The sequence below is a fragment of the Microtus oregoni genome, unplaced genomic scaffold (assembly GCF_018167655.1).
Source record: "Microtus oregoni isolate MIOR12 unplaced genomic scaffold, Mior012 000175F_ref0000477, whole genome shotgun sequence".
Taxonomy (NCBI): domain Eukaryota; kingdom Metazoa; phylum Chordata; class Mammalia; order Rodentia; family Cricetidae; genus Microtus; species Microtus oregoni.
In genome coordinates, this window is record NW_024544831.1 from 5,156 (window position 1) to 137,876 (window position 132,721).

Here is a 132,721-nt window from a genome sequence, read left to right on the forward strand (position 1 = left end):
TAGTTCCAGGACAGCCAGGGCTACACAGAGAAACTCTGTTTCAAAAAACCAAAAAAAAGTGCATAATTTTAAGTGAGATTATGCAGACTCAGAAAAAAACCCTACATTTTCTGTCTCATATGTGGAATTTAGTCAACAGTCAGTAAGTCTGTGTATCTGTAAAGAAATATTTACCTGGGTAGAGTATAACATGAAAATGTATAAGAAAAGCTAATTAGGAGCTGGGCAGTAGTGGCGCAAGCCTATAATCCCAACACTTGTGAGGCAGAGGCAGGTGGATCTCTGTGAGTTCGAGGACAGCCTGGTCTACAGAGCTAGTTCCAGGACAGGCTCCAAAACCACAGAGAAACCCTGTCTTGAAAAACCAGAAAAAAAAAAGCTAATTGGGGTGTTGGTGTAGGAGGTCCTTCTTTCTATGTGTTGCTTTCATTGGATAATAAACTGCCTTGGCCTGATAGGGCAGAACTTAGGTAGGCTGGGAAGAGAGAACTGAATTCTCAGAGAAAGAAAGCAGAGTGAGAGAGCTGCCATGGAGCCGCCAGAGTCAGACATGCTGAATCTTTCCCAGTGGCGATATACAGATTAATAGAAATGAGTTAAATCAAGATATGAGAGTTAGTCAATAAGAGACTAGAGCTAATGGGCCAAGCAGTAATTTAATTAATACAGTTTCTGTGTGGTTATTTTGGGGCGAAGCAAGCTGGGCAGCCAGAATGAACAAGTGGGCCCGCCTCCCTAAAACAGGGTACAATAAAGGCTTGAGTGCAGATAATGGACAATGTTATGAAAGATAATATAAAGCTAACTGGTTTTCTAGTGTGTTTTGTTGTTGTTTTGGTTTTTTCCAGACAGGGTTTTACTATATAGCCCTGATTGTCCTGAAATTCTGAAGACCAGGCTGACCTCGAACTCACAACTCAGAGATCTGCCTACCGCTGCCTACCAAATGCTAGGATTAAAGGTGTGTGCCACCACCACCTGGCTGTTTTTCTGTTATGGATTTTTTGTTTGTTTAAGTGGTAGATGAGTGTGTAAACTATATTTGATACTGGGAATATAAAATTTAACATGAAACTCTACAGCTTCTATTTCAAATGCCTATCCTTTTTAAATAATATTTTTCATAGTTTCTATTTCTTTTTAAATTTTGTTATCATTGGTGTTTTGCTTGCATGTATGTCTGTGTGAGGGTTTTGGATCCCCTAGAACTGGAGTTACAGACAGTTGAGCTGCCATGTGGGTGCTGGGAATTGAACTTGGGTCCTCTGGAAGAGCAGCCAGTGCTCTTAACCTCTGAGCTAACTCTCCAGTTCCTTCCAGATGCTTATTCTAACCATTTATAAATTCATTGAGTTATATAGACTTTGGGTCTGTTTGTTTGGTGTTTTAGTTTTAATAATAAAGTTTTAAAAGGAAGAAGCCATATATTCCTCTTTTGTTGAATTTTTAGACTTAATTATTCTTGTTTTACGCATGTGGGTGTTATATCCTCATGTATGTGTGTGTGCCACATGCATGTCTGGTGCCATGGAGGTCATAGAGGGTGTCAGGTCCTTTGGAACTGTAGTTAAGGATGGTTGTGAGCCACCATGTGGGTGCTGGCAACTAAACACAGCTCCTCAAGAGCAGCAAGAACTCTTTTTTTAAAAAATATTTATTTATTTATTATGTATTCAATATTCTGTCTGTGTGTATGCTGCAGGCCAGAAGAGGGCACCAAACCCCATTACAGATGGTTGTGAGCCACCATGTGGTTGCTGGGAATTGAACTCAGGACCTTTGGAAGAGCAGGCAATGCTCTTAACCTCTGAGCCATCTCTCTAGCCCAGCAGCAAGAACTCTTAACCACCATCACATCTCTTCAAGGCCTTTCATTGAATATTTTATTCGAGGTTTGGGGAACACGAGGTCTTATTATGTAGCCTATTCCTGCCTTGAGCTACCCAAGGGGAGGGATTACAGTTTTTTGGTTTTTGTTTTCAAATGACTTTTCATACTCTGGAGGTGACAATATAATCATTCTACTTTGGTGTAGGAAGCCCTTCTGTATATGTGCTGCTTTTATCGGTTAATGAATAGAGAAGCTGCTTGGGCCTGTGATAGGGCAGAAGAGAGCTAGATGGGGAGCCAACAAATTGGCACCCGAATGACTGGGGCTTACCCACATGGCCAGTCACACACTTCCGGTCTGGATGATTGTATGCCCGCTCAGGGTTAGGAGGAAAGTAGCTGAAAGCATGCCTGCTCCTCAGCACCGCACCTGAGCAAGTGGCCAATCTGGTCTGTTAGGAGTGCACAGGCAGGAGAGCATGGCAGATTCCCATCACCACACACAGAGACATTTCCACGTCATGCAGTGCGCTGCATGGCAGATTTAGCTTTTACTCTGTTTCAGGACACAGAAGAAAGAGACTGACAAACTGCCAATATAGGTGGAACTGTCTTTGAAATTTCCTGCTTCATGGGAAAGTCTGCCAGATACTATAGGCCAGTAAGTTGAAGATGGATGCCCCATCAGTACAGAAGAACTTTGGGTGACTGTCCAGGCAGTAAGATGTCTCTGTCAATTCTAGTGTTTTGGAAGTTGCTTACAATGCACTTCCTGTTAACTTGGGTAATATTATATCCTTCTGAGCTCTTTGATGGAGTTGAAGAATAAATAGTTATAATTATAGTTTTTCTTAGTTATGATAAAAGATAAAGTAGAATAAATATTGTAACTGTAATTCTTGCTTGATACCTCTTTTGTTATATGTAATTTTACTATGTTAAAATAATAACCTTCCTTTTTATTTGAACAGAAAAGGGGAAATGGTATGGGAAGCTCTTCTGTATGTGTTGCTTCTAATGGTTAATAAAAAAGCTGCTTGGACCTGTGATAGGGAGGAACAGAGCTAGGCAGGGAAAACTAAACTGAATGCTGATAGAAAAAAGGTGGAGTCAGAGAGAAGCCATGTAGCCACTGCCAGAGACAGATGTGCTGGAACCTTGCCGGTAAGCCACAGCCACATGGTGATACACAGATTAATAGAAATGGGTTAATTTAAGATATAAGAGCTAGCCAGAAATATGCTTAAACTATTGACCAAACAATGTTTTAAATAATATAGTTTCTGTGTGATTATTTCGAGTCAGGGCGTCAGGAAATGAATGAACAGCCTCCAACAACACTACTTGAATTAAATAATATCTCAGATTCTATTAGTAGATTTCATAATATTGAAATGATTCTTACATTCCTGGAATAAACAACACAGAATCATAGATTCCATTATTTAGGATTCTGCACTAGTAATACCAAGCGAGGCTGGGTCCACATGATTACTTTTACTTGTGACATCTTTGTCAGATCTTGTTATCAGTGATATATTTACTTCATAAAATGATTTTAAAAGTTTGTGGACAGTGGTGGTGCACACCTTTAATCCTAGCACTCCAGCAGGCAGAGGCAGGTGGATCTCTATGAGTTCATGGCCAGCCTGGTCTACAGAGTGAGTTCCTAGACAGCCAGAGGTACACAGTAAGAAACAAATAAACAAACAAAAGATTTAAAACTGTTCCTTGGGTTGGGGTTATGGTTAATGGCAAAGTATTTTTCAACAATGAATGAAGCCCAGGGTTTGATCTTCTACAAAGCAAAATCCCACTAGAAGAAAATCTATTCCTTCTTTAGGCTAAAAAAATCAAATCAGCATTCGGACTATCTGGGTTTTGGTGTTAATGTCCCCCCGCCACTGTGAAAAGATATTGGACTAGTATTTTGGGGTGACAGACAGCTCCTTATAACATCTCTGTGTCTTACAAGGACATTGTCCCATGTGGAATTTTTGTCTTTTTAGGGCCAGTTTTGGTAAGTGACATTTTCCTGTGACATTATCCATTTCTTCCTGGCCTAAAAAACCCTTTGCACAGAGTTATATAAAATAAAGGCTTTTAAGGTTGGGCATAGTGCTACATTTCAGTGATCCCAGAACTCAAGAGTCTGAGACTGGGGAAATCTCAGCTTGTTCAAACCAGCATGGCTGACATAGGAAGTCTAAAGTCAGCCATATGAAGACTTTCTCAAAAAAAAAAACAAAAACAAAAACAAAAAAAACTCTTTCTATAGCTATATCAAAACTTTTCATTTTTTATTTTGTATATTTGTGATTTTTTCCTCTTCTTGAATATATATGCTGTTTTATTTAATAGTTTTCTTAATTTAATAACTTAAACAGAATCAGCTCATGTATTTACTTGTTTGTTAATTAGTACCATTGTTATCTAAAACTTCATTTTTCCTCTTACCTTTGTTGTCCAGTGTAATACCTGTCCATAATCCCAGCACTTGGGAAGTAGAGGCAAGAGAATCAGAAATGGAAGGCTCACCTGGACTACATAACAAGTTGGAAGTCACCCTGTGCTATATGAGATTCTGTCAAAAAAAAAAAAAAAGAAAGAAGGAAGGAAGGAAGGCAGGCAGGCAGTGGCAGCGCGTGCTTTTAATCCCAGCAGCACTCAGGAGGCAGAAGCAGGTGAGTCCAAGGCCAGTCTGAGCTACAGAGGAAGTTCTAAGACAGCCAGAGCTGTTACACAAAGAAACCCTGTCTCAGGGGAAAAAAAAAAAGAAAGAAAGAAAAATAAAGGAAGTGAGGAAAGAAGGAAGGAAGGAAGAATTAAATAAACTTTTACTTTTCTTTTTTGTTTTTTTCCCTCTGTGTTTCACAGTGTTTCCCTATCATTGTCTAGAAATTCAGCAGTTTAGTTGGAGTTCTCCTTTGGCCCAAGAATTGAGTTTTTTGTGTATTCAAATGGAAGATACATTTAATATTGATTGCTTGTTTTATTCAGTTGTGAGCAGAGAAAATTGTCTGTCTTAGTGTTGCTTTTTGGAGCTCACTGAGATTGTCTTATGGGTTAGTATTGATTTGTGGTTTAGGTTTTCTGCATTGTTGTCATGTGACTTTTCCTAGAAGGACATGAACAATAACTATTGTACACCAGATAGGACACCAACAAGAAACCAAAGAAACAATGACACCCAAGTCTAGCTTAGTGAACCAATGAGTTTATCAAGGTTACTTCCAGGAACATGAATGACTTAAAGGCAGCTGGCACACTGAAAAACTTGTGGCAGTAGCTGCACAAACGAAGGCATATCCCCATCCTTCACTGACAGGCACAGGTCCTATGATGCCCACACGCACAGGATAGGTTGATTTATGCGCTTGTCCCATCAGGGCCTCCTTCTGTGAAGCTATCGTCAGAAGATATTGTCTACTTGGAATCTATTGTAGCAGGAAAGTTATGGCATGCTATCTGGAACAGGATTCAGCCATACACATTTTCAGCCACACACAGGAAATGGGGGGTAGAGAGTTAGTCAAGGCTCAAACCCTCACAGCCTGTTCTCAGTGAATATGTACTTCATCGAGCATGACTCAACCTCCCAAATTTTACAAAGCCTCCGCAAACAGCCCGACTAACTGGTGACCAAGTATTTAAATATTGAGCCTATTTGGACCATTTCTCATCCATACCACCACAACAACCCAGTCCTGCTAGGGCCCCTACTTATACTATCTATCTATACTATCTATCTATATAGAAGACAGGACTGTGTGACATCCCTTCCAAAATTTTAGCAGCCTTAGCTATTGGTTCAGTTATTGGAGAGGGCTTGGTGTCTTGAAATGACACTGATTTCAGCACAGTCTGCATGGCATTGGTGACGGGGTTTGCAGACACACCACACTTCACTTGTTTTACACATGCATGCCATAGCTTAGTTCCGTGCCACCTGTCTTTGGGTTACCATTGCTGTGATGAAACACCAAAACCAACTTGGGGAGGAAAGGGTTGATTTCACTTGCAGTTCTGTATAACAGTGCACCATCGAAAGCAGAGAGAGCAGGAACTCAAACAAGGCAGGAACCTGGAGGCAGGAGCTGGTGCAGAGGCCATGGAGGGGGGGTGCTGCTTACTGGGTTTCTCCTTATGGCTTGCTCCATCTGCTTTGCTATAGAACCCAGGACCACCAGCCCAGGAATGGCACCACTCTCAATGAACTGGGCCTTCCCACATCAATCACTAATTGAGAAAATGTCCTACAGGCTTGACAATAGCTGGATCCTACGGACGCATTTCTTTTTCAATTGAGGCTACCTCGTCTCTGATGACTCTACCTTTTGTTAAGTTGAAATAAAACTAGCCAGCACACTACTCCCAGAAAGAGGCTTGACTAAATGGCCTCCAATCCAACCTTTAATTGGATGAACTCTTTTAACTATTACACAGTGGAACTAGTGAGGAATTCCACCTGTTGCACTCCTCGTCCACAGCTAGCAATTGTTGCCCTAAACTGAGTGGCCATTTGCACTGCTGGAACCAAAACTCTGTTCGAACCATTTGCTCTAGTTGGCTTTCGTTTGTTTGATTTGTTTTATTTTGAGCCAAGGTCTCATCACGTAACACTGGCTAGCCTAGAACTCACTATGTAGCCCAGAATGATGTCAAACTTATAGAGATCCACCTGCCTTTGGCTCCTAAGTGCTGGCTACATAAATTTGGTAGCCCGCATGCCCCCACACTCACATATACACAGTTCACACATATACCCCCAAACATTAATGAACTAAAAATTAAGAGAATTGGCCAAGAGTATAACACAGCGAGGACATTATTGCCCAGTTGCCTAATGTGCATGAGGCCCTGCATATGAGGCCATCAATGTTTTTTTCAAGACAAGGTTTCTCAGTAGCTATGGAGCCAGTCCTGGTACTCGCTGTGTAGCCCAAGCTGGCCTCAAACTCAGAGATCCGCCTGCCTATGCCTCCTGAGTGCTGGGATTAAAGGTGTGTGCCACCACCTCCTGGTTTAGGAAAGTGTTTCTTGAAAGTCTATGAAACCGGACTCTCTAAACATGGCCAACAATGAGGGCTGATGAGAAGCCAAGGACAATAGCACTGGGTTTTGATCCTACTGCATGTTCTGGCTTTGTGGGAGCCTAGCCTGTTTGGATGCTCACCTTCCTAGACCTGGATGGAGGGGGGGAGGACCTTGGACTTTCCACAGGGCAGGGAACCCTGACTGCTCTTTGGACTGGAGAGGGAGGAGAAGAGGAGTGGGGGGAGGGGGAGAGGAGTGGGGGGAGGGGGAGAGGGGTCAGGGAGAGGGAAATGGGAGGCTGGGAGGAGGCGGAATTTTTTTTAATAAAAAAATAAAGAAAGAAAGAAAAAAATTAAAAAAAAAAAAGAAAAGAAAAGCACCTGTAAAACCATCCAAACCTGGGTTGATGGGGAAGGGAGGTTCCTGACTACCATTTTAGATTTGATTTTTTGAGATAGCCTCTTACATAGCTTAGACTGACCTTGAACTCCCTGTGTATCCAAGGATGTCCTTGAACTCCTGATTCTCCTGCCTCTACCTCCCAAAGACTAAGGTCTTAGGTGTGAACCATAAACCCAAAGCTTTGCCCATGCTGGGCAAGCATTATACCAACTGAGTTAGGTCTCTAGCTCATGAGTTACATTTCAAGTTTTTTAAATTCATAGTGATCTGCTCGAGTTCTTTTTATAATACTTTATAACATTTTAATTATTTTATATTCCTCTATCTTACCCAAATTTTCAAATCATTTCTGTCTAGTTCCTAAAAGTCAGCATTTCTGGCTGGAATGTTCAGCAGTGCTTTCACAAAAGCGCAGTGGGGGCAGCAGGGGACAGTTTACCTATCACGTGGGAACTGGAGGGAGTTTGGCTCCCTTGCACTTCCAAAAATTGGCTATGTGTAACTCCAGGACTTTGAATAGTTGTGACTCCATGATTTCACATACTCATCTATGAATGTGTGTGTTTATACATGATGTCCTGCTGTTCTTCTGAGTATACAGCAATATAAGACTAAAAGTTTTCAAAGGGAAGCCGGTGGGATGCCTCCGTGTAGCTCACTATTCTTTTGTATCAGTTTGCACAGGTCTCTGAGCGGGAAGGGGCAGTTACAGGAGTTTTCAATGTCTCTGTATTCTTGAACCTCTGCCAGCAAACGAGTATCTGCATCTCTGAAAATTAGTGATTCTGAGTATTGTCATGTCTCTGCACGTGGGTAGGTTGCTAATAATGGTGGGTTCCGAATGCAACTCTAAGTTTTCACTGAGTTACACACACACACACACACACACACACACACACACACACGGAAGGGGTGCACGTGTTACGTGGCAAGTTTAGACTCTCCACGTCTGGAAGAAACATTACAACAGGAAATACTCTAGATTCCAGCTTCCGGATGGAATTTCACTCTGAAAAATACCCCTTCCAAGTCCTCTCAATAAATGCAGCATTCTTTGTCTTTCTTCAAGAGGCTGCATTGAGGGGGTTTATGCTAACCTTGACCTCAGAGTCCATGCCTTTCAGGAGGTTTTTGGCAGAACCATGAAATTCCACACCCTGCCACTTGCCTCTTGCCAGGCCTACTTCTTCCTCCTGAGCCCTTTTATAGCTTCACGTTATCTACCAGACTAATTCCAGTCTAAACTCTTCCGAGTGTCCAGACAAAGACCCAGGAAGACGGGACAAACAAACAGAACCAGGCTCTTGTTTGGATTTTTGTTTCTAGTAACTACATCTCAATAGAGGGGGACAAGAGACAGATTAGAGAGATATGAAACAGAGACCAAGAAATGGGGTTTGAAAGATTGGAGCAGACACTCAGAGATGGAGAGCAAAACAATAGACAGGTGGAAAAAGAGATACAGAGAAACGAAGTTGAGTTTGTGTGAAAGAGGACCTAGCTTAGCTGAGACTGAAAGTGAGAAGAGACACATGCAAGGGATGAACACAGAGAATGCAGTCAGAAGAGAGAGCAGAAAGGCTAGGTGTGAGGGGGCACACCTTTAATCCCAGCACTTTGGAGGAATAAGCAGGATCTCTGAGGCTGAGGCCAGCCTGTTCTTTGTAGCTGTTCCAGGGCCGCCGGGACTACATAGTAAGATCTTGTATTTAAAATAATAGTAAAATGAGAGGAGGGCAGAGGCCAGGCATAAGGGTGCACGCCTGTAATCCCAGCACTCAGAAGGCTAAAGCAAGAGGACTGGCAGCTCTGAGGACAGCCTGGACTACACAGTGAGACCCTATCTAAAAGAAGAGGAGGAGGAAGAGGAAGAGGAGGAGGAGAGGAAGAAGAGGAAGAGGAGGAGGAGGAAGAGGAGGAGGAGAGGAAGAAGAGGAAGAAGAGGAAGAAGAGGAAGAGGAGGAGGAGGAAGAAGAAGAAGAAGAAGAGGAAGAAGAAGAAGAAGAAGAAGAAGAAGAAGAAGAAGAAGAAGAAGAAGAAGAAGAAGAAGAAGAAGAAGCAGCAGCAGAAGCAGCAGTAGCAGCAGCAGCAGCAGAAGCAGAAGCAGAAGCAGAAGCTGGACATGGTTACCTACAATCCTGACATTCAAGAGGCTGAGGCAGGATGATTATCATGAGTTTGAGGTCAGTCTGGACTAGACTACATGGTGTGTTGCAGTACAGCCTGAGCTACAGTGTAAGACCTTGTCTAAAGAGAAATGAGAGGGCTGGAGACAAGGCCAAGTGATTAAAAGCACTTGCTGCTTTTGCAAAAGGACCCAGGTTTGGTTCCAAACATCCACAGGGCAGCTCATAACCATCTGTAATTCCAGTTCCAGGGTGATCTGGTATCCTCTTCTGGGCCTTCTTGTGTACTGCATACATGTGGTGCTCATGCATATAAAACATTCATACACACAAAATAAAAATACATCATTTCAAAGGAAAGAAATTAAAGATAAGAAATGTATGTTGGTTCCAGGCGGTAGTGATGCATGCCTTTAATCCTAGCACCCATGAGGCATAGGCTGGTGGATCTCTGTGAGTTCAAGGCCAGCCTGGTCTACAGAGAGAATTTCAGGACAGGCTCAAAAGCTACACAGAGAAACCCTGTCTCAGAGACCCACATTAAAGCACTGGACTGAGCTTCCAAGGTCCACCTGAAGAGCAGAAGGAGGGAGAATATGAGCAAGGAAGTCAGGACCACGAGGGATTGGTCCACCCACTGACATAGTGTGCCTGATCTAATGGGAGCTCACCAAACCCAGGTGGTCTGGGACTGAACGAGCATGGGATCAAACTGGACCCTCTGAATGTGGCTGACAATTGAGGCAGACTGAGAAGCCAATGATAATGGCACTGGGATTTGTCTCTACTGCATGTACTGGATTTTTGGAACCCTATTCTATTTGGATGCATACCTTCCTAAGCCTGGATGGAGCAGGAAGGGCCTTGGACTCCCCACAGGGCAGGGTACCCTGTCCTCTCTTAGGACTGAAGGGGGAGGGGAAGAAGGAAGGGAACGGGAGGGAAGTGGGAGGAGGGGAGGAAGTGGAAATTTTGATTGATATTATTTATAAAGTGATTTTAAAAAAGAAAAAGGTAAAACAAAGCTTCACAACTTCAGAATGGCTATTGTAGCTGTATAGAATTGCAATAAAGTATATGGAATTTGGATCTGGGTAAGCACTTGCTTGAGTAGCTACATTAATCTAGCTAGTTCCATCGTTATGTATGTATGTATGTATCTATCTATCTACCTATATTTCTTTTTTGCTCACTTTTTCTTTCTTTTTTCCTTTCTATCTTTAGTAAGTTCTTTACAATAAAATTGTTTTCAATAAAAATGAAATGAAAAGAAATAGAAAAGCCAGGCGATGGTGGCACACGCCTTTAATCCCAGCACTCGGGAGGCAGAGGCAGGCGGATCTCTGTGAGTTCGAGACCAGCCTGGTCTACAAGAGCTAGTTCCAGGACAGGCTCCAAAACCACAGAGAAACCCTGTCTCGAAAAACCAAAAAAAAAAAAAAGAAAAAAGAAAAAAAGAAATAGAAAACTTTCAAACATTTTCAGAATATTGTGAAGCATCGAGTTTGTTTTGAAACTGTTAAACTTTGGGAAAGAAAAAATTGCTCATTTTCTTAGTAAAGATCAATTAAATGACTTCTATACGAAAGTGAAAAAAAAAGAAACCTTGTCTCAAAAAACCAAACAAAAAAAGAAAGAAAAGAAAGAAATGTAAAAATAGAAAACACTATCCTGAGTGAGGTAAGCCAGACCCAAAAAGAGGAACATGGGATGTACTCACTCATATTTGGTTTCTAGCCATAAATAAAGGACATTGAGCTTATAATTCATGTTCCTAGAGAAGCTAAATAAGAAGGTGAATCCAAAGACAAACACATAGGCATCCTCATGAATATTAACCTTCATCAGGCGATGAAAGGAGACAGAGACCCACATGGGAGCACCGGACTGAAATCTCAAGGTCCAAATCAGGAGCAGAAGGAGCCGGAGCACGAGCAAGGAACTCAGGACCACGAGGGGTGCACCCACACACTAAGACAATGGGTATGTTCTATTGGGAACTCACCAAGGCCAGCTGGCCTAGGTCTGAAAAAGCATGGGATAAATCCGGACTAGCTGAACATAGCGGACAATGAGGAATACTGAGAATTCAAGAACAATCGCAGTGGGTTTTTGATCCTACTGCATGTACTGGCTTTGTGGGAGCCTAGGCAGTTTGGATGCTCACCTTACGAGACCTGGATAGAGGTGGGCAGTCCTTGGGCTTCCCACAGGTCAGGAACCCCTGATTGCTCTTCGAGCAGATGAGGGAGGGGGACTTGATCGGGGGAGGGGGAGGGAAATGGGAAGCGGTTGCGGGGACGAGGCAGAAATCCTTAATAAATAAATAAATAGAAAGAAAGAAAGAAATGTAAGTTGGGAGGGAATAAGTGGAATTGAACAAAGATGGATATGGGGTAATGGCCATAGATTTGTAGAGCATTTGCTCTTTCTGAGGTATTATTCTAATATACCATATCCATATATTAGTTCATTAGCTCCACAGGAACACATGAAGCATGAGTACTGTTATCGTTATCTTGTTCTTCAGATAAGAACACCACAGCAAGGTAGTGGCACTGCCAAGACTGAATCCAAGCAATCGAGCAGTGTGAACATGCATTTAACGGTTCTCATATGTTCGTGACATGAACATGTTGATAGGGACAAAGAATGTGAATGGGGGAGGGCAGAGGTGAAGACAGATATGGAAGTTGGAACAGAAAAGTTAGACTAGAGAAAGACAGGAAGAAAAGAAGAGAAAGAAGAAGAAAGGAAAGAAAGAAAAAGAGGAAGAACGGAAGAAATAAGTGGATGAATGCAACACCACAATTAGGAAGGCGAGTTGGAGATAAGCAGTGAGAAGATAAATGAGAACAAACGGTAGAGATAGGATGTGAAAGAAGCCAAGGAACCGAAGGAAACTGAAAGAGAAACAAGACAGAAATTGTGGGGTGCAGATGAGGGATAGCACGCCTCTAAGGTGGTGGCAGGTGGAGTGGGAGGCTGAGACCAACAGGAAGGAGAAATAGAGACAAAAGAGGTCAAAGTCAAATCTAGTTCATGTGACTTGGGTTTGGTTGATGCCTACCTCTTCATAAAAGCCTGTAATCCTAGCATTCCAGAGGTGGAGGCAGAAACGTCAGAAATTTATGCCATCCTCAGCTACATAGAGAATTTGGGGCAAGCCTGTACAACCCCCCCCCAAAAAATAAGCAGGGCATTATGGAGCACACCTTTAATCCCTGCTCTCCAGAGGCTAAAGCAGGATTCTAAGCCAGTCTGGACTGCACAGCAAAACACTGCTTCAAAAGGATGAAATCATTTCAATCAAACAACCATTTACAAGTCTGTCGGCTATATCACAGCTGACATTGGTCTTCTGTACAGAGCCCACTGTTGTATTAGGTCAAAAAGGCAGGAGCAGGGCCTGTTACTCATGGCCGTGTCCTCCACCCATATAGAATACCAGTTATGGGGAGAGCTCTCAATTATTAGAATTGGGGACTGTGCATGCATCCATTCTTATTATGTCATCATCTTATGTTTTTTTCTATTGCTGTGAAAAGACATTATGATCATGGCAACTCTTAGGACGATAAACATTTAATTGGAGTTCACTTACAGTTCAGAGGTTTAGTCCATTATCCTTACGGCTGGAAGTATGGTGGCATGCAAACTGACATGATGTTGGAGAGACAACTGATAGTTCTACATCTGGATCCACAAGCAACTGGAAGAGAGAGAGAGAGATTGGGCCTGGCTTGAGCATCAGAAACCTCAAAGCCCACCCTCAGTGACAACCTCCTCTTATAAAGCCACACCTATTCCAACAAGGCCACGCCTCCTAATAGTGCCACTCCCTATGGGCCTATGGGGCACTTTTCTTTCAAACCACTACAGTCATCAAATTTTCATAACTGGTAAGATGCAGAAACTGACATTCCAAATGATGAATAAGTGTCAAAGGTCACAAGGTACAAAAAGCCAGATTCAGCACTCGGGAGGCAGAGGCAGGCAGATCTCTATAAGCTTGAGGTCAGCCTGGTCTACATAGTGAGTTCTAAGACAGTCAGGACTGTTGCACAGAGAAACCCTGTCTCAAAAACACAAAACAAAACAAAAAACAAACAGACAGACAGAAGAGCCAGATTCCAGCAGCCTGCTTCTAAGGCCTGCATGTTTGACCAGGGCATTCTGTTGCAGTGAAGATGTGTTGGGCGTTGCAGGGACTCCAGGACGAGTGGTCTTGGTCCTCTGGAGTTTCCACCATCTACTAGAGAGACAGACCTAGCTATGTCAGAGTGGGAAAGTTCTATGAATTGCAGAAATAACCAACTCTGAGATAAAGTTGACCTAGCGAAAACAAAGAAAGCTTCCTCAAGTAGGTAGTTGAGCGGCAGATTTACATGAATGTTAGTGACCGCTTGTTTCCCTGGATCTCTCTTCAGGGCTTTGATTAATTAACAGTGAAAAATCTAGAGTACTAACATACATTTATTTATTTATTTATTTATTTATTTATTTATTTATTTATTTTTTTTTTGAGACAGGGCTTCTCCTTAGCTTTGGAGCCTGTCCGGGAACTAGCTCTGTAGACCAGGCTGTCCTTGAACTCACAGAGATCCACCTGCTTCTGCCTCCTGAGTGCTGGGATTAAAGGCATACGCCACCACCCCACCTAGACTACTAAATTATTTTACAAGAAAAGTGAAATCTCGGGGTTACAGAGGTAGCTCGGGGGTTAAGAGCCTTGCTACCTCTTCCGGAGGTCCTGGGTTCAATTCCCAGCACCCACATGGCAGCTCTCAACTGTCTGTAACTCTAGCTCCAGGGGATCTGATGCCCTCTTCTGTTCCACAGGATCCTGTATGCATGTGGGGCACATGAGCTCACCCACAGACACATAACTAAAAGATAAGAAGGTAATTAAAAAGAGAAATCTCAGCTGGTCAAGAGAGTGCGAATCTATAATCCCAGAACCTGGGAGACTGAGGAAGGAGGATCTCTACAAGTTCAGGCTCAGCCTTGGGTACATAGCAAGTAAGATCTTGTCTCAAAAATAGATTGAAATTCCCCAAATCTGACACTTCTTATGTAAAAGAAACAAAACAAGTTCTTTCTATAGTTTTTTTTTTTTTTTTTTTTTTTTTTTTTGGTTTTTTGAGACAGGGTTTCTCTGTGGCTTTGGAGCCTGTCCTGGAACTAGCTCTTGTAGACCAGGCTGGCCTCGAACTCACAGAGATCCACCTGCCTCTGCCTCCCGAGTGCTGGGATTAAAAGTGTGCACCACCATTGCCTTCTTTTTTTTGGGGGGGGGGGCTTTTTGAGACAGGGTTTCTCTGTAGCTTTGGAGCCTGTCCTGGAACTAGCTCCTGTAGACCAGGCTGGCCTTGAACTCACAGAGATCTGCTTGCCTCTGCCTCCCGAGTGCTGGGATTAAAGGCGTGCACCACCACCTGGCCAAATTCTATCAAATTTGACACCAGTTCTAAAATGTACAGATTACTATTGTACAGCTGAAATAATTTTACTTTGTTTTGTTCTGTTGTTTTAATACTTTATTGTTTTTAATTGAGCTATATTTCCCCCACTCCCCTTCTTGTTTTGTTTTGAGACAGGGTTTTTCTGTGTAACAGCCCTGCTGTCCTGGACCTAGCTCTGTAGCCCAGGCCGGCCTCAAACTCTGAGATCTACCTGTCTCTGCCTCCTGAGTGCTGGAGTTAAGGGCAGAAACCACCACTGCCTGGTGAACCTGAAACTTTTTAAACTACCAATGTTAAGCAAACACAAATTTCTAAGGCCAGTGAGGGGGTTCGGCAGGTCACACCGAAAGACTTTGGGGCACCTCAGCATTACTGCACCCCCCTTCCTGGGAACTAGGACCCTGGTAACCAACCACGCGTGCATTGGAGCTTTGAGTACTTTCCATCCCCTTTGTAGTCTTTCTTCAATAGACCCAGACCCTGGAACTGGGGTGAGTCCTGCAGATAGCCGGCAGGTGTTCCTCCTTGTTCAACCAACCCAGCAACCGCCACAGCATTGATCAATTAGAGTTAGCTGACCCTTAAATGAACTAGTCAAAATAGTTGATAAATGATTTCTGGACTCTCCTTTTGATTCTGTACTACCCCCTTGATCCTGTGGTTTTCTCCTTTAAAAGAGCCTGTAGTAGACAAAGCAGGGGTCTTTCTCCTCTCGAGGCTGAGGGACCTCTGCCACAGCAGCAAAATAAAAATTCCTCTTGCTATTATTACATCAACCATGGTGAGAGTGTCTCTTGGGGCAACCTCCTCCTCGGTGGGGCTTTAGGGCCCAACGACACACCAGCCACCAAGTCTGAGGATCCAAGTTAGATCCCCGGCCCCACGTGGTGGAAGGAATGAACTGACTCCTGACTCCTGCAATGCATTCCCTAACCTCTACTCGTGAACCATGGCAGACCTGACCGCCCCTTCCTCACAAAAGGAAAATTTAAAAATAAATTCAAAATCAAATTTCTGTCAACTATTGTATTAAGGGATGAAGAATATATATAGTCCTAAAACAAGAATTCACTTTGTAGACCAGGCTGGCCTTGAACTCACTGAGATTCTCCTGCTTCTACCTCCCAAGTGCTGGGATTAAAGGCGTGTGCCACTACTGCCTAGCCTGAATACTATTTTTATTCTTTCTTTAGAAAATGACATTGTCTCAACCTTCAGTGGCAAACCAGTTGCCATCAGCCAGATCCTAAGAGCTGGGTGTGGTAGTACTCCCCCTTTAATCCCAGCATTTCGGAAACAGAGGCAGGAAGATCACTGTGAGTTCAAGGCCAGCTAGGCCTACGCAAAGAGTTTCAGGACAGCCAGGACTACAAGAGACCTCTCAAGCAAAACAGTTACAGGACCTTCATCTTCCTACCATCTCCTGTTTGCTTGCTTGTTTTTTTGAAACTATCCCCACCTCACATTCATTGCTTGCTTTTAAATCTTTTTGCTCAAAGTGATAATTCTCATAGAAACACACATTTCATCCTCTTCACGCCTGAAACTTATTCTCTGGGGTCCTCTCTGGATTCCAGTAGTAAGCATTTTCTTGTCCCATTGGGGGCCACAAAAAAAATCAGATATGGAGTTGCCCTCAAGGGCTCTTGCATTTGGGAGAAAGGAAGAAAGGTCAGTCCTACCTGAGAGGAGGCACAGATATCCCAAGGGATAAAGTGCTCTGGAATTTGGGGGTGAGGAAGATGACTTGAAGATGACCTTTAACCACATGCTGCCTCCCAAAATGTCTTGTATTATTTACTCTGTATGACCTTGACTCTAGCGCTAGACCGCGGCTGCCCCTCTCCGTAAGCCTTTCTTTGAGACAGGGTTGGGAACCCCATGGGTGTGTGGCAGAACCTGGGCTCCACAGGCCTTAGCATTTAGTTCTCAGAGGCTAGGAAGTTCAGGATAAAATAAGACCGCTTGGTTGGTGGGTAAAGGTCTGCTCTCTGTTTGCAAGTTGGTCTCTTGAACACTGAATTCTTAGCATGGCAACAGGTGGAAGAGTAAAATCTTGTTTCTTCCTGAAGCTGAAGACATCTGTGGCTGATCCAGGAGGAGGGCAATGAAAAGAAAAGATAAAGAGACAAAGTTATGCTTTTGAAGCTGGACATCAGGAAAGCAGTCAGGCTCCGCAGCCGCAGCCGCAGCCACAGCCACAGCCGCAGCCGCAGTCAGAGTTGCTGCGTAGATGGGGTGTCTTCAGAGAGAGTGAGGATGCCCTGACAAGGAGATTGAGGATCTCAGTGTCTGTCTGATGGGAGATAAAGCTCTGTTCGAACTCAGAAAGCAGGCAAGCTTAGCAGTGAGTCTACAAGCACCTGCTGACTCCATCCATTTGTATGTATATCCTTTTCTGGGACTAGGGCAAGTAGGGCAAGAAAGACAGGGCGGTTCTCCTTTCTTAGGCTCAGTGCCCCAAATCCCAGCACCCCCCACGTCAAGCCCAATGCCCCAGATCCCAGTCTCCACCCTTTCTCCCACGCACACCCCCACAGAGTGTCAAGTAGTCTGGTCTGGCCTCAAGCTCCCTATATAGCTGAGCACAACCCTGAACTGTCTCTACCTCCTTGTGCAGACTACAGGCATGTGCTACTGCATCCAACTGATGCACGGCTGGGGCTCAAACCCAGGACAATGTGCACACCAGGCAAATACTCTCCCAAGTGAGTTACATCCCCAGCCCCATTTCGCACTTTTTTTCTAATGGATCATTCCCAGCATAAACCAATCTAACATTTCCTGTCTTAGAAAAAAAATCATTTTTGGTGAGCATGATTCCTCATGCCTTTAATCCTAGCACTCAGGAGGCAAAAGCATGCAGGCTGTCAGAGCAAGGCAGAAGTAAGTTTGAGGCCAGCCTTGTCTACACTGAGTTCCAGGGCAGCCAAGGTTACATAGTGAGACTGGGTCTCAAAAAGACAGACAGACAGACAGACAGACAGACAGACACATAGATACATAGATAGAGACATAGATAGAGACATAGATGGTGACATAGATAGATTCTCAGGGGGTTCTCTACATACTTAGTTCCACTTCAGGGAGGAGGAGGGAAGGGGCTCTGTTTCTTTGACCTCACTGAGAGTTCCGTGTCAAATTTCATGCCAACAAGCACTCTAATCCACTAGTCCCGCTTGTTAAAATATAATACATATTAAACTGGTTTAATTCTAGTACTTGAGAAGCAAAAGCAGACAGATCTCTATAAATTCAAGGCCATCCTGAAATACATAGTGAGTTCCAGACCAGCCAAGGCTACATTTGTTTTTCAAGATATTCATTATAAAGTTTAGACTACTATTATAAATACAGTTTGAATACACAATAACACAATTACCTATGCACCCTTCCCAGCAAGTTTCAAAAACAAATTATTTACTAATGACAAAACACCCTTTGGAACCTTTCCCAATTGCATCTCTTTCTCCTACTTGAAAGGTAACTACTGGCTTGGAATTTTTCTTTTACCTTATTCTTTTGTATGCTTTTACAACATATTCATGGATGGTTTAATTTGCATGTATTTCTTTAAATATATTTCCGGTAACTGTTTTTAAATCAGCATTAGATTTTTTTGTTGTTGTTTTGTTTTTTGAAACAGGGTTTCTCTGTGGTTTTGGATCCTGTCCTGGAATTAGCTCTTGTAGAGCAGGCTGGCCTCAAACTCACAGAGATCCACCTGCCTCTGCCTCCCGAGTGCTGGGATTAAAGGCGTGCGCCACCACCGCCCGGCCAGCATTAGATTTCCAAATCTTGCTGATGTTGGTACATGTACCTAACACTTCATTATTTTTTATTTCCTTTCCGTGCCCTAATATATAAAAGTGTCTCATTTATTCATCTCATTCTTGCCTTTCCAGTTTCTTGCTGTTATAAATAGGCTTTTGTGAACCCAGTTATGTACTCTCAGCATGTGTGTGTGCAAGGAGTACTACTCTAGGGGACAGTTCTCTCTTGGTCCCTACGCCCACTTCCCATTTTTGAGATATAGCTTTGCTCTACTGTCCAAGCGGGCATGGAACTCCTGGGCTCCACTGATCTGCCTGTCTCTGGATAGCTAGAACACTATTGTGTACCAACATGCCTAGTTTGCATTTTTAAAAGATTTATATTTGTTTGTTTGTATGCATATGTGTGTTTGTGTGTGTGCCACATGAGAGAAGGTGTTCATGGAGGCTGGAGGTATTGGATCTTCTGGAACTGGAGTTACAGGCAGTTGTGAGCTGTCCAAGAGAATGGAATTGAGAGCTAGGAACTGAACTCAGGTCCCCTGAAAGAGCAGCAAACACTCATAATTGCTGAGCTATCTCTCCAGTCTCCTGGTTTACATTTTTAATTTTTCTTTTTCTTTTTGAGATAAGGTTTCTCTGTGTAACAGCCCTAGCTGTCCTAGAACTCACTTACTCTGTAGACCAGTTTGAGGCTGGCTTCAAACTCACAGAGATCCGCCTGCCTCTGCCACAGCTAAGCTATTGATCTCCCCTTGAAAACCTGTTCCTCTTTCTATTTTATTTCAAAGACAAAATAATACTAATACTACTACTAATAAAAAGCCATCTGGGTAAAATAATAATAATAATAATCCAGCTGGGTATGGTAGCACATGGGTTTAATCCTAGCACAAGGGAGGCAGAGGCAAGGTGGATCTCCGTGAGTTCAATTCCAGTCTGGTCTGCATAGTTAGTTCTAGGCCAGTCAGGGCTACATAGTAAGACCCTGTGTCAACAAAACAAAGTAATAAATGAAGGTAAATAGTAAGACTTCTTTTTCTTTCTTTTGTTTTTTTGTTCTTCAAGACATGGTTTTTCTGTGTATCTTTGGTTGTTCTGGAATTCATTCTGTAGACCTTAAACTCACAGAACTCTACTTGCTTCTGCCTCCTAAGTGCTGGGATCATGTGCCACTATGCCCAGCAAAAACTAATTTTGCAATAAAAACTATAATCTACTACTTCATTTTCTTTGGGTTTTTGTTTGTTTCTTGGTACGGAGGATTGAACTCAGGATCTTCGACATTCTAGGCAGCCACTACCACTTATTTTTACTTTTTTTATTTTGAGACAAGATTTTACTAAATAGTACAAGCTGGTCTTGAACTGAACATAACCCAGGCAGGCCTTGAACTTGTGATCCTTCTACCTCAGCTTCCCCAGAAGTTGAAGTACAGGCCTGTGCCATCATGCCTATATCCACCATGATATTTTCTTCTTCTTTCTCAAATTGGTTTTAGCATTTTGCAAATTTGATCCACAACTAAAATTACTACTTCATGGGCCAGGGAGATGGCTCCGTTGGTAAAAGTACATGCTACAAAAGCCTGATGATGAACTCAGTTTGGTCCCTAGAACTCACAGAAAAATAGAAGGAGACCAACTCTCACAAGTTGTCCTCTGACGCCCATATATGTCTTGTGGAGCATGCCCCCTACCATACACACAGCAATAATAACATTACTACTATTAAAATATTAGTTGTATCAAGGCCAGCATGGTTTACAGAGCTAATTGAGAAATCCGTCTCAAAAAAAAAAAAAAAAAGTTTGTGAGTTCAAGGTCATTCTGGTCAAAAAACAAAACCAAAAAAAAAATTAATTAGGGGCTGAGGAGATGGCTTAGTGGTTAAAAGCACTGATTACTCTTCTAGAGGACCCAGGTTCAATTTCCAGCACCCACAGAGCAGCTCACAACTGTCTGTAACTCCACTTCCAGGGGATGTGACACCCTCATACAGACATACCTGCAGGCAAAAACACCAATGAACATGAAATAAAAGTAAATAATTAAAAATAGTTTTTAAAAATTAATTAAAAATAAAAGTACTATCTTAATATATTTCCATTGTTTTTAGACTAGAATTCATTGCCCTTAGTACTAGATACTTCAGTCTGTCTACTTTGACCTCATATCCCAATACTCTCCCTTTGACTCACTATGCTGTCAGTATGCAGCCTTCCTCTCGCTCCTAACTAAAGTTGTCTGTTGCTATCCTTGGGAAATTGAATACAGGACACCCACCCAACGAACAGTAAACTCTGTAGATATTCAAGTCCCTTATATAAAATGACATAGTCTATACAACATAGCACAAATCTATCTCCAAAAAGCAAAAGTGTCCTAACATTAGTTAACTAAACCATACATATCTTTTTTTTTTTTTTTTTTTTTTTTTTTTTTTTTTTGGTTTTTCGAGACAGGGTTTCTCTGTGGTTTTGGAGCCTGTCCTGGAACTAGCTCTTGTAGACCAGGCTGGTCTCGAACTCACAGAGATCCGCCTGCCTCTGCCTCCCGAGTGCTGGGATTAAAGGCGTGCGCCACCACCGCCCGGCAACCATACATATCTTATATGCTTTTTCATCCTAGATGACTTACAATACCCAATACAACGTGATGCTCTGCAAATACTTGTTATAGTGTGTTGATTAGGGAATGGTGACAAGAAGAAACATCTGTGCATATTCAGTACAGGGCTTTTGTTTTGGTTTTTGTTTTGTTTGATACAAGGTTTCTCCATGTAGCTCTGGCTGTCCTGGAACTTGCTCTGTTGACCAGGCTGGCCTCAAATGCAGAGATCTGCTTGCCTCCTCCTCCCAAGGACTAGGAGTGTGCCACCACACCCAGCCTTTTCCCAACTCTTTTTGACTTGAGGTTGGTTGAGTCAGCAAAAGCCAATTCTCCAAAGGATCTTTCTACTTACTGAACCCTTTCCCTGGAACATTTTCATCTTTCTTCCTTTGCTGATTTTCATTCTTTCAATCTTACCTTCCATTTCAAGCTTTGCCAGACCCCTAAAGCTAAACGCCACCAATCCCCACATTCTTTTCCTGTCACTCTGTTCCATGCAGTCATGGCCTTCTGCAGTTTATAATCGTGCATGTTTGTGATGTAATCCTGTGTTCATTGATGCCATATCATCTCCAGGGCTGAACTGTTCCTTGTGAGGGTGGAGTTCGCTATGCACTCTCTGGTTTGGGATTCTTCCGGCTGCACAGCTAGTGTCTACATGCTCAAGAGACATTCGTGGAGTCAGCTGAAACTTAGATAAATGAAATGGAATTAGGGAAAAGTGAAGAGAGTTTCACGCAAAGGCCATAAAACGTGCAGAAACTCAGCTGTGAGCCCAACACACTCAGGAGCCTGAAGCAAGAGGACCTGATGCAAGCCCCAGGTCAGCCTGGACTGGAGTGAGGCTCTGGCTCCAAACACTAGAGAAGCAAATCAAAACAACCCCAAACCTTCAGACATGTAGGAAATTATCAAATAAATTTTTTCTTTATTTTTTGTTTATTTTTTTTAGTTGTTGAAAAAAATTTCTGCCTCCTCTCCATTTCCCATTTCCCTCCCCCTCCTCCCACTCTCCTCCCCCTCTCCCCTTCCCTCCACTCCATTCCCCCTCCCTCTCAGAATGAAGAGCAGTCCGGATTCTCTGCCCTGCGGGAAGTCCAAGGTCCTCCCACTTCTATCCAGGTCCAGGAGGGTGAACATCCAAACAGGCTAGGCTCCCACAAAGCCAGTTCATGTATTAGGATCGAAACCTAGTGCCTCTGTCCTTGGCTTCTCATCAGCCTTCATTGTCCGCTATGTTCAGAAAGTTCGGTTTCATCCCATGCTCATTCAGTCCCTCAAAGAATTCTTTTTAAAGGAAAAACAAAACAAAACAAAAAACCTCCAGAGTCTCAATGGCCCAAGCCAACAGTCTTACAATGTTTTCAACTTTAACTCAAGCACTGAGGTTTAGAAAGGCTAGCACAGAGACAGATCATAAAGAGCCCCGCTGAACTTCCATGTTAAAGAAGGTAAACTTTCTTTTGAACCCATACGGACTTGAAAGATACTAAACATGTGAAAGATATGATGCAATTTCCCAAGATATAGACTGGCCAGGTGTGGTGGCACATGCTTGGCACTCTAGAAGCAGTCACAGAAGGATGACAAGTTCAAGGCCTGCCTGAAATACCTTGTCTCTCAAACGGGGAGTGGGGGCTGGAGAGATGGCTTAGTGGTTAAGAGCGCTGGCTGCTCTCTCACAGGACCCAGGTTCAATTCCCAGCAACCACGTGCTGGCTCACAACCATTTATAATGGGATCTCTCTGATGCTCTCTTTTGTCATGCAAGCATACTTGCAAATAGAGCGCTCATATACATAAAATGCATGAATAAACAACTCTTTTAAAAAAAATAGAGATTGCAAGCCAGGTGGTGGTGCACGCCTTTAATCCCAGCAGAGGCAGGTGGGACCTCTGATTGTTCGGGGCCAGCCCAGTTTACAAAGCAAGTTGTTCCAGGGCAGTCTCCAAAGCTACACAGAGAAACCCTGTTTTGAAAACCCAAATAATAATAATAATAATAATAATAATAATAATAATAATAATAATAATAATAATAATAATAATAATACAGACTGCATACAGTATAAGGAATAGATTCCAGGACTACTTTGAGCGCATTTTGCTTGCCTGAGACCCTGGGTTTGATGCCCAGAGATGAAAAATAATTAAGACCAAGAGTGAAATAGGGAAACTGTGAAGGTAATGCAGATTAGAAATTGTGCTGGCCTACACCAGGGCAGTGGCAATGGAAATCAAGAGATTGTATAAATAGACTTTGGAGATAGTCCTGTAAATGACAGGACTTGGTAATTGCATGGGGGTATAGAAGAGAGAGAGAGAGAGAGAGAGAGAGAGAGAGAGAGAGAGAGAGAGAAGCCAGGATATAGCTTTGACCTAGCTTTGATCTACTTTGACCTAGCTCCTTCACTTAGGTGAGGTATAAAAACACAAACTCATTGAGGATGTCTTGAGTTAGGGAAGAACTGAGATTTTAGGTTTCTCTAGGATATGCAAGCAACACTGTCTTATAAACAGCTGAATGTCGGGCAGGAGAAATGTCTGGATTTGAAGTATTTAAGAATAATCAGTCGAGAACTGATAATCAAAGCCGGGGAAGCAAATGAGATACTGAGGGAAAGACCAGAAAGACAGCACAAGAGAAGACAAGAGAGCTCAGGTCAAAGATCCCAAGAGCCGAGGGAAACCTGAAAAGGAAGAAAGGAGAAAAATAAACATGACATTATGTCATAGGGAAGCAGTTTCAGGAGGAGGGAGTGGTCACTAGCGCTACCTACATGCTACCCAAAAGTAGGATGACCTTTGAAAGATTCTTTTGTTATTTCGTGACATAAACTGTGGCAGACCTTGATAAAAAAGCAGTTGTGAGTGTGTGTGGTGGGGGAGTAGCAGAGGTGAGTTGGAGCAGGGTTAAAGGTAAGTGGGAGGTAGGAAATGAGGTAGCTGAGTGTGAGCAAGTCTTGAGTCATTTGTAGGGAGAAAAGAGAATTTTTGGTGCTTGTTTTTTAGATGAAAGATATCTGAGTGTATTTAAAGTCTTTGAGAAGGAACACGGGACAACTTCAGAGGTTTGTGGCAAGGACTCAAGGCCTCTGCTCCGATGTCTTCTCTTTACTTCACACCGTAAGAGGTAGGCTCTATCTGCTGAATACTAAGGGGCAAATCAAGATGTTGGGGAGACTATATTTGAAATGGTCACTGTGGGTGAGTGTTAACTAGGGAATGGTGAGGAAACGGAAGAGAAAATTGACTACTAATAGGGAGATGGGTCTGAGTTCTGAGGGACTCGTAGAAGCTGGGAAATGAGGGTTTATCATGAGGCAAATCTAAAAAACGGTATAGTGTTATTCAGTAGTGTTCAGCTGCCTGGGCACAAGGATGGGAAAAATAAGGCAAACAGTTGGACTCATTCAGGATTGAGTTATTGCCAGTCGGATAACAGACAAAACAAGGAACAAAGTCTAAAAGAGTGGAAAAGTAAAGGACGACGAGATCTGGTCTGAGGAATGAAGAGTAGTAAAGGATCGCTATGAGCCAAGCCTCGCTTAATAACTGAAATACGTGGAAAGGCTTCTGGAAAACAGAGTGATGGGAGAACGGAAGAAGATATGAGATGCAACGGAAGAGTCGCTTTTGGAAATTGAGCCGGGAGATTTGCATCTGGGGGACCACGGAAAGCTGGGAAGGAAAGCTGAAGGGAAGTTCAGGGCCAGCAGAAGGAGGGCCTTAAACTCCTGCTAGAGGTGAAACTGGCCCAAGCGAGGGGGCGTGGCTAAGCTCAAATCCCGACGAGGGGGCGGGACTCTAGTAACTGGGTCCCAGCGCCGCGGTGGCTGCGGCTGTCTCAGCAACGGCTCGCGCCTCCCCATCCCCCTCCTCGCCCCCAGTTCCCAGGGCTCTTTCCGCCCGCCGCGGCGGAGACCCAGACCGAAGGCGGAGAAGCCTGGTCCGGTCCGTTCCTCTGCCCGCGCGGCTGGAGCATCGTCCTGGAACACTGCCTGAAGGCAAGCCTAGCAGAAGGGGAGCACGGCACACGCGCGCCTCCCGGCCACGGCCGTCCTCTCTTCCCTCCTTCCTCTCCTCTCTCCCCTCCCATCGCCTCCGCCCCCTGCCTCCGCTGCGGCGGGAGGAAGAACCCTTCCCGACCAGCCCAGAGAACCCAGGTGGATTCTCATTCCGGGAGAAAGGAGAGACCCCCGCGCCGGGATCCGGCTGGCCGTTCGCCCCCGGCCACGGAAGTGACCGGCCGTCCATCGGGAGAGCCCGCTCCTAGCGCAGCCCCCGACCCTCCGCCCAGCCGCAGCCGCATAGACAGCGCTCCCCAGTGGGCCCCCGGCCCCGCCGAGCCCACTCCCCGCTTGGGGCCAGGGCCGGCGATGCCTGGCGCGGCAACGGCGGTAGCCGCGGCTGCTGCTGCTGCTGCTGCCGCCACGGCTGCTGGCCGGAGCCCGGGTCGGGGGCTTGAGTCTCCGCAGTGGGGCTGAGCCCGCAGCCCCGCCCCCCGAGCCTGAGGCCGCTGCTCCGCCGGGCGCCGGGCCTTCTCCGCCCGCGCCTCCGCCCCAGGAACTGGAGCCAAGCGGGGAGCCCGGGCCCCGCGCCCAGGCCCGGACCATGCATGGCCACCGAGTCCCGGGGGGCCCTGGGCCTTCGGATCCCGAACGCTTGGCGACAAATACCCCTGGCGCGGCTCCACTGGCCTGTGCCGACTCGGACCCTGGAGTCTTGGAACCCGGTCTGCCGGTGCGCAGGGGCTCAGGCTCGGCTCTTGGAGGCCCTTTGGATCCTCAGTTTGTCGGACCCTCTGACGCCAGCTTGGGGGCTCCTCCAAGCTCCCGGGTCTTGCCCTGCGGCCCTAGTCCACAGCACCACCGGGCCCTGCGCTTCTCCTACCACCTGGAGGGCTCGCAGCCTCGGCCTGGTGAGTGATCTAGACAGCATGGGAACCTGGGCCAAGGCCTGGTACTGGGAACGGGTTCTTGTTATAGGGGTTGGGGCCGACATGCTCACCGTAGCCCCTTGGGTCTCCTAAAACCCTATTCCTCCCCCTCCCGCAGCCTTCCGTTCAGTTCTTTCAGCCTTTGCTCCTTGCTCTTCTCTTTCCCTTGCGCCCTCAGTCCTTAAGACTCCTTTCTCTTCTAACTGCTGAGGCTAACAGGAGAGGAAGCACTCCCAAGAAAAGGGGGCAGGATTTCAAGGCAGCAATGGGGATGCGGTTGAGGAATAGGAGAAAAGAAGTCTCCCATTAGCTAAGTGCCTACATTTGTGCGTGGCTCTGAACTGGGTACTTTTACAAGGCTTCTTTCAGCTTCAGGAGTCATCTGAAGTGGATATCATCAACCACAGTTTTTGGGGTGCAAACCAAGGCTCTGAGAAGTAACTTGTCCAAGGTCACAGTGTCACTATGGAGCCTGGATTCAAAACCAGAGTAGAGTCCAAAATCCGTGGTCTTTCTGCTTCCCTAAACTGAGTCTGGAGAGTAATGCCAAGCTTTCGACTTATGTGATTACCCCCTATACTGTTCAGTAGCCCTGAAGTATGAGGACGAGAGAGAGAGAGAGAGAGAGAGAGAGAGAGAGAGAGAGAGAGAGAGAGAAAGAGAGAGAGAGAGAGAGAGAGAGAGAGAGAGAGAGAGAGAGAGAGCTGATCCTAGATTGTGCTTTTGCTAGGTGTGTGTGATCAGAGTACATGGTGGTGAGGAAAGGTAGGAGGTGCTGATGAGAGAGAAAGGTGGAGATGAGCCTGAAGGGGCTGGTAGGTAGAAAGAGAGCTGAAAGGTCAGAAGGGACAGCTGCGGGGCCAGCAGATTGTTTGGACAGATAATCAGGATGGTTGCTTGGGTTTGCAGTGGTGAACAACTCTAGGTCAGGCCGGGGCCACAGACCTGGCTGGCCCTTTTCATAGCCCTGAGTACCTGAGCAGCCTAGTAGAGCCTCTAGGATATTCTCACGTGGGCCTGAGTCTAGGAGCCTTGAAGGAAGAGCAGTGCCTACCTGCCCTGTCTTCCCTGGGACTGAAGGAGGTGGTGAGAGGCTCACTGCTTGCTTCCAGGGCTCACATCTCAGTTTCCACAGGTCACAAGGACTGTGGATGGCTCAGTACCAGGTAGCAGTAACAGTTAGTGAAGCATAAAACACGGACAGGATGTGCCTCTCGCTGCTGTCTGTTCTCTGGATAGTAGTTCTGGAGCCTCTGGGAGAGTTCAGCACACACACAAACACACACACACACACCCTTGTGAGCTGGAGGTAGCCAGCTCACAACCCTTTAATGCCCTGTTCTGCTTGTTGCTTCTGCTGGCTTTCCAAACTCCCCTGGACACATGTTGTGGAGAGGGGGCTACCCATCCATACTTTCTTTTACCTCCTCCCTTCAGATCCCCAGACACCCACAACTCTCCCAGTGCAGAGCCTTTGCATTTGCTTTGCCTTCTGCTTGCAAGCCCTTCCCTCAGCCCTCCACCTGGCTTGCTCCTCATCTTTCTGGTCTCAGCTCAAATGTCCCCTCTGAGAGACCTTCCCTGACCACTTTTAAGTAGGGCCCCTCTTGTGACTCTCCATCACAGCTGCCAGTGTGTGTCTACCCTTACATTTAATACAGTCTGAAAGTGCCCTCTTGTTTGTGTCTACTTGGTTATTGCTGCTCTTAATGCCGCCAGAATGTGAGCTCCTTAAGGGCAAGGGGGTCGTGTCTGTTGCTTTGTTCTGAACTGTATACCTAAGGGACTAGTTTAGTAGCTAGTACATAGCAGGTACTCAATAAATCCTTCTTCAACAAATGTCTGACTAGATGGTAAGGGACCACACAGTAGGCCCTCTGTAACTATTGCCTAACAGTGAGTTCCCACCCAGCAAATACTCTTGCTCTGGGACTCAGTAGCTAGGAAGGTCTTGACCCTTGCTCTCTGCCCCCTCTCTAGTCAACACGTGGTTGATACTGAGCTTGCTTTTCTACTCCGCCAGTTCTTCTGAATTCCAAAGCAGAGTACTCTTCCCAAACCATTCCCCTCTTCTCTCCACATCAATACAGGATTTTCAGAATCCTTTTCCCCAGTTATATCTTTGGCTCTACAATGGCACGGTGGGTGTCTTTTTTTTTTTTTTTTTTTTTTTTTTACTTTTTTTTGAGACAGGGTTTCTCAGTGTAGCCCTGGCTGTCTTGGAACTCACTCTGTAGACCAGACTGACCTCACAGAGATCTGCCTGCTTCTGCCTCCCAAGTGCTGGGATTAAAGGCATGTGCCACCAATGCCCAGCGGGAGTCTTTTATTTTAGTAAAAAGTAAAGATTGGGATTAAAAAAGGGTGTCAGGGAAAGACTTGGTCTCCCATCTAGCCATTCCTAACTTACTCACTATGTAGCCCTGGATGAATGGGTTCAGTTCTTGGTGCCCTCATCTAGAGAATGATATCTAGGAATCTGTAAGATTCTTGTTTGCGAAGTCCTCACCCTCTGAGGACTTAAAGAATAAAGCATGAAGAGAGAAAACCCTTTTGAAGAAGAGGCCGAGGAATTTCTCAAGTCCTGACAAGGCAGGCACTGGGCCATGTGATTCACAGTAGCATGGGTTGTGAGAGGCCCGCCTCCCCCTCTTCACAGCCAGCCCAGGGGTAGGCACAAGTGACTTGCTTCTCTCTCCACAGGACTTGCCTATAATTGGCTCAAAATGGGCAGGATTGGTGGTGGGAGGGTGTGTGTATAAGAGGGAGAGCAGGAAGGAGGGGGAGAGAGACAGAGATACACAGAGAGAGACAGAGATCTGAACTTCAGTTAAAGGACTAGAGACGCTTTAGCCCACATGTTAAGATATATTCATGTGCCTGCTGACTTCCTCCTTCAGACTCCTGAGGATTTTATTGAATCACCAGCCTTTGGTCCCAGTGGCATATTCCAGAGCAGCAGGGGGTGGATGGTGAGAAAATAATAATTATGTCTTATCCATGTGAAGAGCTGAGTTACCTCCGGGCCCTTTCTTTTTGTTCCTCTGTCTAGTTCCTGGTGGAGAGTATTATGCTCAGTTTCTAGGCTGGTAAAGCCCAAGGCTTCCTTGGGTCACTGGGATAACCCGGTGAGATACCAGAGAGGGTGGTGGGAGGGTTACAGGTGAAGGTTTATGCATATAGGGATTTGGAAGTCCTACTGTAATCCTCATGGCTCAGACCTAGAATGTCTTCCCACATGCTGGGGCTTGGAGAGAGTTTGGAGCCAAAGAAGTTGGATTTGATGTTAGTGCTGTTTGTTTATTTGGTTTGAATTTTGGTTTGTTGAGACAGGGCTTCTCTGTGTTGCCCAGGCTGTCCTGAAACTTGCTCTGTAGACCAGGCTGGCCTTGAACTCACAGAGATCCACCTGCCTCTGCCTCCTGAACGCTGGGATCAGCTGTTTTGTGGGGAGTGAGAGAACAACCAATGAAAGTAGCAGAAAGGGCTAGTTTATTCTTACTTGGTCACATCTTCAGAGACCAAAGAGTTAAATGCTGCAGAAGTTCCTAGACGCTGTCTGATTCTGGGTTTCTTACCCTCAGTAAGCCTGAAAAATCTTTTGTTGACCTTGAAGAATAAATGTCTTCTCAGCTTCAGAGCCTTGGAGTTAGAATCCAGGAAATCTGGTTTCAAGAAAGATTTTCAGAAAGGGACAGATGTAGTGGCACACACCTTTAATTCGAGGCAGAGGCAGTAGGATCTCTGGGTTCCAGGCCAGCCAGGGTTACATAGTGAGACCCTGTCTCAACAGCAGCAACAAAAGATTCTCAGATGATTTTGGTGTATAGCCTAGGGCTCATTTTTCCAATTGAGTCAAAGGAGACCCAGAGAGGCAGTGATTCAGCCATGGTCCTACAGTGAATGAGCATTGTCTCTGAAGTCTTCCTCCCAGAGTCATAGATGAATGTCCCTTAACTCCAAGCCCAGAAGGGAAGCATAGGTTGTAAGAAAGTGAGTTAATCTTGCCCCCATGCACACAAACCCTAGGTGCCTCAGTTTATTTTTCTCCCCTGTTTTTGTCATGTCTGTCGTTTGACTATTTATATTGGAAGACAGTTAAGATTCTGGAACTCTAAGCATAGGAAATTTGGTATCAGCAGTGCCCAATGAAAGGCCCTGGCCTGTCCCGTGGGAAGGGACTTAGAGGTATATCTACTAAGGCTCATAGACCTAGAAAACGTGGGGGGTCAGTTCAGCTAGAAGGTCTGGTGTCAGCAAAGACATGCAAACACTGATTAGGGGACCAGTACTAGGCAAGAGTGGACGGAAAAGGCTAGCAAAGGGACTTTGTCCTCAGGGCAAGCAGGATCCATCCAGGGCTTATTCATGGGGAAATGATGTGCTAGGTGCTAGGATTTAGAAGTTTCATGGGTGCACATGGAAAATGGATGGAAGGGATTAAAGAGCAGAAGCATGTATACTGAAATTGGAATGATACAGAGAAGATTGGCATGGCCCCTGTGCAAGGACGACACATTAAGTCAAGTGGTAGTGGCACATGCATTTAGTCCCAGCACTCCGGGACTGTGAGTTTGAGGCCAGCCTGGTCTACAGAGCCAGTTCTTGGACAACCAAGGCTACACAAGGAGGCCCTGTCTCAAAAAAACAAAACAAATTAAAAACGTGGAAGTGCATGAAGGGGGCAAACTTGTGGGTGTCATATATATTTTGTGAAAGGTAATGGTAGCTTAGGTTAAATTGTAGCAAGTGTATCAGAAGAATATTTAAGTGCCAACATGGATAAGCCTTGGTGATGCCTGGAGAGGCCAAGGAAGGAGGGAGAATCCAGGACGGTTTTGGATAGTTTTCTAAAACCAGCTAAGTGACCTAGTGGTTGATAGTGGAGCCATCTACACAAGAGGGGGTTTAGGAGAATGTGATGAGTTGTGTTTGAAGCCTAGGAAGATAGCAAGGTAGTGATGGTTAGCAGACGTTTGGATTTAGCATTATAAATATCCAGAAAGATTTCTATGTGAGAGATGTTTGGGAGTGTTCACCACCAACATATACCATAGACCACCAGGTAGCTCTTATGCAGGGTATGTGTGGTCCAGAGGATCTGTTGCATCCTTGAAGGCATATGCCGAGGTCAGTAAGGCCATATACTGATAAGTCTCTCTGTGTGTGGCAACTTTAAAAACATTTGCACGGAGCTGAGGCCTATTACACACACATTGGGGATAGCTGGCTTTTGCAAAGAACTGAAAGGCAAATCAAACATTGCCATCAAAATATTTGTGTGGCTCCTTCCTTATTTTCCATGGTGAGTGCATCTGAGAGACCTCAGGACATTTTTTGTCTTGTTTCTTGGAGGAAAACAGAGGGGTCTCAGGCTGAGCTAAGTGCTGAGATTTGGAGGATGTTTGGAGAGTCAAGTAGGTTCAGGAAACATCTTAGATTTGTTTTCTAGTCAGCTGGAGCTTTTCAATCAAACAATAAAATAATCAAGACTGGGTAGGTGGCCAGAAGGGCTTTCCCCATTAAAGGAATTGAAAGTTTCAAATGTAGCTGATGGCACTCTACTCTTTAGCCCTTTCAGATGCCCAGTCCGAGGAGGGCCCAGCTAGGGCTCCCTCCTCCCTCAAGAGTGAGTGACAGCTAACTGTACCCTACGCACACAGAAGCAGTGGCTTTCTGCAGCCAGTTAGCTAAATGCCTTAGGCAGATGTGGTGCTGGCCAGACGCTGGCTGGGTGGGGCTAGGACCTGTCTGGAATGAGGGCAGGAAGCGCAGCCTGTCATTGGCTAGCCACTTGGATTTAAGTTCCTTAATGCAGAGAGAACAGACACCCCTGAAGCCACAAATCCAGTCCTTCAGGACTCTAGTGTCCAGTTCCTTGAACCTGGAAGGCATACCTCCAGCAGAACTGGAGTCAAGGTTATAGGGCATCCACTGAGGAACCTCAGCACTCCTGGATCCGCCATTCATTGTACTCCCAGACCTCACTTCCCAACTCAGAGCTTCAGGTTCCCCATTTCCAATATTGCTTATGCCATTTGCCTGGGATACAACCTGACAACCAGAAATACTTTGTGGCCGGGCGGTGGTGGCGCACGCCTTTAATCCCAGCACTCGGGAGGCAGAGGCAGGCGGATCTCTGAGTTCGAGGCCAGCCTGGTCTACAAGAGCTAGTTCCAGGACAGGCTCCAAAACCACAGAGAAACCCTGTTTCGAAAAACAAAAAACAACAACAACAAAAAAAAACAGAAATACTTTGTGAACCTGTAGGAGAGAAAGGTGGGGAAAGGAGGCTATTTTCTTACCATGTCTTCTGAGTGCCTACGGTGTGTTCCACTTCGTGATCTGTGCTGAGATGTGCCCTGTCCTCATGGAGCTCACATCTAGAAGGAAAGCTACATTGCAAGTCATTCCCAGCACAGATGTTTCAGGGACGCATGGAGAGGAGGCAGAACAGACATTTATGTTAAGTCCTGAAGGATAACTAGATGACCAGAGGTAAGGAGATGTGGGAAAAGAGTTCAGGCTGCAGGAACGACATGTGCCAAAGCCCCAGGCGGAAGAAAGCACTTTCGAGGAATAGACAAGAGACCATTGTGGCTCAAGGATGGGTGCGGGGCAGTGTTCATGAGTTTAGGGCTTTCTTGTTCCTATTCTCCGGAGTTCAGAGTTCACCCCAAGGCTAGAATAAGCCTGGCTGGGCTGTGGAGAGGGCGTTGGAGAGGGCCCGGGGGATGGAGGGAAACAGTTAGAAACTGGAAGCAGACCGTGTATGGATTCTAGAGCTCCTAAAGGGCCTGCCTGCAGGACTTGGGAGTTGGTTTTGTGAGTTAAGGTCGAAAGGAATGGTGGAGAAAGGCCAGTCTGTGACTTGGACAGCTTGGGTGAATGGAGGTGCTTGCTGTTCCTGGAGTGGGGAAGGCAAGAGGAGGAGCTAACTGTTGGTTGGGGTAGGGATGTTTGTTATTTTTAGGATACACTGTGTCTTAGAAGCCCCAACGTAAGACATCTAGAGCAGTGCACAATAGGCGCCAGATGTATCTTCCTGGGCCCCAAAGTCAGGACAGGATGGTGAGGTCACAGGTGTGTGACAAGAGCTGCCAGAACACAGTGGGCTATCCTGCTGCCTTTCCCCTTTCAGCTGTCTGCCCCGCTTCCTGTGTTCTGCTCTACAGCGGCGCTGAAAGGGAAAGGGTTAAGTTGCTGAGCTGAAGTCTGCTCTGGAAAGTGGGAAAGGCGGGACTGGCAAGGCTGGCCCATGGGAGCTGCAGCTGGCATAGAAGCCCTTCCGCTAGCCCATAAGGCCAGCGCCGCCGCTGCAGCCGCCCACGCTGCCTCCTTTGCTTTGCCTTTACCTTCCCTGCTCCCCCCTCCAGCGTCTTCCCGGCTCCCCTAGTCTGGGCCTCCCTACCTAATCTGTTCCAGGTGGAGGTGCAGCCCCTCTCACACTGCAGGCCAGCAGGGGAGGGGGCTAGGGAAGGTGGAAGTCTCTTTTGCTGTCTTTTAGGGTGAGTTTCCCAGTCTTTGGGACTTTCTCTCTCTCTCTGGAGAATTTTCTTCCGGGATCTTTGAGTCATGTCTCTTGCAGTGATGGGGAGCGGCCCCCTCCCAGACCCATGCCTGCCACCTTGGAAAGTGTCACGTGGTCTTGCTACTTTGTGCCTCAATTTTCTTAACTATAAAATGCCTTGTAATCCCCACCCCTTTAGGGCTATTGTAAGGATTAAATGCCACAGGCAAAGCCCAGAGGCCCATTGTAGCCAAAATCCCTCAGTAACTTCCATGCCCCATGCAAATCACTTTGTCTCCGTCTCCATCTGACTCATCCCATTTTCTATCTTTCCTCTTATATCCCTCTGGGTTTCTGAAGGTTTCCTGCCTTGTGCTTCCTTGCCTTTGTCCCAGAATTTTTTTTAAATTGAGGTTTGTTTGTTTTTGGAGACACTGTTTCATGTAGTGCAGGCCAGCCTTAAACTTACTATGTAGTTGGGCTGGCCTTGGTCCTTCTGCCTCTTGTCTCCCAAGTTCTAGGATGACTTCCATGTACCACTTTTAGCTTTCTCTAAAAGTCCCTCTCCTCTCATAATTCCTCTGGGTATGCAGTTCTCAGATTTAACCAGACTTCTAGTGGCTGGGAGGGTAGATGCATTGGTTTTGGGGGGACAAACTGGGGTCAAGACAGGGGTCAGAGGGATCATCCATCCACTGGCTTTGTCCTCATTGGGAGGGTAATTCTAGCCAGCGTGGCAGCCCTAGCACTGCACTGGGTAATTACTGTCCCCAGTGCTCCCAGCTGCAGCTCCACTCCCTTCCCTTCCTGTCCTCTGAAGTCCCCAGCTCCTCCCAGGGGTGGAGCTACCACCCTCTGTCCCTTTCTGGCCTCTGGTCCAGAGAAGACCAGAGGAGGTGGCCAGGCCCTTCATAGCAATCAAGCAGATAGAAAAGAAGGGACGGGCCACTTGTACTCTTCAGTGGCAGGGGTGTCTGTCTGTCTGTCTCTCTCTCTCTCTGTCTCTCTCTCTCTGTCTCTCTCTCTGTCTCTCTCTGTCTCTCTGTCTCTCTCTCTGTCTCTCTCTCTCTCTCTCTCTCGTGTCTATGTCTGTCTGCCTGTGTGCCTGTCCTCTTGGCAGTCTTAGTCTCCATGGGTTGTTTTGTGTCTTACTCTTCTTTGTGGATGCTTGTGTGTAAGTTTGTTTGTGCGTCTGTATATAAGCATGTGTGTCTTTGCATCACTGTGTGTTGTATGCTGTAGATTAGGTCATTTGGCGCAGTTTTAGCCCTGGAAGTTTCTAGCCGCTTCTCTGTATGGGTCTGCCTGTTTCATCTATTTCTGTGTCTGTCACTCTGCCCTCCTAAGTCAGTGTTCTAAGAGTGGTGGCTGGGGTAGCATCTTTTGGCACTTCATACCAGTTCTTCCTATTCTAGAACCTTCTTGCAAACCCAGCCCACTCTGACCTTTAATCACATGCTTCATCCACGCACCTTTCCAGGTATTTGCACTTTTGCCTACTTTTCTTCCATTGCTGGTACGACTATCCGGAGTCCATCTATGTGTGGAAGAAATACACATCCTATTGGGGACAGCGCAACTTAAAAGCACCTCTTTTACAAAGTTGTTTTCTTCCTCCTTCCAAGAATGATTTCTTCCCCAGCTCAGCAACTTTACCCAAAACCTGCCCTGTGACTACACGCAGACAGACTCAGAGTCAATTGCAGCTCAGTTATTCTAGCCGTGTAGGCTCAAGTCAGTTACTTCGCTGCTTTATGCCTCCCTTTCGTTTCCTTTCTTCCTTCCCTCCATCCCTCCTTCCTTTCTCCCTTCCTTTTCCTTTTCTATTATTTTTTTAATTGTGACGTGTTCTCACTGTGTAGCCTTGACTGGCCTGGTACTCATTATATAGAGCAGGCTGGCCTTCAACTCACAGCCACCTGCCTCTGCCTCTCTGAGTGTTGGGATTAAAGGCATGTGTCACCACCACACCTGGCTGTACCTGTTTCATTATGTACAAAATGGAATTAATAGCTCATGGAGTTATTAGGAGCATGCCACAGGAAAGTGTCAACCCAAAATGCCTGACCTAGAATAAGTGTTCAATAAGCAGTTGGATTTCCATACCTCGTGTCATCTATTAAAAAGTAACAGCTTAGTGTGTGGGGAGTGGCTCCATTGGTGGTGTGTTTCCTTAGTGTACTTGACTAGCATACCCAAAGCCCTGTGTTGGGTCTCCCCAGCACCGGGTAAACCACACGCGCTCGTCATATCCGTAATCCCAGCACTCTGGAGGTTGACTCACTAGGATTCTCAGACCAGTCTGGAGCTACATAGTGAGTTCTAGGCTAGCCTACGCTACAAATTGAGACCTTGCCAGAACAGGAGGAGGAGGAGGAAGAGGAGGAAGAGGCTGAGAAGGCCGAGGAAGAAGAGACCCCTGCTGCAAGGTCAGACATATACTCTGTTGATGGAGACAGAAAGATCATAATTTTTTTTTTTTTTTTTGGTTTTTCGAGACAGGGTTTCTCTGTGGCTTTGGAGCCTGTCCTGGAACTAGCTCTTGTAGACCAGGCTGGTCTCGAACTCACAGAGATCCGCCTGCCTCTGCCTCCCAAGTGCTGGGATTAAAGGCGTGTGCCACCACCGCCCGGCGAAAGATCATAAATTTAAGGTGATTCCAGACTATATAAGGATTTTGAGGTCAGTCTAGGTTAGAGACCCTGTCTTTAAAAAAAAATGACAGCTTATGTTCTAAAGAATTCTATATAAATAATTTCTATATGAAGAATTTCAGTTCTCAAAGGCAGATCTCAATTCAGGGACTGCCTGACAAATATATGAAATAGCTTCCTTGACATTCTACATCCCAGAAGAGGCTGGGCCCTTTCAAGGGATAGGAAAAGGGGCCTTCAGAGCTGCTGCCCGAGGGCCAGAGCATATCAATATAGGGTAAAGAGCAGGCCTGGCAAGGTGTTTTAGTAGGTAAAGACACCTGCCTTGAAAGCTTGTTGTGTAAACACTGCTGACCTGAGTTCAATCCCAAGGACCCATGTAACGGTGGAAAGAGAGAACTATTTCACAGAGTTGTCCTTTGATCCTTCTCTCTGATGATGATGATAGATTAACAAATTTTAAAAAGATAAACAGCAGAGTATAAGAGGCCTAAATAACTACTTAATAGGAGCACCCACAGTTGGCCCTTCACTCTTTTTGTTTTAATTGGCCTGCTCACTTCTTTTTTCCAAGACAGGGTTTCTCTGTGTAATGGCCCTGGCTGTTCTTGAACTTGTTCTGTAGACCGGGCTGACCTCAAACTCACAGAGATCCATCTGCCTCTGCCTCCCGAGTGCTGGGATTAAAGGCGTGCACCACCACTGCCTAGCAGCCCGCTCACTCTTAAAATTAGGGATTCCACATAGAACTCTTGAAATATTAGAAGCTCTGAAATACTGGGCACTATTCCTGTAAAAATGGAGGGACGCATTTTGTCTGTAGCGTTGTGAGGCATGTAGTGGTTGGGTTACCTCGTTCCCACTGGTCCCTTTGAGTTTATGCTCTCTTACTCTGCAGAAGCCCCTCACTCCACACAAGGCTACCCACAGTACAGAAATCCCCTTCCCTTTATGAGAAAGAAGTCCTTGTGTTTGTGGACAGCTCTCTCCATTGTCAGTCTTTCACTTACTGACAGCTTTCTAGTTTTTTTGTTTTGTTTTTCGAGACAGGGTTTCTCTGTAGCTTTGGAGCCTGTCCTGGAACTAGCTCTTGTAGACTAGGCTGGCCTCGAACTCACAGAGAGAGATCCGCCTGCCTCTGCCTCCCGAGTGCTGGGATTAAAGGCGCCTGCCAACACTGCCCGGCTTCTATAATGGGCTTCTGTAGAACTCTCCTCACTTACAAAATATCCCTCTACTTTGAAGAAATCTCTTCTATTTTACCAAAAGTCTTCCTTTTACAGAAGAACCTTAAAAACAATAACGAGGTAGAAGCAGGAAGATCAGGAGTTCAAGTTTGTTCTCATTTAAGTTTGAGGCTAGCCTGGGGTACATGAGACCCTGTTTCAAAAATAAAGTTGAAGGAGGGTGCTTGTATACAACTCTAAACCCAGTGTTTGCAAGCCTGAGGCAGAGGAATTATCATGAATTTGAGGTCAGCGGAGAGTACCCAATGAGTTCTAAACCAGCCTGGACTATATTAATGAGACCCTGTCTCATAAAAACAAACCAAAAATAAAAAAAATCAAAGAGACCTTTTACAGAAACCTGTTTGGCAGGAGGGTGCAGCACTTAGGAAGCTCATTGCTTGCCAGACAAGCTCCCACTTTCTCAAAGTATCTTTGCACTATTGAAATCACCCCACTTTTTACAGGACCTTATAGTCAGGAGACAAGTAGACTAATGAGAAGGAACTGCTGGATTCCCCTTGGGGTTCCTGTAGAGAACACATTTCACAGAGCTGTGTGCTTGCATTTTTCCAAGTGAACATCTGCTAGACCAAGCAAGGTCTGGATGCGGTGTTACTTTGCGCGGTGTTACTTTGAAGGTGGCTCGAGACAGTGGAGCTGAGGCCCATTCATGGGGGGGGGGACTGGGAGGGGGAGTTGGGGGCAGCTGTGCCTTCAGCCTCTCCCTTCTCCCTCAAGCTGAGCCTCTCTTCCTTCTGCAGACCTGGTTTCCCTTTTGCTGTCCTTCTTTCTCCTCCACTCCCTCTGTTCTCTTTGCTGCCCAGCTCCAACCTCAGAAATTCCAACTGTTCCCCAGCAGCACCCCTTAGCTAGGAAAGACAAAATTTGGGGAGCTACTAAGAGGCGTTTGCATCATCCTTGAGGAGAACCAACTGCTGGACCTGTCTGTTGCTCTCCCTAGTTCTCAACAGTTTCTCACCAGGAACAGTGCACACATATCGTCCCCAGTTCACGTATGGGGAAATGAGTCCAGAGCTGTGGAGCTGTTTGTCCCAGGTTATCAGAGAGTTAACAGCAAGGCCCAGTCTGCAGCTCTAATAGTTGTCTTGAGAGTAAGCCAAGGCTACAGCTGGGAGAAGGGAGACAGGATGCTGCTGGCCAGGGAAGGAGGGAGAGCTGGCAGCTGAACTTTCCAGAAAGAGATGCGGGAGAAGCAGGGTCAGGTTCCAGTGAGAATGGCCCAGAGGAGGAGTCTTTGTCCTCGAATTCAGCTAGAAGCTGGAACTGCCATGCCATGTAAACCCAGAAACATGTCCTGAGGGCACCTGCCAAACAGGCACATGCCTAAATCAAAACCAATATTTTGAGTATTTTGGTATTTTTTTCTGTTCTTTACAGATTTTATACAATGTGTTTTGTTCATACTCCCCCCTCTCCCCTGACTCCTCCCAGAGCAACCCCCCTTCCCTATTCACGCAGCTTTCTGTCCTTTTTGGTTAACCCCATCAAGTCCAATTTGTGCTGCCCATATATTCTTGGCTATGTGGCCTTCCACTGGAGCATGGTTGATCAACCAGCGAGTAACTACACTCTAAAAGAAAACCGACTCTCCCTTTCCTGGTAGCTATCAGTTTGCCGGTAGCTATTCACCTGAGGTGGGACCTGGGACTTTGTGCCCACCTCCCCTCCGGTGCTGGGATTTTATCTGACTTCTGACTTGACCTTGTGCAGGTCTTGTGCAGACAGCAGAACTTTCCTTCTGTGTTCGGAAATAGTGTTTTCTTATCATTATTCACTACCTCTGGCCCTTTTGTTTCTGTTGTTTTGTTTTCGAGATAAGGTTTATCTGTGAAACAGCCGTGGCTGTCCTGGAACTAGCTCCTTAGACCAGGCTGGCCTCATAGAGATCCGCTTGCCTCTGCCTCCCTAGTGCTGGGATTAAAGGCACGCATCACCACCCAGCTCTTCTCTAGCTCTTAAAATATTTTTGCCCCCCCCCCCCCCACATTACAATGTTCCTAAGCCTTGGGAGGAAGGGTTGTGATATGTACGTCACATTCATTGCCAGGCGGTGGTGGCGCACGCCTGTGAGTTCGAGGCCAGCCTGGTCTACAAGAGCTAGTTCCAGGACAGGCTCCAAAGCTTCAGAGAAACCCTGTCTCAAAAAAAAATAGAAAGAAAGAAAGAAAAAATATATATGTCACATCCATCTGTCCGTCCATCCATCCATCCATCCATCCATCCATCCATCCATCCATCCATCCCATTCAGGGCTGAGCACTGCGCATTCTCTTTACTTTTTGCACCTTGACCAGTTGTGGATCTCTGTGTTAATCACCGTCTACTAAAAACAGAAATTTTGATAGGGTGGCCGTGGCTCACGCCTTTAATCCCAGCACTCCGGAGGCAGAGGGAGGTGGATCTCTGAGATCGAGGCCAGCCTGGTCTACAGAGTGAGTTCCAGGACTGCAACAATATCTCTGTCTCTGTCTCTCTCTTCTTGTGTGTATGCTTCTTTGATGAGGGTTGTTAGGTATAATAATCTGTGGGTATATCAACAAGGATTTAGGAATCAGTTCAATATCATGTGGAATTATTCCCTCCTATGCCCTGCCAACCTGCCTCTACCTCCCAACTTCTGGGATTAAAGGTGTGTGCCACCACTGCCCAGCCCCCTTTAGCCCTTTATATCACTGAGTTCTGTCTCCCATTGAAAGCCCGCTGCATGGCCTCTTACTAATTTCCTGACCACCATCTCCAAATGAGATAAAACATATCTGAAGATTCAAAGCAAACACTCAGAAGTGAGAAAAGGCATTCAATGTTTGTCTTTGGTTCTGGGTTATCTCACTCAGAGTGTTTGTTTCTAGCTCCATTCATTTACCCGTGAATTAAACTTTCCTTAACAGCTGAATAATAGTCCATTGTGTAAATATACTACATTTTCTTTATTCACTCACCAGTTGATGGACACCCAGGCTTCTTCCATTTCCTGGATATTGTGACTACAGCAACAATGAGCATGGGTGAGCAGGTGCCTATCGTAGGATATGGAATTCGTTGGGTCTGTGTCCGAGAGTGGTATAGCTGGATCATGTGGTTGATCTATTGCTAGGTTTTCGAGGAACCTCCATAGTGATTTCCATAGTGGCCTCACTAGTTTGCTCTCCCACCATCAGTGAATAAGTATATTCTCCTTTCCTCACATCCATGCCAGCAGATAAGGTTCCGGTTTCATTCTTCTACATGTCTCGATCCAGTTTGACTATTCTATCTTTTCTCCAGTGTTTATTGTTGGCCTCTTTGTCAAAAATTCAGGTACCTGTAGGAGTGTGGGTTTTTATGTGGGTTCTCAATGTCAGTACCATGCTGTTTTTATTACTATTCTTTTGTTGTATAACTTGAAGGGTAAGGGTCAGTATTGCTATTTCTTAGAGCTAGATCTCAGTGGTAAAGTTCTTTCCTAGTGTGTGCTGCACACACACACACACACACACACACACACACACACACACACACACACGTATGTATGTGCACCAAAAAAAAAAAAAACAGAAAAAAAACCAAAAATCATTTCCCTTATAGCCAGTTGAGGGCCTAGAGGTCGTGGAGGTAAAGAGAGTATCTACCCCACTTTCACAGCTGAGCTTGGGAGTGTGTGGGCAGCTCCTAGGATGCTCATGGTATGCTTCCTGTTGTTGCTAAGGGATACGGGAGTACAGTAATGGCTGTACAATGCTTGTTGTGCAAGCATACTGCACACTGCTAGGATACATGGGGTGACTCTGGTTCTCTCTGAGTCTTAAATGACTGTACATGGTTGGCATATGGTATGGGGTGTTGTAAGATTTATGAGAACTTTATGTGTGTGAGACACAGTGGGGTCTCTGGTAGAACCAAAGGTGGAAGGAGCAGCACTGGTCGAGAGCCTTAATGGGGATGTGGATGTGGGCATGAGTGTGTTAGCAAATGTTGTAAATTATCAACCATAAGAAAACTAGTCTGGAGAAAACCAGTCTGGATCTAGGTGGGTGGGACGGATGGGGAAGTAGGAAACACTGTGGTTTTTAGAAAGGAGGAAGTGGGCTCTACTCTAGTAGCTCCCCTGAGGGCAGGAATGAGATTTTCTCAGTCTGGGCAGAGTCTAGCAGCAGAATCTAGTAGCCGTGAAACAGTTAGCTTACTCAAGCAAACTGAGGGATGCCAGAGAGTTCAGTAGGGCCATAAAGGGCCGCAGAGACCTAGTGAAGATGTTTATATTTTCCCATGGGTAGAAAGGAGTTATGAAAAGTTCTGCCACTAGGTTGTGTAAGAAGAGGCCACCAAGAAGAGCTAGCCCTGGGACGAAGGGAGCCGCTAAGGGAAAACCGGAGAAACTGAGAAGAAGTCTACGGAAGTAGGAGACAGGGATCTTGAATCTTTTTGCCCTCGGTGGTACCTTACCTTGGCCATACCCAGACTCCTCAACCGAAACCCTGCTGTCTTGAGGGCAGGGTTAGGGGTATCCCTTTCAGTAGCCACACTGTTTTTCTTAATACTTTTCTCATGTCTCCTAGGGCTTGGAGAGCAGGGTTAGGAAAAGAACCCAGGCCAGAAGCCATCTTCATGAAAGTCAGCTATTACCTTGTGTGGCCTTGGGCTAGTCACCACGTCTTTCTTTGTCTTCATCTCTGCACAAGAAATTAGGCAGAAAATCACTGCCTTCCTTACCTGGGACTCCAGGGTATCCCTAAGTCTAAATTTCATTCAGCTGTCTCTTCTATAGGCCTGCCCACGAGGAGGCACAGAGTGTAGAGGCAGCCAGTGCAGCTCCCATGTGAGGGTCAGGCGGGTCATGAGAGAGAATGGCCAGGGCAGAGCCATGGAGAATTATAGGCCACCCCACTCTGAGAAGCTGCAGGGGAACAGAAGGACACAAGCCCCACAAGAGCCCTGCCACCCAGCTGTTGACCTGGTGGGAAGGGCTTGCCCAGGGCAGCTTACCTGCTTTGAGGCCTTGAGATCTGGGAAGCAGCTGGAGAGCCCCTGGGACCCTGGCACCTGTGCACATCTACAGAGGCGGGTGGCAGTGTAGTTGGGCTTCTCTTTGACCCCCAGCTCACAAATAACAACACTGAGACTTATTATTAATTATGAAAGCTAGGCCTTAGCTTAGGCTTGTCCCCAACTAGCTCTCAGAACTTAATTAGGCCATATTTTTTTAATTCTGCCATGTGGCTCTTTACTTTTCCACAGTATGGCACATCTGACTTCTTCAAGGGCTCACTGGTGCCTCCTACTTGCCTAGATTGATCTCCCCTTCCTCTCTCTCCCCAAAAGTCCTGCCTATTCTCTCCCTAGCTATTGGTCATTCCGTTCTTTATTAAACCAATCAGAAGGCACCTTTCATGCAGTGTGATCCAGTATCCCACACCATGGCAGTATGTTTGGCTTTGTTCAGTAGCTCTCTGGCCGTCATCATTTTTTTTTCCTCTGGCCATGTGTCTTTGCAACTGTGTCTACACCTGTGCCACCCTCTAGGTGATTCATCCTCCTCAGCCCTATGCCCAGAGAGAGGACAGGGCAGGGCCAAGCAAGATGTGCTGAGCTGGGCAGGATACGCCACTCTACTGGGCCAGAGGTTAGAAGAACACCCTTTCTGCTCAGGCTCGGCCCTGCCGGCTCAGGTGGGAAGGCACAGGAGGAAACCACCCAAAGCCAGGTACAGGGTAGAAGGAACCCACTGGGACCAGGATCTAAAGCGCATGTTCTCTCAGGCTGGGAAGGTTCCATGGCCCCTTGGCCGGTCTGTAGCCAGGATGAGGCCAGGAGCTCAGGGAAGCTGCTCTAGAACCCTTGGCTTCCCTCCAACAGTAAGAGACCTAAAATCCCCTGTAACTGTCTGCCTGTGTGACCTTGTAAGGAAGGGTATGGGTGTCTCAGTGTGAAGACAGCATGTGACCCTTTGTTTAGAGCAGGAAGAGACAAGTGTCCTGTGTTTGTGACTATATTTGTGTATAACTCTGAGCTAGGACCCTCAGATACCGTGGACATGTTTGTTGTAAGAATGTGACCTAGTAAATTATGGAATGTATATCTGAGTTGTGTCCATGTTTCTGGGTATGTAGTGGCTTATGACCTTAGGCTGTTTTGATGTTGTGTGTGCATTTTTTGTCTGACCTGGTATAATAGATCTATGTGGTAACTATGATACTTGTAACTATGTTTGTAGGTATTCAAAGGCACGGTAATGATATATACGAAACTTCAAGATCCTGCAATGTAAATGGCACACCTTTGTAATTTGGTGAAACTGTGCTTGAGTAATATAAAGTGCTATATAAAGTTATATGATGGCATGTGGTTAAGCGATTTGTGAGATGATAGGACTGCTATTGTGTCTTTGTTGTGTGCCTTTGTGACTGTGCTTGACCTTATCATTGACAACTCCATAGGGCTGTGTAATCATACATGGACTTGTAGCTGCTAGTCCATGTAATAGTGTGGGCCCAAGCTTTCAGGAGAGTGAAGACATGTGTTTTGGATGTTTTAGTTTGTGTGACCTGGCAGTTGTGTAAAGCACTGTAAATTTCTTTTTTTTTTTTGGTTTTTCGAGACAGGGTTTCTCTGTGGTTTTGGAGCCTGTCCTGGAACTAGCTCTTGTAGACCAGGCTGGTCTCGAACTCACAGAGATCCGCCTGCCTCTGCCTCCCGAGTGCTGGGATTAAAGGCGTGTGCCACCACCGCCCGGCTAAGCACTGTAAATTTCATGTGTTTTTGTGACTTAGTGGACTCACTCATGAGACTGACAAAGAGTAAAATCCTTGAGATGTGTGCTAGTTGTACTGTGGGACCTCTTGTTTGGTTGGTTTCAGTTGGGTTTTCATTATGTATCCCAGGCTGGCATTGAACTCACCGTCCTTGTTCAGCTTCTTCATCTTCCTAAGTACTGGGCTTATTAGGCATGTGCTACTGTGCCTGGTGCTCCAGGAGCTCTTGCCTCGTGCTTACTCTCTGGTCCTTGCTCCTGATCACATGCATCTCTCCCTACACAGCGCTTTGCATGTCCCCCTTCACCGCAGAAACGATGGGCAGCTCTTCATTCTGGCATCTAAGGCTTTCCCACTCCTCTCTAGCCCTACCTATCATCTCTAAGGCAACCCCACAGCCTCCTACCAGCCACAACCACACAAATCCTATACTCTTTTACTTGGGACATGTGACATGTGGGATACAATCATTGTATCCCAAGCCTAAGTCTTTCTTTATAAGTGTGATCATCATATTCTCCAGGGCCCCAAACAAACCCCATAAGCTTAGGGGTCCTATGCTAAAGAAGGAGAAAGTAAAAAAATGATTCCCCTTTTTCTGAATATGCTACTTACTGCTTTTCTTTCTTACTTTTTTGTTTGTTTTTTCAAGACAGGGTTTCTCTGTGTAGTCCTAGCTGTCCTGGAACTCATTCTGTAGACCAGGCTGACCTCGAACTCACAGAGATCTGCCTGCCTCTGCCTCCTGAGTGCTGGGACTAAAGGTGTGTACCACCACGCCCAGCTAGCTACTTGGCTGCTTTACAGCTGTTCTTATACCTGCATCCTGGATACTGGGGGGTGGGTTGGGTGAGGTGGATGTGGAAGTAGAGGAAAGTAAAACAAATTGGTTGGACTCTGAGATTTTAAGAAGCAAAATATTTGCTTATGACACGCATGTGCAATGGGTCTGGAACCCAGGCCTTGCAAATGCTAAACGAGTGGTCCATCACTGAGCTGACTCCCTAGTTCCCAGTTTTATCATTTTTTTTCGAGACAGGGTTTCTCTATGTAGCCCTACCTGTCCTGGAACTCGCTCTTGTAGACCAGGCTGGCCTCAAACTCACAGAGATCCTCCTGCCTCTGCCTCCTGGGTACTGGGATTAAAATTGTGTGCGGCCACCACCTGGCCTCAGTTTTATCATTTTAAAGACACTTAGCTCTACAAAATTTTAGACAAGAAAGTTCAGATATTCTCAGGGCTTTCAGAAATGGGATGAAGATCAGGTGGTGGTGGTGCACACCTTTAATCCCAGCACTTGGGGGGCAAAGGTAGGCAGATCTCTGTGAGTTCAAGGCCAGCCTCGTCTACAAGAGCTAGTTACAGGATAGGCTCCAAAGCTACAGTGAAACCCTGTCTCGAAAAACAAAACAAAACAAAACAAAAGAAATGGGATTAAGAAGACAAGAATGGTAGTTTATGCCTATAATTCTGGCACTTGGGAGACTGAAGCAAGATTGTCATGAGTTTGCATCCAGCCTGCATTACTACATAGTAAGACTATGTCTCAAAAACAAACAAAAATAATAAAATAATTGGCCGGGCAGTTGTGGCGCACACCTTTAATCCCAGCACTCAGGAGGCAGAGGCAGATGGATCTCTGTGAGTTCGAGGCCATCCTGGTCTACAAGAGCTAGTTGCAGGACAGGCTCCAAAGCTACAGAGAAACCCTGTCTCAAAAACAAAACAAAACAACAAAAATAATAAAATAACTAACAGAATGAAGAATGGCTGAATAAACCAGAGCCATAGGCATGTACACAAACTTCAGGGTCCTTACTTCTACTCTCAAACTGGTTAAATTCCTGAGTTTGGTTTAAGTCCTTAATTATCTATTGACATCCATGGAGTCAATATGCTAATCCCAGTGAACTATTATTTCTTGATGAAATAGCAGTCTCCACCCTGTGCCTGGTTCTCTATCTAAGGCCTGGGAGAAGGGCTTCCTGGCAAAACTGGGCCAGTAAAGTGCTCAGTGGAGCCTAACCATAGATACCTGCTAAGATACGCTACTTCCTATTTTACCTTGGGGTAAAATCAGTCACTTCACGTCCAGTTTCTCCCTTTCTACAGGGCTGCACCAGGGAAACCGGATCCTGGTTAAAAGTTTGTCCCTTGACCCTGGCCAGAGTCTTGAGCCTCATCCAGAAGGCCCCCAACGGCTTCGTTCAGATCCAGGCCCTCCCACTGAAACCCCTGGCCCACGTCCTTCACCATTGAAGCGGGCACCAGGCCCAAAGCCACAGGGTAAGTGCTTCCATTAAGAGGAGAGAAATACACCAGAGAGGTGTACAAAAGGAAAGGAGAAAATAACAGATGGCAGGGGCAGCAAGTGACACCTATCTAATGAGCAGAAAGGTGTTGCCTGTGGCTGACACACCCTACTGGGATTTCACCTTGTCCAGCTCTGTGCCTACTTCAAGCAAAAAGGGGGGGGGTGGCAGCAGTTGCCTGTACTCCCAGCACTTAGGAGGTTGAGACACGATCATTGCAGTCAGGGCTGTTATTAGTGCCATTAGTACCAGGTAAAATGCTGTATAGTAAGAGTGTCTCAAAAGATCAGCAAAACAAATCAAAATTGGAAGAGGATATAGCTCAATGGAAAAGTGTTCACCTGGCATGCACAGGGCCATGGGTTTGATCTCTAGCACAGAACATAAGATTCTGCAGTTTGTGAAATTAGGTATAGCCTGGCTATGCTAACCAGCCCTGTGATCTCTCTCCTTTCTTCCCCATCCACCACTCCAGTCCCCCCAAAGCCCAGCTACTTGCAGATGCCCCGGATGCTTCCTCCACCTGAGCCCATTCCTCCGCCACCATCACGCCCTCTGCCTGCAGACCCTAGAGTGGCCAAGGGTCTGGCCCCAAGAACTGAGGCCAGCAGCGGTTCTGCAGCAGTGTCCTCATTGATTGAGAAGTTTGAAAGGTGAGTCCGATCCCTAGAGGACCCTGTGAGCAAAGTGTGGATCTGGGACAGGAAGGGATAGTTGTAGGAGAGGCCTCTTGGTCAAGCTCATTCCCTGCCTCCATGTGTGTCCATCACCCACCTCAGAGAGCCTGTGATTGTCGCCTCGGATAGGCCAGCCCCTGGCCCCTGCCCAGTTCCCCCAGAGCCAGCCATGTTGCCACAGCCACCCCCGCAGCCAACAGTGTCCCAGCTCCCTGAGGGTGAGGCTTCTCGCTGCCTGTTCCTGCTGGCTCCTGGGCCCCGGGATGGTGAGAAGGTGCCTAACCGGGACAGCGGAATTGACAGCATCAGCTCGCCATCCAACAGCGAAGAGACCTGCTTCGTCAGTGATGACGGGCCCTCCAGCCACAGCCTCTGTCCTGGGCCCCCTGCCCTGGCTAGTATGCCAGTTGCTTTGGCCGACCCCCACCGGCCTGGCTCCCAGGAAGTTGACAGTGACCTGGAAGAGGAAGATGAAGAGGAAGAAGAGGAGGAGGAGAAGGAAAGAGAAATTCCAGTGCCCCCACTGGAGAGACAGGAGTCTGTGGAGGTACTGACCTAATGTTATTCAAGAGGGAGGACTATGCAGAGAAAGCAAGAGCCTGGCATCTGTGCTTAATTCTTCCCCCAGCCTGGTATTTCTCAAAACAGGGCATTGCTTCCATTTAGTCTACTTGGCACTGCTGGTTTCCCAGTGTGGAGGACCAGTAGCAAAACCCTGCTCCTCTTCCAAATGACTGTGACCACCAAAATGGCCATGCCTCATTCTAAATATTTATTTATTTATTTATTTATTTATTTATTTATTTATTATGTATACAATATTCTGTCTGTGTGTCTGCCTGCAGGCCAGAAGAGGGCACCAGATATCATTACAGATGGCTGTGAGCCACCATGTGGTTGCCGGGAATTGAACTCAGGACCTTTGGAAGAGCAGGCAATGCTCTTAACCACTGAGCCATCTCTCCAGCCCCATGCCTCATTCTAAATGCTCGTTAGGAAGGTGGTTTTACTTTCATCAGAGAACCACTAATGGACCTCAGGTTTTTTCATGACCCATAGCTATGTGACACTGGGGGCGTCTCTTCTTTCCTTTCCACTCTTCACTACAAGCCTCAATTTCCTTGTTTGTATGACAGAAACTCTCATACCAGAGAGACTCCTTAGCAACTGGAGGAGGGGCACAGAGCCAGAGCCTAGTGGGGCCTTGAGCACTTGGTAGTTAGGAACCCTTTCCACGCCCTGTCTCCCTAATGCTGCTTCAGAAGGTGTCCTTGCACGCAAGGAAGGCCTCAGCCAGAATACCTGCTTTGCCAGAACCAAGCTCAAGTATGGAGCCAGGGAGTGCTGATATGAAACGATGCTCAGCAAGTGTGTAGCCTGCAAACAAGAAAGTGAGCTGACAGGCATAATCTTAGCCATTTTTGTATTTCTGTGCCTTTTTCACAGCCCACATACTCAGCAAGCCTTTGCTGACAGCGAACTCAATGAGCGAATAAATAGCTGATATTTAGAGACTGGAATCTGCAGTCTGTTCTGTTTTTATTTATAGGAAATTTTTAGGATTGGGAGTGTGGCTTAGTGTAGAGCATTTGCCTAGCGTTCATGAGGCCTCAGGTTTAATCCCTAATATTGTAATAATTAAATTAAAATAAATGAAATCGTCTCCATTACAAATGGACATAGGCTCTGTTATTATCTGTCCTTGTAATGGGACTCCTAAATCAGAAGTAATCAGACAACTTAGGCATGCAAGTGAATGGTAGACTGGGATTTGAATCCAGGAAGTTGGACTTTCTAGTTCTCTGTTTAACCACCAAACTATGCTCAGTGAGTAGAGAAAGCAGATGAATGAGTATGTGCGGGACTTCATGTCTTCAGAATTGAGTGACTAGGAGTCAGGGATGAAGCCACAGGAAGCTTTATGAATCAGTTTGGGGTTATCTCAGGGTGTGGTGCTAAGGTTAGAGCATCATGTGTACTCTGTAAGGGGAGCCAGGCATAGTGGCATTGCCTATAGTCCAATTACTGAGGAACTGACGTGGGAGGGTCACTTCAGTTCAAGAGTTTGAGGGCACCCTGAGGTACATAGCAATAACCTAAGTGAGTGAGATAAGTGGGGGGAGGGAAGGAAGGAGGGAAGAAAAATGGATAGAAGGAGCCAGGGTTAGGGCAAAGATGATGTTTCAAGGGTCACTTCTCCTTTTCAGCTGACTGTGCAGCAGAAGGTCTTCCATATTGCCAATGAGCTTCTACAAACCGAGAAGGCCTATGTTTCCAGGCTCCATCTCCTGGACCAGGTGAATGATCCCTCTGGGGTTCCAGGGCCCCAGGATGTGGTAGGTGGTAGCTTCCACTGAGGAAATGGTAGGGCATGAATTTAACTTCACCATAAGGATCAGATCCAGAAGTGGCAAGGTCTCTGGCTGACCTTGAAGCTGATTTTGATTCTGTTCACAAGTTTAATCTTCACTCCTAACTCTTAACGGATGTGTACCAGCCCTGTAATTGTGACTCTGACCCTGCTTACTCTTGCCCGCATCTTGAATTTACCCCCTCCCCATGGACCTCATTTTAACTCTTGACTCTCTTCTTGACCCCGCATCCACTAGAATCCCTGAGGGTACGGGTCTTTTTTTCCCCCACAGTTATGTCCTAGCCTCCAGGACAGTGCTTTACACACTAGACACCATAAATATTTGTTAAAATAGAGGGATCTATTTCCACCTCTCTCTCTCTGAACCTGGATTGGCTTCTGACCTTCCTCCAGGTCCTAACCTGGCATCGTTTCAGTCCCTAACTCCAGGTCCTAATCTTGGTGACCTGCACTCCTCTCCATTCCCATTCTTCTCCGTCTCAAGACCAGTACTGATCTCAGAAATGCACAAAGCTGCCCACAAATCCTGCCCTTACCTGCAAGCTTCCCTTTCCCCAGCTGAGCTCTAGTTTCAGGTGGGCTGAGCACGGCTGCCGTTCTCCACAGGTGTTTTGTGCCCGGCTGCTGGAAGAGGCTCGGAATCGCAGTTCCTTTCCTGCTGATGTTGTCCATGGCATCTTCTCTAACATCTGCTCCATCTATTGCTTCCACCAGCAGTTCCTGCTGCCTGAGCTAGAGAAGCGTATGGAGGAATGGTGAGGGCTCCAGAGCCAGTCTGCTTATTCTGGCATCAACTTGCATGCTAAGCCCAGATGTATACATAGGATTTCATTCCTGGGCTGGGATGTAGCTCAGTGGCAGAATTCTTGCCTAGACTATGCAAGGCCCTGAATTCCATCCCCGACATCATGAAAAGTTTTTTTGGTGTGGGGATGTTTTTATATAGAGTTTCTCAGTGTGTAGGCCTGAATGTCCTGGAACAGGTAGAATTTGAACCTAGTCATTTTTTCTTTTATTTGTTTGTTTTTTCAAGACAGGGCTTCTCTGTGTAGCCCTGGCTGTCCTGGAACTCACTCTGTAGATCAGGCTGACCTTGAATTCACAGAGATCTTCCTGCTTCTGCCTCCCAAGTGCTGGCATTAAAAGCCTGTGCTACCCCCACCCTGGGAAAATAAGTTCATTCTTACCTACCTTCTTTTCTGTGCAAGAGGCCCAGCCTCTGCCTTCTAGGCCCTCACAATCTAATGTGGAACATAGGTCAGGACCTAGAATGCTACAACAGACTAGCAGGGCCCTTAAGAGTATGATATGGCTCAATTGGTAGAAGTACTTGCAACCTGAGCTCAATCCCTGGAACCCATATAAAGATGGAAAGAAAGAAATGACTCCATCAAGTTGTCCTTTGACACCCACACACATGCTGTGTGTGCCTACATTTTCTCTCTCTCGCTCTCACATACACACACACTCATCATCATCATAATGAAATTTAAGACAAAAATGAGTGTTGAGATTTAGTTGTTATGGTGTTGTATGCCTATAATTCTAGCACTAGGGAGTCTTTGTCAGATCTGTGAATTTGAGGCCAACCTAGACTACATAGTGAGACTCCATCTTAAAAAAAAAAGTGAGTTTAAGAGCTATAATGAGCCATGCATGGTGGCGTAAGCTTTTAGTACCAGTACTTGGGAGATAGAGGCAGGTGGATCAAAGTTCAAAGCCAGCCTGGTCTACAGAGTGAGTTCCAGGACAGCCAGGGCTACACAGAGAAACCCTGTCTTGAAAAAACAAACAAATAAAAGATAAAATGACTAGGTTCAAATTCTGCCTCTATTACTTGCTAAATTTAAGCAAGTTTCTTAAGTTGTTATACCTTGATTTCCTCATCTTTATTCATATATGTATTTTTATTTGTTTTTTTTTTGTAGTGTTAAGGATTAAACTGAAGGCCTTACACAGGCTAGGCAAGTGCTTCACCACTGAGCTGTACTCAAGTTCACCTCGTCTTTAAAATGGGGACAATAATAATGGCCTACCTTGTAGGATTATTTTTGTTTTGTTTTGTTTTTTGAGATAGGGTTTCTCTGTGGCTTTGGAGCCTGTCCTGGAACTAGCTTTGTAGACCAGGCTGGTCTCGAACTCCCAGAGATCTGCCTGCCTCTGCCTCCCGAGTGCTGGGATTAAAGGCATGCGCCACCATCGCCCAGCCTTGTAGGATTATTTTTAAGAATTAAATGTCTTAATAATACATGTTGAGAGATTAAAAAAAATACTGGCATGTAAGTGTTTAAATATTATGAGCTGTTGTTCTTTTGTTCTGTTTTGAGACAGGGTTTCACTAAGTAGATCAGGCTGGCATAGATCTCACAAATATCCACCTGCCTTTGTCTCCCAAGTGCTAGGATTAAAGATGTGGGTACCATGTCTGGCCTGAGCTGCTGTTCTTATCAGTGCCATGGTAAAGGTGAGAATGGGAGACGGGGGATGCAGACACATGGATGGACCCTAGCCTAGGAGTAAAGTTGAGGAGAAGTGAATGTCCAAGGGAGAAGAGCAGGGTTTAGGGACTGACTGGCTTTCGGGTTCTCCTCTTCCAATCTAGACTACAGTGTCTGCACCACCTGCTTGAATGGTCTTCCCAGCAACAAGCAGGCCGTGCCACCGTCTGCTTAAAATAGTTTCCACGTTCCCTCCACTCACAGGATAAAGTATGCCTCTCTTACAAAACTGTGACTGCAGAGGGCTAGCATGAAACCTAATTCCCACACATCCCTTACCATCCATCCTGTGACCTGAAATCTGCTTTGTCTGCCACATCACCCTGTGGCCAACAAGAGTTCAACAAGACCTGGTTACTGTCCCTACCCTACAAGACAGTAAAGTTCTCAGGGTTTGACTGGGTATGGCTCAGCACCATGTCCCTGACACTACCCAGCTCAAGACTGGGCACAAATCAATGATCAGTGGCCTTACAGTATGGCAAGAGTAAGTGTTCCAGGGTGGTATAGTTTCTGGTGCTTAGGCAGGACAGTTAGGCTAAGGATCAAACTGAGACTCTCAGCCTCACTGGCCTGTAATATAAGCAGCATTTCCATAGAAGTAAGCCAGTTGAAAAATGGCTTTCTTCCTGAAGCTGGAGACTTGTGGGAGGATCAGCAGGACCATGTCAGCCCCTGCTTCTACTCTAGGGACCGCTACCCACGCATTGGTGACATCCTACAGAAGTTGGCACCCTTTCTCAAGATGTATGGCGAGTATGTGAAGAACTTTGACCGGGCTGTAGAGCTGGTCAACACATGGACAGAGCGCTCCACACAGTTTAAAGTCATCATCCATGAAGTGCAGGTAAGAGTTGAAGCTACAGGAGGAAAGGTCCACAGGGACCTGGGGGAGGCCTTTAGCCAGCCCTGAGCTTTCGTGCTTCTGTCACAGAAGGAGGAAGCCTGCGGCAACCTGACCTTGCAGCACCACATGCTGGAGCCCGTGCAGCGCATCCCCCGCTATGAGCTTCTCCTCAAGGACTATCTGTTGAAGCTGCCCCATGGCTCCCCGGACAGCAAGGATGCCCAGAGTGAGTGTGTGGCCTAAGCCTTCCCCGCTTCCCCACACTGGCAGCTGGCCAGACATCTGAGGCTGGACTCCACATTTCATTCACAGGCTTGGACTTCTAAGGTTGTATAATTCAATCCTAGAATAGAATCTCTAAACTGAAGGGCCTACATTGAGGCTCTGTGGGGAGATTTCAACCTCCAAGAACCTACAAGTTCATTACCCTGCCTTGTTACCTAGAAAAACTCCAGTTAGGAGCTTCTGACTAGAACTATATAGTCTTAAGGTGCATGTCCAGTACGATCCTTCAGGAGGCCATGCATTCCTGAGACTAAACTCAAGATTCATCTCCGAATGAAGTTGTATTGGAATAATGAAAGAGCCTAGCCCGACTCCTTCAAGCCAAGCCCGTTTAAATTCTCCGTGAGTCAGCTCCCCAGTCAAAGCCCCATCGAGTCAGACTTCTATTGTTCAATCCTCCAGAGTTAGCACTCCACTGCAGGCCCACTGGCCATTCCCAAGAATGAACCTCCCTAAGGAATTTCAAGGCTGACCAGAAGCCCAATAATTGTCTTTCTAGTCTGATTGTTCCAGACTTCGCGTCCCCGGATTTTATGCCTCTCAGGTTTGGATCTATAGGTCCTCAGACTCAGTCTTCATTCACTGAACCACTAGGAAGGTGTTTGGTTTAGATTCCTTTCACCCCATCTGTATAGGGCCAGACCCCCACAGAGAGCTCTTGAGTCTAGCCCACTTTTTCTTTCTTAAACTCAAATTTTCATTTATACACCATTAACATGACAGCTAAGTGTTTGTGCACTGTTCTAGGCACTGAAAATGGGAAGCTGAGCCAAAGAGATGAGGTCCTTGATTTAGGGAGTGTATATTCTAGTTGGACAGATGGCAATAAACAAAACTGACAAGTACGCAGGAATATATTTGCCAGGCGCTGAGTGTGACTTGGGGAAGAGAGTGATGTAAGAGCAGCTGGGCAGTCTACTTTAAATGAGTGACTTCTGTGCAGGGAAGATGCTTGAACCCAAACCTGAATAACAAGAAAGTTGCCACGGGCCAAAGGGAGGGGAATGTTCCAGGCAGCTGCAGTAGCAAATGTAGAGTTCCCAAAGCAGGGGGAGATGGGCAAGCTGGTAGAGGTAGGTTTATCTCTGTGACAACAAGAGGGGCCAGTGTGACCTGAGCATGACAAAGGAGGGCAGAATAATAGTTATAGAGAGGTTGGTGTCACAAAGCTTTGGAGGCTGAGATGAGGTGGCTGGTTTCTTCCGAGTGTAGTGTCTAGTCATGAGCAGGTCATGGTTAGGATTAACTGAAGAGTAAAAGGAGCAAGGAAATCTATAAAAAGAGCTTGGATGAAGATAGTAGCAGCAGAAGTAATGAGAAGTGGCTCCATTCGGGATATATTCTATTTGGAAGAGGCACTAAAAAGTCTAGGATACCATGAATATGGAAATTGGCAGAGTTGAGAGTGATGGTCCTTGGTGCTAGAGAGATAGCTTTGTGGTTAAGAGCATATACCGCCTTATATACCCAAGATCAATTTCTAGCGCCCACACCCAGGAAGCTCACAAGCACTGGTAACTCTAGCTCCAGGGGGATGAGATGCCCTCTTTTGGGCTCCATGGGCACTTACATATACACATGCACACAAAATTAAAAAATAAATCATAAAAAAGAGTGATAGTTCTTGCTGGGTGTGTTGATCTAGCTGGGAAGCAGAGGCAGGAGGATTGTGAGTTTGAGGCCAACTTAGGCTGCATCATGAGAGCTGTCTGAATGATAGTTCTTAAGATACATTGTTTTTTTTTTTTTTGTTTGTTTGTTTTTTTCGAGACAGGGTTTCTCTGTGGCTTTGGAGCCTGTCCTGGAACTACCGTTGTAGACCAGGCTGGTCTCGAACTCACAGAGATCCACCTGCCTCTGCCTCCCGAGTGCTGGGATTAAAGGCATGCGCCACCATCACCTGGCAAGATACATTGTTTGGTGAGCTGCCAAGTTAGTCAGATGACTCTAGAAGTCCATGGAGGGATTTGAATGCTATTGGTCCATAGTTAGTATTCAAAGCCATGGTGCAAGTGGGACTTGCCAAAGGGAATGGAATATAAATTGAAGGGAAAATGGGAGGCCAAGCTTCAAAGCTCAGGGAGGTGGGATCAACAAAGGAGATGAAGAAGCAGCCTGAAAGGGAGCAAGAAAACAGAAAATAGGCATTTCACAGGGATCAGGAGACAACAGTTGTGTTCTGTGCTGTGTACACTTCCCAGACAGACCCTTTACCCAACCAGATGAGGGTACTTTGCTACGCAGCCTGGACCTCTGAATAGAAAGCTTGGTAACTAAGCTCTGCAAACAGATAGCTGCCTACTAAATACCATACTCTTCTCTCAAGAGCAACACTGAGGTGCCATAGTAAGCCATAAAACCTAAACCTCAGGGCTGGAGAGATGGCTTAGCAGTTAAGAGCATTGACTCCTCTTCCAGAGGATCTGGGTTCAATTCCCAGCACCTACATGGCAACTAAAAACTGTCTGTAACTCCAAGATCTAACACTCACACATAGACATATGTGCAAGCAAAACATGAATGCACATAAAATAAAAATAAAGTTTATTATTTTTATTTTAAAAATCCCCTAAACCTCAAGAAAGTGCTTTCCAGCTGGGCAGTGGTGGCACGTGCATTTAATCCTGATACTTGGGAGGTATAGGCAGGTGTGAGTTTGCTTGGTTCACAAAGTGAGTTACAGGACAACCAGAGCAGTTACACGGAGAAACCCTGTCTTGAAAAACAAAACAAACAAACAACAAAAAAATGTGCCTTCTAGGCCAGGTACCACGGTGGCACATGTCTGTAATCTTAGCTACTCTGGAAGGCAAGGCAGGAGGATTGACTACCTGGGCTGCAAGGTAAATCCAAAGCCAACCTGGGGAGCTTAGTAAGGAAAAAAGTAGGGGTAAGCCTGTAACTTGGCAGAGGAGCATTTGCCTAGCATGTGAGGCCCCAAGTTAAATCTCTAATACTTCAAACAAAAAACCCTAAACCCAGCTGGATGTGGTGGCACATGCCAGTACTTGGGAGGCAGAGGTAGGCAGATTTTCTCACAATAGGAATGCTAAGGTTGCCTACCTCCATAGAATTGCTAAATGAGATCATCGAGTTAAAACTTTGAGCACAGTCCGTGGCACAGGGCAGAGACTCAATAAACATTAGCGATTTTTGATGGTTAATGTCATCTGTACCGCATTAGCCACCAGGTTGAGTGTATTGACTTCATTTCCCTGTTTTGTACAGCCTCAACCTTATCTGAGTTTCTAGAACAAATCTCAGTGTTCCCTATATTAGCTGCAAATGTGAGCCTCCCCCCTCCCACGACACACACAGAAACAAGCTTCGTAGGTTGGTTTTCGGAGCTGCTTTGAGTGAGGGCCTCTGACTGAGAGCCAGGTAAGATTTGTCCTCCCCAGCTCAAGATCCTATGCTGAACTCCCTTATATTTTATGTGTCAAAGTAAAACCCATAAGCTGAGCTCCACTGAATCATCTTTCTGGTTCTGCTGATTGACTCACCTACTTTTAAATCCCAGACTAAACTCCAGAGCCTGGACTCAGTTCCCAAACTGCCTGCTTGGTACTGCTGCCCTGGGCTACCTACTTACACTAATCCCAAGGCTGAACTCTACACTGAGTGAGACCCCAGACTGCCAAGCCCAGCCTGGGCCCCACTAAAGCTTCTAAGTTTAGACTAACATCCCCATATTAAACTCCCAGACAGCGGCAGACACATGGGACTCCCAGTAAGGCTGATCTGTTTCCTGTATGGTATACCACTAGACATGTCCTGACAGCGAACACGGTCTCCAGTATGAGCCCAGCCACTTCTCGTCCTTTTGGGTTCAACTAGGGTGTGAAAGGTGCAGCTTATATAGGAGAAAAGCAGCTTTGGTGGCAACTGCCCTCCCAGTTAGACAACCACCTGAGTCTCAGTTCCGTCCTCGGCTAAATGGGGCATAGTAACACCTGTCTTCTGAGGCTCTCTGTCTTGGAGGAACTAATTTATACTAAACACCTGCTTGGAATCCCTGAGGAAGGTAGTGGGAACTCCCGGCCCTGTCCTCGGAAGCGTCTTGTGTACTGAGGGACCAGATGCGGTGAGCGATGAGCACGGTATGCTAGTGAGACAGAAGGAGCCAACAGTGTCCTAACTCATTAGGGAAGGCTGCTAGTCGTGGTGAGCTGAATCCAGAAGACTGGCTGTTGGCCAGATAAAGCAAGATAGGACATGTTGAGGGAGGTGCATATTTAGGGAGGAAGCCACGGCGGTCAATAGAAGCAGCCGCCAAGGGCTTTGAAGGCTAGACAGAATCACTGGGTCTTCTCAGTGCTGGCACAGAGTGAAGCATCGACATATTTAAGCAGAGGGGAAACCGTAAACTGTGTGCTAAAAAGCTCCTTCTGGCTGCCAGGGTTGAAGAAGAGTTGGAGAAAGGCCCAGCACCTGAAAGGCATATGGAGACCGGAACTGGAGCACTGGCCACAGATCCGCTTGAGTACCAGAATGTGCTCATCTTAGGAAACAGGGCTTGGTTTGCCATCCATGTGGACATGTGCTTCTCCAGTCCAGGCATAAATTTCTAAATAGGAAATCCACTATGTAGAGTGGGGACCATGAAGCTGCAGCCAGACCGTAAGCTGAGGCAGGATTTGTTTAACTTGTGGAGGCTTATGGAGATTCATCTTATTTTTTTCATGATATCACCTGATCACAATAGGAAATATGGAAATTACAAAAAAAAAAAAGACAACAAGAGATGGCCAAGAAGCTAGCTCTGACCCGAGCCCCATGATGACTGTTTAGGCATACATTCTTTTTAGATGTATTTGCAAGAATTAGATCATTTTCTAATATTCAAGTTTGTAGTCTTAAAGCACTCTGAAGATTTCCCTTATTAAAAACTACACAAGTATCATCAGCAAAGACTGGTGCTCTAGTGTATGAGAGTGCTGTAAGTCATGGAACTGGGCGCCTATGCTTGGACATTTTTGTTTTAGGTTTGGTGTTGTTAAAACACCACTGCAGTGAGAGTGTATTTGAGCATACAACATATGTCTTCTCTTTCTCTCTTTCTCTCTCTGTGTGTGTGGGGGGGGGGGAGGGAGGGAGGGAGGTGGGTCTTATGTATTGTAGGCAGACCTCACACTCGCTGTGTACCTAAGGATGACCTTAATTTCTGATCCTACTGCCTCTGCCTCTTGGGCGCTAGGACGACAGGCAGGTACCAGCACACCCAGTTTATGTGGTGCTAAGGCTGGACCCAGGGCCTTGTCCAAGCTAGGCACATACTCCACCAACTGAACTGCATCCCCAGCCCTCTTTATTTTAATCTTTGGTTGCTGCTGCTGCTGTGGTTGTTTTGAGATCACCCAGGGGAATATGGCAAGATTCTGTCTCAAAAAATAAAGCAGAGGGGCTGGAGAGATGGCTCAGTGGTTAAGAGCATTGCCTGCTCTTCCAAAGGTCCTGAGTTCAATTCCCAGCAACCACATGGTGGCTCACAACCATCTGTAAAGAGGTCTGGCGCCTTCTTCTGGCCTTCAGGCATACAGACAGAATATTGTATACATAATAAATAAATTGAAAAAAAAATAAAGCAGATAAAACAAACAAGAACTATCCATAGTCCCAATAGCCAGAAACAACTGTCCAAACACGACCAGGTTTCCTGCCAGTTAATGGTCATAATAATTTTACCAAACTTACATTTTATTGGCTGCCAACTATTCCATATTTCTGCTATTGTAAATGTTAGTCTGGACAGTTTCTGATTTGAAATGGCGTGGCTGTGTGGCGTATCTTTTGAGGCTAGCATTTGCTGGGAAAGAGAGAGTGTAGTCAGGCCGGAGGAGATATTCATGGAGAGGCAAAGTCCCCCAGAGCTCCCTTTCTGCTGCCTCCCCGCTGACCATGCTTCTCTGTGCCATAGAGTCTTTGGAGCTGATAGCCACAGCAGCGGAGCACTCCAATGCTGCCATCCGAAAAATGGTAAGTGGCCCCTCTAGCCCTGCCCTTCCTTGTCCATCCCCCTGTGGTAGCTCTGTCCTGGGATGGGGGGTGGTACGGTGAGTTTGTGACTTGATGACACTCAAGGGGAAGTGTTGCCCACCCCAAGCTTTACCTCTTACTCACTGCCAGGAACGAATGCACAAGCTTCTGAAGGTCTATGAGCTGCTAGGGGGTGAGGAGGACATTGTCAGTCCCACCAAAGAGCTCATAAAAGAAGGCCATATACTTAAGCTGTCAGCAAAGAATGGGACCACTCAAGACCGATACCTCATATTAGTAAGTGCCAAGTGTGGGCTTGTGGGTGGGCAATGTTCTCCGTTAATACATAGATGCCCTGGTAGTCATTCAAGAATAGACTTCTAGCAGGGCGGTGGTGGCGCACACCTTTAATCCCAGCACTCGGGAGGCAGAAGCAGGAGGATCTCTGTGAGTTCGAGGCCAGCCTGGTCTACAGAGTGAGTTCTAGGACAGGCTCCAAAGCTACAGAGAAACCCTGTCTCGAAAAAAACAGGCCTCTAGCCAGCTATCTTTTCTTCCATTGAATTTTCACTATGTGAGCTAGATTTGTTTTTTGCTTTTATAGATTCTGTAATTACAATTTAGATGTGATTTGGCTAAGATTACCCACTAGGAAGTAATTCCCATGACTTTTCCTACTTGAAATCCTTCCTCCATTTGTTGCCTTAGATCCTTAGCAGTTGTATGAGGGTGGGGAGACTCACCATCCACACTAAGCCCCTGCACATGTATCCCAAATCTTTTCCTTCCTAGTTCAACGACCGCCTCCTTTACTGCGTGCCCAGGCTGCGGCTCCTTGGCCAGAAGTTTAGCGTGCGGGCACGCATTGATGTAGATGGCATGGAGGTGAGTGCCATGAGTGAGGAATGGAAATGTGGGGGCAGGGCATCGGGATTGGGAAGAACATGTTTACTTTGACCCCAGTCTATGTGTGCATGTGTGCAGGGCCTTGTGGAGCTCTGTAGACTTTACCATGATGCTTTCCTCTTCTGTACAGCTAAAGGAGAGCTCCAACCTCAACATGCCACGGACCTTCCTGGTGTCAGGAAAGCAGCGCTCTCTGGAACTCCAGGCCAGGTACCTGTCCTTGCCTATACCTTCCCTCCAGCTCACTCTTTACTTCAGTTCTGCTGAGCCATTCCAAACCTAGAGTGCTTTCCAGAGAAAGAGTGAACACCTTTCCCCAGAGATGTGGACTTGCTCTTCAGCTATGCGTGAGTCCCTGAAGACTACACACCAAGATGCATGGTGTAGGAAAATGTTGCACTTCTGTTAACAAAGCATTTGGAGAATGAACAAGCAGCGTAGAGTGGGTTACTTAGCTCTATCATGAATAACAAAATTGCAAATGGCTATCACCACACCTGGCTACACCATCAGTCTGTTTTAAGGTTGAAGAAATTAAGGCACCTTGCTCTAGATCTAGCTAGCAAGGATCAGAGCTGAAATTAGAGCTTAGGCTACCTCAGCCTGGCACATAGACTCCTAACCACTGTCCATACGGCTTTCAGAGAGCCCAGGTGAAGTGTGTAACAAGGTCGTGATCAGGGCTGGAGGTGAATACACATTGGTACATGGCTATTTTCTGATAGGTTACGCAGAGGGAGAGGTGACTGATGAGGCCTGCATGGAGGCAGAAGGGAGAAGAGACATAGTAGTTGGGTCTTGAAGCTCTGAAAGACCAAGAGAACTTTCCTGAGGCCCAAGTCTCCAAGGTGTCCAAATGACTGGTGTGAGCCACATACCAAGTTTCTTAAACATTTTTATTTTTTTCACGACAGGATTTCTTTGTAGCATTGGCTGTCCTGGAACTTGCTTTGTAGATCAGAGTGGCCTCTAACTCACAGAGATCGGCCTACCTCTGCCTTCCTGAGTGCTGGGATTAAAGGCGTGCGCCGCCACTACCCAGCTTTATTTAAAGGTCTATTTTGATTGTTTTAAAATGTGTATGTGTGTCTACAGGGGTATATGCAATGAATGCAGGTGACTCTGGAGTCTTTAAGCAGTAGCAGGTCCACTGGAACTGGAGTTTAGGGAAGTTATAAACTGCAGGACATGGGTACTAAGAACTGAACGTGGGTCCTCTGCAAGAGCAACATATACTGAGCCATCTCCAGCCACCTAACTTTATTTTTCTTGAGACAGGGTCTTACTGTATAGGCTGGCAGGCTTGCTTATGTAGAACAGGCTGGCCTCAAACTCAAAGATCCACTTGCCTCTGCCTCCAGAGTGCTGAGATTAAAAGTGTGTACTACCGCCGGGCAGTGGTGGCACATGCCTTTAATCCCAGCACTTGGGAGGCAGAGGCAGGCGTATCTCTGTGAGTTCGAGGCCAACCTGGTCTACAAATGCTAGTTCCAGAACAGGTACCAAAGCTACAGAGAAACCCTTGTCTCGAAAAACCAAAAAAAAAAAAAAAAAAGTGTGCACTACCACACCTGGCTCCATTAATTATTTTTAAGATAACTGATTGTTATATTTATTAGAAAGTTTTAAATGTTTATGGGTATTTTGCCTGCATGTATGTCTGGCAATATGTGCATGCCTGGTGCCTGAGGAGTTCAGAAGATGGTGCCAGGTACCCCGAAACTGGAGTTACAGATGGTTGTGAAGTGGTGCAGGGAATGGAATCAGGGTCCTCTAGAAGAATAGCAAGTGCTCTTAACTGCTGAGCCATCTCTCTAGCCACTTAAAAAATGATAATGAAAACTTTCAGTCTGGTATGGTGGCTTATCTATAATCCCACCACTTGAGAGGCTGAGGTAGGAGGACTGCCAGAAGTTCAATGCAAGACTGGGATACAGTGTGAGACCTTGTCTGAAAAAAATGAGGGGGAGGGCTGATTTTAAATATACAAAAAATTGTACAAGCCGGGCGGTGGTGGCTTACGCCTTTAATCCCAGCACTAGGGAGGCAGAGGCAGGCGGATCTCTGGGAGTTTGAGACCAGCCTGGTCTACAAGAGCTAGTTCCAGGACAGGCTCCAAAGCCACAGAGAAACCCTGTCTCGAAAAAAAAAAATTGTACAATACACACCCATATTCTTAGGCATAGCTTAGCTGGTTTTCATCTTGGGATCTTGTAGAATCAGCTGATAGCTTTTAAAAAAAAATCCTGATGTCTAGGTTTCATCCCCAAAGATTCTGATTTAATTGGTCTGCATATATTCTCCACAAGGCTCCTCAGGTGACTTCATGATACAGAATCATTGATTTAAGAGCCATTAACTAGGGTAGCGGAGAACTTGCTTAGCATGCATAAGGACCTGGGTTCTATCTCCAGAATCACTCTTCTTTCACATACAGAAGATAGCTATTGACATTTTACCAGATAGATCTTTTTTGGTTTGGGGACTTTTTTCCCCAGGCATCCTTGGAATCCAGAGTTCAAATGGTCCTCCTGCCTTAGTCTCCCAAGTAAGTGGGACTAACAAATATGAACTTCGTCTTCATACACTTCATGTACGAATTCCACCATAATTCTTAAAAGTCAAAAGCAGTATGTGTCCACTTAATATAATGATCTGCATTTGCATCCATTTTCTGGCAAATTACATAATTTTATTCCTTATGGAATAAAAACTCCATAATACACACACACACACACACACACACACACTTTCTTATCTAGTCAGTTGACACAACCCAGGGCTGATTTCATAATGGCTGTTGTGAATAGTGCTGTAATAAACATAGATGGGCATGTAGTCTCTGTGGTATGCTGACTAGAATCTTTCATGTATATACCTAGGAGCTGGGTCAGTATTTGAAGTATCACCATATCTGATTTCAAAAATTTCGAGACCAGCCTGGTCTACAAGAGCTAGTTCCAGGACAGGCTCCAAAACCACAGAGAAACCCTGTCTCGAAAAACCAAAAAGAAAAAAAAAAAAAAAAAAAAAAACACCATCCCAGTTGCCTTTTGTTGACCTGCCTAACCCAATGCCTTTCTTTTCTCCCCTACAAGGACTGAAGAGGAGAAGAAAGACTGGGTCCAGGTAACACCCAGGGTTTTGTGGGAGGGGTATGGAAGGGTATTAATAACCCCTTAGGGGCTGTTAGACTTTTCTTTCAAACTACCTAACCAGATGGGCCTGGACAGCAGATGCTATTAGCACACTCTTTCAGACAGACAGCTAAAGTCCTGAGGTCATATAGAGACATTCTTTAAAAAAAAGCCAGCTCCTCTGCATCAGGCTTTATAAAAGCTTGCACCTAAGCAGCAGCCAGGAAGGCCGTCTGAGTTTTCCAGCCACCACTCCCCTGTCACATCTTATAATTACCAGATGTAGACCTGGATTTAGGGAGGGATTTTCTCACTCATATGAGTATGTTGGGCAGAGCTGGGTCTAGAACTAAGGCATACCTAGGAAGGTGTGGTGAGGGTGGAGATGGGTGTCTGCGGCGTGATCTGACCTCTCATTCCTCACGCCTCTTCACCAGGCTATCAACTCTACCCTCTTGAAGCATGAACAGACCCTGGAGACTTTCAAACTGTTGAACTCAACAAACAGGGATGATGAAGATACTCCCCCTAACTCTCCAGTAAGAGCCCTACTATCCCCCCTCCCCCCCAGTACTGGGATCCCTTTGAGGCTCCATGTTCTACCTTCCCTTGAGATTATCTTTTCTTCTCAGAAAATAAGGACTAGAGAGAGATATTGCAGGCCCCTAAAAGCAGTCTTCTGTTGGTAGGGCTGCAGAGACTGTACCCCAGAAAGTAAAATGACTTGCCTCCAGTAAGTGTGGTGGGGCAGAGCCAGACCTTCCGTATATATGTGTGCTCCCCAACCCTGTGACGGTTCAAGCCATGGAGCAGTGGCTGACCTGGGCTGAGGAGCTGTCTCTGACCCGGGACCTAACCCTCCCCCTAGAACGTGGACCTTGGGAAGAGGGCACCTACGCCTATCCGGGAAAAAGAAGTCACCATGTGCATGCGCTGCCAGGAGCCCTTCAATTCCATCACCAAACGCAGACACCACTGCAAGGCCTGTGGGCATGTGAGTGTTGGGAGACAGGGGCAGAGCTAAGGTGGGGGCAGCTGACAGCCTAAAAGCCCACTTCTGATTGGGTACCTTCCGAGAAGGAGGCTGCAGGTTGGCTGTGGTACTTGATAAAAGGGAAAAGCCAAAGGCAATTAGGCTGTTCTTGCCCACTTGCTGCCCCAGGTGGTCTGTGGAAAATGCTCTGAGTTTCGGGCCCGCCTCATCTATGACAACAACCGTTCCAACCGTGTGTGCACTGATTGCTATGTGGCCTTGCATGGAGCACCTGGGAGCAGTCCAGCCTGTAGCCAGCATACACCGCAGCGCAGGAGGTCCATCCTAGAGGTAAGAGTTCCCAACCACAATCCCCAAAGTGTACCCCAGCTGCTTGAGGTCTGAACATCTCTTAGACAACAGGGTGCTGTGTGCACTCACTAATCAGGTGATCCAGGCTCGAGACAAGGAAAATGAATATAAGGGTTAAAAGTAATTTTTATTAAAGTACTCTACACATTTAACCTTCACAGTAACTAGTCAACCCATACTCATGCTTCATTTACATATGAGGAAAAACTGAAGCCCATAGAGGGTATTTGGCTAGGCTGCACAGCCAGAAAAACACTGCTAGGTCCTATCTGAAACAAAAATCTCACTGCATAACCTAGGCTGGCTTTGAATTTCCAATTCTTCTGCCTCAGTCTATAGGATTTTTTTTAAAAATACCCAATTGCCTTTTCTTAAATTATGAACTAGGATGAGTAATACAACATAAAAAAGATGTATTACTTAACCCAGAAGATGCCACTGTCAATATTGATGTTTCTTATCTTTCTAGGACCATGAATATACACAATTTGGGTGACTGTTTTTTAAATAAATCAAGGTATCCCAAATATAAGGGAGCTTTCTCTTTACTAGGACTATTTTAAATGCTTTGTTTATGCTAATTGAGATCTCAAACACCCTCTGTGCTCTTCTCACAAGTCCTGCAGTTCATCTATTGTTAGGATTCTGGGACAGATGATGTTAACCACCAACTCATCCCTTTAATCGCGATGTTAGAAGGACTTCTCAGAGCAGGCAACGAGTATATAATGAAAGATGAAAAGGTTAGCTGTGAATGTCACTTAGTCTGTACAGTGTCTGGCCAGCATTTCCATGCCCCCACTGAGGTCTGCATACCCCCTTCCACTAGCTGTTAGAGGCAGTAGCCATTGTTTACCTGGGTGACAAAGGCTAAATCATTTCTGCTACATATGCTTTGCTACCTTTGTCTGAGACATAGTCCATATGCTATGGGGCTGATTAAGCCAAGAGCAAAGCCTTCTGTCAACACTGATGTACCATGTCTCTGATCACAGAAACAGGCCTCGGTGGCTGCTGAGAACAGCGTCATCTGCAGCTTCCTGCACTACATGGAGAAGGGTGGGAAAGGATGGCACAAGGCATGGTTTGTGGTTCCCGAGAATGAACCCTTGGTGCTGTACATCTATGGAGCCCCTCAGGTGTGCATCCCACTCCTTCAGTTTTTCCCACCCATCTGACAAAGCCACACTGCCCCTCCTTTGTGTGCTTTGTCCTCTAGGGACAGAGTGAGCCTAGCAAAGGGAAAAATCAAAACCCCTATCCTTTTGTGATAGAGTATGTAGAGACAAGTGTTTAGAGGCCAAGGTCTGGAGGGAAAATGAGGGTAAGGTGAGAAGTCTAGCTTTGTGGAGAAAACAGACAGGGAGACAAGCACTTCTAGGTCTGACTTTAGAGAAGAATGTGCAGACAAAGGAAATAGTATAGACCTGAGTCTATAATAGTGAAGACCAGTAGTTGGTTTGGGCACGGGAGGAAACAGATATGGAAACCAGCCTGCCTTCTAGTCCTAGTTCAGCCACTTCAAAGCAAGGGTCTTCAGCAGAGGAAACAAGAAAACAAAGTTGTTTCATTGGGCAAAGGGCACAGTCCAGCCCCTGGATGACACTATTTCTGTCCCTCCTCCCCAGGATGTGAAAGCCCAGCGCAGCCTGCCCCTCATTGGCTTTGAGGTGGGGCCTCCTGAGGCAGGGGAACGTCCTGACAGGAGGCACGTCTTCAAGATCACACAAAGCCACCTAAGCTGGTACTTCAGCCCAGAGACAGAAGAACTCCAGCGGCGCTGGATGGCGGTGCTTGGCAGGGCAGGCCGTGGGGACACATTCTGCCCAGGGCCCACACTGTCAGAGGACAAGGAGATGGAGGAGACACCAGCGGCAGCCTCAGGAGCCACTGCTGAACCTCCTGAAGCCTCCCAGACCCGAGACAAGACCTAGAGGGTTTGGGTGGAACTGGAAACTCCTGCCCCACACTCCAGATGCCCATGTTCAATTGGGGGCTCCAGCCCACTCCCAATGCAGTCAATACTTGAATTCCCATCACGGGCACTTTCAATCCCGAATGCTGGGTCTTGGGTTTTTTAATTCATCTTTTCACAAAATGTGGGCTTTTAAAACAACTATTCCTACATTGATGTTAATTTTTTAAATCCCTGTCCCCAGGGAGGGCAGGAGCTAATTGCTAGACTCACTTGAATTAGGCTGTTTCCTCCCAATACCCCAGATCCTACTTCCACCCAGTTCCCCCCAAAAGTACCAGTGGCAGGAGACCTGGATTCAAGTGCCAGCTCTGCTACTGACCCTGGAACCCCAACCCACCCTTGTCCCCTCTGCCAGTGTCTTCACATGTATGACTTTACATGGGGTGGTGACTAGGCCCTTCCTGCCTTTCCCATGGCTTATAGCTTCTACCTAGCCCCAAAGCAATCCAGTATTTTATCGTCCAGACCCATGGCAGGGCCACTGGGCAGGACGGGAATGGGAGGGGGGAGGACAATGGATACTGTTTTTTAAAGAAAAATACAGTTTATTTCAGGCTTACAGTAACTTTCAGAGCACTGCTATGGTCCTTCTGTTTGTCCAAAGTCCAAGGTTACTGGGGGTGGGGTGGGTGCAAAAACTATTCTTTCACTGAACTCTGAAGCTCAGCTCTCAGAAGGCCGATTCCAAGGTTAAGTCATGGATTAAACAAGAAGGTGTTATTAAGGTCTTAAGCCTCATCCCTGGACTTAAAACAGCCCAACTTTCTCAAGTTCACCACTTAGTCAAGCCCTCCAAACTCAAAAGTATTCAGGGTGGGAGCATTCACAGGAGGATGCGAGTTCTGGGCAGGGTAAAGAATTGCTCCATGGGAGGCTGGGGTGGGGATATTGGGGAGGTGCCACACTTACTCTTCCAACCATGTTTATCTCACCATTCCCAATCCAGCCAGCCTCCCACTGTGGATTCTCGTCCTTTCCACAAATGTACCTGCCTACTGTCCACAAGTCTGGCTTCCACTCCAACCACAGCCATAGCCATCACCCATCTTGACATTCACAGCACCTACGAGGCACTATGCTGGGAAATCTGGTCTTATCTCTCATATGGTACCTTAAGGTTCAAGGAACTGGAATAGGTCCCATCAACACAATCAAGGCTTTTCTTCCCCTGGAGGGAAGGACAGGGGAACAAGGTAGGAATATGGTTATCAGGATAGAGGTGTATAACCCTCCAAAACAGCCCCTATAACTCTCTCACAATACCCAAGCCATTTACTGCCCTACTCATTTCTTTCTCCGGACAATGGTCCAACCGTCTTCCACTATATCCTCTTCCTTAATAGTCTGGGAGTCTGGCTCAGGCGGTTGAGGCTGGGGGCAGATCCCATCCATCATGGCCCCATCATTTGTAGCTGTCACCTAGAAGGAAAATATGAGAGCACTAAGTAATTACCCATGCTCTGCTCCCAACTCTCCCACGTCTATGTGAACTCTCTTTCTTGATAATAACACCACTAGTAGCTATAACTATCGCCACTTCCCTGGGAATCTAGTTCTCTTCCAAAAATTTAGCATTTAACATTTGCAACCACACACAGGCACCTCTTTTACCTCCATTTCTTCCACGCTGTCTACTTCATCTTCATCCACATCAGTTTCTCTGGCTGTCTGTCCTGAGGTAGCAGTGACTGTGCACCTCTTTTCGTCGATCTCAGAGGTCAGCTCCAGCAGAGCAGCTACATCACCATTCTGGAAGTGGTGGAAGATGGTCTGTAGCTGCTGACTCACCTGCCAAGGAAACATCCAATCAGTTTGGAGCTTTCAGATAATCTACTATAAAACCAGCCTCTGCTTACAACAGAGTAGAGAGGGGGTTGGAATTTTCCAGAAAAAAAATCCCCTAAGAAGTTCATCCAGGCAGCTAGGCAGAGTGGTGAATGCATGTAATGGGGAGGCCTCTGAGGCAAAATTGTGAGTGTGAGGTAGACACTGTCAAACTAAACAGCTCAGAGTGGTGGCGTATGTGTCTAATCCCAGCACTCAGAGCGCAGAGACAAGTTCTTTGAGGTCAAGGCCAGACTGGTCTACATAGAAAGTTCCAGGCCAGCCAGGGCAACATAGTAAAACCCTGTCTCAAAAAATAAAGCAACAACGAAGTCCAGTGGAGCAACCACAAATCAAGGGCTTGGGTGAAGATGTGAGGGCCTCCCGGAAGAGAAGGTACTAGAATTTCACACCTATAATCCCAGTACTTGGGAGGCTGAAGCAGGATGACTGCTATGAATTTGAGGTTGGCCTGGGCTACATAGCTAGAGAGTAAAACACTGTCTCAAAAAAAGAAAAAGGGAGAGAAGATGCAAATGAATGATAATCTCACCAGGGTGAGCAGTGTTAATCAGAATAGGAATGGAATTTGATCTGGCCCTGCTTGTGGCATGTGGGGAAAATACCTGGTTGAGAATGATCTAAAGAGAAATAAAGGTAACATTTAAAAATGCAATAGGGAATCTTGTCTATGCCTCAAGAAAAGAATGGTCACAACTAAGAATCTTGTCCCAAACAGACAGAAGAGCGAGCAGGCAGGGGGTTGACGGCTGTCTTCATATGCTCACCTGGGGCAAGCTCCCATCTTCCACAACTGTATCAAACTCAGTGGTCATCAGCTCCCCAAGGAAATCTTCCACCTCTTCCAGCTCTAAGTCATCTAAACAGGAAAGGATAGGCCCCTTTAGTCAAAGACCAACTTCATCAGTGCTGCCCTCTATTCTTCCATACCTGCCTGCTATACCTGGTTCCTAGGTAAAGGTATGGTGAGCCCTTATTCACTAAAACACCCTCTTTTCACCTTGCCTGTCCTAACCAACCTCAGCCTTAGGTGACCTTGAAATAGCCTTGAGCCTCCAATTTCTCAGTTCTAAAGAGAGGCAAATGGGACCCCCTAGGGGTCTGTTAGGAGGACTCCTCCAACACAAGCTTGGCTTGGCTCAAGGGAGAGGAGACCCTAATAATAATTTGCATCACTTCAGAGTTGAAGTATTTGAAGTATAGAGACCCTTCACAGCTGGGGCTCCATGAATACAGGAGTCCAGAGACTCAAGGATGCTAGCTAAGAAAAAACTCGGTACTTGATTGTTTTGTTTGTTTGTTTCAGTGCTGGGGCTCAACCTCAGGGTCCGGCACCTGCTGAGCAAACACTCAACCACAGAACTACACCCTCACCTGGATGTGCTACTTTTAAAAATGAAATCATCATAACTGTAATAATCATCTTTAAACTTCGTGACTCCAGCTAAGCCCTGTTCACTGGGCCTGTTATCTTACGGGCCCATGCTCTGTCTTTTCTGAAAAAGACTAACTTTCTCTTCCAGATATAACTCTTCCACACTGTGTTCATGTCTCTCTTCCCTCAGGCTAATTATCTAGCCAGATGTTAGACAGGTGCCTCAAGTCCCCATATCCAAAGCCACATTTATTATCCTGCCTTCCACACCAGCATCTTATCCTCCAAGGTTCCTCTAATGAAAGTTTCCTAATCTACCCTGCCACTCATCACAAATCTGTCTCTTTCCCCAACCTGCTCTATGGACAAGTACCCTTTTTCTTGACCACTCCCACTGCCCTATTTTAGACCTTCTTTTCTAGACCAAAACAGCCTTCTCATGAGTGTTTCCTTCTCATATTCTACACTACCTACTTTCTGAATTTTCTAGCTAGCAAACACCATCCTATTACTTACCTTAGAACCTGCTCAGGAATTTTATTACCAATTGTGAAGTTCACCTTTGATAAATATTCTACTGAGTTTAAGGGGTTGTTTTTTCCTTTTTTTTTCATTCATTCATTTATTTATTTAGTATACAGTATTCTGTCTGCATATATGCCTGCAGGCCAGAAGAGGGCACCAGATCTCGTTACAGATGGTTGTGAGCCACCATGTGGTTGCTGGGAATTGAACTCAGGACTTTTGGAAGAGCAGGCAATGCTCTTAACCGCTGAGCCATCTCTCCAGCCCTAAGGGGTTGTTTTGTTTTTGCTACAGGTATCATGTAGGCCCAGGCTAGCATCAAACTATGCAGTCCAAGGCTAACCTAGAACTCCTGGTGATTGGCGATCCCCCCCCCTTTCACCTCCTTAATGCTATTATAAGCATGAACCACGATGCCTGATTAATGCGGCTCTGGGGATTAAAACCAGGGTCTCTTATATGTCTGGCAAGTACTCTAGCAACTGAGCCACACCCCAGCTCAATTTTGCTGAGTTTTAACGAGGATTTCATGAAAAACAAAGCCAGGATCAAGCTCACACCTTGTAATCTCTGCACTCAGGAAAACAAAGCAGGAGGAACATTAATTCCAAAACAGTCTGGAGTACAAAAGCAGATACTCTTCTCAATTACTACTACTACTATTAACAACAATAAGAAAAACATCAGCTTGGAAAAAGCGTGTATAATTTGACCGGTGAAACTTTCTGCATTGGACATCTAACTGGACAGGTCTATAGCTTGAATTGTACCAACACTGGTTTAAAGGCTACAGTCAAGGCACATAAGGCCTCCCATCTCTTATCCTTTAGGGTTAGGGTGTCTTTGTAAATGCACACGCATGCTCTACCACTCTTCCATTCCCTTACTACAATACAGGGGACCTTTCAGAAAACAATGCTATCTCAACTTCTTTGAGTGTGCATTATGTCCTTACCTAGTTCACCCCTTTTTATTAATACCCACCCCTAATCACTACTCTTACGAAGGCAAAAAAAAAAAAAACCCACAAAAAACGGGGCTGCCAGCCTGGTCTACAGACTGAATTCAAGGACAGCCAGGGCCACACAGAGAAACCCTGTCTCAAAAAACAAACAAAAGAGGCTTCTCCTCAGGCTCAGATAACTTGTGAATTCTGAGCACCTCTTATCGCAACGCTTACCATCCAGTACTTTTAACTATCCACTTGCTTATCTGAAACCACCCACTAGATACACTCCCTCAAAACTAGGCTATTAATGGAGGGTTTTATAAAAACTACAGCATATAATACTTCTACTAGGTCCTCTTGTTCTTATTCCCCACTAAGGCAAAACGAAGGCTGTAGATCTTTGCTGTAGAAGTAGCCATATGGAGTTACCAAGTATAGGCACTTGGAATGTTGCGAGACTCAAGAAGTGCCCATTAAGACCTTTAAAAGTCCAGATTGTAAAAATTTAATTCTAAAAATGTGTTGAATGTTTAATTCTTTTTTGTTTTGGAGACAGGGTTTCTCTGTAGCTTTGGAGCCTGTCCTAGAACTAGCTCTTGTAGACCAGGCTGGCCTTGAACTCACAGATCTGCTTTGTCTCTGCTGGGATTAAAGGCGTGCACCACCACTGCCCAGCTTAAATGCTTAATTCTTATGACACACCAAGATTTTGGATGAGAATTTTTTTCATATATATATATATATATATATATATATATATATATATATATATATATATATGATGTTTTTCTTGCATGCATGCCTTGTGCACTCACTATGTATGTGTCTGGTGCCCACAGAGGACACAAGATGGTGTCAGATCCCCTGGAACTGGAATTACAGTTATGAGTCACCATGTGGGTACTGGGAACTGAACTCAGGTCCTCTGTAAGAACAAATGCTCTTAAATGCTGAGCCATCTTTCCAGTTGTGTTTTACTTACTTGTTAATTATGTGTATATGCACATGTGTGCAGATGAAGATGACTTTGGATTCTCTGGAGTTACAGGTGGTTGTAAGCTACCAGACATGGGTGCTAGAAACCTAATTCATGTCCTCTGGAAGAGCAGGAAGCTAAGCATCTCTCCAGCCCCTTCTTTTATATTTTTGGTTGTGAGCCTAGCCTTTAACGGCTGAGCCATTCCTCCAGCCCCTTCTTTTAAAGACAAGTTCCGGTTATGTAGCCAAGGCCGACTTCAAACTCAGAGCAGTTCTCCTACCTCAGTCTGCCTAGTGCTAGAATTACAAACATGGCCCACATGCTAAGCTTTGGATGTGAATTTAACACTACTGTATTTGCTTCTTTCATTCATTTATTCATTCATTCGTAGTAGTGGGGGATTGGACCTAGAGTCTCATAAGGAAGTAGTGGGTAAGCACTCCATAGAGCTAGATACCCAACTGTTTATTTTTTATTACGAGGTCGTGGATCAGGCTAGTATGGAACTGGGGTCCTTTCGCCGCAGGAGGAACTGAAATTAAAGGACTGCGCCACATGGCCTGGCTGCCTTTTATTTTATCAGAGGTACTGCTTTTTAGTTTTGGTGGTGCTAGGGACAGAGCCCAGAAACATGCACATGCTAAGAAAGTGCCCTACCGGTGGGCTACACGCCTCACACAATTTCATGACGGTGTTTCTTGTGGAGAGGAAGCCATCTTAAGTGACTCAGTTCTCTTTCCATCGGTCCCATCTATCAAATTCGGATCATTATGCTTGCCGATCTTTGCCCATGGAGCCACTCTCCCCTCCCCTGATCAGCAATCTTAAGTTACACAATAGGGGTGGGACACATAACATCGCACATTTCTATCAGTCGGATATTTTCATAACCATTTTAGGAACTCTGGAACCTTCTGGAAGGTAAAATGTGTTGTCCGGGAACATAGCACTATTCAGTGTCATTGCCTGTAAAGCACTCTCAAAACGCACGATTCTGATTCCAAAGTCACCATTCATTCGACATGAGAAAGCGCGGGCTCTCTAGGACAAAGCCTCACCGCTCCAAACCCCGACAGACAGACAGACAGACAGCAACGTCTCACTCACTCACCATTGGCGATGAAGTAATCCTCCATTGCACCCCCCAGCCACTCGGCCTTCTCCTGGCTGTGCACGCCCCCGAAGCCATTCTCCACAGCGATCTGTGAACACAGGCCCAAGCCAACCATGACGGCATGGAAACCGGAGTGGCGTGGTCTGCCCTGGCCTGGGAGGCTGCCGCCTACGCCGCCCAGCCGAGGCTCTGGCGCCTCGCCCGGCCAGCTCCTGTTCTGCCGCAGCCCTGATCGTGACCCCCCGCTGTGGCCCCACTCACCTGCAAAGCAGGCCAAGCATCTAGAGCCGCTCGAACAGCAGCTCCGAAGAGCTCTCGCAAGTCTTCTGCCGCGCCCGCCATCATCGTTTGGGTCACGTGGGTCCCAGGCAGCCCAATTACTCGGCAGACGTCGCCAGGCAGAACGAGCCAAAAACCAATTCTGGGAACGCAGATTCGTTTTCTGCTGACCTGGCAGCAAGACCAGAACAGTCGAAAATTCTGTTAGTGATAGATGACGTCACTTACCGCAGTAAATCCTGATAATTAAATTTGAACCTGGAGCCGAGGACTTAGGGAGCATAGCCGAAAAAAAGAGGGAGAGAGAAATAGGGAGAACTGAAGGGAGGAGGAAAGGGAGAGGAAAGAGAGGATCTACAGTTGAGGGCCCTTTAGAGGTTCAATGAATAAAATCAATTGCCACCATGCTTGACCTGAGTTTGGTCCCTAAGGTCCACGTGATGGAACTCGAGAACCGACTCCTGCAGTTTTCCCTGTCCCCTCCACATGCGTCATGGCATGAACAGGTATGTGCATTCACATGCAATAAATAAATGTAATTTTTTAAAATTAAAACTACATTTCCAAGCCGGGCGGTGGTGGCGCACGCCTTTAATCCCAGCGCTCGGGAGGCAGAGGCAGGCGGATCTCTGTGAGTTCGAGACCAGCCTGGTCTACAAGAGCTAGTTCCAGGACAGGCTCCAAAACCACAGAGAAACCCTGTCTCGAAAAAACCAAAAAAAAAAAAAAAAAAAAAAAAACAAAAAACTACATTTCCAAACAGCATTTTAACACTTGTATAGAACATTGCCACCGATAGCAGTCGAATATATTTTTGTCTTATTAATACAATATTTGTCTTCTCTCTCAAACCCCGAAACAACTACTTTCCCCAGACTTCCTGAGAAGGTACAGGTAAAGGAACTGTTAATCCCAAAGATGGGAGGAGAAAAACCACTGACCCCCAAATCAGCATGGGCAATTTAACTAAAACAAGCAATTAATTAAAACATGCTTTTTTATTCATGAGCACGGGCTGCCTCCCCTAAGGTGAGATTTGGGAGCATTGCATGTGAGGCAGACAAGGATTTTTGGTTCAGGGCTAGGGGTTTGCAAATGGAGAAGATAGGTGGGGTCACAGGAGCAGAACAGAAGCATAACAAGTTAGTCATAACAACCTCCTGAAACATACGTGATTGCAGGGTTGGCATAAAGTAATCAGAAGAACAGGTGATCATAACAACCTTTTGAAACAAAGGTAGGGTTGCTTATAAATAACTTGGAAACAAAGACATGGTTGCTGCTTCCTGGAATGGGCAGTACAGACTACATTTGTAGTTAAGGTTACAGGTGGGGCATAGCCTAATCCTTGAGAAACAGATTTAATCATAAACAGGAATGGGCCTAGTTTGTCTTTACTATAAGATGGCTTTCAAGGCCAAGATGGAGGCAGGCTGGTTCTTCAGCACACACAGGACAGAGGAGACATGAAAGGTCGAACTAGGGCAAGTAGAAGAGGATATGGCTACTTTTGCTTTGCAAGGCAAAGAGAATGAGAAAGGGCACCAAACAGCAAAAGGGCGCCATCACTTCTGAGAGGGCAAAATCCAGACTCAGAGAACTGAGGGACTAAGACTTCCGGACAGGCAGACAGATAGGTAGAGATGCCATGACAAGATGAAAATGATGGTGAACTTCCAGGACAGAAGTTTGCTTCTCCACCTTCTAGCATGAGTGTCTTCCTTCTCACCCTGCTAACCAGAGATAAAAGCTTTCTGACTTAAAGGCCTTGTAGGCTTCTTCTGCCAGTAGGGTCCCTGCTGACTGACCAGCTCAACAAAGTCAAGGCCAGATCAGGACATGTTACACAATAGTTGTGGGCCAATCAGCCATCCTGTCTTCAAACTGACCAACCCTAAATTAGAGGAGGAAGACATAAGCAACAACCAAAAGCCGACAAGGAGAAGCGGACCTTTGCTTTCCCCGTCTGTTTCGCTCTGTGTGCTTGCTGTATGCTGTCCTTCCTCACCCTGAAAGAAAGCTTTTGTTTCTTCACCGGGCTGCTTTGGCCTGCTGTGTTTGAGAATTTCCCAGCTGTTACCTGTTGAGCTTGAGATGTTTCCTACTTTTTACTTCTTTAAGTGACAGAGAAAACAAACGCAACCAAAAGCTGTTGTTTCAGAAAAGGGTTCCCAGGATAAGCAGGGAGAAAGCTCGCAAACACAGACCCGATGCCAGCCCCAGAGCCAGCCACCCACCGAGCTGTGGGTGTTCCAGCCCCCATGGGACTTGGCTGCTGTATGGAAGTCCTTTGAAAGAGCTTTGGTTTGGAAGCTTCAGCTACAGACAAATGAGGTCAAGGGATGTGGGACCGCCAAGCTGCCAAGGTTCTCATTCGTCACAGGGTCTGGTCAGTTCAGTGCCACTGAAGGCAGCAGTGGGCACAGTAGCTAAGAGGCGAACCTCACCAGGGAGCTGGTGGGAATGAACTTGGAACAGGCGTGCTTTCAGAAGAGGAGAGCTGAGGTAAGAGAGCTGCTCCCAGTCGGAGAACCGGAATGCACATTTTAACAGCATACTACACACACAAACATATTTTTTTATTTATGTGTGTGTGTTCCTCCTTTCACCAAGTGGCTCTCTCTCTCTCTCTCTCTCTCTCTCTCTCTCTCTCTCTCTCTCTCTCTCTCTCTCTCTCTGTCTCTGTCTCTCTCTCTTCAAGACAGGGTTTCTCTGTAGCTTTGGACCTGTCCTGGAACTAGCTCTTGTAGACCAGGCTGGCCTCGAACTCACAGAGATCTGCCTGCCTCTGCCTCCTGAGTGCTGGGATTAAAGACGTGCGCCACTGCCCGGCACAGACGTAGCTTTTCTTTTCTCAAGGAACTTCAGTTTACACTGTGTAACCATGACTGATATTGCATTCTGGCCCTCCTAACCCCATCCTCCTAAGTCCCAGCACTAGCCATGCACTGCCACACCTAGCACAGAATACATTTTCCTGAAGTTTACAAGAACATTCTCCAAGACACACCAATATCATAGTCCAGACGGCAGAGCCCAGTAGGTTTTAGAGGACTAAGGGCTGACCATGCTGAGGTCCTAGACTTTTATCCCTAGACCACAAAAGAAAAAACTGAAAGAATATGAAGCAAAATGAAATTAGTAAGAGAAAGAAACTTGTGAAATCCACAAATTTGTGTAAACTTATGCACTGCATTTTGTGGAAATAAAAATCAAAGAAAAAAATCAAAGAGAAATTGGAGAACACACTAAAATGAATTTTAAAAACCTAGCATACCAAAATTTATGTGATACAACTGAAGTACTTAGGGGACAAACTTTTAGCTTGAGACGAGAAAGTTCAAGCTGTAAATATTTGAAAAACATATGGGCCAGCACCACTCCCAGCAGCCCCAGTTCCCTCCCTGTCAGGTAAAGCCTTGACTACACTGCGGGAAAGAGCTTCAGGATGGTCCAGCATTATGATATGAGCATCCAGTGCTATCTGATTTTATGACACGGCCATTATGATATATGGTAAGCAAAGTTAGCGCTTATTCAACTACAAGCATTTAGAGGGAGGAACACTTAGGAAAGGAAGGGTTTGTTCTGCTGAACACAACAATAAAATGACTCTGAATGACATTGGGCTATCCCCATAGATCAGTGTCTCACTCATCAGAGAAGACAGAGATTCATGTCTGGACAATCACTGTGTAAAGAGTGGGAGAGTTGGGGCTGGAGAGATGGCTCAGTGCTTAAGAGTACTGACTGCTCTCCCAGAGGATCCGGGTTCAATTCCCAGCACCCACATGGCAGCTCATGTAGCGGCGTAAACGAATGCAGACAGAGAGTAAAAATATATATATATCTTTAATGTAGAAATAGACTTACAGAACCACCGTTCCCGCGGAGACCAGGAAAGCAGAAGCGAGCGCTCGGAGCTTGCTCGCCAAATTTATAGGCAGACATTAGCCCGAGGCGAACACGCCCCCTAAGGGGCGGGACTTATCCCTACATCTCCCCTTTTTGTCTAAATAAGACAGAACTAAACCAAATACAACTACATACAATAACAACAAATAATAAATATAACAAACAATATTGAGAACAAAAGCTTTGCTAAACATTCTATCTCAAGGAGTCCAAATAATGTAAAGAGTAACTACAATTATATAATCTTCAACTCAGTCAAAGATCTGAGAAGGGAATAAACACTACTCAACAAACGGGATATATCCAAAATGTGCAACAATTGACAGAGACAACTGACTTCCTGGGCAATCACCCAAAGTTTCGTTTGCAATGTTGAGTCAACCAATTTTGGCTAAGGCCTAACATAACTGACATACCATTATTAAAGGCAAGGAACTTTTCAAAACTATCTTACCCTGTCTTGGCAGGATATGACAGTCCTGTTTTATCCATTGATGCACGCTCTGTATCTGTGTCAGTGGTTGAGGCATGGGCATTTCTTTGCCCAAAGGCCAGTTCTGCCAAATAGAAAGGCTCCAGGTGGAGTGTTTTTGGTGCTCAACATTCTCTCGGGAATAGAGTGGTGTTGCCAGGAGCAATTGTGTCTCACTGTCACGAAACTCTGAGTTAGATTAAAGGCCATTTTCTACAGCTCTTTGAAGAGGTTGAAGATTATCTATCTATACTGAGTATAATCTCTATATATCTAAAGAACCTGATAAGTCTAATTATAAATGACAAACTTAGATGACAATTAGTCTATATAATTCTCAATATCTATCTAACTTAAAGACTAAGACAATAAACGACTGTGAAACAAATGAGGACAATGACCTCCAAATATAAACAATGTACAAATATACATTGCAGTAGGTAAATATATATCAATACACAAATATTATATAAGTATCTTAATCAGAGGTAGAAATGTACACTGCAATATGGTAAATATATACAATATATATATCAATACAATATATGTCAATACATAAAAATGTTTTAACAGACATAGAAACATGCATGCATACAATAGTCAATATAATTTAACTTTGTATCAATATACAAGAATCTATACCAATATATTTGTCTAAAAGCAGTAACTCACAATTATAAATCTATTATCCCATCAAGCTCACAACTGTCTGAAGATCCAGTTGCAGGGGATCTGACACCTTCACACCAATGCATATAAAATAAAGTTAAATAAGCCATAAATTAAAAAAAGAGTGGGAGAGTTTTGTACACTCAGTCTTTTCCAAATAGGTCTTCTCTGTGTAACAGTCTGGCTGTCTTGGAACTCACTTTGTAGACCAGGCTGGCCTTGAACTCACCTGCCTCTGCCTCCTGAGTGCTGGGATTAAAAGCCTGTGCTACAATGCCTACCTTGGAATGCTCAGTCTTAAATGGGATGTCCTCATCAGGACGCCGCAGAAGAGTAGGCAAAAAGATTATAAGAGCCAGAAGAGATGGAAGACATCAAGGAGACAAGACCTTCGAGACACAGCAGGACCAATGCACGTGGGAACGCACAGAAAGTGGGCAGCATACACAGAGCCTGTGGGAGTCTAAGCCTGATGGGGCTCCAGTGTTTAGAGGGGAAATAGACACAAGCCCCCATTCCTAGTCCAGAAGGAATCTCCAATTGACACTTGCTCAGAAAGGAATGGGTATACAAAACACACTTAAGGACAGGCTCCACACCCAGCAGTAGATAGCCAAGAACAACAACAACAACAATGAATTCAACAGAATGTAGTCTTTTCTTCTCATATTGCTTTGTTTGGGCATTTTTGGTCTTCCTGGCCTTTTGTATGTGATGGTTTCTGATTTTGTGTTTTATGAGTTTCGTTTTTGTTGGGGGTGTGTGTATGTGTTTCTTGTGTTTTTTTCTTTGTTTTTTGTTTGTTTTCTAATTGTGTTTCGTTTGTATGTTTGTTTTCTAAACAGAGAAAGGAAGGAAGAGGAGTATGGTGGATGAGGAGAAAGAGTATCTGAGTAGAGCTGGGAGAGAGGAGACTGTGATCAGAAGGGATTTGGTGGTACTATGTGAACTCACATATTGGTTATTGTGGGTAAGAGTCAGAAGAAAGCATAAAAAGAAGCCAATATGACAAGCGATTAGTATTGAGTCGACAGAAGTAGAGAGGAATGTAGAAAGGAGAACTGTTGGGGGCAAAGGGAACAAGAGATGGGAATGTTTGTCTGAAGGTAGACTGGAGAGAGACAGCTAACCACACACTGTCCAACAATGTAGTAGTGACCCCATCTCTCAGGGGGCTGAGCTGCAGACATCCTGCAAACCATGCCAGTCTGTGTTCTTTGGGAGAGGAAAGAGGAGAAGGAAATATTAAGGAGAGACAACTGACGGAGAGAAACAGGACAAGTGGCCATTTCAAAAGGATTCCTGCTGTGTCGGCAGCTTGACAGCCCAAGGCCTTCTGTGAACCACACTCTTGAGAAATTCAGACCAAGAGTCATGGGGCCATGGAGAAGAAGCATTGAATCAGATCCACATAGTAGTCAGCGAGCTGAAAACTTGGTAGGAACTAAAGACAATTGCAGAACTATTGCAGAGTTCAATCAGTTCATGGGATATTGGGGAAAACTGCACAAGAGTTTCCGAAGATGGAGCTTCAGGGCATCTTTCTTCTTATCCCAAAGCACAGTGTCCTTCCCTTTTAAACTAGCTCTCTTTCTCTCCCTCCTCCTCCCCCACGTGTGTGTGTGCCTGTGTGCGCGTGCGTGCGTGCAGACAAATGAATGCAGGTGCCTGTGGAGCACAGAAGGTGTGTCAGATCCCTGGCGGCTGGAGTTACAAGTGGCTGTGAGTCACCTGACATGGGTGCTGAGACCTGAGATCCCATCCTTCACAAGAGCAATATAGGCGCTTAGGCACTGACTCATTTCTCCAGCCCCAGGCGATTCTGGCAGTGGCACTAACCTCTCTGTCTGTCTCCATCTCTCTTAGATTTTCATTTTTTTTCCTTCGGTTTTTTCTTTTGTTTTAAATTTAAGTTCTTACTTTTGAGATTATAGTATAGTTACATTTCTCCCCTCCCTTTTCTCTTGCCAAACTTTCGCTGCTCATCTTCAAATTCATGGCCTCTCTTTCCACTAATTATGATTGCATGCATCGATGTTTGTATATACACACATATATTCCTAACTATAACTTGTTTGGTCCATAAAATGTTACTTACGCATATTTTCAGGGTTGACCATTTGCTGATCTCCTTAGCAGTTACAAGGTGCTTTCTCAGGATTCATCTGTCTGCACCTTTAAACTTTGTCTTTTCAACACCCAAATCTCCTTGCCCTCTCTGCTCCAGCTGCTGCCTGGAGAAGCAGTGACAATGACACTGCCCACATACCCCCATCCAAATCTCCTGCACTAAACACCTGAATCCAGCTTCACTCCAGTTTTCAGGACACATGTAGGACAAAACCAGGTTCTTTGATCTCTAGCCTGGTTCCTGGTAGAGGGTTTTTTGGTTTGCTTGTTTTTTTTTTTTTTTAAGATTTATTTATTATGTATACAATGTTCTGCCTGCATGCATACCTGCAGGCCAGAAGAGGGCGCCAGATATCGTTATTGTAACCTTTGGCGTAGCAACCAGTGCTCTTAATATCTGAGCCATCTCTCCAGCCCCCTTCCACCGTAGAGATCTTATTCCTTCTGAAACAGCAGGAGCTGGATGGGTACTGTCTGGTTTCTCTTAGTATTCTTGCCTTCAAACTTCCATAAGAATACCCCGTTCGAGGCAGAAGCAGGTGATTCTCTCTGACTTTGAAGCCAACGTGGTCGTCATAGTGAGTTCCAGGACACCCAGGGTTACAGAAAGAAACCCTGTCTCAAAGAACTGAAACAAAAAACAACGTCCCATAAAGCTCTACTTATAGCATTCTCGGGCTTTTTTATTCCCCAACCCCAAACATTTTCCTATTTCATTCACAAAGCAGCTTCAAATATCTAAGAAATATATAGTCAGTGTCTTGGGTTGTTTTTTTTTTTGTTGTTGTTGTTGTTTGTTTTTGTTTTTTGTTTTTCGAGACAGGGTTTCTCTGTAGCTTTGGCGCCTGTCCTGGAGCTAGCTCTTGTAGACCAGGCTGGCCTCGAACTCACAGAGATCTGCCTGCCTCGAGGATCCCTGCTGGGATTAAAGGTGTGCGCCACCACCGCCTGGCATCCTAGTTTGTTTCTATTGCTGTGATGAAGACCATGACCAAAAGCAACTCGAGAAAGAAAGGATTTATTCGGCTTACACTTCTATGTCACAGTCCATCTTGAAGGGAAGACAAGGCAGGAACTGAAGGCAAGAAACCTGAAGGCAAAACTGAGGAACTCAGGTAAAGTGAACGGCAGCCAAGATGGAAGTAACTCCAAAGGAGGAGACGCTGACGCTGTTTGATTCTGGACCCTCAAAAGGACGTTTGGATGTTGAGAGGTGGTCAGCCTGCTGGGATCAACCCCCTACCTCACTCCCACCCCACCTTCACCTGTGAGCAGCACCAAGTGCAAAAAAGACACTTGGAAGTGAACCCAGATGCAAACATGCAGACTTGCCAGGCCCTGGCTGACAGACTCAAACTGACAAGAAGAGACATTAAGCTTTGGTTGAATTTTCAGAGGAACGCGATGAAGCTCAAGCAGTCGTCCCCAGCTGAGGCACAGTGTGTACAAGTCACGTGACAGAGCTCCAGGGCTAGAGAGGAGCAGCATTTGGTGCAGAGTGCTGCCTGGCATAGTGACACCTCGCAGCCGACTCGTGTTCCTTCCATACAAAGTAATACCTGGCAAATACCACCTTCCATCCTGGCCAACTACTCAGAGCCCCGAGGAGTCTTCCCAAAACACCAACCCTAGGCTCCCCGAAACTTTGGAAGCCTTGAAGAAGCTCAAACTCTCTTTTGGGTACCAAAGCGCAGATGACACTTCGGAGGATCTCTGAGACTCTGCTGTCTGGGGATGACAGCGATGACAGCCTCATAATCCCTCACTTCTCGCACGCCCATTTTGGGGGTTCTTATTTTATATTGTGGATGTTTTGTTTCTGGCCTGGGACTTGTAGCTTTTACCTCCCAGGTGCCGGGCTCCACCACAGGTATTGTAACTTGGTTGTTCCAGTTTCTTTTTTCTATTCCTATGTAATTTTTTGGTGTAACATTCAGTTTTACTTTTGTGTATATTCCCTTAAGTGCATTTCATGCACCACCTTGCTCTTTTTGTCAAATGTTATTCAGCTTTCTTGTTGGTAAATTGATAATAAAGCTATTCATAGAAATTTAAAAAAAAAAAGAACCTGAAGGCAGACATTGAAGCAGAAGGCAAACAGGAACAGTGGTTTCTGGCTTGCTTTCCATTGTTGCTCAAGCTCATTTCTTATAGTTCCCATGACCATTAGCAAAGGGGCTGCATGGCCCACAGTGGGCCGGAACCTCCACATCAAAAACTAATCAAGAAAATCCAAGTTGCCTATGAGACGATCTGATAGAGGTGTTTTCTCCACCTTATGATCGCTCTTCCCAGCTGACTTTAGTTTGTATCAAGCTGACGACAATCTAACAAGCAAAGCCGGGCAGTGGGGGCACACGCCTTAAATCCCAGCACTCGGGAGGCGGAGGCAGGCGGATTTCTGTGAGTTCAAGACCAGCCTGGTCTACAGAGGGAGTTCCAGGATTAGCCTAGCTTCATAGCTACTGAGAAACCCTGTCTCAAAAAAAAAAAAAAAGAAAGAAAGAAAGAAAGGAAGGAAGGAAGGAAAGAAAGAAAAAGAAAAAGCCAATTTAATAAGCCTAACCGGGTTTCTCATGACAATGGCTCCCCATCTTGGTATCAGTTACTGTTTTCATTGCTATGACAAAATGCCTGAGCAAAGCAGCTTCAAGAAGTACCGCTTTGTTTTGGCTCACATTTCAAAGGTATAATCCGTGATGGCAGGCAAGGTATGGTGGCAAGGGTGGGAGATGCAGATGGCTGGTCATCCACACCCAGGAGGCAGACAGATGAAAACTGGTACCTCCTTGTTTCTCCTTTTCAGTCAGGGACCCTAGTCCAATGAAATGGGGTCTTCCTACTTGAACTAACCGAGTCTAGAAACCCACTCACAGACACACCCAGAGTGGTTTTTCTCCCTAGGAGGTTCTAGATCTTGTCAAGTTGACAATCATATGAGCCATCAAAAATAGTCAGCACCAATAAATAAATGAAGTTCAGCAGGAGGCCTTACCCCTGCAACCCCAGTGCTCAGGAAGCAGAGGCAGGAGAACCCTGAGTTTTAGGCCAGCCTGGTCTATGCAGTGAGATCCTACCTGAGCACCATCACCAAGTTTAGGTACAGTTAGCTAGGTGGTCTGTGCAGGATTTTACAGGCTACAGCCAGTTTATTTTGTTTTGAGACAGGGCTTCTCTGTGTAATAGCCCTAGCCGTCCTGGAATTCACTCTGTAGACCAGGCTGGCCTCAAACTCACAGAGATCCACCTGCCTCTGCCCCCTGAGTGCTAGGATTAAAGGCACGTGCCACCACACAAGGCTCAGGCTACAATGTGTTTTGTTTTGTTTTGTTTTCTTTCTAGACAGGGTTTCTCTGTAGCTTTTGGAGCCTTTCCTGGAACTAGCTCTTGTAGAGCAGGCTGACCTCAAACTCACAATGACCCACCTGCCTCTGCCTCCTGAGTGCTGGGATTAAAAGCATGCACCACCACCGCCCGGCTTCAGGCTACAATTTTGTATGGCACGTGGTTCTTCTTCCAAGCTCACGTAATTGTAGGTGTAGAGATAACACCCTCAAATCCTGGGAGCTGTCTTTCATATGACTCTCCCCGGGAGGGTCATGTGAGACTCTCCAGGAGGGTCATATGACTGACTTAATGCTAATGTGACTTAAACAAGAAAAAAAAATTATCTATAGAACAGGTAGGTCAGCTATAGGACGAGGAAATGATTGGAGACTGGTATGCTTGGACTGGAATTTGAGGAGATGGTTCATTTTGCTGAGAACAAGGATTTAGACGTCACCATGGCAACCAGAGCTTGACTCGGCCAGAAGATAAATTTGCTTATGAAGAAGCTGAGCCTAACAGTACAGGATAATATATATGGGGCATCTATAGCTAAGTCTTAAGCATCCTGGAGAGCCCTGGGAACTCTCAACTGGAGTCCTCAAACAGATCCTAAGGTACAGCTCCATAGAGTTCATGTTTTTCCAGATTAAGTCCCAAACTGAACCCAGAAGAAAGTACACATGGGCCCAAGAAAACTGCTGGGGAAAGGGTACGGTCCTGATTCATCAGAGTTCTTTTCTCTACAAGAGTTTATGATAGAGCTGGGCGATGGTGGCGCATGCCTTTAATCCCAGCACTCGGGAGGCAGAGGCAGGCAGATCTCTGTGAGTTCGAGGCCAGCCTGGTCTACAAGAGCTAGTTCCAGGACAGGCTCCAAAGCCACAGAGAAACCCTGTCTCGAAAAACCAAAAAAAAAAAAAAAGAGTTAATGATATGAGGACCCTGGAGCTCCTACTGTACTGTATTTGAGAGCAGCCTGAGCTACTTACTGAGACACAGTCTCAAAAAGCAGAGCAGTCTTCTTTTGAGTGTATCATAGGCTCTTCACAGAGCACACTTAGCCTCTGGTTGGGCATCCTTATGCCATGTGTAAACTGTAGAGCTATCCACAATGCTAAGAGCATGCATCATATAAATGACCACCTTAAGGTCAATCCCTGCCATCTCCCAGCTAAACAACTTCCAGGGAGCAACATCTCCCTCTCTATGAGCCCCAGTTTCCTTAGTGAACAGGCAGGAGACATCCACACAAATATCACAGGGTTGCTGTGAGGATTACCCAAAGAATTTATTCTGATTAAAGGGCATAGTTATCAGTAGAGACGTGAGGCTGGGCTAGGCTTCTGCCAGTCTTGACAAGATGATTTTCAAGGGGGTATTTTTCCCAGATTAGTATTCCAAATTCTAATAAAGGAAGTATCAGTAATTCAAGTTATTTTTTTAATTTATAGGTGGGCTCTATCAGGTTACGATGGGATAATAGGTCTATTGTAAACTAACATTTGACACAAACATAATTTCTCCTACTATTTGCTATCCGGAAATATATGGCGCTTGGAGACAGAGGCATGTGAATAAAATGTTGGCCAGCCTAAGAACAGTGAAGACACACAGGTACTAGATTCCTCCCCACTTAGAAATTTGTCTAAGATTCCAAGCAAGTGACCCTGGCAAGTTCCACAGTGGGTGGGGGACCATGACAGGTAACAGAATAGGCCATGCAGATGGAGATTGAGTATGGAGTCTTATTTGAGAAGAGGGTATTGGGAGTGTAGGGGGAAGGAGGAAAGGGAGAGATACAGAGACAGAGACAGAGAGAGGGGAGACAGAAATAGAGAAGGAAGGAGGGGGAGAGAAGGAAAGAGGCCTACCCTCTTGCCTAGGTGGGAAGAGAGCAGTTAGGAGTGGGTGGAGTTTGTCTCTTAAAGAGACAGGACAACATCTGCTCAAAATGCACTGTGCCAGGGTGTGCCTGGATACTAACATTCCTCACTTCTTACTAAAAAGGTGAGGAGTTAGGCATGGCAGGTTAAGGAGGGGGGGGGGAATGAGGACATCAAGGTCTCGAGACTGCTTACTGCTGATTTGGAGTGGGGGGACCCTGAGACAGCTGGGGTGTTGTCACATCTTGGGGTAGCTGGTTTCTTCACTGCTGTCCAGGCTCTGTAGAACTATCCAGTGTCTCTTGGACCCAGCAAAGTGCTGGCAGAGCAGAGGACAAAGTTAAGTTTAGGGAAAAAAACCTTTTTCTTTGGGTCTTGGTGTTTGAGGGCTGTCGGGGTCCAAACCCAGCCCCAACATAAACTACCTCTCTCTACCAGCCTGGAGGCGGGGGAATAAAGACACAACTCACATGACTTTATTGAGAGGGAGATTCTCAGTGATCCCTCATGAAATCCTAAATTCACATCCTGAAAAATTCCTCTTGTTTATGCTTTAAACAACCTTTATACCAAAACATAAACTGAGGGGGAGGTTCATTAGCATTCTGTTTCCTAGGTAACTGGGAGAATGACTCTGGTCACGTCCACACCTTTCTATGCCCATTTTGTCACGTCTCCCTATCTTCCTGCTCTGTATGCCAGCTCTGTCACATAGGCCTAAATTAGCATCTCCCACCCAGGTGTCCTCCAAATTACGAAGGAGCAGAACAACATCCTGACCCTTTGTTAGTGTAGCGACAGCCTGTCTGGAAGGCGACCTCAGGTGCGAACTATGGCTTGAGAGCCTGGCTGCCATATCATATAGAAATATGGGCCTACAGAAGGGGAGGGTGTCAGGACCAGGGAAAGCTGGGAAGACTGGGGCTGCTTAGGGGCTGGTAATTGAGGGAGAGATGCATCTATCTAACCTGTCCAAGTCAGCTCTCTGGAACTTAAAAGAATTTTTTGAGTTTGTGAAAACTTAAGTTTTAGACAGTTTTTGTACTGAAATTTGTTCTGTAGGAACGACAGTGTACTCATGTCAGAAATGACGGTGACAGATAATTTTCGCACAATGAGAACTATCTTTTAGGTCTATAGTTAGAAAACGAACAAAGAACTTAAAATCTTGATCTTGCAGTATAGTAGTGGCAGTAGTCTGCCAGAGCTAGATTAATACCTTATCAAAATTTTATTGATTAATGTTAAGACTATGAACAGCAGCAGAATGAGAGAGAAATCTGATAACTTGCATTTCAACACCTTAATACACTTTCCTATACTCAGAAACGTTTTTATCCTCAGACCTTTATAATGCGCAGGCACACATATTAACTTGCATTTGTACACCTTAAAACACCTCCTTAGACCCTAAAACGTTCTTAGACCCTCACATCTTAAGCTCTCGTGTCTTTACATAAATAAACCTTAAAGAACATGTTTTTTCCCCATCATCATGACATTACCTTAACACGCAGGAGAAATCTGTTTTATGAGTTTATCTCTTTTTTCAGTCTGGTAACGAGGTAGGAGAGTGAGGCCTGTGATTTTTGAATTTTACACAGAGAACTGAGAAGTCAGTTAGGAGAGCTACCAGTTGTCAAACAATATCAGAGATCTTGAGAAGAATAAATTTTACTTGAGTTATTGATTTAAAAATGGCTTAAGCCGGGCAGTAGTGGTGCACAAGTTTAATCCCAGCACTCAGGAGGCAGAGGCAGGAGGATCTCTGTGAATTCGAGGCCAGCCTGGTCTACAAGAGCTAGTTCCAGGACAGGATCCAAAGCTACAGAGAAACTGTGTCTTGAAAAACAAAAACAAAAACCAAACAAAAATGACAGACTTCATTGGCTACCTAGACAGCCATTTCCCAGGGTCTTCCATGGCCATTGAGGGTAGGGGCTTCAGGGCTGGCAGTGTGGAGCCTGACAGGTTTTAGAAGATCCTGTGGTTTGGGGTATGTAGGAATAGCAGCCTACCCCGAACAACCAGGCAGTCGGTTCCTCAGTGTCCTGTTGTCCACAGTCTGAAGAGGATTGCAGCAGCTAGAGTGAAAGGCAGCTTTGCTCAGTGTCTGGCGCTTTCACTTGAAGCTCGTCTGTTTTTTATCTTCTTTGGAGGAAATGGGGTTGCTGTCAGAAGCCAACCTGTCTCTCTGTTACGAAAAGCCTTTTAATTGTTAAACATTTAAATGTCATATTCTTCAGATCTCTGAGCACTTGAGGGCTATCTATTGGGTATATTAGTTATGGCTACAGTATAGTATCTAGCTGGAGAGTTGGATCCAAATTGAGAGGTTGACTACAACTGTTTTTTGTTTGTTTTAAGGTTTATTTATTTATTTAGTATATAGTGTTCTGTATATAGTTTAGTATATAGTCTTCTGCACGCCAGGAGAGGGCACTAGATCTCATTACAGATGGTTGTGAGCCACCATGTGGTTGCTGGGAATTGAACTCAGGTTTCTAGAAGAACAGCCAGTGCTCTTAACCTCTGAGCCATCTCTCCAGCCCCCGACTACAACTGGTTTTAACTTAACAGATCAGATTTATGTTTGAGAATGTTAGCTTTTGTTCATCTGAAATAGATCTTAATAACCTTAAATCTTATCATTATATAGAATATATTTTAAAGCAGAGTTGAATCACCTAGACAGTATGTTGTAACAGATCTAACCATATATTTATCATTACTTAAAAGTGTTATGGAGAGGCAGGTGGATCTCTGTGAGTTTGAGGCCAGCATGATCTACAAGAGCTAGTTCCAGGACAGGCTCAAAAGCTACAGAGAAACCCTGTTTTGAAAACTAAAAGTGTTATGGTAAAAGTAAAATGCTGCAGGTCCCTGAGTGGATGCAGCAGGTCCCAAGACCATGCGGCAGGTCACCAAAGTGGTGGCAGGCAGTGGGCTGTGGGTCCTGAGAGCAGCCAGTCCCAGGCAGGGATGGCTCAGTTCCCCAAGTGGCTGGAGTGGGTCATGAAGGGCAGTGGGTCCCAGGCAGGGAGCCACATGGTGGGTGAGAGACCTTGATGGGGCAGCCAGTCTCACAAGGAGAGACAGATGGATGGACATACCAGAAGACCATGCACAGGTCTCCAAAGGTGACTGGTCCCAGGCAGGGAGCCACACAGCAGGCAAGAGACAAATGAATAGGCACACCATACAGAGTGAGGTTGGATATTTATTTAATGGGTTATGGAGGGGAAAGGGGAGAAGAGCACAGAGAGTGAGGCAAAAGAGAGAGATAAAGAGAGAAATAGAGGGCGGAAGAGAGGAGCCACAGCAGCAGTTACCTCCCTGGGAGAGAGACAGAAAGAGGGAAGGACTCAGACTGGAAGCTGAAGATCAGCTTGCCTCAGAGGACAGAGGAGGGAGTAGGTGTAGCTTGTCTCTTAAAGGGACAGTGCAGACATTACAAAAAGTATATACTAATTTAAAATATTTGAGACTTATTGCTTTTTTTTCTGAAAGGTGATACAATGAGCAGAGTTTAAAATATACGCAGTTTAAGTTATAAAACTATACCGGTTCCATTCCGTGCTCTACTCACTACACACTACAGGAACTAGGCTGATCATTTTAAAACATACAAACACAGACAGAGACATGGGGACACTGGTCATTCTTGAGACAAGAATGCCCACTTAACTGTGCTCAGGGGCAGCTTATATAGGGCTCTGGCCATGCCCCAGCTCTCAGGATCTTTCAGCTGCAGACTCATCAGAACCCACTCTCTGCAGCTGCAGCCCCACCAGCCTGCCATCAGGGCCTTGTGCTCAGAGCAGCTGCGGGCTGCTCAGAGCAGAGGAAAACAAGTTGTTTATGAGAAATTCAGGGTCTGGTGGTCCGCAGTCCCCAACATAAGTTGCATACAGAGATACACATAGAGGGTTAATGCTAGCTTATGTTCACCATAAAGTTAAGAGAGAGAGAAAGGAAAGTGGAGAATCCAAGTTGCAGATTCCTAGCAGGTGGCAGTGGACACAGACACTGTAGGTGGAACAGACAGGTGAGTTGGGTCCCTGCAAGCTGGAAGAGCTAGCAGGCAGCAGGCAGCAGGCATGTGGTCATCCATAGCAAAGATGGTGGTGAGGTCATCTGACTTGCCCTTGGCCAAAATGGTGCCTGTCCATGTGTTTCAAGGCACTGAGAAACCACATGCTTTTTAGAGCAGTTGTGCAACAGACATTCAAGGTGCGTAACACACACATTTCAAACAGAATCACATCTGAGTGGCCACACCATTCACACATTTTTTTCATACATGAACTAGACAGGAAAATTCCCCAGCATACGCTGCCAGCACATAGTCGGGTGGAAAAGAGAGACCCACCCTCTGGGCAGCAGCGATGGCAGAGACAGGATTCTGGGAACGGTGAGGATAGGACAGATGTATGAGAGAGAGATTTTTGAACAGGAGAGCAGAACAGAACATTTCCAGGCGGAGAAAGGATCCAGTCCCAGACAGGCTCAGCCCTGATAGGAGGCAGTGGGAGGCTGCCGCTGGCAGTCAGGAGAGAGTCAGACAAGTGAAGAAACAGGGAAAAGAGCAGAGGCTGCAGTTTCAACCACGGATTACTGGCGGAACGTACAGTGCTAATAAGCAGGCCTATGATTTGATTTAGGAGAAATGGAAGTGGTGCAGTTTTCATGAGGTAGAAGAGAGAAGATCCTGGTGAATGAACTCCAGCATCCCAGAGGTTCAGCATGGACTGTGGCTCAAACTGGTCTTGGGTAGTTACCTACAAGATCCAGAGGCACAAGATCCAGGTGAGCACAAGCCATACCCCTATGTTGTCATGTGGGGTTGGGGGCCCAAGGGCTTTAAGCCCCATAGGCATGTGGTTGACCAGTACTGGGTCTTTTTGTGTGAGAAGCTAGGGCTTAAAAGCTCCTGGAATTCCTAACTGTTGGGTCTTATCCATCATGACATTCATGACCTCATATTCTACCTCAAAGAACTTCATGTGAGGGCTTTAATCAAAGATTAATATTCAGCTGGGCATTGGTGGTGCACACCTTTAATCCCAGCACTCGGGAGACAGAGGCAGGCAGATCGCTGTGAGTTCGAGGCCAGCCTGGTCTACAAAAGCTAGTTCCAGGCTGGAGAGATGGCTCAGCAGTTAAGAGCACTGATTGTTCTTTCAGAGGTCTTGAGTTCAATTCCCAGCAACCACATGGTGACTCATAACCATCTGTAATAAGATCTGGTGCCAATTTCTGGCCTGCAGGATCATATGCAGGCAGAACATTGTATATATAATAAATAAATAAATCTTTAAAAATTATTTTTAAAAAAGAGCTAGTTCCAGGACAGGCTACAAAGCTACAGAGAAACCCTGTCTCGAAAAAAAAGAAAAAAAAAGAAAAAAAAAGAAAAATTAATACTCATAGAGATAAGTCTGCTTCATTTTTATTTATCTGAAGAACTTTCTGAAAAAATTATATCACTGGTAACAATCTGTTACAGCCTGATAGTTGAAGTTATATCAAGTTTATGAAAAGAATTTGTGTCAGCTGGGCAGTGGTGGTGCAGGCCTTTAGTCCCAGCACTTGGGAGGCAGAGCCAGGTGGATCTCAGTGAGTTCCAGGCCACTCTGATCTACAAAGCAAGTTCCAGGACAGCCAGGACTATTATACAGAGAAACCCTATCTCAAAAAAAAAAAAAAAAAAAAAAAAAAGGAAGGAAGGAAGGAAGGAAAAAGTTTGGGTTAAAAAAAAAAACTCTGATCACCACTTAAATACATCTCCCTAAAGACTTTGGTAAACTACTGAATTTTGAATGTTTTGAACATGGCCTTCCAGGAACTTGAACAACAATAATTGGTGTGGTCTTATGTAGCCCAGGCTTATCTCAAACCTGTTGGGTAGTCAAGGAAAACCTTTAGTTCCTGATTGTTCTTCTTCTACCAACCATTGGGAGGAATGTGCTATCAAGTGTTGGTTTGGTTTTTCGAGACAAGTTTCTGTCTCCCAAGTCCTGGGAATAAAGGCATACACCCCCGCACCTGGCTCAAGTGCTTGTTTTTGAGATAGGGTCTCACTCTGTAGCTCAGGCTGGTCTGAAATGCAATACTAGACTAGGCCGACTTTGAACTTCCAGCAATTTGCCACCATCTCCCATGTAGTGGTGAGAGCCACTAAGCATGTCTATTTCATGTTTTAGAAGACAGACATACACGTATGCATGAGCATGCATGCACGCACACACACACACACACACACACACACACACACACACACACACACACCACACACAAAGGTTACACAATGAAAGGGAAGCCTGAAGAATGTGGTTTTTGGGTTGCTGTGGTTTGATGAAGGCACACTAGCTATTGTTCACTCCCAATTTACTCAGGTGATGATCCATGGACCAGCAGCATTAGGATCACCTGGAGCTTTAGTAGGCTGAAAGGCTCTCAAGCCTCACTGACTCAGAAACTATGGGATAATAAGATTCCAAAGTAATTTTTTTTTTCGTTTCTCGAGACAGAGTTTCTCTGTTTAACATCCCTAGTTGTCCTGGAACTAGCTCTTGTAGACCAGGCTAGCCTTGAACTCACAGAGATCCATCTGCCTCTACCTCCTGTTGGATCCTAGAGTCCAATCACAGAGGAGGAGTTGCCCCCCCAGAGATTATCTCTCACCACCACAGCTGATGTAAAAGTATGAGGATTTTGTTAATTCTGTCATGACAGGGTCTTCCAGCAGTCGGGAGGCTAGAAGACCCTGAATGTCTGATACAGGCTATTTTTAAAGGGAAAAACCACAGAAGGAAGGGGTGTCTGGAGGTTGTTCTGTAACTATTATGATTGGCTTATTCAAAAGGGCTATTACCAATAATTGGCTGGAGAGTGGTTGCCAGATCAGATGAGGTAAGGGAACATCTGAGGGTCACTTTGCCTCTTCCCGGGGCCTTAGTCAAAACATCAGTAACTGAGTCAACACCTAAGGGTTATCTTGTCCCTATTCAATAACTGAGTTCTATTTTGGAGAACATTCACAAGGACTCAGGGAGATGATGGAAAGTTCCCAACATCTCAGTATGTGCATGTATTATGTCCTTGGTTCTCAAGGAAGGAGGGAAAGTACTGAGAGGGTTCAGAAATGGCTTCAGAATTGTCTTAAAATTTTACACTTCCAAGTGCTGTGATTAAAGGCACGTGCCACCACCACCAGTTTTCAAGGTAATTTGTATGCTCATTAGAATTTAGAGTTGTACTACCTTAATCTAAACTTGCTTGGGGCATGTGCCCATCTTTGACTAGAGACCAGAATACCACAACTGACAGTCTTGACAGATTATATCCAAAAGGAAGAAATTATCATTTATATATCCCAAATAAGGTCTGGAGGTATAGACCAATTGTAGAACACCAACCTTTCACAAGGTTCTGGATTCCATCCCCAGCACCAGGGAATAAGACAGTCTTCCACTAGAGATGGTGGCTTGCACACAGTCCTGGAACTCAAGGGATAGAGGCAGGAAGATCTCCGGTTTCAGGCCAGCCTGTGGCAGACAGTAGAATCCTGTCCAAAAAAAAAAAAAATTGGTCAGGCGGTGGTGGTGCACACCTTTAATCCTAGCACTTGGGAGGCAGAGACAGGCACATCTCTTGAGTTCTAGGTCAGCCTGGTCTACAGAGTGAGTTCCAGGACAGGTTTCAAAGCTGCAAAGAAATCCTGTCTCAAAAAGCCAAAAAAAAAATCCCCAACATGATTCTGTTGTCAAAAGAATGCTGAGTGGCTGAGGCTGAGAGAGCAAGAATTGCATAAATGACCCCAATTTTTTTTTTTTTTTTTTTTGGTTTTTCGAGACAGGGTTTCTCTGTGGCTTTGGAGCCTGTCCTGGAACTAGCTCTGTAGACCAGGCTGGTCTCGAACTCACAGAGATCCGCCTGCCTCTGCCTCCCGAGTGCTAGGATTAAAGGCGTGCGCCACCACCGCCCAGCTCCAATCTTGTTCTTCTTTGGGTGAATGAGGTTTGGGAGATACTTTTTTCTGAATTAAAACTTGAAAACAGCAATAATAAACCCTTGTGTATGTTAGGTATATTTCTTAAGACGAGCCTCTCTGCCAACACAAATAATTCCAATCAGAGCAAATTACACCGAATAAAAGATGCCCATGTTTAATGCAGTGCTGCCCGGTGGCCCGGGAAAGCATGGCAAGGGGAAGAGAGCTGGGGAGACCACGAAAAACCCGAGACCACGTGTTCTTTTCTGGCGGGCAGCCTAAATAGCTTGTGGTAGTGGTCCTAACCCTCCCTGGGAGGCGTCACTGCTTGGCGGGCTTTCTCGGTGGTGGAGTCCGTACTAAGGCAACTCCCAGGGGAAGGGGACTTGAAATGGAGCCTCCTGCTCCATTGACACTCCAAGGATGGGTGCCAGGGGCTGGGTGATGCTCCCAACCCAAACACCCCAGACTTCTTGGATATAGGGATGTCAGGGGGCTGGGGTCTCACTTTCAGCCAAACAGTGTATTCGTCCGATATGGACTCTCCTCATATTGTTGAAGGTAACAATTCTTTTCCTCAAGACAAGGAATTTCAGGGGTTTGAAAGACATGCCCCTCAACTCTAGGACTATATCCTAGAGAACAGGACGAGTGAGAGTTTATGATGACCAAACATCTTCCAGTGCCACAGAACAAATAATGTCTCTTGAGAAAAGCAGTATGCCAGGAAAGGTGGCCAGATAGGCCGGCAGAGTTGGATGGAAACTGAGTAGGGGTCAATAGTGACATGTTGTGGCAGTGACATACAATGACAGTCATGGCGGTAGACCATCCCTCAGTCCCCACCCCTTTGTATCTGTCTGGGCAGCCTCCATTTTCAGCGTGCATAAATTGCTGGATACATCGAAGGAAGGAAGAAGCCAAGAGCACGGTAATGGACAGCTTGTTAATCTGGTGAATAAAAGTCCAAACCTGTTTACGGTTTTCATTGAATTGGAGAAATATGAAACTATGAATATATCATCTTCAAAAGTTGAAGAACTGTTCATCAGCCCATACGTTCATTCAGTTGTTATCTTTCTCTTCCCAACCAGAATACATGGAGAGTAGAGAGACTCAGTTTGTCTTATTTCTCCTCACCATCCCAGAACCTGGTACATGGTAGCTGTTCAATAGATATTTTGATTTTGTTTGCTCAAATTTTTAAAATTGTATTATATGTGTATGGGCATTTTGCCTGAATGTGTGTGGCCGAGACTGGCCTGGAACTGGTGGCAATTGTTGGAAGGAGCTGCTTGTTTGTCCCGGCCACCCAGAACCGAAATAATCACACCGAAACTGTATTAATTAAATCACTGCTTGGCTCATGAGCTCTAGCTTCTTATTGGCTAACACTTACATATTAATTTAACTCATTTCTAGTAATCTGTGGTTTACTGGGTAAAGTTGTGGTGTCTGTCTCCAGCAGGGCTATGTGGGTTCTCTCTGACTCTGCCTTCTTCCTCCCAGTATTCAGTTTAGTTTCCCCCCTACCTAAATTCTGCCCTGCTATAGGTCCAAAGCAGTTTCTTTATTAATCAACGGCAATCACAGCATACAAAGGGAAATCCCACATCAGGCAATCTTCCTGCATGAGCCACCACCAGTTCAAATAAATACATGTTTTTTTAAAAAGATTTTACTTATTTATTATGTATACAATGTTCTGCCTGCATGACAGAAGAGGGCTCCAGATTTCATAATAGATGGTTGTGAGCCATCATGTGGTTACTGGGAATTGAACTCAGGACCTCTGGAAGAACAGCCAGTGTTCTTAACCTCTGAGCCATCTCTCCAGCCCCCACAAATACATGTTAAATGAATGTGATAGGTGCTTCAATATTCTAAGAAGAAGTAATATAAGACATTGACAATTGTTCAAATCCAAAAGTAACCAAGTAGAACCTAATAATGTTCCTTTCCCTTCTTTACTGCAGTAGCAGTTCGCTTCCGCTGGGGGCTTCCCTGAGCTGCCTCCAACACTGCCCAGGACTGTTTCCCTGCTTCTGCCCTTTTCTATGATAGGTTCCTCGTTCAGTACTGTTTTCCTAAAAGCCCTGACTTCATTTAATGCCACCACCATCATTCCTAACTCTCCCTTACCAGAGCCAGTGGTCCTTAAATAGTTCTTGCAAGGGGAAGAGCCTCCTAGTGACCTCTGTTTTCCTTTTCTCTCCTTCCAATCTTTAGTATACTGTGCTATGGTCTACTTGAGGATTCATTTTGGAAACAGTATCGTACAGCTCAGGCTAGCCTAGAATTCTCTATGTATCCCAAACTGACCTCAAACTCCCGCTGTTTCTTGCTTCTGATTTTGAGTGACAGAGTTAAAGGTCTGTGCCACTATACCTGGCAAGGATTGATTGATTGCTTGATTGATTGATGTATTTACTTGCTCACAATACTGTTGGTTCCCCCATATCCACAAGTATAACATTTGAGAATCTGATTAACTATAAATCAAAACTATTCACTTTGATGGGGGAGAGATGAGGAAAGGGAAGGTGGGGGTAAGGGGAGGCAATGCTCAAATGGGTCTTTGTCTCAGAACAGCAGAACCAAACAAAGAAAAGAAAACTTAGCTGTTGCGGATACATACAATGTAGTAAGACCCCAGTGGTTGCACCTGTACTGAGCACATAATTTTCCCCTGAAGGATAGAGCTTTACTCCAGCTGGGAAGCAGGTAGGCTAATGCAGGTCTTCACCTCTCCCTCCATTCCTCCAAATTAAACACCCTGCCCCCACCCTCAGTCTCCTCTCCAGCTGGGCAACAGAACACCTGCTACAGCCTCCCTTCCCCCTACCCCTCCAGGGGATGACACTTATCTTCCCCTCCAAACTCCTTACCCCCAATCATTGCTTTGTCCCAGCCTCCCACTCCAGCAGGCACCCCCTGGGAACCCACAGGCCACTCTAATCAGGAAAGCAGGTATGCTGCCGGCAGGTCTTCACCTCTCCCTCCATTCCTCCCAGTCCATCCCCCAGTCTCATCCCCAGCTCTGGAGCAGATCCTCTGCTGTGGTCTCTCCTTATTCTCCACCACATTCCCAGTGGACTAAGCAGACCCTGGTGAAACACCCTGCTTTCCTCCCTCAGATGAACCCTCTCAACCCCTTCCCAGGCCATCCCCACTCCTAAATGTCAGCTTCCAATACCCAGAAACATGTTTTACCTGAAACTACCTGTGACCAAACCTATCAGAACCCTAAACTAATTTCATACCAGGCAATGCACAGCAACCACACTCTCCTAAGAGCCACAGGAAAAAAAAAACAGAAACCAAGGAACAAAACAACCACCCACCAAAGAAAGACTGGATATCAGCACCTAAATTTGAATTCAGCCCAATCCTGGGCAGAGACACCAGTGTAAAAACACAAACAATAACAGACAGGACCATATGTCTCTACTAGAGCCCAGCAACCCTAAGATAGCAGGCCCTGAATATTCCAACATAGCTGAAGCATAAAAAAAAGACCTTAAATGACCGGGGTGGTGGCGCACACCTTTAATCCCGGCACTCAGGAGGCAGAGGTAGGCAGATCTCTGTGAGTTCAAGGACAGCCTGGTTTACAAAGGGAGTTCCAGGACAGGCTCCAAAGCTACAGAGAAACCCTGTCTCGAAAAACCAAAAAAAAAAAAAAAAAAAAAAGAGCTAGTTCCAGGACAGGCAGCAAAGCTACATAGAGAAACCCTGTCTCAAAAAACTTTTAAAAATACTTTAAATTAAGAAAAATAAAAAATAATAAATGAAATGTCATTATGAGTAAGATATAGGTCCTTAAAGAGGAAATAAATAAATACCTTAAAGAAATCTATGAATACACAAGTAGTGGAAGGAAATGAGTAAAACTGTTAGTAACCTAAAAATGGAAATAGAATCAATAAAGAAAACCCAAACTGAGGGAAATCTGGAAATAAAAATTTAAGAACTCGATCAGGAATGACAGAGGCAAGCTTCATCAACAAAATGCAAGATAGCCTTTAATCCCAGCACTCGGGAGGCAGAGGCAGGCGGATCTCTGTGAGTTCGAGGCCAGCCTGGTCTACAAGAGCTAGTTCCAGGACAGGAACTAAAAAGCTACAGAGAAACCCTGTCTCAAAAATCCAAAAAAAAAAAAATGCAAAATATGGAAGAGAAAATCATGGGCATTAAAGACACGATAGAAGAAATGGATACTTTGCTCAAAGAAAATATTACATCTAAAAAACTCCTGGCATAAAGCTTCTGGAACACTATGAAAAGACCAAATCTAAGAATAATAAGAAGAGAAAAAGGAGAAGAAACCCAGCTCAAAGACCCAGAAAATATTTTCAACAAAATCATAGAAGAAAATTTCTTTCCCTAACCTAAAGAAGATGCCTATCAAAGTACAAGAAGCTTGCAGACTATCAAATAAATTGGACCAGAAAAGAAAGTCCCCTCAGTCCATAGCAATCAAAACACTAAATGTACAGAACAGAGAAAGAATATTAAATGCTAAATGGGAAAAAGAAAATGTAACATAGAAAAGCAGACTTCTCAATGAAGACTCTAAAAGACCAAAGTGCCTGAATAGATATGCTACAGAGACCACAGATGCCAGCCCGGACTACTATACCCAGAAAACTCAGCAAAATTTCAATCACAATTGAAGGAGAAAATAAGACATTTCATGATAAAACCAAACTTAAACAACATCTGTCTTAGAATTCAACTTTAGAGAAGGTGTGTTGTGCTTTGAGTAAAAATGACCCCCATAGACTCATGTGTTTGAATACTTGGTTGTAGAGTGTGGCACTGTTAGGAGGTGTGGCCTTGTTGAAAGAAGTATGTCACTTTCTCTGGCTGTAATGTAGAACTCTCATTCCCTTCTCCAGCACCATATCTGCCTGCATGCTGCCACGATGATAGTGGTCTCAATCTCTGAACTGTAAGCCAGCCTCATTTAACTGTTTTTCTTCATAAGAATTGCTGTGGGGGGCAGGAGAGATGGCTCAGCAGTGAAGAGCACTGAGTGCTCTTCCAGAGGTCCTGAGTCCAATTCCCAGCATCCACATGGTGGCTCACAACTGTCTGTAATGCCAAGATATGACATTCTCACACAGACATACATGTAGGCAAAACACCAATGCACATAAAATAAAAATAAATTAATTAAAAAATGCTGTGGTTGCTGGGCAGCGGTGACACACACCTTTAATCCCAGCACTTGGAAGGCAGAGGCAGGTGGATCTCTATGAGTTCGAGGCCAACCTGGTCTAAAAAGCAAGTTTCAGGACAAGTTTCAGGACAGCTAGCACCATCACATAGAGAAACTCTGTCTTGAAAAATAAAAAATAAAAAAATAAAGAACAAAGAAAACAAAGAATTGCTGTGGTCACGGTGTCTCTTCACAGCAATAGAAACTCTAAGACGACTGCTAAAACAAAGTACAGGGAATAAATAATCACAGACCAGCAAATCAACAGAAGGGACACCTCCCCCAGGCGTGCGTGTGCAAACACACACACACATACACCCAACCAACCAGGAATTAACAAACACTGCTCACTGATATTTCTCAACACCAAGGGTCTCAATTCGCCAATAAAAAAAAGACACAGACTACCAGAATGGATGGGAAAACAGGATCCATCCTTCTGCTGCATTCAAGAAACACCTTAACATCAAGGATAGACATTATCTCAGCATAAAAGGATAGAAAAAGATATAAGCAAATAGACCTAAAAAGCAAGCTGGTTTAGCCATTTTCATATCTAACAAAATAGATTTGAAACTAAAACAAATCAGAAGAGATAGGGAAGAACACTGCATACTCATCAAAGGGAAAATCCACCAAGAGGACATTGCAATTCTTTTGTTTTGTTTTGTTTTGTTTTGTTTTGTTTTGTTTTTTGAGACAGGGTTTCTCTGTAGCTTTGGATCCTGTCCTGAACTAGCCCTTGTAGACCAGGCTGGCCTCGAACTCACAGATATCCACCTGCCTCTGTCTCCTGAGTGCTGAGATTAAAGGTGTGTGCCACCACCACTTGACAATTGAGATTTTTTTTGAAATAAGGTTTCATATTGGCCTGGAGCTCACTATGTAGCCTAACATGACCTCAAACTCTTGGCAGTTCTCTGGCCTCGGCCTCCTGAATGTTGGGGTGGGCGTGATTCACCACACTTGACTCATCTCGATTCTTTAAAGTGTAGGAGCAGGGTGGTGTTGGCGCAAGCCTTTAATCCCAGCCCTTGGGAGGCAGAAGCAGGAGTATCTCTGTGAGTTCGAGACCAGCCTGGTCCACAAGAGCTAGTTCCAGGACAGGTTCCAAAAGCTACAGAGAAAGCCTGTCTCGAAAAACCAAAAAAACAAAATAAAGTGTAGGAGAAGGGACTGAGACCGGAGCACAGCCCTGGAGCCTTCGTCTAACAGACTTAAGGCCATAGGTTTGATCCCCTGAGCCACAAAACAGGCACATTTTAGGTTACATGTATTTTGTCACAATTAAAAAATGTATTAAAAGCAGGGCTGCTCTACAGAGCCGTTTCTGGTCCCTGCCATATGGGACCACGTTTGTGCCTCTCTCCCGTTTTTCCTGTTTTCCTAGCATATCACCTCTGGAGCATGATAAGACACTGTTTTCTCTGCGTGGAATTTTCCTCCCACCATTTGCCTAATGTTCAATGTACCTTTCACAGGACCAACTTTCCCTGACACTAAAGAGCGGGTTGGAACCAGCTGACCATGCTCTAGCTTACCTTGTACTTTTTCGTTCCACTGTTTGTCCCAGTTAAATACTTGTAGAATTGATTAATGCTTATATCTCCAACTAGAATGTCAGGGCAACAAAGACAGATTCTCTGCTCTGTTTACTGCTGCAGCCTTATCCTAAAGCGGTTAGATAATAAATATTTGCTCATCGTCTGAATGGGTGACCTGCTTTGCTGATTCAAGGGTTTCAGACTCCGGGGCTGGACATGTAGCTCAGTTAATGGAGTGTTTATCTAGTATGAGCAAAGCTTTGGGTTCCATCTCCAGCACTGGCGTAAAAAGGGTTCTCATATCTAAGACCTATTAAACTCAACCCAGAAACCTGATTTTGAAAGCATGGTGTGTGCGCACTGGTAATCCCAGCCCTCCTGATGCTGGGGAAGGATTACAAATTGGAAGTCAGCCCAAGATACATACTGAGATTGTGTCAAATTTAAACAAAATAACACACAAAACAGGTCTACCTCAGAGCTAGGTGATAAGCAAACCGCAAACTTGAATGGCCACCAAACCAAAAAGTGCCGTTTAATTAATTTATACAGTGGCTACATGGTTGATAAGAAACAGCCCAGACAGATGAAACTTTTTTTTTTTTTTGGTTTTTCAAGGCAGGGTTTCTCTGTAGCTTTGGAGCCTGTCCTGGAACTAGCTCTGTAGACCATGCTGGTCTCGAACTCACAGAGATCCGCCTGCCTCTGCCTCCCAAGTGCTGGGATTAAAGGCGTGTGCCACCACCGCCTGGCTGAGATGGAACATTTTAAATAATATTTGATAATAAAATAAAACACAAGGCTTTTCTCCCTCCCTCCTTTTTTTTCTTTCTTTCAGAGAGTGTAATCATGGAACCCAGGCTCCCCTTAGACTCATGTCCCTCCATTCTTGTATTTTTTTGCTCCTGATTAAAAAAGATGCCTTCAAATTATAAACTAGTTCCTCTCAACACATTGGAGAAGAAAACAGGCATTATATTGTCTATTTAGAATTCTTGAGATCTTGTGTTTGAGACAGTCTCACGCTGAAGCTCTGGCTGGACTGGAACTCAATGTGTCATCTAAGGGTGACCTCAGACTCAATATTCCTGCCTCAGCCTCTCTTGTGTTGTCCACAAAGGCGACATACAATGGAATAACTAATTATTTAAATAATTTTAATTAGATGCAAGATATTTCCAAGCAGCTGGGCATGAACTGGACACCCATCATTTCACTACTTGGGAGGCTGAGGCGTTAGGATAACCATGAGACTGGATTACAAAAATGAGAGTCTTTCTCAAAAAACTTAAATAAAATTAGTTTGCAATATCACCCAATTAAGTTAAATAATAGTTTCAGTTAAATAACAGAAATGTAGTATCTTTCTCACTGGGCGGTGGTGGCACACGCCTTTAATCCCAGCACTCGGAGTGCAGAGGCAGGCGGATCTCTGTGAGTTCCAGGCAAGCTTGGTCTACAAGAGCTAGTTCCAGGACAGGCTCCAACGCTACAGAGAAAGCCTGTCTCAAAAAACCAAAAAGGAAAGAAAGAAAGAAAGAAAGAAAGAAAGAAAGAAAGAAAGAAAGAAAGAAAGAAAGAAAGAAAGACCGAAATCTCGACAAGTGCTGGTGTACACTTTTAATCTCGACTATAATTTTTAAAAAGGAAGAGAAGGGCTGGAGAGATGGCTTAGCAGTTAAGAGCGCTTTTTATCCAGAGGACTTGGGTCAGTTCCAGAGGATCGGATGTCTTTTCTGACCTTTGCAGGCCCAGGAATGCATATGATGGCCATACACATATGCAGGCAAAACATTCATACAGATAAATCTTTTTATAAAAGAAAAGGGAGAAGGAAAGGCATGTCTTGAGGTACGGGAGTTTAAAAAAAATGAAAAAAGTTCAACATCATTAGGCATCAAAGAAATGAAGGTCAAAACTACATTGAGACACCATTTTACCCTACTCAGGATAGCTACCACACCAAATTCTGGTGAGGCTGTGGAAAAACAGACACCTTCACAGATTGTTGGTAGAAACTGACAGAGTCACCATGGAACCCAGTTTGAGGATTCCTCAAAAGGTTTCAAACAGAACTAACATGTGACCCAGCTGCCCAATTACTGAATATATCCATGAAAACCTGAAGTCAACACATACCAGGGAGTTCCTTGCACCTCCAAGCTTTCACAATAGCCAAGATACGGAGACAGCCTAGAGGTCCACCAGCAGACAGATAAAGAAAATGTGGGCCAGGGAGCTGTCCCAGCATGGAAAAGCCCAGCTGTCACGATCCATGACCTGAGATGGCTTCCCTGGAGCCACACAGTACAAAGAGGACTGACTCCCACAACGTGTCTTCTGACCTCTACACTTGTGCCTTGGGCACGTGGTTAAGCTCACGAGGAAAAAAAGAATTTAAAAAATGAGTTCTATCTATATAGATGTGAGTTTTAATTATCCATAGAGAAGAATAAAATTATGTCATTAGCAAGAAATGAATGGCATCAGAAGCCATTATGTAAGCTAAATAAGATAGGCTCAAAAGACAAGCACTACATATCGCTCTCATATGTAGAATCTGGATTTATATGTACACACTTGCATACATGCATGATGTGAAAATAGAAAGGGAACTAAGCGAGAGTGAAAGGCTCTAAAGGGAGGGGTGAGGAGTAAACAAGAAAGTAATGGAGGGAGGAAAGAGAAACATCACATTTTTTTTTCCTATAAAGAACATGTGTATGTGTGCATCATGTATATGTCATGAAAGCAGCAGCAGGGCTGTTTGGGGAAAGATGGGGAGCAGTAAGAGGTGGGGAGGAGGGATAGTGGAGGTACTGTGGTCAAACATGAGCAAAGTATGGTGATATATGGATCTGAGAATGACACAATAAAACCCATTATGCTGTATGTGAACTAAAATGTTCATTTTAAAAAAGGAGAGAAAAGTCTTGGAAAAGAAAATGGAATAAATTTTGGGTTTGTTTTTTTTTTTTCTGGTGGAGTTATAGGTCTGTCTTTAGGAATTAGGTATGAGGAAGTTTTAAAATATGATCAGAAAACAAAATCAATGTGCCAAAACCACCTGTTTCTGTATAGATGAAGCCAAACTTGGGGACGCAGATGTGATGAGGTGCTGCATGGTAACGAAGGCACAGGGTTTAGAGAAACTAGTGATATTGCAGCAGTGCTGGCATTGACGAGATCACTGGGATGGACATGAGTACCCTTCGAAAACTCTAGAAAATACAGTACATACACACCGTATTGACTATCATGTAAGCTCAGGACAACATCTTCATATAGTTCTTTTTCCGTGTGTGTGGCACATGATTTTGCATGTGTGGGGGTGCGCATGTGGAGTGCAGGGAGAGGCCTGAGGTCACCGTCGGGAATCATCCTTTATCGTCCTTCCACCTTAACTAACTATTAAGGAAGAGTCAATCAAATCCAGAGCTCACCGCTAAGGCTAGTCTCTAGCCAGCTTGCTCTGGGAATTCCCCGTCTCCATCTTCCAAGGTTAGAATCACAGGTGGGCTGCCACAGCCACCTGGTATCTACTTGGGTTCTGGATATCTGAACTCCAATCCTCTTCTTTCTGTAGCAACCACTTTAACTACCAAGCCATCTCTGCAGCCCATCTCCATGTACTTTAAAAAAACAAAATTCATTATGCATGTGTTTGCCTGTATGCATGTATGTGCACCATGTGCATGCCTGGAGCTCACAAAGGCCCGAGGAGGGTGTCAGATTTCCCGGAGATGGACTTACAGAGGGGTATAAGCCATGTGGGTGCTGAGAATCAAACCAGGTCCTTTGGAAGAGCATCTAGGGCTCTTAACTGATCCATCACTCCAGCTCCCTCCATATACTTTTAGAAGAACGAGAGAGTGAGGAAGACAAATAACAGGCTACAAAGAAATTGATTAAGGCTTAGTTCTTGGTCACATAGGAGATGAATAAGCCCTGGAACCAAAGCAGAGCCCCAATAGTGTAGGATAAAAGGGGGAAACTAACAAGAGCTACTACAGTGTGGCCAGAGAAAAGTTCCCCAAAGCGACCACCATATGGTTAGTGTCTTAGGGCTTCTATTGCTGTGAGTAAATACCATAGTCAAAAAGCAAGTTGGGGAGGAAAGAATTTATTAGACTTACACTTCAACATTACTGTTTATCACTGAAGAAAGTCAGGTCAGGAACTCAAATAGGGCAGGGTTCAGGAGGCAGGAGTTGATACAGAGGCCATAGAAGAGTACTCCTTACTGGGTTCTATAAGAAAGCAGGCTGAGAGCCGGTGGTGGCGCACGCCTTTAATCCCAGCACTCGGGAGGCAGAGGCAGGCGGATCTCTGTGAGTTCGAGACCAGCCTGGTCTACAGAGCGAGTTCCAGGACAGGCTCCAAAGCCACAGAGAAACCCTGTTTCGAAAAAAAAAAAACCAAAAAAAAAAAAAAAAAGAAAGCAGGCTGAGAACCCAGGACCTCTAGCCCAGGGATGGCACCACCTGTCATGGGCTGGGCCTTCCCCCATTGATCACTAAATGAGAAAATGCCTTACAGCTGGATCTCATGGAGGCGTTTCCGTAACTGAGGCTCCTGAGGCTCCTTTCTCTGATGACTCTAACTTGTGTCAAATTGCCACACAGAACCAGCCAGCACAAGGAAGGAGGAGAAATAAGCCTGGAGAAGCAAAAACCAACAAGCAACATAGTCACACACACACACACACACACACACACACACACACACACACACGCCCTCGTGCTTTCAAGGCTAAACACAAGAATTTCTTGGCACTATTCTTCCTCCAGATGTTTGTTTCTAGCTGTGCTGATTCTGCAGGCATTTGGCCCCTTCCCATTATATATTGGTCTTATTCTATCAGTGTATTCCTTACAATAGCCACAGAGAAATGTCACTGAATATTTGAGAGGATCAAACGCTACCTTGGGTTTTATTTACTTACTTTCATTTTTAAATCAGTTGGATTTAATCTCTACCCATTTCACTGACTGAAAGTCTCTTCAAGCTTCTCCAAGGAGTCATAGGAAAAATGATCCACTGCTATATTGATTATTCATTAGAATTGCATTTGTATGTGGAATAAATTGGTTTTAAAAGCCTTCTCTGTTCTGTTTTCATTTTCTTATCAGATGCTTGATTCACGGCAAGGCAAGTGCTTAAATGATGTGGTTTCTTAGAAGGGTTTTATTTCCTAGAAAGGCAAACCAAGCTCTCAGACGAACATTAATTGCATGTGGCCCAAGGAAAGAGACCGAGTGTGGAGCCAGTGACAGGGCTCTGTAGTTGAAGGTGCTTGTCAAGCCTGATGATCTGAGTTCGGTTCCCAGCACAAACATGGTAGAAGGAGCAATCCGATCTCACAGATTAATCTCGAACGGCCACACATTTGCTGTGGCATGTACATGCTTCCCCTCACACCCATGTAATAAAAAATAAGATTTAAGAGCTGGGCACTGATGGCACATGCCTTTAATCCCAGCACTCGGGAGGCAGAGCTAGGCCAATCTCTGTGAGTTGGAGGCCAGCCTGGTCTACAGAGTGAATTCCAGCACAGCCAAGGCAATACAGAGAAACCCTGTCTCGAAAAACAAAAACAAAGGAACCCAAACCCCACCACCAACAACAACAAAAAACCGATCAAGAGGCTTCTAATGTTTATGAGAATGTCATAATGAAACCCAAAACATAATGACTATTTACTAATGACAAAAGGTGTAGTGCTGCTAGTGCAAGCTGCTAGTGCAATGCCCCCATTTCTGCGACTTCTTGACCCTGCCTGAGGATCAGGTTGGCCTCCTTCAGGTTTTGAGGTGAGAGATCTCAGCATATATCCACTGCATACCTGGGAGAGTGCTAGAATCTTACTGGGTGGAAGGATACAAACCTTGAGAGAGTTGTGGGGGTAGAGACTGTGGTGGTATGCGTGAGAATGGCCCCCACGGGCTCATAGGTTTGAATTCTTGGTCACTAGGGAATTGGCACAATTAAGATTAAGAGATGTAGTCTTGTTGGAGGAAGCTATCATTGGAAGTGGGTTTGGAGGTTAAAAAGGAAAGCTGATTCAAGCCCAGAGTTTTTCTCTTTCTGCTGCCTGTGGATCCAAATCTGTCTCCAGCACCATGTCTGCCTGGGTACCACCATCCTCCCTTCCATGACGATAATGAACTGAACCTCATGGTGTCTCTTTGCAGCAATAGCCAAAAAGACAAGCAGATAACTAACTCAATGTGTTGAAGGGAATGATTGAAGGGAAGAAAAATTGAGAAAAACCCAGGAAATCAGAAACCCAAATTACCAAAAACTACAAAAGAGGCAACACAAGGAGGCCAAGAAAGAAAGAGAGAAAGACAAAGAGAGAGCCCTTAGGAAAAAAGGAAAGAACAAAGAAAAATAGAAGAACCAGAAAGCTAGAGGAACCATTTCCTCTAAACGGCTGCCAGGAAGTTATCTAAGTTCTATTCAACTAAACTTTTAGAGACAGTGTTTTTCTACCTAGCCTATGCTGACTTTCCATCCCCCTGTCTCCAACCTCCTCAACTCTGGAATTACAAGCATACTGTGCTATCCACGGAAGCCTCTATTTCTTTCATATAAAAGAGACACTAGTCAGGTGGTGGTGGCACACGCCTTTAATCCCAGCACTCAGGCAGCAGAAGCAGGCAGATCTCTGTGAGTTCGAGTCCAGCATGGTCTACAGAGTGAGTTCCAGTACAGCCAGGACTGTTATACAGAGATATTCTGTCTCAGAACACACACACACACACACACACACACACACACACACACACACAGTACTAAGGTACTGTCCTGTTCTTTTTGGTTTGCAACTTGGGTTGGTCTGGAGCTCACTATGTAGCCCAGGCCAGCCTTAAACAGTGGTTTTCCTCTCAGCCTGCTGAGTGCTGAGATTACAGTTGTGTGCTACCATGCCTGCATTTTGTTATTTAAAGATTGATTTAGTTTATTTTACGTTATGTGTTTGGGTGTTCTGCCTGTATGTATGTGTACCACATGAGTGTCTGATGCCTGTGGAGGCCAGAATACAGCATCTGATTCTCTGGAACTGAAGTTACAGACGATTGTGAGCCACCAATAAAAAACAAGGATGTGAGCCGGGTGATGGTGGCACACACCTTTAATCCCAGCACTCGGGATGCAGAGACATCTCTGTGAGTTTGAGGCCAGCCTCGTCTACAAGAGCTGGTTCCAGGACAGGCTCCAAAGTCACAGAGAAACCCTGTCTCGGAAAACAAAACAAAACAAATCAAGGATGTGGGTGCTGGGAATAAGATCCAGGTTCTCTGGAGGCGCGCACCAGTGCTCTGAAGCACTGAGCCACCTTCCCAGCCCCCACGTCCTTGTTTTTTTATTGGTGTCTCTATTTTGTCTGGGCTTCTTTGTGTTTGTGTGCATGCATATGTGTTCAAATCTGCATGAAAATGTGTGTGTGTGGGGGGGAGATAATCTTGGGTGTCATTTCTCAGTCATTATGTCTACTCTTTTTTGAGAAAGTCCCTTATTAGCCTTGAACTAACCAAGTAGGGTGGACTGGCTGGCCAGGGAGTCTCAAGGTTCTGCTGTTGTTGCCTTCCCAGCACTGGGATGACAGCACATGCTACCACCCTCAGCCTTAAAAATCCAATTCAGGTCCTCGCACTTGCAAGACAAGCACTTCACTGACTAGCTTTCCAAGGCTTTCCTTCATGTCTAAGACTTCATTTCATTTTCTCCAGAAACGTCCCCCTTTTTCTTCGTGGGATCTCACTCTGTAGTCCACGCTGACTTGTAACTCATCATGTAGCTCACGCAGGCCTCAAATATGTGGCAATTGCTCTGCTTCAGCATCCCAAGGACTAGGATTACAGACACGAACCACCATGCCTGGATCAGAAGCTTTTCAGAAAAGGGGATAGGTAAGTGGATAGGTAGGTAGGTAGATAGATGATAGATAGATAGATAGATAGATAGATAGATAGATAGATAGATAGATAGATAGATAGACAGATAGAAGATGGATAATAGTTTTTTTTTTCAGTACTGGAGACTGAACCTAAGACCTCACATACATGAGGCAAATGTTTTACCTCTAAGTGACTCCTCCACCCCTCTTTATGGGGAATACTTTGCACAAATGAACAAACTATCTCACAGAGGGGAAATGAGTCACCTAAGATCCTTCACTGAGCTCTTGGAAGATCTATACTTAGAATGGAGGTCTGCTGAGTTCTCACTAACTGCCAGGCCCACTCTAGGGATTAATATCTTCATTTTCACAATTCACAGACAGCCACAGACGCTCCCATAATCTCTTGGGAGGGAAGCTGCCATTCTTTATGGAATTCAAGGGTGGTGGCTTCTCTCTGTGAGGAGAAGGACCTCATCCTCTGATTTCCAGAGTAACGTGCCCAAATCCTCTCTTTGGGAGTTGTTTAGGGTTGGGATGAGTTGGAGTCCGTGTATTTGGTGGGCATTTTTAGCCGAGCATGAATACCCCGGCCTCCCGGTACAAAGATCTCTTCACCTTTCCCCTGTACGTGTTTACCTTTCCTCCATCCAGCTGGTACCTTGATGCTGCAAGATCCCCTGTACGTGTTTATCTTTCCTCCATCCAGCTGGTACCCTGATGCTGCAAGAGTAACCTGCAAACCTTTTTGATGAAGACTGTAGATAGTGCTGTAGTTTGCTCACGGAACAGATACATCTGGCTAGAGGGCTAACAGGTGCTGGAGCCAGTAGGGGCTGCCATCCAGCTTGCTCTCTGCTACCATGCCACGAGCCTTAGTGTGGCCTTGCATGTACATGGAAAAGGGGCATCTTAGCTTTCAGGCAATGGTACCTTCTTAAGACAACTGCTATGTGGCTATGTTCTCTCTGGAAAGGTTTCAAATACTTTATTTTATTTTATTTTACTTTATCTATTGTGGGTTTCTTTTTTCGAGTCAAGATCTCACTGTGTATCCCTGGCTGTCCTGAAACTAACTACGTAGGTCAGGCTGGCCTTGAACTCACAGAGATTTGCCTGAGTCTGGGAAGTGCTGGCATTAAAGGCCTGCAGCACCGTGCCTAGCCTTCTTTTCAAGGTTGCACAGTAACAAACAACAAACAAGTAGCTATCTTCTTTCTGTTCTTGTTTCCACTCTTGCTCTTCGTCCAGGTTCGAAGCCACCAAAGTAGTCTAGTTAGCTCATTTTAACCACATCGCACTTTTAAGATGAGCATAGTAGCACACAGCTGTAATCCCAACATTCTGGAGCCTAAGGCAGGAGAACGGTGAATTGGAGGCTAGCTCAAGACCAACCTAGGCTACATCACGAGACCCTGCTTCAAAAACAGCCTTCGTATTCCAGGTGTGGTGGTGCATGCCTGTAGTTCCAGTACTTGAAGTCTGGGAGAGGCTTTAGGAGAGTTTGGGGACAACCTGGGATGATAGAGGCTACCAAAACAAGAGAAAATCCTACTATTTGTTGGGTTGGTAGCCAAGCGGCAGTGTGCTTAGATTGGATTAGTTAGATACTTCAATAGACACAAAACAGCCCTATATGTCCCTAGTCACCAAAATGCTGGTGGGGGTGTAGCTGCTTGTAGAAGTGTTTATTTAGCTCGTGTGAGGACCTGAGTTTAACCCCTACCCCCAAGAAGAGGTCCTTCTATTTACTGGCTTACACTGCCTTACCTCATTCTGCTTTCCTAATACCTATTATATCTTATCTTCTACTTTTCATCCTTTCTATCACAGCCAAGGGCCTTTCTGTTGTTTTTTTGTGTTGGTGTGGTTAGTTTATTGGTTTTGTTTTATTTGTGACACCGGGGATAGCTGCACCCTCAGTCCCAATTTTTGTTTTTTTTCTGATTCTACTTTTCCCCTCTGTTGTGTTTCTTTCTGATTTGTAAACATACCAAACCCATTTCACCTCTAGTTGTTTGTACTTGTTTTCCCTTCTGCCTAGACGTGTTTTCCTCCAAAACCCACGTATCTTTCAGATCTCAGGTCAAATACCTCAGCTTTAATGAGGTCTTACCCAACCACTATATTTAATGCTCTGTTCTACAGTCCACCCCTACTCTACTTACTATCTTTTCGTGTTTGATTTTCTTCATATAGCTTATTACTCTCTGAGGTTGCTTATAGTTTCTGTTTCTGCCATATGGAATGGAAACTACTGAAAGCCAAGACCATGTATCTCAGCCTTGTGTAACCAGCATCTAGAACACGACTGCTCCAAAGATGAGTCAGCTTTTGTGAACGAATGTTGTTGAATGAATGGCTCTCTGACTTTTCTCTGACGACTACAAGTGAAGGACCAGTTAGCAGCCCTGGTAAAACAAAGATGATTTTAGGAAACAGATGTGGAATAGCCTCAAGTTACTTTGATTTTCTCTCTCTTTTTTATGACTTATTTACATGTATGAGTGTTTTGCCCTCAACCATACATGTGCATCTCATGCACACGCCTGTTAGATCCCTTGGGACTAGAGTTATGAATAGCTGTGAGGCACCGTGTGAGGGCTGGAATTGAACCGGGACCCTCTGCAAGAGCAACAAGTGCTCGTGACTGCTCAGCTATCTCCTCGGACCTGCTTTTGAATCTGAAGGAATAAAAAAAAGATGTGTGATGCCATGATAATTACAGAACTGAGTACAGGCTTGCTTTTCAACTTTCCTCCATTATTGTATCACTCAGCTGGGATTCAAGATCCTAAATGAGCCAAATACCACACAACGTTTGTAAAACTGGATGAAGCAAAGCTCTGGTCCTTTCAGTTTTGGTAATGGGAGCCAGTAGTGGAAAGCTGGTATTATGAATCCCCTCTCACTGGGCGGTGGTGGCACACACCTTTAATCCCAGGGAAGCAGATCTCTGTGAGTTTGAGGCCAACCTGGTCTACAAGAGCTAGCTCCAGGACAGGCTCCAAAGCTACAGAGAAACCCTGTCTCAAAAAAACCAAAACAAACAAACAAACAAACAAACAAACAAACAAAAAAAAAAAACCAAAAAGAAAGGAACCCCCTCTTTCCAAGACTGTACACAGTGGAAAGTCAGCACAGAAACAACTGTAATGCTTTCGGGTGGTGAAGAGGGAGCTTTAGTCTGAAGTAGTCATTGAAAAATTTCACGAGAAACTGAAATAGGAATGTGATCCTTAAAAGTGGTGGCTAACAAAGCTACTTTCCCGGGAAATTCAAAGCTAAAGGCTGATTAAGTGTTAAAACCGGTTAAGAAATATTTATGTTGAGCAGAAATATTTAATGTGAGCCCTTGGGAGGCAGAGACAGATGGATCTCTATGAGTTCAAGGTTGGCTTGGCCCAGAAGTGAGTTTCAAGCCAGTTAGAGATACATGAGGGACCCTGACTCAAAAAGAAAGAAAAAAGGAAGCATGTCCTTTCGTGGGAAGCAAGAAGCATACAAAGGCTATACTATTAGCAGGTTGAAGAAGAATCTCTCTTGTCGATTTTTTAAAAAACATATCTTTTTTTAATTTTTTTTAAATGTATCTCTTTTTTATTTGGTTTCTCAGTAGCTATGGAGATTGTTCTGGAACTCACTCTGTAGACCAGGCTGACCTCAAAATGACAGAGATCCACCTGCTTCTACCTCCCAAGTGCTGGGATTAAAGGTGTGCTCCACCACCACCCAGCTGTGAGTCTTTATCTTCAACTTTTTGGTGGATGAGAAGTCAAGAACCTGGAGATTTTAAGCCCAGACTACTAGTAAAGCCAAGAATATTAATTCTCTCTTTTCCTCCCTCCTTCCCTCTCTCCTCTCCTTTCTTCTTTTAAACTTTTCTTCTCTTATTGTAATAGTGGGGATGGGACACAGTACTAAACTCTGTGGAGGACAGCTCTGTGAAGTTGGTGCTCTCCTTCCACCCTTATATGCATTCTGGGGATTAAACTCAGGTTGCCAGACTTTTGTAAAAATGTCTTTACGTACTGAGGCATCTAGTTGGCCCCCAACACTTCTTTAGTGTAGACAGTGAAAATAGCATATTTTGCAGTGGGACGAAGAGGTTGAGAGAATTTGGTGATAGATTTGATATAAAGTGTAAAGGAGAGATATTACTATGGTAAAAAATATGAGATATTCCCTTTAGGTTTATAGATTAAGAGTTTGTCAGATAATGGGATTTGGGGAATTGATTAACTTCATTTGAAGCAGTTCTCACTAAATCACCCAGACCATGAGGCTGATGGCACATGCTTCCTTTTCTTCAGTTTAGTAGCTGAAATTAAAAGTATGGCCTCTTCCATATTTTGCTATCTTAATTTTACTGGGATAATTAGCAGCATTTAACAAAGTTGTTCATTTCATTCTTGGTGTAGGTGGCATCATGTCACGATAAGAAACATGATTTTAGTTCATCATTTCAAAGTTTTCAGTGCACAATCCTTGACTCAGAAAATTCTGGCCCTGTGGTGAGACAGAACATTATGATGGCAGGAACATGACAGACGAGGCAGTGGAGAACAGGAGCGCAGCCCCATGACCTACTTCCTCCAACAAGGCTCCACCTGCTACTTCCCACCATCTCCTGTAATACCTCCCATAATACCATCAACTAATTATTTTATTAAATAATTCGATTTTTTTTTGAGACAGGGTTTCTCTGTAACTTTGAAGCCTGTACTGGAACTCGCTCTGTGGACCAGGTTGGCCTCGAGCTCACTGAGATCCTCCTGCCTCTGCCCCCTGAGTGCTGGAATTAACAGTATGTGCCACCACTGCCTGGCTTTAAATAATTGATTTGATATTAATTGATACCCAGTCTGCTCTATCCCTTAAGAGACAAGCCATGCCCATTCACCCCCACCCCCACCCCACCTGCTCCACAGAGGCAAGCTGAACTTCAGCTTCTAGCCTGAGTTCCTTCTTTTTCCATCTCTCTCTCCAAGAGGCAGCTTCTGTCTCTCCCTTCTCCCCTTCTGTTTCTCTGCCTCTCTCTCTGTCTTTCTCTCTGTTCTTCTCCCCTTCTTCCCTTTCACCTCCCTAATCCACTAAATAAATATCCAATCTCACCAGGCGGTAGTGGCACACTCCTTTAATCCCAGCACTCGGGAGGCAGAGGCAGGCGGATCTTTGTGAGTTCGAGACCAGCCTGTGTGTGTGTATGGTGTGCCCACGATAACCTTAAATTCCTGATTCTCCTTCCTCTGCCTTCCAAGTGCTAGGATTGCAGACATGAGCCACCACACTGGGCTCAGCCATGCATTGTCATAGAAAAGCTCCAAGCTCCTCTCTGAGATGAGTGAACTGATGCCAAAGAATTGATTCAATCAGTATAGCCATTAAAACAAAAGAACCAGAACTGTAATAAAGGCACTGCCCTGGCCCATTTTATTGGTTAGAGGATAGGTGGGAGGAGTAAACAGAACAAAATGCTGGGAGGAAGAGGAAGTGAGCTCGGAGACTCGACCGCTTTCCTCGCGGGAGCAGACGCCTGAGAGAGACGCCATGCCCTGCTCCCGGGATGAAGCTCGGACCCAGGATGGACTAGGCTAGAATCTCCCCGGTAAGCGCACCTTGGGGTGCTACACACAGATGATTAGGAATGGGCTAAATTAATATGTGAGAATTAGCCTAGAAGAGAATGGGCCAAGCAGTGATTAAAAGAAAAAAAAAAAAAAAAAAAAAAAAAAAAAGAACCAGAACTGGAATTCTATTCTGATTCAACAGTACTGTACTTTTTCAGCATTGAGGAAGCCACAGTAATCTGTGATGAAGTGGTTTTGTGGGGAGAACATCTAGCTTCTACATCCTGGACCTACTTGCTAAGGGATCTTGGAAAAAATTGCTCCATCTCTTTGAGCCTTTCTTCTTGTTTTTTGTTTGTTTGTTTTGTTTTTCAAGACAGGGTTTCCCAGTAGCTATAGGAGCCTGTCCTGGAACTCACTCTGTGGAACAGGCTGGCCTCGAGCTCACTGAGATCCTCCTGCCTCTGCCCCCTGAGTGCTGGGATTAAAAGTGTCACCACCTCCTGGCTCTGAGCCTTTCTTCTTTAGTAATGCTAACAGCAGAGTATCTAATTTTCACAGGACTGCTATGAAAATCACACACAGAAGTATGGACATATTTTGCGCCTGGTGATCCAGCGTGGCAGCTGGTAGTAATGTAGTATCATGCTAAGGTCTGGGATTAACATCATCAGCTACTGTACCCAGACAAGTTACAATATCTATTCCCCAGACCCTGAATGTTCACATCTCTAAGATCCTTCTCAATTTTTTTAAAATATTTATTTATTTATTATGTATACAATATTCTGTCTGTGTGTATGTCTGCAGGCCAGTAGAGGGCACCAGACCTCATTACAGATGGTTGTGAGCCACCATGTGGTTGCTGGGAATTGAACTCAGAACCTTTGGAAGAACAGGCAATGCTCTTAACCACTGAGCCATCTCTCCAGCCCCCCTCATTTTTTTTTTTTGAGACAGGATTTCTCTGTAGCTTTGGAGACTGTCCTGGAACTAGCTCTTGTGGACCAGGTTGGCCTCAAATTCACAGAGATCCTCCTGCCTCTGCCTCTAGAGTGCTGGGATTAAAAGCGTGCGCCACCACTACCCAACAATCCCTCTCAATTTTTGTTTACTAACACCTACCAGTGTGTATGTAGCTATTGACTTTATTTAGTCTTTAAACACTCCTTGTGAACACTGATTTCCTATAGGAAGATGGAAGTCCCAAAGATTTTCCTTCTGTTTGACTCACATCTATCTAAAGCTATTCTTTCTTTTTGTAGTGCTAGGGATCAAACCCAGGGTCTCACAGAAGCCAGACAAACACTACATCCCTGGGCTTTAGTCCCAGCTTTTGGTTTTGCATTTTATTTGGACACAGGTCTTGCTAAATTGTCCAGGTTGTCCTTGAAGCCACTCAGTAGCCCAGCCAGGCCTTGACTTTGTCACCCTCTTGCCTCCACCTTCTGATTAGTGCCATCAGGATTGGCTTAGCATTTGTTTGTTTGCTTGTTTGTTTTATTGTTTTTAGAGACACTGTTTCATTCAGTAGCCCACATTGGCCGAGAATTGGCTGTGTAGCGCGGACTAGCTATTAAAGTATGACATAACTGCTTATGGTGGGATCTACTTGTAATCCTAGCACTCAGGAGCCTGAAGCAGAAGGATCATGATTGTTGCAATGAATTAAAACAAAACACAACACTAACTTGTTCAGTCATACATATGTTTTAGGTAGTCTTTGACTGGGAGCTATTGGCAATTTACAAACCTCTGGAAGAAAATACAGGGACCAGTTGTGATGGCCTATGCCTTTAATACCGGTAGCCAGAGACAGAGACAGGCAGATTTCGGTGAGTTTGAGGCCATCCTGGTCAACATAGTTTCAGTACACTTGGAGCTATGCAGTGAGACCCTGTATATACATAAAGAAAAAGAAAATACTGGAAGATGGGTATAGTTGTCATCTCAACCCTGGGAAACTTTTTGTTATGGAAATTAGCATTTTTGCATGAAGAAAGTAATAAAATTCATTTTCTTTTAATAGCAAGGAAAAATACAGGAAGAAGAAAAGTTGGAAGAGCTCCTAAGAGGATCAAGACAAGGACTACAGTTCAGGGAAAAAAGGGAGGGGATCCTCCATTTTAAACTGTGTTTTTATTTTAATCCTGGGTCACTCAGGAAGCCATGCTGGCTAGAACTGGAATTTATTAAGAAGATTAGACTGCACCTGCAGTTCAGTCAAGTCATTTCCATCTTTTTGTGTCTGTACACTTAATTAGTTTCTAATGTTCTCTTTTCTAATTCAGTCTGAAATCTCATGAATTTCTGCATAAAACAAACACAGCGTTGGGGGCGGGGTGGGGTTGCTGGTGGGGGTGCAGGCCTGTGGTGTCAGCACTCAGGAGCTGAGGAAGGAGAATTGCTGTGAGTTGTGCCCAGCTTGGGTTACAAAGCAAGATCTTGTCTCAAAAAAAAATATTTAACAAATTAACTACACGTACTTCTGTAGGGTCCAAAGTGAGGGCCAGATTCCGTTTCATTCTTGGGACTCTCTTAATTCGTTCTGGGAGCTCATGCCATGCCAAGCCTTGGGAAAATGTTGGAGACAGTCATTTGCCTCCACATTATCACTGAGAAACATCGTTTGCTTGGCATCTTTAGGTTGACAAGCTCTCTGTGGGTTCTGTGGCACACTTTGTACCCAGAAATCTCTTCTAGTATTTGTAGTCTCGGGCCTAGCGTTCTTTTTGTCTGGCTGGTGAATTAAGCACTGATTCTGCTCGGGCTTCACCAAGAGGCTGTAGGAAACAAGACTGAGATCCCAGCTGACTCCCCACTCACTTCACTCTGTAACCAGGGACATTTCTTCTTGTTCTTCAAGCCCAATTTCCTCAACGTGCCTGAAAAAGAGAAATTAAAATTCTACAAGCCAATTTGTTTTGTTTGTTTGTTTGTTTTGAGACAGGGCTTCTCTGTGTGTCCTGGCCTTCCTGGAACTCATTCTGTGGACAAATCCACCTGCCTCTGCCTGCCAGTGCTGGGATTAAAGACATGAGTCACCACTGCCCTGGGGCAGGGGTGCTAATTTGTTTTTATCTTGGTCACATACTTCTTCTTTTTTTTTTTTGGTTTTTCGAGACAGGGTTTCTTTTTTTTTATTTTATTTTATTTTAAATTTATTTATTTATTAAAGATTTCTGTCTCTTCCCAGCCACCGCCTCCCATTTCCCTCCCCCTCCCCTAATTAAGTCCCCCCCCCTCAGCCCGAAAAGCAATCAGGGTTCCCTGTCCTGTGAGAAGTCCAAGGAACCCCCCACCTCCATCCAGGTCTAGTAAGTTGAGCATCCAAACTGCCTAGGCTCCCATAAAGCCAGTACGTGCAGTAGGATCAGAAACCCAGTGCCATTGTTCTTGAGTTCTCAGTAGTCCTCATTGTCCGTTATGTTCAGAGAGTCCGGTTTTATCCCAGGCTTTTCCAGACCCAGGCCAGCTGGTCTTGGTGAGTTCCCAGTAGAACATCCCCATTGTCTCAGTGTGTGGGTGCACCCCTCATGGTCCTGAGTTCCTTGCTCGTGCTCTCTCTCCTTCTGCTCCTGATTTGGACCTTGAGAATTCAGTCCTGTGCTCCAATGTGGGTCTCTGTCTCTGAGACAGGGTTTCTCTGTGATTTTGGAGCCTGTCCTGGAACTAGCTCTTGTAGACCAGGCTGGTCTCGAACTCACAGAGATCCGCCTGCTTTTGCCTCCCGAGTGCTGGGATTAAAGGCGTGCGCCACCACCGCTGGGCTGTCACAGACTTCTTAAAAGGCACTGATGCAAAATTGCGGGAAAGAAAAAAATCGTCTAAGATTTTTATCATCATTCAATTTATTACTATTGTTATTGTTATAGTATATAGTAATATAGTATCTGGAGGTAGGCAAAGATTTTCAAAATCAGACCAAAGAATTGTTAAGGAATAGCCAGGCAGTGGTGGTGCATGCCTTTAATCCCAGCACTTGGGAGGCAGAGGTAAGCGGATCTCTGTGAGTTTGAGGCCAGCCTGGTCTATGAGAGCTAGTTCCAGGACAGGCTCCAAAGCTACAGAGAAACCCTGTCTCAAAGCAGAGGCAGGCGGATCTCTGTGAGTTCGAGACCAGCCTGGTCTACAGAGCTAGTTCCAGGACAGGCTCCAAAGCCACAGAGAAACCCTGTCTCGAAAAAAAAAAAAAAAACAAAAATAGAAAGAAAGAAAGAAAGGTTAAGGAAAAAAACTGATGAACTGAAATCCATTAAGATAAGGAACTTCTTTTTGTCAAAAGACATGATTAAGAGATTGAGAGGGCCTCAACATAAAGCCAGCCACACTGAACCTTATAGAAAAGAAAGTGGGAAGCACATTTGAACGCATTGACACAGGGAACCACTTCCCAAAAATAACCTCAGCAGCACAGACACTGAGAGAAACAATTAATAAATGGGACCTCCTGAAACTGAAAAGCTTCTGTAAAGCAAAGGACATGGTCAACAAGACAAAATGACAGCCTACAGAATGGGAAAAGATCTTCACTAACCTCACATCAGACAGAGGTCTGATCTCCAAAATATACAAAGAACTCAAGAAATTGGACACCAAAAGATCACATAATCCAATAAAAAATGGAATACAGACCTAAACAGAGAACTCTCAACAGAGGAATCTAAAATGGCTGAAAGACAGTTAAGGAAATGTTCAACATCCTTAGTCATCAGAGAAATGCAAATCAAAACAACTCTGAGATTCCATCTTACATCTGTAAGAATGGCCAAGATCAAAAACACTGAGGACAACTTATGCTGGAGAGGTTGTGGGGAAAAGGGAACACTTCTGCATTGCTAGTGGGAATGCAAGCTGGTACAACCCCTTTGGATGTCAGTGTGGCAATTTCTCAGAAAATTAGGAAACAACCTTCCTTAAGAGCCAGTAATACCACTTTGGGGTATATATCCAAAGGATGCTCAATCGTGCCACAAGGACATGTGCTCAACCATGTTCATAGCAGCTTTGTTTGTCATAGTCAGAACCTGGAAACAACCTAAATGCCACTTGACCAAAGAATGGATAAGGAAAATGTGGTACATTTGCACAATGGAGTACTACACAGCAGAAAAAAATAATGACATCTTGAATTTTGCAGAAAAATGGATGGAGCTTGAAAACATTATTTTGAGTGAGGTAACCAAGACACAGAAAGACAATTATCACATGTACGCACTCATAGGTAGGTTTTGAACATAAAGCAAAGAAAGCCAGCCTACAAACCACAATCCCAGAGAACTTAGACAACAATGAGGACACTAAAAGGGACTTACATAGATCTAATCTACCTGGGAAGTAGAAAGTAGAAAAAGACAAGATCTCCTGAGTAAATTGGGAGCATGGGGACCTTGGGGGAGGAATGAAGCGGGGAGGGGAGAGGCAGGGAGGGGAGCAAAGAAAAATGTAGAGCTCAATAAATATCAATTAAAATGTATAAAAAAATAAATCTTTTAAAAAAAGAGATTGAGAAGGCCTGGTGAAATAAAGGCCTGAGTGAGTAAGGCACCTGCTACCAAGTTTGACTTTCTGAGTTTGGTTCTAATAACCCACACGGTAGAAGGAAGAAATTGACTCTCATAAATTATACTCTGTCTCCACTCACACACTTACACTCACATACATGTACACACATTACATTCAATAAAAACGTCATTTTAGGCCAGGTGGTGGTGATGCACACTTTTGTTCCCAGCACTTGGGAGGCAGAGGCAGGTGGATCTCTGTGAGTTCGAGGCCAGCCTGGTCTACAGAGTGAGTTCAGGACAGTCTAGACTACATAGAGAAACCCTTTCGCAAAGCCTGCCCCCGCCCCCCAAATCATTTTAATAAAAGAGAGAATAAAAAATTAGCCAGACACAATGCCTCATACTTGTAGGCCCAGCACTCAGGAGGCTGAGACAGGAGGAGCTCAAGTCCGTGTCAGCCTGCGCTATGTAATGAGTTTAAGGGACCTCTGCCTCGGTTATATAGCGAGATGTTATCTCAAAGAAAAAAATTGCTGACTGTACTATATGAATATAATGCTCCAATAAAACATATTCCTTGGGTCTGGGCAAATGTCTTAGTGATCTAATGCTTGTTCCCTAAGTGTGGCAACAGGATTTCAGATCCCCAGCACCCACAAACGTGTTGGATGCACGTGGCAGCCTCCTGCCACTTTGGAGATGGAAGCAGGAGGTACAGGAGTTCAAGGCCATTCTTGCTTACATAGCAAATTTGAGGGCACCCAAATTATTTTCCTAGCTGCTGGAAGTGCAGCTCAGTGGCAGAGCATTTGTCTTCCGTGTATATGGCCCTAAGCTTGAGCCCTAGAAACGCAACAAAACAAAACACATCCAGTTACTTAAAACAGCATTTTTTTTGACAAGGTTTCTCTATTAAACAGTCCTGGCTGTCCTGGAACTCACTCTGTAGACCAGGCTGGCCTCAAACTCAGAGATCTGTTTGCCTCTGCCTCCTGATTAAAGGTATGTGCCATCACTGCTTGGCAACATCAAATATTTATTACAATGAAAATTTGGATAGGTCACCATTCATGGTGGCACACACTCCCAGCACTTGGGAGGCAGAGGCAGGCTGATCCCTGTGAGTTTGAGACCAGCCTGGTTTACAAGAGTGTGTTCCAGGACAGTCAGGGCTACACAGAGAAACCCTGTCTCAAATTGTATATATCTTTTTGGATGGCTACAAACATGTCTTGGCTTAATGTTTCTGTGTACTCTTCACAGGAGTACAGTCAGTGGGAGAGAATGGTCCCATCTGAAATCTCTGCGGAGGAGGGCACAAAGTACGCTAGATCACAGTGAGCTTTGTGAACGCTTTAGAAGGTGGACACTGTGACAGCTTCATTCATTAGCAACCCCAAACCGGAAACAGCTTAGATGTCTTTCAATGGTGGGATAAACAAACTGTGGTATGTTCACACAGTAGAACAGAAAAGACTAGAGTAAAGGGACATTTATGCCTAGGATTGAGCCCTGTGTGTTTCAATTTATCAATTTAATCAAGTTCTGTAACAGACAAAAAACCCCTGCTACTCTATGGCGAAATAAAATCTCACCAGTGGTTACTTGTAATGGTGGTAGAGAACAATTTCCTAGAAAGAGGTTTGGGAGAACTTCCTGTACATTTCTGTGTTTGGAGTTAATTTTTTTACCTTTTATATTTGTTTATTTGATGTGTATGACTATTTTGCCTGCATGTATGTCTATGCAGCATATGAAATCCTGCTCCCTTCAGAGGTTGGGAGAGGACATCAGATCCCCTGGAACTAGATTTATGCTTGATTATCAGCCACCATGGGGATGCTGGGAATTGAACTAAGCTTCTCTGGAAGAGAACCCAATGTTCTTAGCCACTGAGCCATCTCTCTGGACATGGCATTAGTTTTGAGACAGTGTGTGTATCCATATTGAACTGTCAGGGTAATAATTTCTTCAGAGGAGGGAAGGAAGAAAAGGGAAAATAGGCATAGGTTTGTGAAACTGTTTTTACTATCCCCCTTGCATCTTTTCTTCCTTCCTTCCTTCCTTCCTTCCTTCCTTCCTTCCTTCCTTCCTTCCTTCCTTCCTTCCTTTCTTTCTTTCTTTCTTTCCTTCCTTCCTTCCTTCCTTCCTTCTTTCTTTTGTCTTATATATTTTATTTATCTATTCATCGATCTATCTATCAATCATCTATCTATCTATCAATTATCTATCTATCAATTATCTATCTATCTATCTATCTATCTATCTATCTATCTATCTATCTATTAGGCTCTGGTTGGCCTGTCACTCATTGTATAGTCTAAGCTTGCCTCAAACTAAAGAGAACCGTCTTGCTTTGACCTCTTCTTTCTTTTTTCTTTCCATTTTTATTTCTTTTTATTTATTGCTTTTTTTCAGTGCTAGACATTGAACCCAGGGCTTTGAGCATGCTAGATATACGTTTACCACTGATTTATGCTCTCAACTCCGTATTTTCATTAAAAAAAATATAAAAAAAGAAGAAAGAGAAAATTTACTTGAACTGGGGATTTTACTTCAATGACAGAGTGCTTCTCTAACTTATGCAAGTTCCTAGATTTGATCCACAAGACTACAATAAATAAATAAAAACAAAAAGTAAAGGGATGTAGCAACTATAGAAATATAGTAATGTGCTTAATCTTAATGATAATTTAGTGGTCTTTTAAAAAAGTTTTTGGCTGGGTAGTGGTGACCCATACCTTTAATCCCAGCACTCTGGAGGCAGAGGCAGGTGGATCTCTGTGAGTTCAAGGCCAGCCTGGTCTACAGAGCTAGTTCTAGGACAGCTAGCTAGAGTTGCTACACAGAGAAACATTGTCTCAAAAAAGCCCAAACAAATCAACTTTTTGTTGCTTATATTAATTAACCATAATAATAGGTTTCATGATGACATTCTAACTCTCTCTCTCTCTCTCTCTCTCTCTCTCTCTCTCTCTCTCTCTTGGTTTTTCAAGAGAGGGTTTCTCTGTGGTTTTGGAGCCTGTCCTGGAACTAGCTCTTGTAGACCAGGCTGACCTTAAACTCAAGGAGCTCTACCTGCTTCTGCCTCCCAAGTGCTGGGATTAAAGGCCTGCCCACCACCGCCTGGCTTCATGATGACATTTTCTTTTTTTTTTTTTAATAATTTATTTTATCGGCATTGGTGTTTTGCCTGCATGTATGTCTATCTGAGGGTGTCAGATCTTGGAGTTACAGACAGCTGTCAACTGCCATGTTGGTGGTAGGAACCGAACCTGGGTCCTCTGGAAGAGCAGTCAGCACTCTCAACCACAGAGCCATCTCTCCAGCCCCCTCATGATGACATTTTCATACATGGGTGTAAGGTATTTGATCATACTCTCCATTACCCTCATGTAACTCTCCCATGGTTCCTTTCTGTTTCCCAACTAGTGTCTCTTCTACGTTCATGTCTTTATCTTTGTTTTGTTGTTGTTGTTGTTTGGTGACACACTGGGTTGCTTACATGAATATGAGTATGGAATGACTTACAGGAGTATGGACACCTTACCAGAAGCTACAGAAGTGAAGAAAATGTCTTCCCCTACCCAGTAACCATTAACTGTCTATAGATTTTCAGGGAAGGACTGGACTTCGAGATCCCACCCACCTCCAGCAAGTGTTAACTGCCTACATGATCCTCTAAATGGTAAGAATGTAGCTAAATGTTCTATCCTAGTAATTATAGAAATATAGGGACATGCTTAATCTCAGAGGTGGGTTCGCGGGCTTTTAAAAAAAGTTTTTATTTATTAATTTTTAATTTCTTTGGTTTTTTTTAAGACAGGGTTTCTCTGTAGCTTTAGTTCCTGTCCTAGAACTAGCTCTTGTAGACCAGGCTGGCCTCGAACTCACAGAGATCCGCCTGCCTCTGCCTCCCGAGTGCTGGGATTAAAGGCCACATCTACTCCCTGGCAAGACCAAATTTTTGACTGTTATCTATATTGTCTGTTTCCTTTAAACTATTAATTTATTTATATTTGATGTGTATAAGTCTTTTGTCTGTGTGTGTGCATGAATGTCATATGTGTATCTGGTTTGTGTGGAGGCCATGTGATTCCCCTGGAATGGAGTTACAGATGGTTGTGAGCCACCATCTAGTTGTTAGAACTCCAACACAGGTCCTCTTCAAGATCATCACCCAGTGCTCCCTTCTGAACCATCTTCCTAGTCCCTGTACTGTCTGTTTTTTGATGAGCTCCATGAACTAGTGTCTGAACCTTATGGAGCAAGTGTTTTCAGGCAGAACATGAGAGCTGATTCGATAAGGCACCCTATAGGACACAGGACAGAAGATGGTATTTCGAGTTCAGGAGACAGAGCTTATATCCATTTGTGTGTAAAGCACAATTGAACGTTAGCATCTTAAAGGCTCAGCTAACAGGCTCAGCTGTTAAAGGCTAGACTCACAACCAAAAAACATTGGAAGGACATAAATGTTGGTTATGGGCCTCTGTTCCCAGGTAAATCGTATTCCTCTAAAGGAAAGATAGTTTATAGGAGAGAAATCTTGAGTGACCGTGGCCCAGGAAAACAGATTTAGTTTAGCCCAAATTCCACATTCCAATGAAGAAAGCAGATTCATGGAGTTTTATAAACTTACAGTCCAAAGATAGTCGTAAATCAAGACACATTGAAAATACATGGACGGGTACATCAAAGATGTGGTTACAGCAAGATGCTATATTTGGGTTGAAAGAAGCTGAGGGTCTGGTAAGTTAATAGATTTCAAAAGGTTTTTATCTTTTAGTCACAGAATATTAGTTCCAACACAGAGCTGGGCAAGCCGGGGCTGTTCTGGAACCTAAAGCTAGCCTGAGATAAGGTAATTAGTGCCTGGCCCTGCAACATTCTGATCTCCCCACAGTCCCACAGCTCTAATCAGCCCCAGCTGCTTTCCAGGAGTCGTTGCTCACAGTTACCATATTTAGGTATAAGGTCTGGGCAGATGTAATCAAGTTAACACAGTCCTCACTGCCTTGCGTGCTATGTTATTAAGCAATTCCGGGGACAGTCAGAACCCTGATGAGCAAATACTTGCCATGCTCCCTCTGGAGATTCTTGAAAGGTGTGCTGAAAGCAGCGTACTCTTAGCAACTGCACCTTCCTTGGTTTGTTTGTTTGTTTGTTTTTTGGTTTTTCAAATGTTATTTCATGCCTACTTAAGTGAAATTTAAGAAATTGTCTTGATGCCTTTGAAGTCTAGAAATGCAGATGTGTGACTCACTGTAGACTTTTTATCCAGAAAAATTATTTGGCCAGTTCCCTTAGTTCTGTAAACAGATGACAGTAAGGCCCCCTTAGTCAAACGTTAGAAGATCTCTCTTCTCCTCTCCCCTCTTCTTTTCATTGTCTTAGTGATTTTATTTAGCGCTCAGGAGTTTGGAAGGAGTCATAGAGCAATTTGCAAGAGAAGACAAGGGGCTTTCTGGAACGAAGCAGCAAAGAATACCACCCTGCTATAGATTTAATGGTTTGGAAATCTGTTGGCATAGAGGAAAGAACACTGGTATTCCCCAAAGAGAAACTACCCCAAGGGCAGCAAGAATCTGTACTACTTAAATGATGGGCTCAACCCTTGAGCCTAAGGATTAATTCTAAGGCTTAAAAACCAGAGACTGAACTTTCTAGGCACTATGACGTTTTGAGAATCTCCAGCAGATAACTGTTCACTTAAGTTATCTAGCCTCTTATATTACGCAGGACCACTTGCAGAGGGCAAAAACAGCAGCTGTGTTACTGAACTGAGTAGATTTCCTCACCAGATTTTATAAACACCACCTAGACTTACAGCTTGTAAATAGGACTCACTGCCTTGGAATGAGTCAGTGCCTAGAGTTTATCTTATGGAGAACAGAGACCTCTAAAGAGAGGCTAACCCCCCATTACTAAAAACTGATTCAAGGCTGGGATGTAGCTTAGTTAATTGGTAGCGTGCCTGCAGAGCAGGCATGAGGCCTTGGGTTTGGGTTCTATCTCCAGCACCCCATAAACCCAGTGTAGCAGTGCTGACCTGTATTGCCAGCATTTAGAATGTAGGCAAAAGACTTGCCTCCACATTCAAAGTCATCTTTGTCTACAACTGTGTGTTTGAGTCCTTGTTTCAGAAAACGAAAAGCAGTTGGGGCATAGGTCTGTAGCTCAGTGCTACAGTTATCTGTTCTACACATTCTTTCCCATCCACATTCTTTTTTTTTTTGGTTTTTTGAGACAGGGTTTCTCTGTGGTTTTGGAACCTATCCTGGAGCTAGCTCTTGTAGACCAGGCTGGTCTCGAACTCACAGAGATCTGCCTGCCTCTGCCTCCCAAGTGCTGGGATTAAAGGCGTGCGCCACCACCGCCCGGCCCCATCCACATTCTTGGGAATAAGAAACTAATTAACTCCCTATCTACTCTGGTCCAATCAGTGGTGGCTTGAGAATATGGCCCCTTTCCCACTGAGTAGGTCTTGGGAACCCTGAGTGAGATGTGAACACAGGGGAAGGCAATTGAAAACAATGGATTGTCTCTACAATCCAGCTTCATACATTGGATTTCACAATGTAATAAACTAGAATGTCTTGCATATAATCAGTGTTCGATAAAAGTTTTAATATGAAGTATTTATTGTTAATAAGTGAGAATTTTTCCCCCACAGGAAAATTAAAGCCCTGAATATATCCAAGCATGTATCTTTCTCGTTTCTCAACCCAGGGTTCTAGTGGCTATTCTCCATTTGCAAATCTATTGCTGCTGGAAGCATCTTTCACACTGCTGTTTTGTTTGTCCTCGGGAAACTATTCACTGGAAGCTTTTTCTCCACTGGGGATAGGAACTGAGTTCAAGGCCTCAGCTATGCTGGGCTCTAACATTGAGATGAAGTGGAAGGCTACTTCAATAGTTACACCTCTACCCTGAGACATGTCAGATGGCAAGATCTACAAACTGGTAGATAATTCACTAGTTAGAAGAGATATAGTTAGGTTCCATTCCATCATCTTTGACCACCTCCAGACCTTCATGGGGTACTGAAAGGCATGCAACTGTTGGCCCCAGACTGTTTTTCCTCACAGTGTGTGTGCATGCCCTTACACAGATGGCTCTACTGCATTAAGTGACAGTTGTAATCTCTGATGACATGGAGAGTTTAGGGCCAGCCCAATACTCTAACTCAAGAAATAAAAACAGCAACAATAAAACAAACAACCCTCTAGGCAAATAAAGATATACCAGGAGAGAGCTGTCACTCTTCAAGTATTTTTTTTCTAATAAAGTTATATCCCCAAGAAAGTGATTAAATTGTGTGTCCTGAAATCTCATCATAAAAATCTCCATTTTGGGAGTAGCTGGGATTAAGAAAAGCTCGAAGTTCTCCCACTAAAATAGAAGACCCAGGATATAGGTCAGTGGTTCAGCACTTAGCATGCATGAGTCCCTAGTTCCATGCTCAGTATATAAAAAAGAATACAAGGTAGAGTGGCTTAAATGACAATCAGTAACAGGATCTAATGCAGATCTGGAACTCACGGAGGTTCTCATCATTGCTGGAATTAAGGGCATGTGTCACCATGCCTGGCTCATATACTGTTTTTAATTGAGAATATTTAATATGTACACTTTTAGCAATTATAAAGAAGATATTGTTATTGTCAACCATGGTATGTAATCAGTTCTGGGAACTTATTTTTACTAACTAAAATTTTGTTGTTTGCTAAATTAACAGATTGTAATATTTGATTCTACTTTTTGTTGTTTCCTTTGTCTTTTGGTTTTTTGAGACAAGAGTTTCTCTATGTAGCCCTGGCTATCCTGAAACTTACCCTGTAGAACAGGCTGGCCTCGAACTGACAGAGATACCTCTGCTTCTGCTTCCAGGGAGAGGATTAAAGGTGTGTGCCACCACTGCCTAGCTGTGGAGCTGGTTTTCTTTTTCCATTTTTTTTTTGAGACAGGGTTTCTCTGTGTAACAGTCCTGGCTGTCCTGGAACTAGCTCTGTAGGCCAGGCTGACCTCAAACTCACAGAGATCCACCTGCCTATGCCTCCCGAGTGCCGGGATTAAAGGTGTGTGCCAACACCACCCGGCATCTTTTTACAATTCTTAAGTCACTTTCCATTCCTGAGAGAAGTCAGGGCGAGAACCCAAGGAAGGAACCTGGAGGCAGGAACTAAGTAGAGGTCATGGAGGGGCATACTTACTGCCTTGCTCCCCGTGGCTTGCTCAGCCTGCTTTCTTATGCAGCCTAGGACAATCCAGAGATGTCTTGACCCACAATTAGCTGGGCCCTCCCACATCAATCATCAATCAAGAAAATGTTTCATGGGCTTGCCTACAGGTCAATTTGTTGGAGGTATTTTCTCAATTGAACTTCCTTCTTCCCAGTTGCCCCTCACTTGTGTCAAGCTGACATTAAAAACTGGGTAACACAAATACTCATCCATTGATAAATACAGATTGATCCCATATCTTGGCTGTTGTGAATAGTGCCAAAATAAACATAAAGATATAGTGATTATATTTACTTTGGCTATATACACAGAATATTTTGACCCTTCCTACCCTTTAAGGCAATGGATAATACAATGTTTGTAGGAATATTCTTGGGTGCTATGTAGAAGGGGTTTGTATCTGGCTTTCTGGAAGCATCTCAGGGTAGAAAGCAAAGCCTGGGAGAACAGAAGCTCTTGTAGGCAATCTGTAAAAGACATTCCCACATCAGTGGCAAGCACTAATGTAACACAGGGTCTGACAGCATAAAGGAACAATGTGGGAATGGGTAATGGATTGCTGAGTGCCAATATGCACAGTTTGATACCAAGAAATTAATACCTTTGCTCCTAGGTATCAGCAGTATATAGTAGCTCAATAATGTGGTTAGAGCCTGGGTTAGAGGAACATCAAGAGGAATTAAGCTTCTTTTGTAGCACGCTGAGAAAAAAAAAGAGGAATTAAGAGTTATTTTCTTGCTCCAAGGAATGGGGAAGCTTTTTAGAGATTTGGAAACGATAGCCAGGTCTACATTACCAACACTTAGGAGGTAGGAATCAGGGAGATTAGGAGTTCAAGGTTATTCTCAACTGCACAGTGACTTCAAGGACTAGCCTGAGCCCAGTGATGGTGGTGCAGGCCTTTAATCCCAGCTCTTGGGAGGCAGAGGCAGGTGGATCTCTGTGAGTTCGAGGCCAGCCTGGTCTACAAGAGCTAGTTCCAGGACAGGCTCCAAAACCACAGAGAAACCCTGTCTCGAAAAAACAAAAACACAAAAAAAGAACCAGCCTGGGCTACATGAAACTCTGTCTCACCTAGCCCTCCCCTCAAAAGCAACAAAAATGCTAAAAGCATGGACTAAAGTAGCTGGGTTCAAATTTTAGTTCTCCTACTTATTTGCTGAGTTATTGTGTAACCTTGTAAACCTCTTTATGACTTGGTTTACAAATTTAAAAAAATGGTGTTTAGATTGATGCTTCTATTCAGTGGATTCATATTTAATGCTATTTAATTGCTAACTGTTATTATACACCTAAGTGAGTAGACAATGATTTAAATCTGCAGCGCAAAATATTTTTTCCCAAGAATGCCTTGCTTGTGTGGTGCAGTGGATGGGAATGGGCGCCAGGGCCTGATCTTTTGAAAGGAATGGTTAGTTGTTTTAGAAACTGTATTTCAGGCTCAAGATCTCTGCTCCATAAATATTTCTCAGAGGCGTTTAGGCTCGTGACACTTCACAGTTACAGAAAAGCAATGTGGGTTTATTAATTTTTATAGTTTTCTTTCCTCCTCCTTCCTCCTCCTCTTCCTCCTTTTTTTTTTTTTTTTTTTTTTTTTTAAGAAAGGGTTTCTCTGCTGCTTTGGAACCTGCCTGGAAGTAGCTCTACGTAGACCAGGCCGGCCTCGAATTCACAGAGAGCCGCCTTTCTCTGCCTCCCGAGTGCTGGAATTAAAGGCGTGCGCCACCACCGACTGGCCATTTTTATAGTTTTTAAAAGTCAGGTGCCGCCAGGCAGTGGTGGCGCACGCCTTTAATCCCAGCACTCAGGAGGCAGAGAAAGGCGGCTCTCTGTGAATTCGAGGCCGGCCTGGTCTACGTAGAGCTAGTTCCAGGACAGCTAGGACTGTTACAGAGAAAGCCTGTCTCGAAGAAACAAAATCAAAACAAAACAAACAGAAGTGTCAGGCGCCCAAACCGTGCTCTGACAGATGCCCCGGGCACACCTGGAAACAATGTATCTTTTTTGTTGTTGCTGTTTGGGGATTAATGGCATATGCCCCCACTGCATGGCTGAAACACTGTCTTTGGAGAGAAGAACAGTTAATATACAAGATTACAGAAACTGCACTGTTGCACTCTTTTTTTTTGAGACAGGGTTTCTCTGTGGCTTTGGTACCTGTCCTAAAACTAGCTCTGTAGACCAGTCTGGTCTCGAATTCATAGAGATCTGCCTGCCTCTGCCTCCCGAGTGCTGGGATTAAAGGCTGCATGTTTTTAAGCAAGTCACTAAGCCCAAAGGACCTGCTCACTTGTGCTTGGAGGGAGGTGAACATTAATTGTCCCTAGATGATTGGAGTGATAATCCTCCAAAGTTTTAGGCTTGCTTCGAGAAAAAAATATTATTTATTTATTTAATTAGTTAGTTTTTCGAGACAGGGTTTCTCTGTAGCTTTGGAGCCTGTTTGGAGCTCTGTAGACCAGGCTGGCCTTGAATCCACAGAGATCTGTCTGCCTCTGCCTCCCGAGTGATGGGATTAAAGGCATGCGCCACCACTGCCTGGTTTAGAGTTACTGTCTTAACTAGTGAGTGACTGGATAAGAAATGCATTTCATGTCTTTTATCAGGATACTAACATTTAATAGAAAATATGTGTGGCTCAACATTATTTTGAGATATGAGTAGTTTTTTCCTATATTTTTTTCTACCTCTCCCATAGTTTGTTTTGTGATATCTCAAGGGAGGAGGTGGCAAGACAGGCAAACAAATAATACAGGAATTTGCCTTGGGACGCTGACCTCTAAAACTGATCCCAGGTGCACTTGGTGGTATACCTTGGTGTCCCAGCACCAGGTTCAGTAATTCAAGGTCATTCTTGGCTATGTAGTGAGCTCAAGGTCAGCCTGAGTACACACAAGAGCTTGTTTCAAACATTCTCCTGGTCGTGGTCGTGGAGGAACACTAAAAATAGTTCAAGTGAAAATTTTTGTGGTTTCTTGGCAGTAATGCTTCCAAAAATAACTGGGTCATTGGATGTTTTTATGGGATAATATAAAGTCAAATTAGAAGTGATTAATAATTATTCAAATTTTATGTTAGCTGAATGGGAATATCACAGTTACCACTTGATAGTGGAAACCAATGGGCAGAAAGGGAATGTTTTCCAACATATTGGTGACCAGCTGTAACTACTTACTGTCATTTCTGCCTGCAATGACATTTGTGCTTAGTGCTGGACTTACATATACCAATAGTAGGTCTGCAAGGGGCTGGAGAGAAGGCTTGGCAGTTAAGAGCACTTGCTGCTCTTGCAGAGGACCTGGGTTTCATTCCCAGTACCCACATGGCAGTTTACAACTATTTTTAACTCCTGTTTCAGGCAATCCAATATCCTCTTCTGACTTCTGTGGGCATCAGGCACACATGTGGTGCACATACATACAGGCACGTAAAACATTCATATGCGTATAAAAATTCTTCAAAGTTACTTGTAAAAAAAAAGCATTGAATAAGCCAGGCTATGATGGCACAGGCCTTTAATCCCAGCACTCAGGAAGCCGAGGCAGGTGGATCTCTGTGAGTTCAAGGCTAGCCTGGTCTACAAGAGCTAGTTTCAGAACAGGCTCCAAAGCTACAGAAAAACCCTGTCTTGAAAAAAAAAAAGTATTGAATGATTGAATGAAAATATTTAAAAACTTTAAAAAAGTATTTCTACATTGAAAGGAATCTGTAGTTGGATGGGAACAACGTCATCTGATTTTTAAATTCCTAAAGCTGTATGTGTTTGTGTGTCACAGTGCTTAGTAATTGCTGAGCAAGGAGTCTAAGATAGACTACCTGGAAGAGTTTGCATCAGAGCAGGTTGAACGGTTAGCATTCCTAAGCATTGCTCTGTGTTGATTGTATCATCACGCTCAGGGAACAGAGAAAGGCCTCAAGTGAGCCTGGTTTTTTTTTTTTTTTAATATTTATTTATTTATTATGTATACAATATTCTGTCTGTATGCCTGAAGGCCAGTTGAGGGCGCCAGACGTCTTTACAGATGGTTGTGAGCCACCATGTGGTTGCTGGGAATTGAACTCAGGACCTTTGGAAGAGCAGGCAATGCTCTTAACCACTGAGCCATCTCTCCAGCCCCCTGAGCCTGGTTTTTGAAGGTACCTGTGTGGCAGTCTTAGGACTGACTAGTCAACATGGAGAAGTAAAAAGGTGGCCACAGTTTTAGTTACTGTCTCATGAGAGTAAGGACAGATTAAGACTTGAAATAACTTGGTAATCTTTGAAACTGTTGCTTGGTGTTTGTTTGGCTACCCTTCAGTGAGTCATTTCTGTTGTCTCCTCCTTGAGCCTCAGTTTCCTCCTTTGTCAGGGCAGGCTTGTTATGCCGTACAGAAACAGTTCCTCACTGTGCCTCATTCAGTATGTGGAGCACTTCTTAAAGCCACTGAGCTCAGGCTACCATGCCATGAAAGCTTCAAGAAGACTCACAAATTCGAGGAACTGGGAATTTTTCAGGGAGGTGGATAATGGGAGACAGAGTCAGCCTCTGGGGGAAAAAGTAGCTTTTTCCCTTGCTGGCAGTCCAAGCTCCTCAGAGTAGCAGGGGGGCGGGGCCAGGCTT

At 44.9% G+C, this 132,721-nt stretch overlaps 2 protein-coding genes and 1 non-coding gene across 7 annotated transcripts; 2 read left to right on the forward strand and 1 right to left on the reverse strand.

Annotated features, from left to right (window-relative positions):
* The first annotated feature begins 24,279 nt into the window (after positions 1–24,279).
* On the forward strand, positions 24,280–67,036 carry LOC121445325 (FYVE, RhoGEF and PH domain-containing protein 1). 4 transcript variants are annotated; one of them, XM_041647394.1, is made up of 18 exons: positions 24,280–24,378; positions 46,440–46,613; positions 47,115–47,292; positions 47,419–47,863; positions 49,524–49,613; positions 50,297–50,445; positions 52,879–53,035; positions 53,123–53,261; positions 59,238–59,296; positions 59,447–59,593; positions 60,089–60,181; positions 60,333–60,412; positions 63,301–63,331; positions 63,777–63,878; positions 64,208–64,333; positions 64,502–64,663; positions 65,680–65,823; positions 66,313–67,036. In XM_041647394.1, the coding sequence occupies exons 3-18, from the start codon at positions 47,141–47,143 to the stop codon at positions 66,616–66,618; spliced, it is 2,382 nt and encodes a 793-aa protein (XP_041503328.1). In that variant the 5' UTR covers positions 24,280–24,378; positions 46,440–46,613; positions 47,115–47,140; the 3' UTR covers positions 66,619–67,036. The 4 variants fall into 4 exon arrangements, with proteins under 4 accessions (XP_041503328.1, XP_041503324.1, XP_041503325.1 ...); XM_041647390.1 differs by lacking the exon at positions 24,280–24,378 and adding an exon at positions 25,157–26,166; XM_041647391.1 differs by lacking the exon at positions 24,280–24,378 and adding an exon at positions 43,206–43,278.
* On the forward strand, positions 30,630–30,732 carry LOC121445332. The gene has a single exon (XR_005973916.1). It is a non-coding gene; the product is annotated as a U6 spliceosomal RNA (small nuclear RNA).
* Positions 67,037–67,186: 150 nt separating the features above from the next.
* Positions 67,187–73,811, reverse strand: LOC121445326 (pre-rRNA-processing protein TSR2 homolog). Of its 2 annotated transcripts, XM_041647395.1 has the most exons (5): positions 73,711–73,811; positions 73,447–73,537; positions 69,275–69,366; positions 68,274–68,450; positions 67,187–68,081 (listed from the first exon to the last, which is right to left on the reverse strand). In XM_041647395.1, the coding sequence occupies exons 1-5, from the start codon at positions 73,792–73,794 to the stop codon at positions 67,947–67,949; spliced, it is 579 nt and encodes a 192-aa protein (XP_041503329.1). In that variant the 5' UTR covers positions 73,795–73,811; the 3' UTR covers positions 67,187–67,946. The 2 variants fall into 2 exon arrangements, with proteins under 2 accessions (XP_041503329.1, XP_041503330.1); XM_041647396.1 differs by lacking the exon at positions 73,447–73,537 and having other exon boundaries at positions 73,711–73,800.
* Between the last annotated feature and the right edge of the window lie 58,910 nt (positions 73,812–132,721).

Excerpts from the sequence above, each read along its gene's own strand:
- LOC121445325 (XM_041647390.1), top strand. The coding sequence starts at position 25,860 with ATGCATGGCCACCGAGTCCCGGGGGGCCCTGGGCCTTCGGATCCCGAA. Across the intron at positions 49,614-50,296 it reads GGCTCCATCTCCTGGACCAG|GTGTTTTGTGCCCGGCTGCT; the intron begins GTGAATGATCCC and ends CGTTCTCCACAG. Across the intron at positions 60,413-63,300 it reads TCTCTGGAACTCCAGGCCAG|GACTGAAGAGGAGAAGAAAG; the intron begins GTACCTGTCCTT and ends CTCCCCTACAAG.
- LOC121445326 (XM_041647395.1), bottom strand. The coding sequence starts at position 73,794 with ATGATGGCGGGCGCGGCAGAAGACTTGCGAGAGCTCTTCGGAGCTGCT. Across the intron at positions 73,538-73,710 it reads ATGCTTGGCCTGCTTTGCAG|ATCGCTGTGGAGAATGGCTT; the intron begins GTGAGTGGGGCC and ends CTGTGTTCACAG. Across the intron at positions 68,451-69,274 it reads AAGATGGGAGCTTGCCCCAG|GTGAGTCAGCAGCTACAGAC; the intron begins GTGAGCATATGA and ends TTTCCTTGGCAG.